General features: G+C 41.1%; 4 protein-coding genes and 1 long non-coding RNA gene across 10 annotated transcripts; 1 reads left to right on the top strand and 4 right to left on the bottom strand.

Moving 5' to 3' along the window:
* Positions 1–49,819: 49,819 nt before the first annotated feature.
* On the bottom strand, positions 49,820–84,072 carry LOC115424071 (cAMP-dependent protein kinase type I-alpha regulatory subunit-like). Of its 4 annotated transcripts, none has more exons than XM_030141172.1 (11): positions 83,945–84,072; positions 82,321–82,551; positions 80,229–80,399; positions 66,130–66,221; positions 65,361–65,422; positions 60,396–60,442; positions 53,949–54,107; positions 53,814–53,874; positions 53,597–53,718; positions 51,238–51,319; positions 49,820–51,144 (listed from the first exon to the last, which is right to left on the bottom strand). In XM_030141172.1, exons 2-11 carry the CDS (start codon positions 82,483–82,485, stop codon positions 50,972–50,974), a joined length of 1,134 nt encoding a protein of 377 aa, XP_029997032.1. In that variant the 5' UTR covers positions 82,486–82,551; positions 83,945–84,072; the 3' UTR covers positions 49,820–50,971. The 4 variants fall into 4 exon arrangements, with proteins under 4 accessions (XP_029997032.1, XP_029997034.1, XP_029997035.1 ...); XM_030141174.1 differs by having other exon boundaries at positions 82,321–82,511; positions 83,945–84,026; XM_030141175.1 differs by having other exon boundaries at positions 82,321–82,505; positions 83,938–83,996.
* LOC115424073 (twist-related protein 1-like) lies at positions 70,011–72,478 on the bottom strand. Its single transcript, XM_030141180.1, has 3 exons — positions 71,908–72,478; positions 70,581–70,979; positions 70,011–70,415 (listed from the first exon to the last, which is right to left on the bottom strand). Exons 1-3 carry the CDS (start codon positions 71,929–71,931, stop codon positions 70,233–70,235), a joined length of 606 nt encoding a protein of 201 aa, XP_029997040.1. The 5' UTR covers positions 71,932–72,478; the 3' UTR covers positions 70,011–70,232.
* Positions 84,073–84,290: 218 nt separating the features above from the next.
* Positions 84,291–128,794, top strand: LOC115424072 (actin-related protein 2/3 complex subunit 1A-A). Of its 3 annotated transcripts, none has more exons than XM_030141177.1 (10): positions 84,291–84,409; positions 86,126–86,214; positions 86,962–87,066; positions 98,370–98,592; positions 104,839–104,946; positions 115,693–115,899; positions 118,652–118,727; positions 122,691–122,881; positions 124,325–124,415; positions 127,875–128,786. In XM_030141177.1, exons 2-10 carry the CDS (start codon positions 86,151–86,153, stop codon positions 127,878–127,880), a joined length of 1,071 nt encoding a protein of 356 aa, XP_029997037.1. In that variant the 5' UTR covers positions 84,291–84,409; positions 86,126–86,150; the 3' UTR covers positions 127,881–128,786. The 3 variants fall into 3 exon arrangements, with proteins under 3 accessions (XP_029997037.1, XP_029997039.1, XP_029997038.1); XM_030141178.1 differs by having other exon boundaries at positions 84,299–84,409; positions 86,129–86,214; positions 127,875–128,787; XM_030141179.1 differs by lacking the exon at positions 122,691–122,881 and having other exon boundaries at positions 127,875–128,794.
* Positions 107,418–110,438, bottom strand: LOC115424074 (uncharacterized). Its single transcript, XR_003936046.1, has 3 exons — positions 110,382–110,438; positions 109,603–109,695; positions 107,418–107,656 (listed from the first exon to the last, which is right to left on the bottom strand). It is a non-coding gene; the product is annotated as an uncharacterized LOC115424074 (long non-coding RNA).
* Positions 128,795–129,313: 519 nt separating the features above from the next.
* On the bottom strand, positions 129,314–132,096 carry LOC115423367 (uncharacterized). The gene is made up of 4 exons (XM_030140111.1): positions 131,910–132,096; positions 131,325–131,432; positions 129,949–130,156; positions 129,314–129,840 (listed from the first exon to the last, which is right to left on the bottom strand). The coding sequence occupies exons 1-4, from the start codon at positions 132,086–132,088 to the stop codon at positions 129,382–129,384; spliced, it is 954 nt and encodes a 317-aa protein (XP_029995971.1). The 5' UTR covers positions 132,089–132,096; the 3' UTR covers positions 129,314–129,381.
* Positions 132,097–144,179: the final 12,083 nt, after the last annotated feature.

Below are 144,179 nucleotides of genomic sequence, written 5' to 3'. Positions count from 1 at the left end.
CAGTCCGGCTCAGGTGTCAAGTTGGCATCAATGCTCAAATGTTGTCATGGCCCAAAAATGGACTGCTGGTGAAAGTTTTGACATTGTATATCAAATATTTCTTTAAAAAATTCTTCAAGCCTTTGAAACAAACTATCAATACAAATTAAATGCAAAATGTTACATTTCTAACTCCTCAAACAATAAAATCACAACAGAAGAAATGGAAGATTCATTTGTTCTTTCATCCATTAATTAATTTTCCAAACCATTTAATCCTTGAGAGGGTTGTAGGGATGCTGAAGCTAAGAAGGAATATGTACAATAAAAAAGAATTTCAACCACATTACATGTAATGTGTAAAGGCAATTGAATAATGAAAAAAAAAATACAGACTAATTTTGACAGTTTAAAAAAATGTGTTGTTGTAATAATGCATAAATAAAATACAAATAATAAAACACACTAAATAAAATAAAAAGTAGGTGTAAAGAAGAGAATGTGCAGTCAGGTTCAACCCTCGAAGACCCAAACAGCAACTGGTGACCAATATCATCTACTGATCTAAATTCCTTAATAATTGTTGATCCACTAATCCTATCAATACACGTAAATAGTTGATGTAAAATCCAATTTGCCGTTTTTTTCATGGTCATCAGATAGGACCCATTCAGAGGTTTCATAGTGGATGTGGAATACCCGATTGATGAAAAAGCTGATTTTCACCGATCATTGTTTGGGGATTTCCAAAATTGTTGCACTGGGTCTTTATGGGTTAATTATGCTAAAAAAAAAAACTCATTATGTTAACTCTTTAACCATTCAGAAAAAAAAAAAAAAATTGAAGCAACAAACACTATACAAAACAGTTGACATACAGAGACCTCTGCTGTTTGGTTTGTGTCACTACACCCAAAGCAAGGCTCATGTTTGCACCTACATTATTATTATTATTATTATTATTATTATTATTATTATTATTATTATTATTATTATTATTATTATTATTATTATTATTGAATGCTGCTTGTAGTTATCTGATTTTCTTACCAGAACAGTTTCAGAATTGTTCTCATTACTTGAATGTACGGGTTTCATTACGTTGCTGATGAGAAATGTGTTTTTAGCAGTTTTAAGCTTATCTTGTTGTAAATCTTTGGTCTGAACTGAGCTTTAGATGGAGCTACAGTAAAGCAAAGACAGGAGGAGAAGATTTTTGTTGGCTATAAGTAAATATTGAAGTGGTGTCTTTTGCATTAACCAGAATCTCACACATGCACAAAGCAGACTGGGTAAATAAGTGGCCATCTTGGTAAAACATGTTCCATAAGCATCCAAGAAAATCTATAACATTACATATTGTTAGAACAACCCCAACTCCTAAATAGTTGGGATAACATGGAAAAAGCAGGTTAAGATAGAAAGCACTGATATTTACATTATAGCACTTTTGTTGATAGATTTAGCCACTTTTCAGACTACCTTAGCAACTTTTTTTCAAAACGCACCTGGCAACAAATTTAGCTACTTTAAAAACATTTTTAGAAAACTTTCAACAACTTTTGAAAAGTGGCTCAAATGCTAAAACACACACAGCACATTTTAAATGACACCAAATGATTTTCTCTGTTGTGACGGAGTGGCCATAGGCGTCACGTCACTGTCACTGGCACGGTGCATTTTCCCCGTGTCTCTGTGGGAGGAGGCGGCATGTGTAGAGCGCCAGTGTCCCACGGAGCCACGCTACAACGGATGTGCTGGAGAGTAGTTTCTCCCCACATCCCTCCTTTCTGAACTGTTTTATTTGCCGGTTAGTAGTGCGTTCGAGGGTGCACACTCGACGCCTACACTTAGACTCACAGACTCACCGAGACGCTGATGCTGCCGTGTCCTCCGCCTTCGTTCACCACTTTGGATGGCGAAATGGGGCACTTCCTGGTTAACCCTTAATGGCGCATTGTGGCGTGCCGTTAAAAGTCAGGTGACCTGGACTGGTTTATGTTTTTTCCCTATTTATTCAATTATGTTGGTTTTGTGTTATTTACATTTAAAGTAAAGGCCACATGGAGGGCATATTGATGGTATAATATTTCTGTTAATGACTGTTATTATTTGGTAAATTATTTTTTCCTGAGCTTTGAAGTTTTTGTTAAAACCCTCTCTTTCATTGATTGGTTATGCCCAGGGGAGGGGCTAGGGGTAGATAATGAGCGTTTTTTCTTTCAGACAGGCAGATAGGGTTTGGTCTCAGTGCTGTGGACTTCCTGTGAGGGTGGATGGTTTTTTTCTCTTGTATATACTTTCGTTTTTGTACTGTAATTAATTTTTCACATTTATTCTGGTTGGAGTGGTGCTGAATAAAATCATAGAAAATAGTTTGGAGACTGAGCCATCATTTCTGAGCCTGGGACCCCGAACCTGTGACATGATCCCCCTCCTCCCCGAGGCTGACGATGTGTGGCAACCTGGAGAGATAGTCAGCCACCACGTTGGTCTTTCCAGCTTGATGCCAAACCTGGAACTGGAATGGCTGGAGAGAGCGATACCAGCGGGTGAGTCGGCTTTTGTGGTTCTACATTGAGTTCATCCAGGTCAGCACACGGTGATCTGTCTCCAAGTCGAACTCTCTCCCCAGCAGGTAGTACTGTAAACTCTCCAGTGCCCACTTTATGGCCAGACCCTCCTTCTCCACTGTGGAGTATCTGGTCTCCCATGGCAGCAGCTTACGGCTCAGGTACAGGATGGGTTGTTCTTCTCCAGAATCACCTTGGGCCAACGCGGCCCCAAGTCCAAAAGCTGAGGAGTCAGTCTGGACAAGGAACCTCTGGCTGAAGTCTGGGCTTCTCAGGACTGGTGAGGAACAGAGGCAGGTCTTGAGCATTGAGAAGGCGGTCTCACAGGCCTCGGTCCAGGTGACAGGGTTCCTCTGGTCCTTTGCTGTCAGGGCCGTCAGGGGAACAGCGATGGTGGCAAACTGTGGGACGAACCTTCTGTACCATCCGGCCAATCCCAGGAAGGCACTAGTGTCACCAGCACGGGGAGTGTAGCAAGCACTGGTGAGTTTAGCCTTCCGAATGGGACACAAAGAAGCTTTATGGCTTGGCTGCTGGCAGTAAAAGCAGACAAGCTCCTTACTGGGTCCTCCTTGGCTTGGAGCAGGGCCGGGGTTTCTTGGTGGCTCCTGGCTGAACCTGGCTGCTGGTCGGGGCTGCGATGATGGCTGCTGACCTGGTCTGCTGTGGTACACTGCTGGGCCTCCTTTTCTTGCATTTATGTACTGAAGAGCGAGCTTAGCAGCGGCCAGTCCATTCGTGGGTTCATGCTCCCTCACCCACGTTCTGACCTTGGGTGATAGTACTTGTAGAAGCTGCTCCAGGACAATGGCCTCACTGATCTCTTCCTTGGAGTGCTGCTCAGGCCGGACCCAGCAGCGGTAGTGTCCCCTCTGCCGATGGTAAGTCTCTGTTGGGTTCTCTTCAGCAGGTAAAGTGCTGGCCTGGAACTGCTGCCTGTAAGTCTCTGGTGAGATGTCAAACTTATCCAGGAGTGCTGCTCGAAGGTGGTCATAGGAATGGGTCCGGTCCTCATCCATTGCTGTGTAGGCCTCCAACGCCTTCCCTGTCAGCAGCAGAACCAGTCCATTCACCCTCTGGCCATCCCCAGGTCCGGGTGATCCACCCGAAGCGCAGGAGGTAGTTTTTGATGTCCTCACCCAGCTGGAACTGTGGAATCTTCAGGTCACTGTATTGATGTACCTCACGATGTTGTGGCTCAGGATGGCGAACCAACTGGCTGGACTCCAGGTTGAGGACCTGCGTCGGGGTGCTGCATGGCTGCAGTCGTGGTGCTGGGGTAGGCAGGTCCATCCTTGGGCTAAGTGCTGACCGTGTGGTTCCGGTGGCCTCTGCTGGAGCCGTAGGTGCTGGTGTCCCCGATGGCTGTGCTGCTTGTGGAAGTGCAGCTCTCAGCGCCTGCAGATAGGCCAGGAGGCCCTCCTCACGTCTCTGCTGTCCCTGCAAAAAGTCTCTCATTAAACCCACCAGCTCGTCTCTCACTCTGGGTAGTGCTGTTGGTGCAGGCTGCTGCTCTGTCTCCTGGACCTCTTCCTCCTCCATCCCCCAGGGCTCTTCCTCTTCTCCAGCGGTCTCCATGGCTGTCAGGCCCTCATGCTGTGATTGGGTTTGGGAGCGCAGGCCTGTACGTGTAGGTGGGCGGGGACATCGTCAACTGGCCATCCCACTTCTGACACCATATGTCAGGGATTTGGGTTCCCAGGTTCAAAAATGAAGGCTCAGTCTCCAAACTATTTTCTATGATTTTATTCAACACCACTCCAACCAGAATAAACGTGAAAAATTAATTACAGTACAAAAACGAAAGTATATACAAGGGAAAAAAAACATCCACCCTCACAGGAAGTCCACAGCACTGAGACTAAACCCTATCTGCCTGTCTGGAAGAACAACACCTCATTATATACCACTAGCCCCTCCCCTGAGCATAACAAATCAATGAAAGAGAGGGTTTTAACAAAAACTTCAAAACTCAGGAAAAAATAATTTACCAAATAATAACAGTCATTAATAGAAATATTATACCATCAAAATGCCCTCCATGTGGCCTTTACTTTAAATGTAAATAACACAAAACCAACATAATTGAATAAACAGGGAAAAAACATAAACCAGTCCAGGTCACCTGACTTCTAATGGCATGCCACAATGTGCCATAAAAGGGTTAACCAGGAAGTGCCCCGGTTTGCCATCCAAAGTGGTGAACGGAGGCGGAGGACACGGCAGCATCAGCGTTTCGGTGAGTCTGTGAGTCTAAGTGTAGGCGTCGAGTGTGCACCCTTGAACACACTACTAACCGGGAAATAAAACAGTTCAGACAGGAGGGATGTGGGCAGAAACTACTCTCCAGCACATCCGTTGTAGCGTGGCTCCATGGGACACTGGCGCTCTACACATGCCGCCTCCTCCCACAGAGACATGGGGAAAACGCACAGTGCGAGCGACAGTGACGTGATGCCTTCGGCCGCTCCGTCACATCTGTCACAAACAAAAAAACGCAGTCTGTCTGCCTAGCTTAAGTCAGTGTTTCCAACTTAGACACTTTGTTGGTATATTTAGTGATATTTCAGACCCATCTAGTGACTCTTTATAAAAAAGAAAAGCACCTAGTGACAAATCTATTACCTTTTTCCAGTGTTATTTGTCATATCTCTGTCTGTTTCTCTGCTCCTTTTCTCTCTCTGGCCCTTTAATTCTGTCACACCTCCTCATCAGTCTAACTGCACTCACCTGTGAGCACAGCTGCAGCTCATCAGGTGGGGTGTATATATTCACTGCTCTGCTCTTTGTTCACTGCCAGATTGTCTTCAGCCCTGTGCAAAACTTTCCAGTGTTGTTCTGGCCTGATTATCCGTTCAAGAACCTGACTGTCCCTGACCTGATCTATCTACCCGTCGCCTGATCCCCTGTCTGCCTGATTCCGTCCGTTCGTCTAATCCCTGGTAACTTACCTGCCTTCGTCCCTGACCACGTCTCTCTGTCCGCCGCCTGGTAATCAACCTGCCTTCCGTCCCTGATCACGTCTCTCTGTCTGCCGCCTGGTAATTGACCTGCCTTCCGTCCCTGGCCACTGACCTGCCTTCCGTCCCTGGCCACGTCTTCTGCCTCTGCTCCTATGGCTTCTACTGACTCTCCTGGTTCTGGATCTCCTGCCTGTCCCCGATGTCCCCTTTTGCCTTTCCCCTGTCAGCTTTAGAGATTCTGTTTGTGACTGTTTATTGGACAGTTGAACACCTGTTGCTCCTTCATAGTTTGAATAAAGACTATTTGAACTATTACCTCTGTGGTGGTCTGCATTTGGGTTCTGATTGTATCTGTTACATTATTGGAGACTTTTGGAGAGTCTGACGTGAAAGCACGTATTGTTCTTTGTCTAAAACAAATCACCACACTGAATATAAATCACTCCCATTGCCATTGACAGTTTTCTCCATTGTCTATATTTAATTCACTGATCATGTACAGTAGATGTTCATAAAAGCTCACAGTAAATGTTAGGGTTATTATATGAGTAACAGAAAATAATTAAGAAAAAGTGACATGACAAACTGTATTTTACACCATATTTACATGGATTGATAGGATTAGTGGATCAACAGGTATTAAACAATTTACATCAGTGGATGATTTTGGTCACCAGTGTCTGCTTGGGTCTTTGTGGGTTAGAGATGGTATGTTTAAAAATATTCATGTTTTGCCGTGACTCCTAAGTGGACTGTAAGGCTGAAAATCAAATCAAAATGAAGCTAAAAACTAAACAAACAAATAACTCACTCACCCAAGTAACTCCTCCAGAGTGTCTCTTTTGAGATAACTTTAGCCAGTCCCCAAGCCCGTATAAAGAAGGAATTGGGAGGGGAAAAAAACAAAACAAAAAAAGAATTTTATTTAGCAATTTTTATTTATTCATTTCAAACATGCAAAGAAACAAAATAAAACAAAACAAAACAAAATAAGACAAAAACAAAATAACATTTAAATTGTACTCTATCTTCAAGTACATGCAAGTTTGAATTTTGCATGGTCAAGGAGTACAAAGAAGTATAAACTTATTTAATCCTACCCCTCAAGTGCTTTTACACCTGAAGAATAATTATAGAATACTTACAGTATTACTCTGAACTGCTCTAAAATGTCACATATTTCTGTACTGATGAAGTTTGTCTCCCAGTAAACTCATGGATGCCAGTACTGATAAGATTCAGGGTCAATTCTGCTCACTGAAGACATTGTGGCTACATAAGCTAGGACCTTGCATTCCAATAGATACAAGTCTAAAACAACAGTCATGACACTTTGCGTAGCACATCCCAGTAACAAGACATGGACTGACGGTTGGCAAGTCACGTCAATAGGTGAGGCCCAATCAGAAGACAGAGTCAGATGATGTTGCGAAGTCCAACCCATTGTTCAGGGTGGAGTTACCCAAGAAGATAATTGTCAATCACACCCAGTATTTGGAGCTCTTTGACTCAAGTTCCTGCAGGAGCTCTTGTCCAGAGAGACCAGCACTGGCTTTTATATTTCACATGTGATCAGAATAAATTCTTAAACTGAGACCAAGTGCATCATTGAACTTGTCTTTGGAGCTTCCAATCAACGAACGCGAAAAATCCTAACACACCTTATCACTAACAAAATACATGAATTAAACAATACATTTTTTTCAAATTTAGCATTCAACCCACAACTAATACATAATGCAGTAACTGAATTATACTCAACAATATGATCATGGTAGTACAATCATACAATCAAACAGACATCAACAGTTCAACAATTTTCTTCTATAATTACAGCATATTTATCAATAAAGCCCTCATTGTCTTTATTAAATACTGTACCTCACAAAAACCAGTTCTTTATATCTTTTTTAAACTGAATTATTGATAGTGTATATTTCTTTTATGATGACTTAGGACACTGATACTTCTTAATCTTCCATTGACACATTTATTAATTCAGATCTGGGAGACCTAGCAAGTCACATGCATAGATGAAGAGTCTCAACTCAAACTTTTTTTGTCGTCCCCTTGTATAGTTCCACCTTCTTCTGGATCCACCAAGCCTTGGGATCCAACTAGTCCACACATCTGGAACTCATTCTTCCATACATCAACCAACATTTCGTGTGTCCAATGCACCTTCTCCATAGGACCTCTAGAGGACTTCTTGCGCATGGACAAACAAACCAATCCTTACAATCCTCCCTTTTTATTCTGTGCGTATACTCAGGCTAAACAGTAATATGTCAAAAAATTAAATTCCATATAAACCAATAATACCTTGCCAACAGATACATTTCTTCTGATTAATTAGCATCACAAGATAAGAGTGAAAAACCCTGAAGAATGTACATGAGAAAACCCATGCATTCAAGGGATAAAAATTCTCTTATGTCCCCCCTGGATTACTTATCCAGGCAATCTCTGGGTGAACACTCAGTAAGTCTTGTGAGGCACAAATTATTAGGCCCGAGCCGAGTAAAGCTGGCGCAGGGCCTATTGAGTCTGCAGTGGGCGCATGGGGACGAAATCGCCAGTGACGCGGTGGCCTTTCGCCACTGTCGCCACTCTCACACATATTTACATTCACGGCACTGAGACAGACGTGGGGGAGCTCGACAGCTTTCAAATAAGGCCAAATATGTGGTTGCCATAGAAACGGATATATTGTTCTTGCTCAGATTCTTACATATTCACATTCACGGCACTGAGACAGATGTGGGGGAGCTCGAGAGCTTTCAAATAAGGCCAAATATGTGGTTGCCATAGAAACGGCTATATTGTTCTTGCTCAGATTTTTATTTTCTCCTGCTGTTTGAGCTCAATTTTGACCCTCTGAACATTTACGAAAACTCACCAAATTTTGCCTAAAATTCAGAAGTGAGAGAAATTGAATTTACATATAGGTTTCGTAGAGGTCGGTAAAGAAATGTTGAGGAAGCGCCCCCTTGAAAAGTGGAAATGCATTGCGCCAATGGGAGCTCGTCCAACATAAAGTTTGTTGTAGAGCCACGAAAATCGGTACACAAATTCATCATGAGGAGACAAACAAAAAATATTATTATGGCCACGCCCCTAAACCAACCCTTAGTCAGCCATATTGGATTGAAATTTCCAAAATGCTGAGTCAGCGTTTTCGCTGACGTTGTATTTTAACTATCTCCTACTAAGCCGTTTGGCCGAATGAGCTCAAAATCGGTGTACAGTATCTAGAGAAGTGGGGCATCAAAAGTTAGCAGAATTTTTTGAATCAGTGTCACCGTTTTTGTGCGACGAGGTTACAAACTTTGTGAAGTTTTTTCGAAAATTTGCCATCACAAAAATTGCTTCAGCTCAGACATACAAACACCGATTTGGCTGAAATTTGACTCAGACATCTGTCTCCCAGGCCTACACCTATATGTCAGAAGAAACTGAAATTATGCAGTACAGCGCCCCCTACAAAAATTTTTTTTAATTTTTTAATAATAATTTAATTAAAATTGCTTCAGTTCGGACATATGAACACCGATTTGGCTCAAATTTGACTCAGACGTCTATCTCTCAGGCCTACACCCATTTATCAGAAACATTTGAAATTTCTGGCAATTTCTTTTGATAAATGGGTGTAGGCCTGGGAGATTGACTACTGATTCAAATTTGAGCCAAATTGGTGTTCGCATGTCTAACGTGAAGTAATTGTCGTAAAAGTAACATTGTAGGGGGCGCTATGGTGCCGAATTTAAAATTTTTCTGATAAATGGGTGTAGGCCTCGGAGATAAACGTCTGAGTCAAATTTGAGCCAAGTTGGTGTTCGTATGTCCGAACTGAAGCAATTTTAATTAAAAAATATTAAAAAAAATTTGTAGGGGGCGCTGTAGTGCAAAATTTCAGTTTCTTTTGATAAATAGGTGTAGGCCTTGGAGACAGATGTCTGAGTCAAATTTGAGCCAAATCGGTGTTCGTATGTCCAAACTGATGTCATTTTTGTAAATGTACATTTGTAGGGGGCGCTATAATGCGAAATTTCAATTACTTTTAATAAATGGGTGTAGGCCTGGGAGATAGACGTCTGAGTCACATTTCAGCCAAATCGGTGTTCATATGTCTAAGCTGAAGCAATTTTTGTGATGGTAAATTTTCGAAAAAACTTCACAAAATTTTCAACCTCGTGACACAAAAACGGTGACGCCGATTAAAAAAATTCTGCTAACTTTTGATGCCCCACTTCTCTAGATACTGTACACCGATTTTGAGCTGATTCGGCCAAATGGCTTAGTAGGAGATAGTTAAAATACAACATCAGCGAAAACGCTGACTCAGAATTTTGGAAATTTCAATCCAATATGGCCGACTAAGGGTTGGTTTAGGGGCATGGCCATAATAATATTTTTTGTTTGTCTCCTCATGATGAATCTGTGTACTGATTTTCGTGGCTCTACGACAAACTTAATGTTGGACGCGCTCCCATTGGCGCAATGCATTTCCACTTTTCAAGAGGGCGCTGCCGCAACATTTCTTTACCGGCATCTACGAAACCTATATGTAAATTCAATTTTGCACATTTCTGAATTATAGGCAAAATTTGGTGAGTTTTCGTAAATGTTTAGGGGGTCAAATTTGAGCTCAAAGCGCAGGAGAAAGAAAAATAAACATTAAAAAAAATTAAAGCCGCAATCGGCATCTAAAGGCCCTCGCCAAGGGCACGTCCAGTAGAAGTATGCTCATCATTCAGAAGGTGGCGCTCTAGCACCAAATTTCAATGTCTTCTGATGAATGGGTGTAGGCCTGGGAGATTGACAATTGACTCAAATTTGAGACAAATCATTGTTTATAAGTCCGAACTGAACAAATTTTTATATAAATAAATCTGTAGGGGGCGCTGTGGAGCCAAAATTCAATTTGTTCCATTGAATGGGTGTAGGCCTGCGAGATGTACCACTGAGTCAAATTTGAGCCAAATTGGTGTTCGTATGTCTGAACTGTTACAATTTTCGTCAAGGTAAATTTGTAGGGGGCGCTATTGTCTGAATTTTCAGTGTCTTCTGACAAATGGGTGTAGGCCTGGGAGATTGACAATTGATTTGAGACAAATCAGTGTTCGTATGTCCGAACTGAACAAAATTTTGTATAAATAAATCTGTAGGGGGCGCTATGAGCCAAAATTCAATTTGTTCCATTGAATGGGTGTAGGCCTGTGAGATGTACCACTGAGTCAAATTTGAGCCAAATCGGTGTTCGTATGTCTGAACTGATGCAATTTTCGTGAAGGTAAATTTGTAGGGGGCGCTACTGAGCGAAGTGGCAATTTCTTTTGATAAATGGGTGTAGGCCTGGGAGATTGACAACTGATTCAAATTTGAAACAAATTGGTGTTCGCATGTCTAACGTGAAGTAATTTTCGTAAAGGTAACATTGTAGGGGGCGCTATGGCGCCGAATTTAAAATTTTTCTGATAAATGGGTGTAGGCCTGCGATATAGACGTCTGAGTCAAATTTGAGCCAAATTGGTGTTCGTATGTCTGAACTGAAGCAATTTTAATAAAAAATATTTAAAATTTTTGTAGGGGGCGCTGTAGTGCAAAATTTCAGTTTCTTTTGATAAATAGGTGTAGGCCTTTGAGACAGATGTCTGAGTCAAATTTGAGCCAAATCGGTGTTCGTATGTCCGAACTGATGTCATTTTTGTAAATGTACATTTGTAGGGGGCGCTATAGTGTGAAATTTCAATTTCTTTTAATAAATGGGTGTAAGCCTGGGAGATGGACGTCTGAGTCAAATTTCAGCCAAATCGCTGTTCGTATGTCTGAGCTGAAGCAATTTTTATGATGGTAAATTTTCGAAAAAACTTTGCAAAGTTTGAAACCTTGTCACACAAAAACGGTGATGCCGATTCAAAAAATTCGGCTAACTTTTGATTCCCCACTTCTCTAGATACTGTACACCGATTTTGAGCTCATTCGGCCAAACGGCTTAGTAGGAGATAGTTAAAATACAACTTCAGCGAAAACGCTGACTCAGCATTTTGGAAATTTCAATCCAATATGGCCGACTAAGGGTTGATTTAGGGGCGTGGCCATAATAATATTTTTTGTTTGTCTCCTCATGATGAATCTGTCTACCGATTTTCGTGGCTCTACGACAAACTTTATGTTGGACGCGCTCCCATTGGCGCAATGCATTTCCAATTTTCAAGGGGGCGCTGCCGCAACATTTCTTTACCGACATCTACAAAACCTATATGTAAATTCAATTTCTCACACTTCTGAATTATAGGCAAAATTTGGTGAGTTTTCGTAAATGTTCAGAGGGTCAAAATTGAGCTCAAAGCGCAGGAGAAAGAAAAATAAGACAAAAAAAAAAATAATAATAATAATCTGAGCAAGAACAATATAGCCGTTTCTATGGCAACCACGTATTTGCCTTTTTTTGAAAGTTCTCGAGGTCCCCCACATGTGTGTGGGGTCAGATGTCACCTGTCGTGCACTTACACACATGTGACTGACCCCGAGTGGGCGTGTCCCATTGACACCCATTCATTCTGAGCAGGTGTAAATATGCGATTTGCGCACATGTCATATACATCGTCGGAAAGGTCTTAGTGCCATGAATGTGAATATGTGTGAGAGTGGCGACAGTGGCGAAAGGCGACCGCGTCACTGGCGATTTCGTCCCCATGCGCCCACTGCAGACTCAATAGGCCCTGCGCCGGCTTTACTCGGCTCGGGCCTAATAATAAGAATCTGAGGAAGAACAATATAGCCGTTTCCGTGGCAACCACGTATATTGCCTTATGTGAAAGCTCTCGAGGTCCCCCACATGTCTGTGGGATCAGATGTGACGTGTCGTGCACTTACACCCACATGACTGACCCCGAGTGGTCGTGTCCCATTGACTCCCATTCATTGTGAGCAGGTGTAAATATGCGATTTGTGCATATGTCATGTACATCTTCGGAAAGGTCTCAGTGCCGTGAACGTGAATATGTGTGAGAGTGGCGACAGTGGCGAAAGGCGAAAGCGTCACTGGCGATTTCGTCCCCATGCGCCCACTGCAGTCTCAATAGGCCCTGCGCCGGCTTTACTCGGCTCGGGCCTAAATATTAAAAATTTTTGCAGGGGGCGCTGTATTGCAAAATTTCAGTTTCTTTTGATAAATAGGTGTAGGCCTTTGAGACAGATGTCTGAGTCAAATTTGAGCCAAATCGGTGTTCGTATGTCCGAACTGATGTAATTTATGTAAATGTACATTTGTAGGGGGCGCTATAGTGCGAAATTTCAATTTCTTTTAATAAATGGGTGTAGGCCTGGGAGATGGACGTCTGAGTCAAATTTCAACCAAATCGGTGTTCGTATGTCTGAGCTGAAGCAATTTTTGTGATGGTAAATTTTCGAAAAAACTTCACAAAGTTTGCAACCTCGTCACACAAAAACGGTGATGCCGATTCAAAAAATTCGGCTAACTTTTGATGCCCCACTTCTCTAGATACTGTACACTGATTTTGAGCTTATTCGGCCAAACGGCTTAGTAGGAGATAGTTAAAATACAACTTCAGCGAAAACGCTGACTCAGCATTTTGGAAATTTCAATCCAATATGGCCGACAAAGGGTTGGTTTAGGGGTGTGGCCATAATAATATTTTTTGTTTGTCTCCTCATGATGAATTTGTCTACCGATTTTCGTGGCTCTACGACAAACTTTATGTTGGACGCGCTCCCATTGGCGCAATGCATTTCCACTTTTCAAGGGGGCGCTGCCGCAATATTTCTTTACCGACATCTACGAAACCTATATGTAAATCCAATTTCTCGCACTTCTGATTTTTAGGCAAAATTTGGTGAGTTTTCGTAAATGTTCAGAGGGTCAAAATTGAGCTCAAAGCGCAGGAGAAAGAAAAATAAGACCAAAAAAAAAAAAAAAAATTAAAGCCGCAAGCGGCATCTAAAGGCCCTCGCCACGGGCACGTCCAGTAGACGTATGTCCATTGTTCAGCAGGTGGCGGTCTAGCACCAAATTTCAATGTCTTCTGATGAATGGGTGTAGGCCTGGGAGATTGACAACTGATTCAAATTTGAGCCAAATTGGTGTTCGCATGTCTAACGTGAAGTAATTTTCATAAAGGTAACATTGTAGGGGGCGCTATGGTGCCGAATTTAAAATTTTTCTGATAAATGGGTGTAGGCCTGGGAGATAGACGTCTGAGTCAAATTTGAGCGTGGCCATAATAATATTTTTTGTTTGTCTCCTCATGATGAATCTGTCTACCGATTTTCGTGGCTCTATGACAAACTTTATGTTGGACGCGCTCCCATTGGCGCAATGCATTTCCACTTTTCAAGGGGGCGCTGCCGCAACATTTCTTTACCGACCTCTACGAAACCTATATGTAAATTCAATTTCTCGCACTTCTGAATTTTAGGCAAAATTTGGTGAGTTTTCGTAAATGTTCAGAGGGTCAAAATTGAGCTCAAAGTTCAGGAGAAAGAAAAATAAGACAAAAAATAAAAAAAAATAAAAATAATAATAATCTGAGCAAGAACAATATTGCCGTTTCTATGGTAACCACGTATTTGCCCTTTTTTGAAAGTTCTCGAGGTCCCCCACATGTGTGTGGGGTCAGATGTCACCTGTCGTGCACTTACACACATGTGACTGACCCCGAGTGGGCGTGTCCCATTGACTCCCATTCATTCTGAGCAGGTGTAAATATGCGATTTGTGCATATGTCATATACATCGTCGGAAAGGTCTCAGTGCCGTGAATGTGAATATGTGTGAGAGTGGCGACAGTGGCGAAAGGCGACCGCGTCACTGGCAATTTCATCCCCATGCGCCCACTGCAGACTCAATAGGCCCTGCGCCGGCTTTACTCGGCTCGGGCCTAATTAAAGCCGCAAGCGGACTCTAAAGGCCCTCGCCAAGGGCATGTCCAGTGGAAGTATGCTCATCGTTCAGCAGGTGGCGCTGTAGCCCCAAATTTTGTGTCTTCTTATGAATGGGTGTAGGCCTGGGACATAGACAATTGATTTGAGACAAATCAGTGTTCGTATGTCCGAACTGAACAAAATTTTGTATAAATAAATCTGTAGGTGGCGCTATCAGCCAAAATTCAATTTGTTCCATTGAATGGGTGTAGGCCTGTGAGATGTACCACTGAGTCAAATTTGAGCCAAATCGGTGTTTGTATGTCTGAACTGATGCAATTTTCGTGAAGGTAAATTTGTAGGGGGCGCTACTGAGCGAAGTGGCAATTTCTTTTGATAAATGGGTGTAGGCCTGGGAGATTGACTACTGATTCAAATTTGAGCCAAATTGGTGTTCGCATGTCTAACATGAAGTAATTTTCGTAAAGGTAACATTGTAGGGGGCGCTATGGCGCCAAATTTAAATTTTTTCTGATAAATGGGTGTAGGCCTGGGATATAGATGTCTGAGTCAAATTTGAGCCAAATTGGTGTTCGTATGTCCGAACTGAAGCAATTTTAATAAAAAAAATATTAATTAAAAATTTTTGCAGGGGGCGCTGTATTGCAAAATTTCAGTTTCTTTTGATAAATAGGTGTAGGCCTTGGAGACAGATGTCTGAATCAAATTTGAGCCAAATCGGTGTTCGTATGTCCGAACTAATGTCATTTTTTAAAATGTACATTTGTAGGGGGCGCTATAGTGCGAAATTTCAATTCATTTTACTAAATGGGTGTAGACCTGGGAGATAGACGTCTGAGTCAAATTTCAGACAAATCGGTGTTCGTATGTCTGAGCTGAAGCAATTTTTGTGATGGTAAATTTTCGAAAAAACTTCGCAAAGTTTGCAACCTCGTCACACAAAAACGGTGACACCGATTCAAAAAATTCGGCTAACTTTTGATGCCCCACTTCTCTAGATACTGTACACTGATTTTGAGCTCATTTGGCCAAACGGCTTAGTAGGAGATAGTTAAAATACAATGTCAGCGAAAACGCTGACTCAGCATTTTGGAAATTTCAATCCAATATGGCCGACTAAGGGTTGGTTTAGGGGCGTGGCCATAATAGTATTTTTTGTTTGTCTCCTCATGTTGAATCTGTGTACTGATTTTCGTGGCTCTACGACAAACTTTATTTTGGACGCGCTCCCATTGGCGCAATGCATTTCCACTTTTCAAGGGGGCGCTGCCGCAACATTTCTTTACCGACATCTACGAAACGTATATGTAAATTCAATTTCTCGCACTTCTGAATTTTAGGCAAAATTTGGTGAGTTTTCGTAAATGGTCAGAGGGTCAAAACTGAGCTCAAAGCGCAGGAGAAAGAAAAATAAATAAATAAAATTAAAGCCGCAAGCGGCATCTAAAGGCCCTCACCTAGGGCACGTCCAGTGGAAGTATGCTAATCGTTCAGCAGGTGGCGCTCTAGAACCAAATTTCAATGTCTTCAAATGAATGGGTGTAGGCCTGGGAGATTGACAATTGACTCAAATTTTAGACAAATCAGTGTTCATATGTCCGAACTGAACAAATTTTTGTATAAATAAATCTGTAGGGGGCGTTATGGAGCCAAAATTCAATTTGTTCCATTGAATGGGTGTAGGTCTGCGAGATGTACCACTGAGTCAAATTTGAGCCAAATTGGTGTTTGTATGTCTGAAGTAAAGTAATTTTCGTAAAGGTAAAATCTTAGGGGGCGCTATAGCGCCAAATTCCAATTTTTTCTGATATATGGGTGTAGGCCTGAGAGATCGACATCTGAGTCAAATTTGAGCCAAATTGGTGTTCATATGTCCGAACTGAAGCAATTTTACTACAAAAAATTAAAAAAAAAAACTTGTAGGGGGCGCTGTATTGTGAAATTTCAGTTTCTTTTGACAAATAGGTGTAGGCCTGGGAGACAGATGTCTGAGTCAAATGTGAGCCAAATTGGCGTTCGTATCTCTGAACTGATGTCATTTTTTTAAATGTACACTTGTAGGGGGCGCTATAGTGCGAAATTTCAATTTTTTTTATAAAATGGGTGTAGGCCTGGGAGATGGACGTCTGAGTCAAATTTCAGCCAAATCGGTGTTTGTATGTCTGAGCTGAAGCAATTTTTGTAATGGTAAATTCGCGAAGAAACTTTGCAAAGTTTGCGACGTCGTCACACAAAAACGGTGACACCAATCCAAAAAATAACTTTTGATGCCCCACTTCTCTAGATACTGATTCTGATGAATGGGCGTAGGCCTGGGAGATTGACAATTGATTCAAATTTGAGACAAATCAGTGTTCGTATGTCCAAACAAGAGAAATTGTTGTATAAGTAAATCTGTAGGGGGCGCTATGCAGCTAAAATTCAATTTCTTCCGCTGAATGGGTGTAGGCCTGTGAGATGTACCACTGAGTCAAATTTGAGCCAAATCGGTGTTCATATGTCTGAATTAATGCAATTTTCGTGAAGGTAAATTTGTAGGGGGCGCTACTGAGCGTCATGGCAATTTCTTCTGATAAATGGGTTTAGGCCTGGGAGATTGAGAACTGATTCAAATTTGAGCCAAATTAGTGTTCGTATATCTGAAGTGAAGTAATTTTCTAAAGGTAAATTTGTAGGGGGCGCTATGGCACCAAATTTCAAATTTTTCTGATAAATGGGTGTAGGCCTGGGAGATAGACATCTGAGTCAAATTTGAGCCAAATCGGTGTTTGTATGTCCGAACTGAAGCAATTTTAATTTAAAAATATAAAAATTTTTTGTAGGGGGCGCTGTAGTGCAAAATTTCAGTTTCTTTTGATAAATAGGTGTAGGCCTGGGAAACAGATGTCTGAGTCAAATTTCAGCCAAATCAGTGTTCGTATGTCCGAACTGATGTCATTTTTGTAAATGTACATTTGTAGGGGGCGCTATAGTGCAAAACTTCAATTTCTTTTAATAAATGGGTGTAGGCCTGGGAGATGGACGTCTGAGTCAAATTTCAGCCAAATCGGTGTTTGTATGTCTGAGCTGAAGCAATTTTTGTGATGGTAAATTTTCGAAAAAACTTCGCAAAGTTTGCAACCTCGTCGCACAAAAACGGTGACACCGATTCAAAAAATTCGGCTAACTTTTGATGCCCCACTTGTGTAGATACTGTACACCGATTTTGAGCTCATTTGGCCAAACGGCTTAGTAGGAGATAGTTAAAATACAACGTCAGCGAAAACGCTGACTCAGCATTTTGGAAATTTCAATCCAATATGGCCGACTAAGCGTGGGTTTACGGGCATGGCCATAATAATATTTTTTGTTTGTCTCCTCATGATGAATCTGTGTACCGATTTTCATGGCTCTATGACAAACTTTATGTTGGACGTGCTCCCATTGGCGCAATGCATTTCCACTTTTCAAGGGGGCGCTGCAGCAACATTTCTTTACTGACATCTACGAAACCTATATGTAAATTCAATTTCTCGCACTCCTGAATTTTCAGCAAAATTTGGTGAGTTTTCATAAATGTTCAGGGGGTCAAAATTGAGCTCAAAGAGCAGGAGAAGAAAAATAAATAAAATTAAAGCCGCAAGCGGCATCTAAAGGCCCTCGCCAAGGGCACGTCCAGTGGAAGTATGCCCATTGGTCAGCAGGTGGCACTCTAGCACCAAATTTCAGTTTCTTCTGATGAATGGGTGTAGGCCTGGGAGATTGACAACTGATTCAAATTTGAGGGAAATCATTGCTCGTATGTCCGAAGTAAGGGAATTTTTGTATAAGTAAATCTGTAGGGGGCGCTATGCAGCTAACATTTAATTTCTTCAATTGAATCGGTGTAGGCCTGCACGACGTACCACTGAGTCAAATTTGAGCCAAATCGGTGGTCGTATGTCCGAAGTAATGCAATTTTCGTGAAGGTAAATTTGTAGGGGGTGCTAATGAGCGAAATGTAAATTTCTTTTGATAAATGGGTGTAGGCCTGGGAGATTAACAAATGATTCAAATTTGAGCCAAATTGGTGTTCGTATGTCTGAAGTGAAGTAATTTCCGTGAAGGTCAAATTGTAGGGGGCACTATAGCTCCAAATTTCAAATTTTTCTGACAAATTGGTTTAGGCCTGAGAGATAGAAGTCTGAGTCAAATTTGAGCCAAATTGGTGTTCGTATGTCCGAACTGAAGCAATTTTAATAAAAAAATTTAAAAAAAACTTGAAGGGGGCGCTGTGGTTCAAAATTTCAGTTTCTTTGATAAAATAGGTGTAGGCCTGGGAGACAGATGTCTGAGTCAAATTTGAGCCAAATCGGTGTTTGTATGTCCGAACTGATGTAATTTTTGTAAATGTACATTTGTAGGGGGCACTATAGTGCGAAATTTCAATTTCTTTTAGTAAATGGGTGTAGGCCAGGGAGATGGATGTCTGAGTCAAATTTCAGCCAAATCGGTGTTTGTATGTCTGAGCTGAAGCAATTTTTGTAATGGTAAATTTTTGAAAAAACTTCGCAAAGTTTGCAACCTCGTCACACAAAAACGGTGACACCGATTCAAAAACTTCGGCTAACTTTTTATGTCCCACTTCTCTAGATACTGTACACCGATTTTGAGCTCATCCGGCCAACCGGCTTAGTAGGAGATAGTTAAAATACGACATCAGCGAAAACGCTGACTCAGCATTTTGGAAATTTCAATCCAATATGGCCGACTAAGGGTTGGTTTAGGGGCGTGGCCATAATAATATTTTTTGTTTGTCTCCTCATGATGAATCTGTGTACCGATTTTCGTGGCTCTACGACAAACTTTATGTTGGACGTGCTCCCATTGGCGTAATGCATTTCCACTTTTCAAGGGGGCGCTGCTGCAACATTTCTTTACCAACATCTACGAAACCTATACGTACATTCAATTTCTCGCACTTCTGAATTTTGCGCAAAATTTGGTGAGTTTTCGTAAATGTTCAGGGGGTCAAAATTGAGCTCAAAGCGCAGGAGAAAGAAAAATAAGACAAAAAAATAAAAACAAAAATAATTAAAGCTGCAAGCAGCATTGGTCGGGACCTCGCGCTCTGGCCGTGTTCGCCCTCCCATGCCACCACCCATTACCCGTCACGCCACCCTTCAACCATTCTTATTTTTTCTTGCAGATTTATGTTTTTTTTCCCCATTTACAATAATAATAAATAAGTAATTAATAAATATTAACTTTCAAAGGCAGATTGCCAACTTCCTGTTGGAGTTAGCTCATGAGTGTCAGTGTATGATTTGTAGGGCTCAATCAGACCAAGATTTTGGCATTTGTTTCATGTTTCTGTGACATTCCTACTGGCCGCTAGGGCAGATTTTGTGAGTTTTTTAGTACATAGGTGGCGCTACAGAGTCCATTTTGGTACCCAAGGGGTTAATTTTGATATTGAATTAAAGTGTTCACCAGCCATGACATACATGGCAAATTTGGTTACTTTTGGAGCATGTTAAGGGAGTCAAATGGCAGTCTAAAGAGGAAAAAGTATGAAAATAAACAAATTGTTATAAATCAATAACCGTAAATCCTATCTCAAAAATTTTTGCATGTGAACATTGTGGTGAGTCCCATGAACGCGTAGATATGTCACATGTGGGGAAAAACTGCAAAGTGAAAAATGACTTCCAAACATCGCAACTTTGCAGGCTTGTAAAAAAAAAACTAAGACAGTTAAGACTAAGCTACGAGACCACTTTTGTGCAGAGGGATCACTCTATCTTTTGGTGCTATTTAGAAGTCAATAGGACAAACGGTGTCATCGGAGTTAGTTTTGAAAATTTTATTTTGAAAGGCATATTGCGAACTTCCTGTTTGAGTTAGGTCATCACTGTCAGCATATCATTTTTAGTGCTTCATCCAACAAATATTTTGGCACTGGTTCCATGTCTCTACGACATTCCTCCTGGCCACTAGGGCAGTTACCGTTTTTTTTTCACATAGGTGGCGCTAGAGAGCCCATTTTGGCACCTATGGGGTTTCTTTTTTCATTTTATTTAATTTTTCACCAGGCCTGACATGTGTGCCAAATTTGGTGAGTTTTGGAGCATGTTTAGGGGGTCAAAATCCAGTTGAAAGAGACGGAAGTATAATAATAATAATAATAATAATATAAAAACGAACGAATAACAATAGGGCCTTGCTTGCAGGCAAGGCCTCTCACTGTGTGAGAGGGCCTTACCTTTCGGCTCGGTCCCTAATTAAAGCTGCAAGCAGCATTGGGCGGGACCTCGCACCGGGCGATCCGCCTCCCCCGCGATCCGCCACCCGTGACTGTCGACGCCTCAGCTCCACTCACACCTGTCCGTCCCCATACCAGTTCCCATCCTTTAGTGTCTGTCCTCCTTACATCTGTACAGAACACCAGTGACCCTCTGCTGAAACCACCATCACCTTTAAAATGAGACTTTTATTTTGGAAACCCTACTGTGTGTATGTGCATTTGTTTTTAATGTGAGAGAAAGAATCAGTTTGAAAAATGAATTGAAATTGTATGAATAAGTGAGTATAAAAGTGATGATTTACCACATTTAAGGCTTTTATTTTGGAAAAACCCTATTGTGTGTGTCTGTGAGAAAGAGTACTTTTGAATGAAGAAACATTGTACAAACAGTTGAGTGTTTGGTCATAAAAATGAAAAGAAGTTATGTAATAGACATTTTGTATTATTCTTAATTTTGGTTTTATTTTGAAAAAATGTACTCCGTGTACTTTTGAATGTGTGCAAAATTTCCAATATCCACAATACAATGCAGTAAAACCTGTTTTAAAATAAAAAAAAAAAAATACAAAAATTTTGGATTACCTGGGACATGAACCAGGGTCCTTCGGCTCCATAGATAGCTACATGAACCACTGCACTACAGAGAGATATCTGAAAATGTGCACCAGCAAGACTTTTATAGGGATTTTGCCATTTGGAAAAGTGAAACTAAACATAGTCTTCAAAAAATCGCTATAATTCCATAACCGTAGGTCGTATCTGAAAAATTCTTTCACTTTTGGATTCTGCAGACTTGTGGGAATTTAATGAGGTATAATTTTTTTTTGAAAAGTGTGAAATGAATAAGCAGTAATTGCAGAAACGTAGAGTAACTTTCAAAGGCAGATTGCCAACTTCCTGTTGGAGTTAGCTCATGAGTGTCAGTGTATGATTTGTAGGGCTCAATCAGACCAAGATTTTGGCATTTGTTTCATGTTTCTGTGACATTCCTACTGGCCGCTAGGGCAGATTTTGTGAGTTTTTTAGTACATAGGTGGCGCTACAGAGTCCATTTTGGTACCCAAGGGGTTAATTTTGATATTGAATTAAAGTGTTCACCAGCCATGACATACATGGCAAATTTGGTTACTTTTGGAGCATGTTAAGGGAGTCAAATGGCAGTCTAAAGAGGAAAAAGTATGAAAATAAACAAATTGTTATAAATCAATAACCGTAAATCCTATCTCAAAAATTTTTGCATGTGAACATTGTGGTGAGTCCCATGAACGCGTAGATATGTCACATGTGGGGAAAAACTGCAAAGTGAAAAATGACTTCCAAACATCGCAACTTTGCAGGCTTGTAAAAAAAAAACTAAGACAGTTAAGACTAAGCTACGAGACCACTTTTGTGCAGAGGGATCACTCTATCTTTTGGTGCTATTTAGAAGTCAATAGGACAAACGGTGTCATCGGAGTTAGTTTTGAAAATTTTATTTTGAAAGGCATATTGCGAACTTCCTGTTTGAGTTAGGTCATCACTGTCAGCATATCATTTTTAGTGCTTCATCCAACAAATATTTTGGCACTGGTTCCATGTCTCTACGACATTCCTCCTGGCCACTAGGGCAGTTACCGTTTTTTTTCACATAGGTGGCGCTAGAGAGCCCATTTTGGCACCTATGGGGTTTCTTTTTTCATTTTATTTAATTTTTCACCAGGCCTGACATGTGTGCCAAATTTGGTGAGTTTTGGAGCATGTTTAGGGGGTCAAAATCCAGTTGAAAGAGACGGAAGTATAATAATAATAATAATAATAATAATATAAAAACGAACGAATAACAATAGGGCCTTGCTTGCAGGCAAGGCCTCTCACTGTGTGAGAGGGCCTTACCTTTCGGCTCGGTCCCTAATAATAATATAAAAACGAACGAATAACAATAGGGCCTTGCTTGCAGGCAAGGCCTCTCACTGTGTGAGAGGGCCTTACCTTTCGGCTCGGTCCCTAATAATAATATAAAACGAACGAATAACAATAGGGCCTTGCTTGCAGGCAAGGCCTCTCACTGTGTGAGAGGGCCTTACCTTTCGGCTCGGTCCCTAAAAACGAACGAATAACAATAGGGCCTTGCTTGCAGGCAAGGCCTCTCACTGTGTGAGAGGGCCTTACCTTTCGGCTCGGTCCCTAAAAACGAACGAATAACAATAGGGCCTTGCTTGCAGGCAAGGCCTCTCACTGTGTGAGAGGGCCTTACCTTTCGGCTCGGTCCCTAATAATAATATAAAAACGAACGAAAAACAATAGGGCCTTGCTTGCAGGCAAGGCCTCTCACTGTGTGAGAGGGCCTTACCTTTCGGCTCGGTCCCTAATAAAAACGAACGAAAAACAATAGGGCCTTGCTTGCAGGCAAGGCCTCTCACTGTGTGAGAGGGCCTTACCTTTCGGCTCGGTCCCTAAAAAACGAACGAATAACAATAGGGCCTTGCTTGCAGGCAAGGCCTCTCACTGTGTGAGAGGGCCTTACCTTTCGGCTCGGTCCCTAATAAAAAACGAACGAATAACAATAGGGCCTTGCTTGCAGGCAAGGCCTCTCACTGTGTGAGAGGGCCTTACCTTTCGGCTCGGTCCCTAAAAAACGAACGAATAACAATAGGGCCTTGCTTGCAGGCAAGGCCTCTCACTGTGTGAGAGGGCATTACCTTTCGGCTCGGTCCCTAAAAACGAACGAATAACAATAGGGCCTTGCTTGCAGGCAAGGCCTCTCACTGTGTGAGAGGGCCTTACCTTTCGGCTCGGTCCCTAAAACGAACGAAAAACAATAGGGCCTTGCTTGCAGGCAAGGCCTCTCACTGCGTGAGAGGGCCTTACCTTTCGGCTCGGTCCCTAATAAAAACGAACGAAAAACAATAGGGCCTTGCTTGCAGGCAAGGCCTCTCACTGCGTGAGAGGGCCTTACCTTTCGGCTCGGTCCCTAATAAAAACGAACGAAAAACAATAGGGCCTTGCTTGCAGGCAATGCCTCTCACTGTGTGAGAGGGCCTTACCTTTCGGCTCGGTCCCTAATAATAAAAAACGAACGAAAAACAAGGGCAAAGGCCCTCTCCCTCACTGTGTGAGAGAGAGGGCCTCTCCCCGTGGGCTCGGTCCCTAATAATAATCTGAGCAAGAACAATATAGCCGTTTCTATGGCAACCACATATTTGACCTTATTTGAAAGCTCTCGAGGTCCCCCACATGTCTGTGGGGTCAGAGGTCACGTGTCGTGGACTTACACCCACATGACTGACCCCGAGTGGGCGTGTCCCATTGACTCCCATTCATTCTGAGCAGGTGTAAATATGCGATTTGTGCACATGTCATATACATCTTCGGAAAGGTCTCAGTGCCGTGAATGTGAATATGTGTGAGAGTGGCGACAGTGGCGAAAGGCGACCGCGTCACTGGCGATTTTGTCCCCATGCGCCCACTGCAGACTCAATAGGCCCTGCGCCGGCTTTACTCGGCTCGGGCCTAATTAAAGCCGCAAGCGGCGTCTAAAGGCCCTCGCCACAAGCACGTCCAGTGGAAGTATGTCCATCGTTCAGCAGGTGGCGCTCTAGCACCAAATTTCAGTGTCTTCTGATGAATTGGTGTAGGTCTGGGAGATTGACAACTCATTCAAATTTGAGGCAGATCTTTTTTCGTATGTCCAAACTAAAGAAATTTTTATGTAAGTAAATCTGTAGGGGGCACTATGCAGCTAAATTTAAATTTCCTCTTTTGAATGGGGGTAGGCCTGCGAGATGTACCACTGAGTCAAATTTGAGCCAAATCAGTGTTCATATGTCCGAATTAATGCAATTTTCGTGAAGGTAAATTTGTAGGGGGCGCTACTGAGCGAAGTGGCATTTTCTTTTGATCAATGGGTGTAGGCCTAGGAGATTGACAACTGATTCAAATTTGAGCCAAATTGGTGTTCGCATGTCTAATATGAAGTAATGTTCGTATAGGTAAAATTGTAGGGGGCGCTATGGCACCGAATTTCAAATTTTTCTGATAAATGGGTGTAGGACTAGGAGATGGACATCTAAGTGAAATTTGAGCCAAATCGGTGTTCGTATGTCCGAACTGAAGCAATTTTAATAAAAAATATTAAAAATTTTTGTAGGGGGCGCTATAGTGCAAAATTTCAGTTTCTTTTGACAAGTACGTGTAGGCCTGGGAGACAGATGTCTGAGTCAAATTTGAGCCAAATCGGTGTTCGTATGTCCGAACTGATGTCATTTTTGTAAATCTACATTTGTAGGGGGCGCTATAGTGCAAAATTTCAATTTATTTCAATAAATGGGTGTAGGCCTGGGAGATGGACGTCTGAGTCAAATTTCAGCCAAATCGGTGTTTGTATGTGTAAGCTGAAGCAATTCTTGTGATGGTAAATTTTCGAAAAAACTTCGCAAATTTTGAAACCTCGTCACACAAAAGCGATGATGCCAATTCCAAAAATTCGACTAACTTTTGATGCCCCACTTCTCTAGATACTGTACACCGATTTTGAGCTCATTTGGCCAAACGGTTTAGTAGGAGATAGTTAAAATACAACGTTAGCGAAAACGCTGACTCAGCATTTTGGAAAATTCAATCCAATATGGCCGACAAAGGGTTCGTTTAGGGGCGTGGCCATAATAATATTTTTTGTTTGTCTCCTCATGATGAATCTGTGTACCGATTTTCGTGGCTCTACGAAAAACTTTATGTTGGATGGGCTCCCATTGGCGCAATGCATTTCCGCTTTTCAAGGGGGCGCTGCCGCAACATTTCTTTACCGACATCTACGAAATCTATATGTAAATTAAATTTCTCGCACTTCTGAATTTTAGGCAAAATTTGGTGAGTTTTCGTAAATGTTCAGAGGGTCAAAATTGAGCTCAAAGCGCAGGAGAAAGAAAAATAAGACCAAAAAAAATAAATAAATAAATAAAAATAATAATAATCTGAGCAAGAACAATATAGCCGTTTCTATGGCAACCACGTATTTGGCCTGATTTGAAAGCTCTCGAGCTCCCCCACATGTCTGTGGGGTCAGATGTCACGTGTCGTGCACTTACACACACGTGACTGACCCCGACTGCGCGTGTCCCATTGACTCCCATTCATTCTGAGCAGGTGTAAATATGCGATTTGTGCACATGTCATATACATCGTCGGAAAGGTGTCAGTGCCGTGAATGTGAATATGTGTGAGAGTGGCGGCAGTGGCGAAAGGCGACCGCGTCACTGGCGATTTCGTCCCCATGCACCCACTGCAGACTCAATAGGCCCTGCGCCGGCTTTACTCGGCTCGGGCCTAAAAAAAATAAATAAAGAAAGAAAAATAATAAGAATCTGAGCAAGAACAATATAGCCGTTTCTATGGCAACCACGTATTTGGCCTTATGTCAAAGCTCTCGAGGTCCCCCACATGTCTGTGGGGTCAGATGTCACGTGTCGTGCACTTACACCCACATGACTGACTGCGACTGGGCGTGTCCCATTGACTCCCATTCATTCTGAGCAGGTGTAAATATGCGATTTGCGCACATGTCATGTACATCGTCGGAAAGGTCTCAGTGCCGTGAATGTGAATATGTGTGAGAGTGGCGACAGTGGCGAAAGGTGACCGCGTCACTGGCGATTTCGTCCCCATGCGCCCACTGCAGACTCAATAGGCCCTGCGCCGGCTTTACTCGGCTCGGGCCTAAAAAAAATATATATATATAATAATCTGAGCAAGAACAATATAGCCGTTTCTGTGGCAACCACGTATTTGGCCTTATTTGAAAGCTCTCGAGCTCCTCCACATGTCTGTGGGGTCAGATGTCACGTGTCGTGCACTTACACCCATGTGACTGACCCCGAGTGGGCGTGTCCCATTGACTCCCATTCATTCTGTGCAGGTGTAAATATGCGATTTGTGCACATGTCACATACATTGTCGGAAAGGTCTCAGTGCCGTGAATGTGAATGTGTGTGAGAGTTGCGACAGTGGCGAAAGGCGACCGCGTCACTGGCGATTTTGTCCCCATGCGCCCACTGCAGACTCAATAGGCCCTGCGCCGTCTTTACTCGGCTCGGGCCTAATAAAAATAATAATAATCTGAGCAAGGACAATATAGCCGTTTCTATGGCAACCACGTATTTGCCCTTTTTTGAAAGTTCACGAGGTCCCCCACATGTCTGTGGGGTCAGATGTCACGTGTCGTGCACTTACACCCACATGACTGACCCCGAGTGCGCGTGTCCCTTTGACTCCCATTCATTCTGAGCAGGTGTAAATATGCGATTTGTGCACATGTCATATACATCGTCGGAAAGGTCTCAGTGCCGTGAATGTGAATATGTGTGAGAGTGGCGACAGTGGTGAAAGGCGACCGCGTCACTGGCAATTTCATCCCCATGCGCCCACTGCAGACTCAATAGGCCCTGCGCCGGCTTTACTCTGCTCGGGCCTAATAAATAAATTTTTAAAAAATAATAATAATCTGAGCAAGAACAATATAGCCGTTTCCGTGGTAACCACGTATTTGGCCTTATTTGAAAGTTCTCGAGCTCCCCCGCATGTCTGTGGGGTCAGAGGTCACGTGTCGTGCACTTAAACACATGTGACTGACCCCGAGTGGGCGTGTCCCATTGACTCCCATTCATTCTGAGCAGGTGTAAATATGTGATTTGTGCACATGTCATGTACATCTTCGGAAAGGTCTCAGTGCCGTGAATGTGTGTGAGAGTGGCAACAGTGGCGAAAGGCGACTGCGTCAGTGGCGATTTCGTCCCCATGCGCCCACTGCAGACTCAATAGGCCCTGCGCCGGCTTTACTCGGCTCGGGCCTAAATGAACATGTAACAGTCATAGTAATAGCATTTATATCAACTCCTCATTCCCCTCTTTTCTCTCCACTTTGTCTGTACTGTTCAATCCACTTTCTGCATTGGCCCATTGTCCTCGTCAGCCAGAGAATCCACAGATGAAGAAGAGGATGAATCAGATGGCAGTTGTCTATGTTTTGTATGTATATGCACTTGGGCATTAATAGAAAAGTCAGTTTGTCGACGCGTCGACATTACTTTGGAGGAGTTGACTCGTCATGTGTTATTCTCTCTCTCCCTTCCATCACCCGACAGCACGTGAGCCATCATTCAGTGCATGTCGATACTCTCATCTTTATACATGAAAACATGGAGCGCAGTGAGCACAGTACACAGTGAGCAGCAGTGATGTGTGGATCAGCGGACCTGGGTCGGGTTGGTGCGGGTCCAAAAAATGTCACTTTATTGCGGGGCGGGTCAAAAAATTCCACAAAGTGGGTTAAAAAAATAAATAGATAACTAAAACACCTGCGCATCACTAGTGCAAGACCAAGACTGAAGGAAGAGGAGGAAGAGGAGGACTCAGAGTACGATAACTAAACTGACTGTGATCTAGAAAAACCATGGACTAAGTAATGTTCTGTGTACCACGCAAGCACCACCAATATTGAATAATAATTTGGACTGCCAGTGTGTTTGGATTATTCTGTTCATTTATTTCATGAAGACAATGCGCTCTTTTCTCTAACATGCTGTATGTCTTGGCTGCTGCTGTCTTAACCTTTTCCCACCTTATTTGTCCACTTAAATTTAAAAGAAAATTCAAGGTGTTAACCTATGTTTTGTTTTGGTTAAATGCCTGAGAAGGACTGTTGATGCTTGTGTCTTTCCCCTATTTTATTCTGCTCTTTACTGTACATTGTTAATGTTCCACTGAATGTTAGTACTAGTTCCTCATTTTGAACAGCTGTGTGTCTGTGTTGTTCCGCCGCTGTCAATGTGATGACATCATCATACGACAAGTCGACTCGACTTCGACTTTATTGACAAATACGAGGGCCGTTCAATAAGTTCATGGCCTCACCCAGAACAGAACAACACAGACTGATAATTTATATTTTATTTTTCAACATAATCTCCATTTACAGCAATGCACTTGGTCCGTCGATGTTCAAGTATCACTATCCCATCACGAAAGAATGTAACATCCTGTATTATAACAACCAGTAGTTCTGGGTGAGGCCATGAACTTATTGAACGGCCCTCGTATGTCTATCTGAAAAAATCTGGAGTCACTAGCGCCCTAATATGCACATTATAAACTGGATTCTGAACCATGGAAATGTAAGACATTGATCTCACAATTAGAGCATGCAAAAAAGTGGAAAAAAGCAAAAAAAGTGGAAAACAACAACCAAGCACAAAAACAACAACAAAAAAGATTACTAAAATAGGAGTTAGTACACTTATCAACCATACAATTACTGAATTATGTTTAAATGCATTAGTAATCCATTCAGTGCCCTTAAAAACATCCCCATGGTATCCTCCTTTCACATGGGCCTCTCTATTCATTCTCACAATATCTTGAATAGCCTGTAAATTCCTCAAAGCCACAGACAGATTACCCAGTCCTTCAGATTCTGCTGGTAAATATGTACAACATGACGATCCCAGTATCTGGCATACTCCTCCCTCCTAAGCAAACACAGAATCCAAAAACAATTGATTTTCAATAGCATATTGACGAGAAGAACTCATGATTGCTGTGAGAGTTCTTCTATCACTCCAATACTAGGATGAGTCTGTAACACATAGTGTAACATTAATACACATCATGCTGGTATTCCTTTATTACCTCGTAATGACACAGCAACATTATGAAATACTTGGTTAGCCTCTTGTGGAAGTAGTGAACATACATAACATGATGTGGTCATAATTTCTCGCACTTTCTTTGTAATGTATTGATACCAAAGATTAGAAGTACATTGATTATCCTCCTCTAATATTATACTGATAGACTTAAGAAGCATATTTGTTTCCTCATCTGACAGATAATTGATATCATCTTGTTGGACTGGAATAAATTTTTCCAACGCTGCACTCCAATAAAGGGCACACAGCCCTTGCCACCTGTTTGGAATGTATGTATACAAATTAGTACCACACACCTAAGCAATGTATTCATTTGCTGGAATAAAGAAATGTGATTCAACATAAACTCTCTTTGGACAGCCTACCATTAACCCCATGTTATGACTCTCAGGTCCTCCTAAAGGTTGAATAAAAGTTAATAGTTTAATTTTCTGAGTTGCTTGCACTTGTACCTTGTCATCTACCATTAAGACATCAACATCCCTCTGTACCAGGAATTGAGGTGTGTATTTTCTCCACATATCATTACAAAATTGAGGATTTGGAATCTTTGCTTCTCGTAATATTTCCACAGTACGTATGATTTGCTCATCTTCCAAGGATTCATATTTGACTTGGACCTGAGCACCTTATTGGTGCAAAATTAACCTTATTATGTAGAAGGACTTGGTCGCTGTCGTGCTTAGTAGTGATGGTCGTTTTGAAACGGGCTTGCAACACCCGTTCGAAGTCTCGAAGCGCATGCGCTTCGAAGCTGTGCTTCGAAACGCGAGTCAAAACACCGGTCACGTGACCCAAGTGTTTCATGAACTGCGTGATGTCACCCAAACTGTTCATGAACCACTGCTGTTTCAAAGGCGTTTCACTAGAGGGCTCTCGTTTCGAAACCTAAGTTTGATTGACAGTGTTTTCAACGAACCACACAGTCAAACGCTGTTTCAACCTACTTCCACAAAGTTTAAAAGAGATGCTGATGGTTTGCCAATTGTGGGTTTGTGACAGAGATGTTTTTTGACTGAGATATTGAGATTTGAGAGACTTAGAGACTTTGATTTAATTGTTAGATAGTTAGTTTGTGCAGATAGTTGAGATCACAATTTAGATTTATATAATCACACTGACACATAGCAAAGCTTAGTTCCATAAAAAACACACAGCATCACACTATAGGCAATTTGCTAGGTAAGTTAGGTAAGACTAGATTAGATTTGTAGGATTTAGAATCTAGATGGATGTTCCAGTAAGCAAGAGACGTCGTTCTGTAGCTTGGGAACATTTCCAGTTGGAAACCCCTAACAAAGTGAGATGTAGGATTTGTGCTAAGCAGCTGGCTTATTGCAATAATACATCCACTATGATCCGCCATTTGACAAGAGTTCATAAAATGGAGGATGAAGAAAATGCTGCTCCCCCCAGTTTTGCAGGTGCCACTTCTGTTGGCACATCTGGCCAAGGTATGTATAGTATATAATACACAATGCACACTATGATAATATTATAAAGTGAACACCCTCATTTAGTCCAAAGCACAACTCAGTTTAGTTCAAGTATTAGCCAATATGTCTTGAAATCTTTTAAACCTTAAGAAGCCATATATATATATATATATATATATATATATATATATATATGTGTGTGTGTGTGTGTGTGTGTGTGTGTATATATGTATATATATATATATATATATATATATATATATATATATATATATATATATATATATATATATATATATGTACATATATATATATATATATATATATATATATATATATATAGCATGTAAGTGAATGCTATGCTTGCATAATGCGGTGAAAGGTTAATTTGTTGCTTCCTATAGCCAGACAAAATAGTTTGGATGAGTCTCCGGTGAAGATGGTGGTGAAGGATTTGCTGCCCATTTGTGCTGTGGAGGATGAAGGCTTCAGGGCCTTTGTCCATGACCTGGACCCAAACTATGTCCTCCCAACAAGGAAGGCTGTGGCTGCAATGATCACTGAGCTGTATGACAGGACCAAGGAGAAAATCAAGGAAGACCTTAACAAGGCAGATGCTGTTTGTCTTACCACTGATATGTGGTCTTCCATTAACATGGATGGCTACCTTGGGGTGACGGGTCACTTTGTGACACCAGACTCAAAGCTGGCTACTGTTTTACTGGGAGTGAGCGGCTTTGAGCAGTCTCATACAGCTCAACACATAGCGGAGGCCCAAAGGCTCCTGATGGCAAATTGGGGGATCACAGGAAAGGTGCACTGCATGGTGACTGACAATGCAGCTAACATGAAGCTGAGTGTCCAGCTCCTCAACCTCCGGCATGTCTTGCTTTGCACACACCCTAAATCTTGTAGTTAAAAAAGCCTTGGACCAAACACCCCCATCAATGAGATAAGGGAAAAAAGCAGGAAAGTGGTGGGGTTGTTTAGGTCCAGCTGCAAAGCTAAACACAGACTCTCTGAAATGCAACAGCAGATGGGCCGACCAACCCTTAAATTAATACAGGAGGTGGACACAAGATGGAACAGCACCTTTGACATGTTTCAAAGACTATGATCAGAGAGAGCCTGTGGGGGCGGCTCTCGCCAACTTAGAGAATGATGTCTCTCCTCCGTCCTGTGCAGAATATGAAATGATTCATGAGGCACTGTTTCTGTTGCAGCCTTTTAAAGCAGCAACAACTGGTACGTAATTCAAGTTTATTGTATTTATTTGTATTTACTAAGATGAAACTAATGTATCTTTTCTTATTCTAACAGAGCTGTCAGAGGAGAAGAGAGTGTCAGCATCAAAAGTCATTCCTCTATATCGGATGCTGCAGCACAACCTGTTTGAAAAATTGAGGCACTCAAAGCAGCCAGCAACTCAGCAATTGGGTAAGAAACTCTAATAATAATTGTAACAATTGTAATGATACTCAATAGGCTATTTTAATGTCAATATGTTTATTGATATGAACAGGCACATTCTTGAAGGATGGACTGCAGGCAAGGTGTGGTCAATATGAAATTGTCCGACCACTGGCAACATTACTGGATCCACGATTCAAAAACCTGGGTTTTGGCAACCCTGCAAAAGCACAGGAAGCAGAAAAGCAGCTGATACTGGAGTGTGCCACTTTGATCCAGCCTGCTGAAACATCTGGTGGGACTTTAAAATCTTGTATATTTTGTCAGCTTTCACTGTTAACACTTTTATTTAACAATGATAATAATGATAATAATGATAATTATTATTGTTACTTTAGATCCCCAAATCGCACCTTCATCATCATCCACAGCAGACAACAGTCTCTGGGACATGTTTGACCAAAAAGTGAAGAACAAAACCACCACACGCAGCATCACAGCAGACGCAACAATTGAAGTTGGAAAATATCTTCAAGAGCCCTTCATTCCCCGATCTGCAGATCCTCTTGCATATTGGAAGGAAAGGGCAGTGGTCTTTCCACATCTGCATAAACTTTCAAATAAATTCCTTTGCATTCCTGCGACAAGTGTACCATGTGAAAGAGTTTTTTCCAAAGCTGGAGAGGTGATAACGAAGAAAAGAAATCGGTTGCACCCCTCCACTGCAGAAAAAATAATCTTCTTAAATAAAAACCTTGAAATCTAAGTAATGCATATTTCCATGTGTTCATTTTATTTTAATTTAATTTCATTTATTCATTTAGCACATATCAGTACATCAGTGGTGCAGGGATGGAACAAAGCCCAATGGGCTTGTACAGGAGTTCCACCCTTAACAGAAATTACAGTCAACTTAGATTAAAAAGGCTAACAAATAAACTTTGAAAAATCAGGAGACAAAGTACAAAATATAGCATTACTAAACAGTAATATACAGTGTAAACAAAATTCATAATTCAAGATATGCAAGATATATGGATGAAGAAGAAGCAAATAAAGTAGTAAGGCAGTGGAGAGGGCAGGAAGTGACTAGCTGTGCAGTAGATGTTTTTTTGAGCTGCTTTTTAAAGAGTGAGAAGGACGTTAAAGATGTAGGTAAACTGTCCCAGAGCATCGGACCTCTGTATGACAGATTGAGTTGATTATGTGAAGTGCAGGTTAAAGGTGGATATAGATTTTTATTGTTACTGTGTCTAGTTCTGTGTGAGTGTATTTTAGTAACACAAATGAATTTGACACACATGTACCCACACACAAACTTTATTACAAACCATGTCAGATCAGGACGTGTTTTGTTGAGCCACTGTGAAGTACAAAAACATCACCACCAGAGGTCGCTGTGGAGAAGTGTTTCGAACAGTGGTTCACAGCCTCGAAGCATTTGTTTCAAGTGCTTCGTTGTTTCATGAGGCTTCGTTTTGCCCATCACTAGTGCTTAGTATTAGCATGCATTGTAATTTCGTTTCCTTTAAGGGAACATGCTCAAACCGTCCTAGTGACAGCGAGTGTTTAACATTTCTTCTCCTTTCTATGTCCTGGTTTACAGAATTTTCATGCATGTTAGGAGTAGTGTCATTTTGAGGGTTAGTTTCATTGTGCTGTATGACTATTGCTGTCCTTTGATTCTGTATTGTCAGCCATACCAGTCCTCCTCCAATAGGAGGAATCATAGTTTATAATGGAGAGGTTCCTCTTTGTTTTCCTCTCTGTTTCTTCCCAGTCTCTGAAGCCTCCGTCTCTCCTTGCATTCCTTCTGATCTCATTTCTGGGGCCCTTTCGATCCAGCTGGCATGGATCCATTGTGGTTGGCTGTTGACCTTTACCGCTGTCCTGGTCGTCAGGATAATCTGCACTGGTGGTCTGTATCGTGGTTCCCCCTGGACTGCTTTCAGGCTCTTCAGCAAGACGTGGTCACCTGGTTGATGGGTTGGCAGCATACCAGGCGCTGGATGTACTCCAATCACCTGTCGTGAATACTCATACAACAAACATGAACAAAGGCTCCAGAGATTGTTGAACGGATACAAAGGGGTAGATAAGAAATTTTTTTTGTGGTCAAGTAATCTCTTATTATTCAATTAAATGATTTAAATAGGTTAAAAAAAATGACGGTTCACCCCCCCCCCCCCCCGGATACCTTTCCACCTGGACCTGATGGAAAGCTATCCAGGGGGGTGAACCGGTACACCAAGCCGCTCCTCCATGGATCTAGTTCTAAGTAATGCTTTCCATCTGGTCTGACAAATAAATTAATACACATTTGCACTCTTCTGCTGTTTATATTTTCTTTCATGGTGTCGAATTTCATTTTATTTGACTTCATTAATGCCAACTCCCATCACGGCGTGGTGCCCTCCAGTAAGCCGGGCTACAGCCTCCAAGCGCCGGCTCCTGTCCAGCTTGCACACCGGTGAGCTTGGAGGGCTTGATACGTGCGCAAAGCTGGGCTTGGAGGTCGGAGCACAGCTTGGTTCTGAGTTCTGTAAACGAAACTAGTTCCATGATCTGTAAACGGAACCGGTTATGAGAACGGAAAAAAGTTCACGCTCCCCTGAAGGCTTTTCATCAGCACAGGTAGAAGGACCTCCTGCCTGGATCAGGGACCACTGTCCCAATGACACAGATAAACAGAGCTGAATTAAATTTTTTTCAGAAAACAGTATCTCGTAAATTCAGAAAAACAGAGCCGAATTTAATGTTTTTCAGAAAACAGTATCTCACTAATTCAGAAAAACAGTGCCGATTTTTTTTAAAACTTATTTTCTTGTAATTACGAGATTATCTCGTTAATTCAGAAAAACAGAGCCAAATTTAATTTTTTGTGTGAATGCAATACACTTCCGTACTCAACAAATAAGTCAGATAACATTTACAAACAATATGTGCACTGCAGTCTTCCACACATTTGGATCCAGCTTACAAACTTAGTAACAAGATGAAACTAGAAAAGCACTCAGAGCGCAGACCTCCGCCAAGGCTGATCAGTGGCCCCCCCCCTGTGGGCCCCCCCACACCAAGGAGGTTATGTTTTTGCCAGGGTCTGTCTGTCTGTCTGTGTGTAACATAACTCAAAAAGTTATGGACAGATTTTGATGAAATTTTCAGGGTTTGTTGGAAATGGGCCCCCCCGTGGGCCCCCCCACCCCCGATCACCACCAAAATGTAATCATTTCTTCCTTATCCCATTTCCAACAAACCCTGAAAATTTCATCAAAATCTGTCCATAACTTTGAGTTATGTTGCACACTAACGGACGGACAGACAAACAGACAGACAAACAAACCCTGACAAAAACATAACCTCCTTGGCGGAGGTAATTAACATACTACTTTGTGCTGATCCTAGTGTAGCATGTATTTAGATAAATACATGGTAATTACTATGTTATTAAAGTAGAAAATGATCGTGGCTAGTATGGCTGTCAGATGGTTAGGCACGGCTACTGGAAGGCAGGGGGCAGTAAACAAAAACAGATAAACAGTAATTCAAGTTAAAGTGAAAATATATTAACGTAGACACAAAATTAAATAAATAAATAAATAAATAACAATAACAATAATAACAACAACAACGGTACCAAATCATTCACTGTGCACAATTCAAAGTCAGGGACAGTTCCCCAATTTCAAATTGACAAAATCAGTTCATCAAATTGTCACAAAACAAAACCCAATGGTCCAGTTCTTCTGTCTTTGCTGGATGGATAAATCGACAGATGGGCCACGTAATTGAGTTTAAGGGTTATTAGTTCAGGATGCAAGGTTTGCAAAGCGCAAAACTTTCAAAAAAAAAAAAAAAAGGGATGTTGACTGGGGCACTCTGTCGGAGAAGGTGGGAGAAAATATAAGGACAGGCTGTGGGGCCTCCTACCAGACCACAGGCAATCAGAGTGAAACAGTGGGCATCTTCAGGCTCCTGGCCTTGATTCCTAGCTCACAATCAAAGTACTGGATCCAAAGACAGGACACCTGGCCCATATAGACCAAACAATAAATTCAAAACCATTTTAATGGTAATGCTAAGCTAACATTAGCATGTAAGTTAATACATGAAAAACTGTTCAAATACATGTGAACCTCTTATGCAGATAAAGGAAAACATAAGCTAACGTTACCAATGCTAGGCTAACATTAGCATATCAAGTTGTATTAAGCATAACTAGTTACTCAGACAATGCCAAGGCTAAACAAACATTGGCACACGCTAAGCTAGCATTAGCATAACTCAAAAACAAAGCCAATGCTAAATTAACATTAGCATGTTCCAAACATTCAAAACCTCACCAGTTCAGTAGATTCACAAAACACACAAGAAACCAATCCCTAGCAAAAAAGCAATGGTGAAAAGGTTCCACAGCTGCTGTCCCTGGGCTCCTCTTCCACACAACTGAGGAGAATGAAGTCAGGGCAGCTTATATAGGGCCTTGATTAGCCAATTGACATCACATGTGCAGGTCATGCTGCATTCAAGGATCAGAGAGAGTGTGGGAAAACTACTATAGGACCAATATTAGACACTTTAACCCTGTTACACCAGCATTATGTGTGTCAAAATAACTGTCCATGTGAAACACAACAGTAAAACCAATGTTTAGGAGCAGCAAAATTAAGGAAATAAAACTTTGAAAATAACAGGAAAATTGCAATGGAATATATTGTTTTAATCAATTCAAGTCAAATCATTGTTTAAGCTCCAGATGAGATAAGATGATCTACTTATGAAGGTGATGCAGCATACACTAATGTCCTGTTCTTTTTTTTTTTTTTTTTTTTTTACATTTTTGTGTTTTGCTTGTTTGTTCAGTGAAAGTGTTTACTAAATAAATATATAATTGCAATTTGACCATAAACATTAATTTTGTCACAACTTTCAAATGATTTTTTTTTTTTAATCTTTCCCAAGTGATTTATCACCATTTATTATATTATCCTCTGCATTTGTATTTTTTTTCATTCCATTTACTGATCATGTAGATGTTCATGAAAGCTCAGAGTAAATTCAAAGGTCATTAGATCAAAAGAGAAAACTGAAGAAAAAGTGACTTTTCAGCTAATATATCATTAACTAAACATAAAAACAAGTATCTGCATCCACTGTCATTTATCAGATTCCATGGGATTTACTGGTGAATCAATGTTGTAGAAGATGACGTTGTTTCCATGTTCACTGCGGAGCCTCTGAACATCCAAATGGGTCATATCTGATGACCATGAAAAGACGACAAACTGCATTTCACACCAATTATTTACATGTATTGATCAGATTAGTGGTTCAACAGGTATTAAACATTTTACATCAGTAGATGATTTTGGTCGACAAAGGATGTTTGGGTCTTTACGAGTTAAAGAACACAATTGATTTCACTGGTCTACTTTTTTCTTTTTTTTTTTTTTTTAATTATCTGCTTCAAATATTAAATATACTACACATATTTACTGGTTTAGCTCAAACCCCTGCTGGGCATGGCAGGGCATATGCCACATAATTGGCCAAACTGGTGATGCCAGCCCAGCCACCAGCAGTGACCATTGTCTGGAAAGTGGCTGGGCCTGATGGAATACCTGGGTGGGTCCTCAAAGACTGTGCAGCTGAACTGTCAGGGATTTTCGCTGACCTCTTCAAGCGATCCCTGTCACAGTGCACATTGCCTCACTGCCTAAAGGCATCCACCATAGTGCCTGTCCCCAAGCAGACCACAGTCACTGGCCTTAATGACTACAGGCCGGTGGCTCTGACACCGGTCACCACAAAGTGTCTGGAAAAACTTGTACTTAGGCACATCAAAGCAGCTCTTCCACCTGGCTTGGACCCTCACCGATTTGCGTACAGGGAAAACAGACGATACCATCTGCTACTGTACTGCACTCCACTCCACCCTGCTGCACCTGGAAGAATGAAGGACATATGCTTGCCTGCTGTTTGTGGACTACAGTAGTGCTTTCAATACCATCTTTCCCAGCAGACTGTTCTCCAAGATGTCAGCCTGGAGCACAACATCTGCCTGTGGATTCAGGACTTCCTCACAGAAGTGAGGGGATGACACAGCCTACAGAAAGGATCTATAGAGACTGGCAGACTGGTGCTCACACAACAACCAGACACTGAACACAAAAAAGACTAAAGAACTGATAACTGACTTCTGTAAACAGCAGACAGAACACCAGCCACAACTCATCAACAGTGACAGTGTGAAGCAAGTCCCCAGCTTCAGGTTCCTTGCTACATATTTCTGAAGACCTACCATGGACAGTTAACACAGACTCAATAACCATGAAAGCACAACTGTACTTCCTTAGAACACTCAGGAAGCTCGGACTACCCCAAAAACACTTGATTTCTTTCTACCACTGCTCCATTAAAAGCATTCTAACCAATGGCTTCCACATCTGGCACAGCAGCAGCACAGCAGAGAACAAAAAAGCTCTTTCTTTCTACCACTGCCCCATTAAAAGCATCAATATCTACACCACTCGACAGGGACGTGGACAGGTAGACCTGAGGTGTCCCTCAAGACCTGCCCCTCTGGCCTCGGTGCCCTTCTGGCGATCCTTTTTTTTTTTTTTTTTTTTAATGTAATTATTTATTTTTTTCCTCATTCAAAGAAGACAATACAGTCCACATCGACATTACATTATGATCATATTTTAATATTCAGTTAAATCCAAATAATTCCCAGTGCCTCCTGTCCTTACCCAGTCCTCCTCCTGTCTTCCTCTCTCTCCTTCTCCGTTCGTGTTCAACTAATGCCGTCGGAGCTCCGCTGTTGCTGATCACACATTGCATGGCCTCGACTTTTTGCAAGAGACAAACTGGTAAGAATAGCGGTACCTTTGACTTACAACTGTTTAAGCAAATCTTTGTACCGTTCCCCACAAGTCTGGCTGATTAGTGTAGCCAGTAGCCCAATACTAGCGTGTGTCGGCTGATTAGCTGTCGCAAGCGGAGAGGTCACGGTCCACGGCCCGGTGATGCTAATTCAGTGCATTTAATAATGTGAGGAGAGATGGAGGGGCGAACCAGCAGTCGACGAAAATCCTCTGCGACTTATTACTGCGGTCAAGTCAGCTGACTCTTCTTTTTCCGCGGTCAAGCCAGCTGACTCTCCTTTTTACGAAGTCAGTCCAGCCGCTCCAACATTTCCAGTGCTCCCGTATTACACACTTTACGGTAAAAACACGGAGGTGGTTGAGAAAGTCAGCGCAAGGATGCTACAGCGTGGATCATCTTCCGGTTTTCAAAATAAAATGTGGGTTATTGATGGGCAATAAACAGACGTGTCAGTGTGATTCTTCACTGGTTTTTAACCATTCTATCGTCCGCGGTGACTTGCCGTACGTGTTTGCCGGCAGCGGTGATTCAGGATACACCCCAGACCCTTTGAACAGATTAAAACATTTTGTTTCAATCTCTTCAATGAATATTTATCTTGTATTGAGCTACAATGCTAACATTTACAATGTTAATTTCATTAAAAATAGGGAAATTATTCAAATGTAATAAAAAGAAGTGTAACTCAACCAGCCCATGGAGTACTACGATCCTGCAGTGATTTGGGGTCAATAGGTCACATGACCTGTAAGCTATTAAGCTAAAATGCTAATATTTACACTAAAAAATTCCTTAAAAATACCAACAGTGTTAAAACGTCACAAAAATGACCGTAACTCATTTAGCCAGTACCGTACTACAATCCTGCAGTGATTTTTGGTCAATAGGTCACATGACCTGCAAGCTATTGAGCTAAAATGCTAATATTTACACTAAAAAAAAATTCCTTAAAAATAGCAACAGTGTTAAAACGTCACAAAAATGACCATAACTCATTCAGCCTGTACCGTACTACAATCCTGCAATGATTTTGGGTCAATACCTCACATGACCTGCAAGCTATTGAGCTAAAATGCTAATATTTACATTCAAAAAATCATTTAAAATAGCAACAGTGTTGAAACGTCACAAAAATAACCGTAACTCATTTAGCCAGTACCGTATTACAATCCTGCAGTGATTTTGGGTCAATAGGTCACATGACCTGCAAGCTATTGAGCTACAATGCTAATATTTACATTTAAAAAAAAATTTAAAATAGCAACAGTGTTAAAACATCACAAAAATGACCGTAGCTCGTTCAGCCAGTACCATACTAATATTCTGCAGTGATTTTGGGTCAATAGGTCACATGACCGGGAAGCTATTGAGCTAAAACGCTAATATTTACAATAAAAAATTCCTTAAAAATAGCAACAGTGTTAAAATGTCACAAAAATGACCGTAACTCGTTCAGCCAGTACCGTACTACAATCCTGCAGTGATTTGGGGTCAATAGGTCACATGACCTGCAAGCTATTGAGCTAAAATGCTAATATTTTCACTAAAAAAATCATTAAAAATAGCAACAGTGTTAAAACGTCACAAAAATGACTGTAACTCGTTCAGCCAGTACCGTACTAATATCCTGCAGTGATTTTGGGTCAATAGGTTACATGACCTGCAAGCTATTGAGCTAAAATGCTAATATTTACAATAAAAAATTCCTTAAAAATACCAACGGTGTTAAAACATCACAAAAATGACCGTAACTCATTTAGCCAGTGTACTTCTACGATTCTGCAGTGATTTTGGGTCAATTGGTCACATGACCTGAAAGCTATTGAGCTAAAATGCTAATATTTTCACTAAAAAAATCATTAAAAAATAGCAACAGTGTTAAAACATCACTAAAATGACTGTAACTCGTTCAGCCAGTACCGTAATAATATCCTGCAGTGATTTTGGGTCAATAGGTCACATGACCTGGAAGCTATTGAGCTAAAATGCTAATATTTACACTAAAAAATTCCTTAAAAATACCAGCAGTGTTAAAACGTCACAAAAATGACCGTAACTCGTTCAGCCAGCACCGTACTACAATTCTGCAGTGATTTTGGGTCAATACCTCACATGACCTGCAAGCTATTGAGCTAAAATGCTAATATTTACATTTAAAAAATAATTAAAAATAGCAACAGTGTTAAAACATCACTAAAACGACCGTAACTCATTCAGCCAGTACCGTACTAAAATCCTGCAGTGATTTTGGGTCAATAGGTCACATGACCTGGAAGCTATTGAGCTAAAACGCTAATATTTACACTAAAAAATTCCTTAAAAATAGCAACAGTGTTAAAACATCATAAAAATGACTGTAACTCGTTCAGCCAGTACCGTACTAATATCCTGCAGTGATTTTGGGTCAATAGGTCACATGACCTGGAAGCTATTGAGCTAAAATGCTAATATTTACAATAAAAAATTCCTTAAAAATAGCAACAGTGTTAAAATGTCACTAAAATGACTGTAACTCGTTCAGCCAGTACCGTAATAATATCCTGCAGTGATTTTGGGTCAATAGGTCACATGACCTGGAAGCTATTGAGCTAAAATGCTAATATTTACACTAAAAAATTCCTTAAAAATACCAGCAGTGTTAAAACGTCACAAAAATGACCGTAACTCGTTCAGCCAGCACCGTACTACAATTCTGCAGTGATTTTGGGTCAATACCTCACATGACCTGCAAGCTATTGAGCTAAAATGCTAATATTTACATTTAAAAAATAATTAAAAATAGCAACAGTGTTAAAACATCACTAAAACGACCGTAACTCATTCAGCCAGTACCGTACTAAAATCCTGCAGTGATTTTGGGTCAATAGGTCACATGACCTGGAAGCTATTGAGCTAAAACGCTAATATTTACACTAAAAAATTCCTTAAAAATAGCAACAGTGTTAAAACATCATAAAAATGACTGTAACTCGTTCAGCCAGTACCGTACTAATATCCTGCAGTGATTTTGGGTCAATAAGTCACATGACCTGGAAGCTATTGAGCTAAAATGCTAATATTTACAATAAAAAATTCCTTAAAAATAGCAACAGTGTTAAAATGTCACAAAAATGACCGTAACTCGTTCAGCCAGTACTGTACTACGATCCTGCAGTGATTTTGGGTCAATAGGTCACATGACCTGCAAGCTATTGAGCTAAAATGCTAATATTTTCACTAAAAAAAATCATTAAAAATAGCAACAGTGTTAAAACGTCACAAAAATGACCGTAACTCATTCAGCCAGGACTGTACTACAATCCTGCAGTGATTTTGGGTCAATAGGTCACATGACCTGCAAGCTATTGAGCTAAAATGCTAATATTTACACTAAAAAATGTAAATATTAGCATTTTAGCTCAATAGCTTCCAGGTCATGTGACCGATTGACCCAAAATGACTGCAGAATTGTAGTACGGTACTGGCTGAATGAGTTACGGTCATTTTTGTGACATTTTAACACTGTTGCTATTTTTAAGGAATTTTTTAGTGTAAATATTAGCATTGTAGCTCAATAGCTTGCAGGTCATGTGACCTATTGACCCAAAATCACTGCAGAATGGTAGTAGGATACTGGCTGAATGAGTTACGGTCATTTTTGTGACATTTTAACACTGTTGCTATTTTTAAGGAATTTTTTAGTGTAAATATTAGCATTGTAGCTCAATAGCTTGCAGGTCATGTGACCTATTGACCCAAAATCACTGCAGAATTGTAGTAGGATACTGGCTGAATGAGTTACGGTCATTTTTGTGACATTTTAACACTGTTACCATTTTAAATGATTTTTTTAATGTAAATATTAGCATTTTAGCTCAATAGCTTCCAGGTCATGTGACCGATTGACCCAAAATCACTGCAGAATTGTAGTACGGTACTGGCTAAATGAGTTACGGTCATTTTTGTGACATTTTAACACTGTTGGTATTTTTAAGGAATTTGTTAGTGTAAATATTAGCATTTTAGCTCAATAGCTTGCAGGTCATGTGACCTATTGACCCAAAATCACTGCAGAATCGTAATACGGTACTGGCTGAATGAGTTACAGTCATTTTTGTGACATTTTAACACTGTTGCTATTTTTAAGGAATTTTTTAGTGTAAATATTAGCATTTTAGCTCAATAGCTTTCAGGTCATGTGACCTATTGACCCAAAATCACTGCAGAATTGTAATAGGATACTGGCTGAATGAGTTACGGTCATTTTTGTGACGTTTTAACACTGTTGCAATTTTAAATGATTTTTTAAATGTAAATATTAGCATTTTAGCTCAATAGCTTGCAGGTCATGTGACCTATTGACCCAAAATCACTGCAGGATTGTAATACGGTACTGGCTAAATAAGTTACGGTCATTTTTGTGACGTTTCAACACTTTTGGTATTTTAAATGATTTTTTGAATGTAAATATTTGCATTTTAGCTCAATAGCTTGCAGGTCATGTGAGGTATTGACCCAAAATCATTGCAGGATTGTAGTACGGTACTTGCTGAATGAGTTACGGTCATTTTTGTGACATTTTAACACTGTTGCTATTTTTAAGGAATTTTTTAGTGTAAATATTAGCATTTTAGCTCAATAGCTTGCAAGTCATGTGACCTATTGACCCCAAATCACTGCAGGATTGTAGTACGGCACTGGCTGAATGAGTTACGGTCATTTTTGTGACGTTTTAACACTGTTGCTATTTTTAAGGAATTTTTTAATGTAAATATTAACATTTTAGCTCAATAGCTTACAGGTCATGTGACCTATTGACCCAAAATCACTGCAGGATATTAGTACGGTACTGGCTGAACGAGCTACGGTCATTTTTGTGACGTTTTAACACTGTTGGTTTTTTTAATTTTTTTAAAAATGTAAATATTAGCATTGTAGCTCAATAGCTTGCAGGTCATGTGACCTATTGACCCAAAATCACTGCAGGATTGTAATACGGTACTGGCTAAATGAGTTACGGTCATTTTTGTGACGTTTTAACACTGTTGGTATCTTTAAGGAATTTTTTAGTGTAAATATTAGCATTTTAGCTTAATAGCTTACAGGTCATGTGACCTATTGACCCCAAATCACTGCAGGATCGTAGTACTCCATGGACTGGTTGAGTTACACCTCTTTTTATTACATTTGAATAATTTCCCTATTTTTTAATGAAATTAACATTGTAAATGTTAGCATTGTAGCTCAATACAAGATAAATATTCATTGAAGAGATTGAAACAAAATGTTTTAATCTGTTCAAAGGGTCTGGGGTATATCCTGAATCACCGCTGCCGGCAAACACGTACGGCAAGTCACCGCGGACGATAGAATGGTTAAAAACCAGTGAAGAATCACACTGACACGTCTGTTTATTGCCCATCAATAACCCACATTTTATTTTGAAAACCGGAAGATGATCCACGCTGTAGCATCCTTGCGCTGACTTTCTCAACCACCTCCGTGTTTTTACCGTAAAGTGTGTAATACGGGAGCACTGGAAATGTTGGAGCGGCTGGACTGACTTCGTAAAAAGGAGAGTCAGCTGGCTTGACCGCGGAAAAAGAAGAGTCAGCTGGCTTGACCGCAGTGACTTATTTGCGTGAAAAGTTGTGAGTACCCGGTATATTTCCAGAGTCACAAATCTATAATAGCCTATTAATCCAAACTGTGTCTAAAAGTGCGTGTTGTTGTGGTGTAAGGCTGAACAGAGGGAGTGGAGTTTGTAGTCTGTGGGGAGTCGACCAGAGGAGCAGATCAGAGGTGAGCACCCAGACGCTAGGCTTCATGTTACATTCACATTGATTGGAGTATTACACACAATATTAAAGTTAAATCAAATCCCCTTTTTTGGAAATTATTGGGATGTGAAGTTTCAGATTATTAAATTATTGTCAAAGTCGTTTGTCATTATAATAAGTTACACAAGCATGAAAAAAAATCTGTATGTCTACAACACAGGTGTCCAACATGTGGCACGGGGATCAAATCTGGCCCACCAGAAGGTCCAATCCAGCCCCTGGGATGAATTTGTGAAATGCAAAAATTACACTCAAGATATTAATAATCAAGGATGTTCAAATCATTTTAGGTCATTTCAAAGTGGATCAGACCAGTAAAATAATATCATAATAACCTATAAATAATGAAAACTGTAAATTTGTGTCTTTGTTTTAGCGTAAAAAAAAGTAAAATTACACAAAAGTGTTCACGTGTACAGACAAGCTTTTTACAAAAAATGTGAATATCTGAACTGTCTTAAGAGGAGTATGTGGAATTTTAATATTCTCCCTGTTAATTAATGTTTTGTGTATTTGTAGATCCACTGTGATCTCTAAGTTGTGATTCACATGTATAAATGATAAACTGAGGTGTAATATTGTTAACATTGCACTTATTTTACTAACAAATTGTCAGGTTGTTCATATTTGTTCATGTTATGTTCAAGTACAATTTGTAGATGTAAACATTTTCATTACAGAATTTACTTTTTACACTCAAAAGTTCTTATCCTATTATTTATATTTTAGTGGTCCGGCTCACTTTAGATCATATTAAGCATATGTGGCCCCTGAACTAAAATGAGTTTGACAGCCCTGGTCTACAATGTTCATTGTAAGTGCACAATTTGATGTTTCTTATTCATCAGTTGCAGCAAAATGCCAAGAAAGGAAAGAGTAAAGAAACAGAGGGAAAGAGACTTGCAGCAAGCAGCCCAGAGTACCATCTCTCTTCTGTCCTGGATCAAGTCAAATGTCAATCCTTATGCACAGTTGTGTCAAGAATGCAGTCCTTGATTGGTTCTGTGATATTGGTTTGTTCAGGTTGATACAGGTTGTTCAGTAAATTAGTGATTGTCATAGTTATGTGACTCAGTTTTGGCTTTGTAGATTTTTACACGGTTGGGTGGTTCATAATCCTCCTTTTGTCATTTTTTTACTCCTGGACTCTTAAGGCCTATGCTCATTGTACTTTACAAGTAGAATGTTTTTTGTTTGTTTTTTTCTAGTTATTTGGTGTGAAAAGTGTAAGGCCATTGCAGTAGCAGTACATTGTTTTGTAGAATGCAAACATATGTGTAATACTGAATAAACAGTGATGGCAAGTTATTGCGGACCAATATTTATGAAAACACTGCAGATCAGGATTGTCAGACTCGGGAGAGGGGTGCCCTTTTTTGTTGGCTGAGGACCTGCCCCTCTAAATGTCTGTGCACGCCACTGCCACTTGATGCTTTCAGAAAACATCAAACATTGACATAGACTGTTACCACCCAGCACATAAAATTTTTGATCTTCTCTCATCAGAGTACGGACGACAACACTGGCAAACAGCTTGTACCCCAGAGCAATCATTACACTAAACTCTGCAAAAATCAAACACATGTAATAATCAACAATGTGCAATAATGGAAATCAACAATAATTACAATCAGCAATGTGTAATAACCAATGATGTGCAATAACCATAATAAATGTTGGCCAGCTGGCTGAGACAGACTTGTTTTATTTAACAGCCGTTTTCAGTCATGCACAGCACGACTTCTATCCATTCCATTCACGAGCTAGGTCTTATTGATCTAACTCTAATTTGTCATACATTCTCCTTTTCTGAGGGATTTTTCACATTTTGTCATTAACAACATCGTCCAAATTTTCCTATTCACTTTCCATCCAAGTGTCTAACTTGTTTAAGTCTGTGCCGTGGTGTACTCCAGGGTCAGGGCCTTCGGTTAAAAATAGTAAACCACAATACACAAATCTTACATGTCCTTGGTACAGCCACATATAATTAGTGCCCATTTTGACGCAAATCACAACTGCATGACACAATACTCCTAAAATGGTAAACTGGTCACAAATAAAATTTTGGACACACGGTGTCTATGTACTTTTACATTTACGTGGCTACTTTTTTGGTTCAGATTGTACCTGTTGTATGTAAAAGAAAAGTTCATTTTAGTAAATGTATGTATGAATGAATGCATAATTCACAGTAAATTGTGTTTTACTGACAAATGTTTTCAATCATATGAAAATTGCAAAAGTGCATGGATATCATACAAGTTTCACTAGAATCATTCCAGTACCAACCGGTCAACCAAATCATATCAAGTTTTTTAAAACTGCTTTCCTCATGTATTTATCTTACAAGATTATGTGCCTTTGACTATACTCTATAATTTGATGATGAGAGACACTTTTTTCCATACTTTATTAAGACTTTCACACAAAATTCCAGACTTTTCAAGGTTTGGAAAACAGCGTTTCAAAATTCCATATTTTTTTAAGACTTTCAAGACCTGTGCAAGCACCCTGTGGACACTAACAAAATATCAATAAAACATGTTGATGTAAGGCCTCGAGACAGAAGGAAAGACACAGTAAAAACACAGATGTTTTTATTGGTTAATTTGCTACAAGAGGCTATTACAGAGGTATCCAAAAACACACCAATAGTAAAGCACAATCAACCAAAAAAAGGTGTTAAAACTCTGGAAGCCTTGCTGCGAAGTTCTGCTTATTTTTCAGTCTTTCCGATACTGACAAAATCATGGGAGCACAGTGAGCTGAGGCTGAAAATAAACTGACTCACACTCGCTGTGTCTCAGCTGGTTTTGCTCTAAGCGAGACAGAAATGACACAGCGAAGAAAAGATTGGGTTAAAAACACACGTCACGTATTAAAACATGTTTTTAAAAAGGAAAAGAAATCATGCCAAATAAGTGGTTTCAAGAAGGGTTACACATGATAAATAGAAATTAACAGAACATTTAATAGATGCTAAGGACACAAAAGAGCAAGATATCAGGTCTGTATAGATGAGAAACATAAATACTGGAACAAAGGACACACAAGAAGAAGTGACAAAGAAGTGCTAAAGATAGTGGAAAGTACAAGTGTCTTTGGCACTGGCTTAGGTATGATGCCTAGTGTCTCTTCCTATGATAAACACTGATTGATGACAACTCCAGTAGGGCAGTCCAATCTGAAACCAAGGTAGCTGGTTTTTATAGTCTCTTTCTTGTCCTCAAATTGAATCAAAGAAAACCATTAATTTTGCAGTTTCTCTAAGGTCAAACAGGATTGTAGATCTAGAAGTATGCAAAAACTTGAATTGGTTACTCTAAATATATTGATTATTAGCAAAGCTGTGAAAGTGAAATTAAAAACAAAACAAAACTAGTTAAAGGAAAACCTTAATGCTGCAATGCGTTGACCCCTTCCTGTTAACTTTAAAACGCCTTTAAAACTTCCACCAGGATGAACCCACATTTGAACCCTGTTTACGCCTTGTTTAGGTTGTGTTTCTAGAAGACGTTCTCCTTCAAATGAACTTTAATACATCTGTATTGGCCTGATTTGTCGACTGTTCTTTTGAATCCTAAATTTTGGCATTTTAGTCATCATCATGTTGAGTTTTTTGGACCTAGGGGTAAAAGAGGAGCTGGAGAAAAGTGATGGGTGAAAGTCAGCAATTCCAACTTTCAGTCATGTCAGCTATTTGTTAAAATTGTGATATATAAACACAATCATAGGCAGTAACTGACAGAGGTGGACCATTTAATCTAATACTGATAACAGCTGTAGGTTTTGTCCTTATTAGTATGTAGCAGTATTGTCATTAAGAAATATTTTTGCAACAAAGTCTTGTAACGGTTTTATTAGTGTACAATCTCAACCTTTGACAGTTCTGTTGTACTGTGGTTGTAGTTAAGAACACTAACAAGTTTCTAAAACACAGGTGTCAAACATACGGCCCGCAGACCAAAACTAGCACTCTAAAGGGTCCAATCTAGTCCTGGGGATGATTTTGTGAAATGCAAAAATTACACAAAAGATATTAACAGTCAGTGGTGTCAAAATCATTTCAGTTCATGTTTCCCATATAGACCAATAGGATCTCAAGAGGGTCAGACCAGTAAAATACTACTAAAATACTAATAATCATAATAACCTAGAAATAATGACAACTAAAAAAAATTATTGTAAAAAAATAAAATTACACTATGAAAACAAACATATACAAACTATCCTTTAAAAAATGTGAATAAGCTGAACAAATAGGAACCTGAAATGCCTAAAAAAGAAATAAGTGCAATTTTACCAATATTCTGCCTGTTATTAAATGTTTTGTATATTTGTAGAACCACTGTGACTGTAAGTTGTAATGCTCGTGTGTGGATGATAAGCTGAGACATAATATTGTTAAAATTGCACTTATTTTTCTTAAGACATATCAAATTTTTCATGTTCTAAAAATTTTCAAGAAAATATTGTAGATGTAAATATTTTCATTTTCATTGGTATTATTTTACTAGTCTGACCTCCTTCAGATCATATTGGGCTGAATGTGGAACTGAACTAAAATGAGTTTGACAACCCTGCTCTAAAATTACTGAGTTTCACAGGTGAATGATTAAGTTCTTCACTTAAGTTCGGTCACTACTAGATCCAAAAAAGCATACTGAAGACGGTCAAAATAGAAACTCTTGTCTTCAAAATGACAATTTAAAAAACAAAGCTGCCCCAGTACATTTGTCCACTTGTGTACAATCCACCATGGGCACTAACTCACTTTAAAAAGAAGCCTCAAGTGGACATTGGAAGAATTTGAAGTTTTAGTACTTTGAATGTTCAAATACATATAAAAATGAAATGACAGAAAAAAAACAAACATGAATCTGAAAGTAATACATTTCAGAACAGTGTATATAAAAAACTCTAACAGAGGTGGAACACCCAAAAACGATGAAGGACAAGACAAAAAGGATCACTACCTTGTCTTTTCCCCATCATATCTGTTTCAGACATGCAAACGCAAAAGTTCAGAAAGTTCATGACCAGGTAAATCCTTAAGGAAGGCATCTCTGTAAGAGAATAAATATGTAACAGAAAATACTGCCTTTGGTGAATGGTTCAAAAATTTAAATCATACAAAGTCTGCATAAATTCATCTGTCAACACACGACTGTGCATTCACACCATCAAACATGTAGAGAAAAATGGACACTTTACCACCAGTTCATTTACTCTTAATGGTTAGTATTGGAAAACACATTCTGTAGCACAGTAACAGTAAAGACATGGGGTCATACAGTTTCAAATATATGGATATTATAAGTTTAGTGACATTAGTGATGTTACAAAGCACACATGCTAATCAATTTAGATAGTGAATTGGGGATTCTATGAATGATGTGTTAAAATGGACTCAAAATGTGTTTTGAAGTCTAGAGATGAAGAGCTGTTTCCTGCTTCAGTCTCAGCTCCACTGAAAACAAACTTCCAAAAAATAAAGCAGGAGCACTTTATGGATTAGCTTTTGCACTGGCTGGGCACTGGGGAGTGTGATGCTAATTGTTGGGTGGTTCAACGTCATCTTTTTGTCTTTATGGCAGTGACAATAAACTACACTGAAACTGACTGAGAATGCTAACAGCCAGTGTCACAGTGTGAAGTCACAGTCAGATTGCTTACAGATTCCCATTGGGATTTGATAAACACATTCTCTTATCTAAAATGACAAAAATACAGGTGTAGATTGCTACAGAGATGATGAATCTGGGAGTTAGCATCCTCTCACTTCCCCCAACAAAAGTCCGATGACAGTTTTTTGTTAGTTTTAAAAGAATAAACAGCATCAGCCCAGAATAAATGCACCATTCAATGTCTACCAAACATCCACTGAAAATACCTGCCGACTTTGCGTCCAGGTATCTGAGGTTCAGAATGTAACCTCACTTCTGTGTTTGACAGCTCAATTGTGCACTAACTTCAGAGGCTGTACAGGTGATGCAAGGGATGTGAAAGCAGCAGAAAAATAAGGATAACTAGTGGAGAGAAGCTGGCGCATCAGACAGACAGCGAAACGAAGCTGTTGTACTGCTCGATGTTCCTCTTCAGGATATCCGAGCAGGGGCCGAGCACTCGCTCAAAGCGCGGCCGGTCTAGTTTGACACACTTGAGGGGCCCGCGTGAAACCACGGTGGCTGCCCGGGGCCGGTTCATCAGCAAGGCAATCTCACCTGAGAAACACAACAAAGGGGGATCTCCCACACATGTACATGCATTAATATTACACATCAGAGTTGAAGGATTAACACATTTTCGTAACTCACCAAAATAATCTGATGGTCCGAGTTGTCCAACCTCCACAAACTCCTCAGCCTCTGAACGCCTCTGAAGGACAGCAGCTGTCCCCTGATGCAGATTGATATAACAGTCAACTTTGATTTCTTTAAGCAAATGAAAATTGTAAAGAATGTGCCTGAGTAAACAGAAAGGCTCTGTGGAGGACGGCACACTCCCCATTACTGTATTCACGCCTTTCCAACAATTTTCACTATTTGTTTAAGTATTTCTGTCATTTTTTAATGCCAAAAGGCATAAAGTAAATATTGCATACTAACTAATTTGGCTCTAATCAAAATAGAGAAGATCTGAAAGGATTAATTGATTAATCAACTTGAATCAATTAAAAAAAAAAGTTTTCAATTACAATTTTCCTGAATCGAAGCTTTGTTTCCTTAATTTCGCTGCAGTTGAACATTGCTTCTGCTGTTGTGATAAAAAAATAAAAATAAAAATTACAGCCCAATGCATCCACTGTGGAATGGAGCTCATTTATCCCAAGAGCACGACTTCAATGATGCAGCATTTACAGTGGAAACACCCAGTCTGCATTAGCCCTGAGAGCAGAGCCAACACAATGTAATACTATGAAAATTAATCCATCCATCCATGTTCGTCAGTTTATTCGGGTTGCGGGGGCATCAGCCTGAGCATAGAAGCCCAGACTTCCCAACCCCAGCCACCTCTTCTACTTCCACTGGGGGGAATTCAAGGCATTTCAAGGCAAGCCAAGAGATGTAATCCCTCCAGCGAGCTCTGGGTGTCCTTACCAGATGCCCGAACAACCTCAGGTGGCTTCTCTTGATGTGGAGGAGCAGTGGTTCTAGTCTGAGCCCCCCCCGCCCCGGATGACCAAATTCCTCACCCTCTAGTGGAAAAGGCAGCCACCCTGCGAAGGAAACTAATTTCCACCACTTCGATCCACGATCTTGTCCTTCAGTCACTACCCACAGCTCTTGACCATAGGTGAGGGCAGGAATGTAGATCGACCAGTAAATCGAGCTTTGCCTTTTGGCTCAGCTCCTTCATCATCACAACAGACTGGTACAGCGTTGCAGTATTGCCAACACTGCACCGATCTGCCTGTTGGTCTCTCATTCCATCCTTCCCTCATTCATGACCTGGACTGCCCCCAGGGTGGGGCCCTGGTGACCCTGATCTGGGTGAGAGAGGCACTGTCCTTAGTTGTGACATTCATATGGGTTTTGGAATTGCTTTTGGTCTGACCCGTCACCTATGACTAGTTTGCCTTGGGAGACCCTACCAGGGGCTAACGCCCCTGACAACATAGCTCCTAGGTTCATTCAAGCACTCAACTTTACTCCTTGAATAGCCACCTTATCATGGTGGAGGGGTTTAATGCTAATATGTTAGCGTAATGTACGCTCAGATCATATGTACCGGTCACTAGTTATGTCATTAACTTTCACTCAAGAAAAAAACAAATACTGCTGCATTACTTCCAATTCATGTTTTGCCGTAAATGTTGATTAAGGAACTAATGGAACATATGCTGCTTCTCATTCACGAAGACTCACACGATGTGCGCGCGCACACACACACGACTAAATAGGAATGTTCCTTCTGCAATTTGTGCAGTAGGTGTGCTTCACTGCGTGCGACTCAGCAGTCTACCCAGCGGTTAGGTGTGGATTTTGAGAAATAAGAGAATCTTGTCTCCTTGCGTTCACAGAATCCTGGCTCAGCAAATTAGACCAGGACGAGACCCTGTCAGTAAGTGGGTTTGGGACCCCGATCCGTATGGGCTGCTCATCTGAAACCACTGGGAAAAGCTGAGGAGTATGCTTTTTGGTGATGGGTCGTTAGTGAAGAGTGAGCTCTTTTAAGTGAATGATGGGAGCCGGCTCTTTTTTCTGTTAAAGCAGCACATGATTAGTCAAGATGTGTGATGGCATTTGTGTGTCCAAGCCAAAAGAACCGGCTCTCCAAAAAGAGCCGGAATTCTTGTTTAAATCCTTTATTTGTTTATATATCCTTTTACTTTTATACATTTTGTGACTGTTGTTTCAGCTGGTTCTGGAATAAAGGAAAGTTGTTTTGTCATTTTCAGACATGTATTTTTCACATTTTCCCCCCTATTCAAATAATTGTTTAATCAAAGAAAATAGATTAATCTACTACAAAAGTAATCGATACTTGAAGCTCTAAAGTAAATATGGCCGACTAACTAACTTGGCTCGAATCAAAGTGAGGTACCCTGACAGAAAGTAACACTGACAGGAAGCTATGTCCTGGGCCGTTGTCTTGTCAATTAGCTGTTGGCTTCAATGAAGTCTTAAACAGACCAGGAGCTGTTAGAAAAAGAAGAGAGAACAGGATACGTACCTCCAAGATGATGAAAAACTCATCTCCAGGCTCTCCCTGCACCACAATTTTCTGTCCGTCCTCAAACTGCACAGTCTCTAGAGCATCGGCCACCGTGAGACGCTCCCACTTATCCAGAGACTCTGCAGAGATGACACTCAGGTCAACACAAGCCAATGACAGCTGCACAAACAAGATCCTAACACGTTCAATGAAACCAAAACTTCAAAGTCCTCACCTAAAATGGACACCTTGCTGAGGAACTCCTCATACATCTTGCGCTTCCTCAAAGTGCTCCCCTACAAAACAAATCACTGTGACAAATGGTCTGATGCACAGTTATCATTTAGTCATTTTCCAGCACTATACATACCATCAGTATCCTCCTGTAGCTGTCTCTGTCAATGCCCCACAGTTTCACGTTGGTCCTGGATCGAACCGTGGCTGCTCGTGGGGTCCCATAGATCAGAGCGAGCTCCCCAAAACTGCCTCCCTCACCAATACTCGTCACCCACTCACTGTTCACATACACCTAGATGATCATGAAGCAGATGTGGTTTACCAGAAAAAAAAAACATCAAACCCCCCAATTGCCATTTCTAGTGTGTCAGATGAGCTTGAATGGGCTCTTGTTTACGGAAGACCAGAGAAAAGCACTGTCTATGATCTTAAATCTAATTTGGTCTTGTCGCCCTTCTTGTGCACAACGTATTTGCAAGCCACCGAGCCAAACACGGACACACGAACATGACACAGTATTTAGGAGTCTGGTTAACCTACACATTTTTCCCTAAAACTATAAGGCTATGGTGCTGCACTTAAGGTTAGGGTCAGGAAAAAATTTCAGGGAAACTGACTTATGAGAGGATGTCATTCTTTTTCACGTGCATTAAAAATAAACACACTAAAACAGAAGCTTAAAACCTACAGAGCATTTACAGTAGCCACAGATATAGAGGTGTAATGGTGCACTCATTTATATCGAACCGTTTAGGTTCAGGGCCTTCATTACAATACGGAGGTGTACGGAACGAATACATGTAGCCCATGTGAAGAATGTAAACACTCGCCACATCAACACTACGAAACTTTTGCTTGCGGGGTTCCCCTAAAGTAAAGAAATGGTATTATCTGTAACAACTGTCGTAAAATCTCTATCTCGGTAATACTCACACATTTGTTGACAAGCCATTGACGCCTGCAAACATCCTGGGGCAAGATAGGAGACATACTGACAGAAATTTGCTAAGGTCTTCCTTAGTGAGACATGATTAAAATCACCTAATATAAAGTTCGGAGCCTCCAGTGAGATCTCTGTACAATATCAAATACAGCGCGGGAGGCAGAGTCTGCATTTCCCTTTGCAAGTCAAAGTGAAACTTAGGACACGTTACTAATTTCTCCAAGTCTCCTACTGCTGTGAAGCTCATTTACCTTTTCCCTTCCTCTTAAAACTTGAACCATGAGCTGAACTGTTTGGTGAGCTGTTCAAGCCTCAGGAAGGACACAAGACCGTTCAACAAGTGGTGAGGGAGGAGGTTTCCACATACAAGGCAATGGAATGCTTTTCAGTGGACTAACCCACTTGAATGGTGGAAAGCCCATGAACCCACCTACCCCCTCGCTAAATTAGTCCTACCTTGCTGTGCCCGCAACCTGTTCCTAGTTATGTATAATGTGAGCAGTCTGCAATTTTTTTTGTAGGTTTTGATGTTTTACTTTTGTTGCACATTAGAAAAAAGACAAAAGCAGCAATATAAAAATGAGACTTTTCAATGGTAGGGGAACATTTGACTGTCCTAAATATTTTTTTAACGGTTCATTCTGTACCCGGAGCATTGAAAGGGGTTTACCTTAGTGCCTCTGAAGTTAAATTCCTGAAGATCAAAATCATGCATATTGGCTGTAATGGCCTATTTTCTTGAAGATCTTGTTGATGAGATTGACAAGGTATTTTGTTATGCTGTATTTCCACATTTTCTTTTTGTAAAAAGATGGCACTAAAAATTGTTTGACTTCACGTAAGCCTACATTTTAGACAACTGTGTTAGCTGTGTTCTTTGCATTTCACTGACTATTCTTTTTGACCAAAACAGGGTTGGATTGTTTAATTACAGGCCTACAGCAAACTGTTCAGCTGCACTGTTCCATTGTGTCTGCAAAAGGGACAGATATGTGCAATTCCTTTTCGTGTTTTGGTTTTAATCAAGGGGCAGCTTGTTTTGTTTTTTCAAATCTCAGGGCATTTACAATACCCATTTTAACACTTTATTTTACTGAATGTAAGGAGAGAATTTGAATTCTGAATTCAGAATTCTGTCTAGGGTTTAATTATAAATATAATTCAATGCCTTTATCGTCATTATACATATGTACAATGAAATTAAGAGCCAACTCTCTTGTGGTGCATAGTGCAAAACAGTTTAAAAGAAAAGTGTAAATACATATACAGTATAAAAACAAGCATGTCAACCAACCAAAAATGGCAGAGATTAATATACTACACTTAGATCCTGGCTGAACATTGAGGATATATGTTAGCCTTAATATATATCCTTATTTGAGGTATTGTGACTATAATGTGTTCAGTACCCATATTGCACTTGGATAAAACATGCTGTTAAATATGGAGGTTCGGGCCTGGATGAATCTGTACCTCTTCCCTGAGGGCAACAATGAGAACAGGCTGTGTACCCTCTCAGTAGCCTCCCCTGGATACCATCAGGACCAGCAGTGTTCGACAGGTTCACACTCTGGAATACCTTCCTGACCTCCTCCATGCTCACAGTGAGGGCCAGGTTGCTAGCAGGTAATGGCATAGGGGTACTCTCCTCGCTAACTTCAAACCTAGCAAAGAACTGATTTAGCTCAGATATGAGTCTGATACTCATAGGACACTAGTTCTGCAACTATCGATTATTTTTGTAATCTATCAATCTATCGATTATTTTCCTTGATTTGATTAAAGGATTATTTGAATAGGCAAACAAAGAGTAAAAATGTGTAAAAGACATGATGACTTTTTTTTTTTTTTTTTTTTAATAGAGCTTTCATTGATCCTGTGCTGTCTTTTTCTGCTGTTGCTTGGTATGGTAACCTGGCTGTGAGGGACAGAACTTCTCTCCAGCAGGTGGTGAAGTGGGCCTGCAGACCTGTGGGTAAGCCCCTGCCTAGTTTGTCTTAGCTGTTCTTCTCACAGCTTTTTAAAATTTTACAAATTCATTAAAAAAATCCCAAAATCAATATTTCTCAATTCTTTGAATAAACGTGGTAGGCCTTGCCCCAAGGAACAGAACACATAACGATAGCATTCGCATCTGGTATGAGCCTGCAAGCCCTACTTTCTTTGGATTCACTCCATAGCAATGCTAGCTAATGTTGCTAAGTACGTTGCTAACTATTTACTGTTATAATTATAATAATAGCCCGAGCCTAGATGGCAAAATACTGAAATGAAAATGTAAATATATTACTTTAGCACACGCAAAGGGATTTATTAAACCCGTAAGCAATTTCACTCATAGAAATTGTATCTATATTGAACATGTCTCAGAAGTAGGTGCAAACTGTTTGTATGTGTAATTGCACACACATGGCTGTGGTTAGGAGACACTGAAATGATGAAACAAGATGCAGAGATTGCATTTTTCACCCTGGTGTGAACATTTTTGGAGTGATAGAAGAAAAAAATTGAGACATATGCCCCACCCACTCACCCACCCACTTTACGGGACTCTTTTCCACTCCTGATGATTGTGATTAAAAATACACACTGACATAGGGCCACTAGGGTGGTCCAACAATCATGGTAAAAAATAAAGTTTCAGATAACCTCAATTAGAACCCCGCATTAGGTTTTGGCATTCAAAAGATGATTTAGGAAAAAAAATGGAAGAAAAACGAGATGTTTTAGAGGTTGCGCAAAGCCCCTACATCAGAGCATGGTTTGAAGCCCCATCACCAGCGAAAGCCCCTGCAAATGATTTGGCATTCCTTAAAAAGCCTGTCACAGTATGAAAATTCAGTTGTCAAGAAAGCAGCCTTAACAGCTTTTGGCCGACATCTTTGGTACTTGAGTGAAGAATTGGTTGGCCTGGCATTCTTCGACTCCAGTGTGACACAAGAGCAGAAGCAGCTGATGGCTCATAACATTGTGGAAAATGAAGGTTCAGAGGTTCCACTAAGGCATTGTGATGCCCTTAATCAAGCAGATTATGAAGGGAAGCAGATCAGTGATTTTGTCACCACCAGCACGATGCGTTTCTTTGAAACTTTGGATCTGCCACAAGCATTCTTAAGAATTCCTCCAGAAGACTGGGCTGATGATAAAGACTTTCAGAAGGCTGCTAAAATTATGCATTCCCGAAAAGTTGTCAATGATGTTGCTGAAAGAGGGATGAAGCTTATTCAAGACTTATACTGTAGCCTAACAAAAAATGAAGATCAGAAACAGTACTTGCTCCAAGTTGTCAAAGAACACAGGAACATTTTTTGTAATTTCAATAAAGCAACAGTGGTTGCTGGACTTTCTAAGTAACATTTTTATGCGAGTTGCAGTTTGATTTTGAGAATAAAATTACAAATTATTCTAATATGCCTTATTCATTTGGCTAGTTCTGCTATAGAATATAGAGCAGTGGTTCTTAACCTGGGTTCGATCGAACCCTAGGGGTTCGGTGAGTCAGTCTCAGGGGTTCGGTGGAGGTCAAGACACACACTCGACAACAGCAGAAGTCACACTGATTTGCAGTAAATACTCATTATTATTGTAGTCTGATGGAAATTAGGTGATGGGTGTGTGTTAAAATGTTAAAAATGATAAATAGCAAAAATACAATAAGTTCATTATTGGAATACATAAGGTTAAAAATTAAAACCATTTCAGTGTGGTAGTATTAAAAAAGGTCATGTCTTTGTGAAAAGGTATGGAATTAGTTGTGAGTTCATGCACTGTATTGGTTTTGTTCTTTGAACACAGTGATGTTAATGCACGGTTCATTTTGTGCACCAGTAAAACATATACCTGTGTCTTGAATTTGAAAAAAATCATATTTTATTTTCTAATAAAGAAGGGTTCGGTGAATGCGCATATGAAACTGGTGGGGTTCAGTACCTCCAACAAGGTTAAGAACCACTGATATAGAGCAATCTTCACGTGTCTTGTGCAACCTCTAAATATTAATTAATTTGCATAAAATTTGGACCAAAGTAATTTGGCCAGATATGGAACCAAATGCAGGGTTCTAATCCAGAGAATCTTAAAAAAAAAAATTTTGGACCACCCTAAGGGCCACAGTGTGACAAAATTATGTGCACCTGACAGTCATTCAATTCAATGAACCCCACGACGCTCTCTCTCCCCCCCCGCCCCCTAAATGAACAATAAAATAAATGAATGCATGAATCATGCAATACCTTCTGTCAAAACTCCTCCAATGTTACTTTTCAGTGCGTCTGGATCATTCAGCGCACTGTTACCATTAGTGCTGGCGTATCCCAGAGCAGTTTAGCGCACGCAAAATCCTCATTTAAATAGGGCAGTCTGCAAGACTTTGCACCTGTTTACATTTGCAGAAGCAATCTTAGTAAATCACCCACAAACCGCGGTTCAGCCCCACACGCAAAATTCTAGATTGCGCATGCAACTTACTACATGCAAATTGGGATCTTAGTAGATCCGGCCCATAGTTTCAGAGAAACTGAATTCAGTTTCATGATCTTACATTCAGTTTCAAGTTTATTGGACTTAATTTCAAAACTAATAAATTAAATTTCAAATTATGCAATTCAGATTCAGTTTTTATGATTCAAATTCAGTTTCTGATGGCACATATTTCAGCCAATACTAACATACAACTTAAAAAAATAAAACCAAATATTTTTCATGTTTATGTGAAATCTTCAAAGTTTAAAGGAGTCAGTGATGGTTCCAATTTGAGACACTGCTCATTTCCTGGAGAAGCAGCAGCATTCCAGGTATGCATGTCCAGTTTGCATTGTTTGGTCTCTGAGAACATGGCAGAAGGCATCCGCACCGACAGCGCTCCAGAGACTTTTCCCCCACTAAAAGGACAAAGTTAGAAGTCTGGACATTTTTTAGATTTTTAAAAGGATGCTGAGGTGAATCTGATTGAAGATGGTCTACCTGTTTGCAAAAAATGCAGAAAAAAAAAGTCTCTGCGAAGGGGGGCAGCACTTCAAATTTGATGAGCCATCTCCATGACCACCATTCACAACAATATTAAATATTTTAATGTTTCTGACAACAGAAAGTACATTGTGCATATTATTATTTTATTTTATTTTTTCTTTTCAAAATAAAACTTGGTTAAATTATTTCAGTCTGTATATAGGTACTTTCTGAACATTTTGAGCACAATTCAACAACACTGCGATAACAATAACTGTAATAATTTTAGTCACAATAACCGTGAAATGAAATTTTCATACTGTTACATTTCATGTTCCACTGAATAAAAGTGAGCATATAGACATTTTCTGCCTTTTTGTCCTCATCTCTTCTAAGCTATGCTCTATGTTGTTTGTGTTAATCCTGGCATCATGTACGTCACAATAAGCATCCGTGTGAAACACAACAGTGGAACCAATATTTAGCAGCAGTGAAATTAAGGAAATGAAGCTTCAATTTAGGGAAATTTTCATTTGATACTTTTTTAATCGATTTGAGATGATTAACCAGCTCTATCAGACATACTTCAGGGATGAGTAACAATCTAAGCTAAACATTTAAAGCAAACATGAGTCTATCTAAAACTAATTGCCAAAGAGCACTTCAAACCACATTACAGAGAGTACTTACATCCATTTCTCCCTGGTCGATCACGTAGAAGTTATCTCCCTCATCACCTGGAACAGAGGGCATGGACATGTCCAAATATGGTTACACAGGCAGAGACAAACACAACAAATGAAAGTTACGTATGTAACTACGGTTCTATGAATCCCGGATGACCGCCAGAGGCAGTGCTTTAAGCACTGAATGATCATTCTTGAGCATGTGCAGGTCGAGTATTAATGACAATAAAGTCACCTGCGACCTCCCAGTAGCTCACGTGAGTCTATGTAGTCATGTGACACCGGAACCTCAGTCCCTTAATCTTCTTGCGAGAGCACGAGGATTCTGAGGGACCAAGCGCTCTGGCAGTCTTCCGGGATTCATAGAACCATAGTTACATACATAACTTTTGTTCTACTTCATCCCTACTGACCAGCAGAGGTGGTGCTTTAAGCACTGGATGATGTATATCAACAAGGTCACGAGGAATCTGCAAAACCCCTGACAACAACTGCTACAACAATACCCACCTTAGTGAGATGTAGAAGGTTGCTGCCGAAGGATTCCTTGTAGCGGATGGGGTGTGGTTACATTCACCCTGTAGAACCTTGCAAAGGTGTTTGGAGAAGACCAGGAGGCTGCCCTGCATATAACGTCCAGTGGCACTCCATTCATGGCAGCCCATGAGGTTGATAGGCTCCTTGTTGAGTGGCACTTGACTCCAGCAGGCAGAGGTTGACCTGGCAAGGTAGGCTTTAGGAATCATGTCCACAATCCAGTGGGCAAAGAGGTTGCTTAGAAAGAGCCTGACCTTTCCATGCGCCAGCATAGCAAATGAACAGCTGTGGAAGTGATGTATGCCTCCAGAGCACAGACAGGGCACAGAGGCTCAAAGGGGGCCCCGGTGTCAAAATGGGCAAGCTGGAGTGGCTGGGTGTGACCTGCCATTGATGCCACCTTAGGAATAAATGGCGCATCAGTCCACAGTGTAACACCTGAGCCATCAGGGTTCCACTGGCAACATGACTCACATATGGAGAGGGCTTGTAGTTCTCCCACACGTTTTGCAGAAGCCATTGCCATAAGGAATGCGGTCTTCAGTGAAAGCCATTTGAGGTCCACCCCCACTAGGGGCTCAGATGGGGGGGACCGAAGGGCCTCAAGCACCAGAGAAAGGTCCCATGACGGTGCCACAGGGCATATGGGTGGATGCAAATGCCCAGCACCCCTCAAGAACTGTGAAATTTCTTTGTCACGGCACACCGAATGACCGTTCATCCCTACATACCAGCAGGAAATGGCAGCCATATAAACCTTCAATGTGGATGGAGACTGCCCTTGATTCAGCAATTCCTGAAGGAAAGCCAGTATGTCAGGGACTGAACAATGCACTGGGTCCTGTCCTTTGCCATGGCACCATTTCTCAAAAACTGCCCATTTGTTAGCATACATAGCACGTGTGGATGGTGCCCGTGCATTAGCCATTGTGCGCCTTACCTCCTCATCATATCAGGAGAAGGAGGAGTCAGGCCTTGCAGTGGCCAAACCCAGAGTTGGAGGCGATCCAGGTTGGGGTGGAGAATTCAGCCCACCAGCTGGGACAGGAGATTCCTCCTGGAGGGAAAGCACATCGGTAGGCCAGAGCAAAGCCTGCACAACAGAGGAAACCAAGTCCTCGCCGGCCAAAAGGGGGCCACCTAAAGGACCCTGTGCCCCTCCTGAAGGACCCTGAGGAGAGTCTGAATAATCAGGGCGAACGGAGGAAAAGTGTAGAGGAGAATGTGGGGCCAATCGTGTGCTAGTGCATCGCAGCCCAAAGGACTGGCGCCGTCTGTCAGGGAGAACCAAAGGGGACAGTGAACTGCTTCTCTGGAGGCAAAGAGGTCCACTTCTGCTCTGCCAAAGGCCCTCCAAATGCAATCGACCACCTTGGGGTGAAGCTTCCACTCCCCCGGAAGCGGCTTCTGATGTAACAGAAAATCTGCAGGCATGTTGTGTGGTCCTGGGATGTGGGCTGCCTGGAGGTTGGTAAAGTGTGGAGCCACCCAGGTCAGGAGCTGCTGAGTTAAGCGCAACAGCTTCCTTGACCTGGTGCTACCCTGGTGATTGATGTGAAATACAACAGCAGTGTTGTCCGATCTCACCAGCACATGCCTGCCTCGCAAGCCTGGAAGGAAGTACTGGAGAGCCAGGTACACAGTCAGTAATTCAAGGACACTGATGTGTTCCCTGCTCTGCAGTAGGGACTATGTCCCTTGGGACATCCGCCCCTGCCAGGTCACACCCCAACCCGTGGAGGATGCATCTGTATGCATCATGTCCCTGCATGATGGGAGGGAGCCAAGTGGGACCCCTGTCATGATATGTGAATATGTCCCTCCACTGGGACAGGGACCGGATGCACTGAGGTGGGACACAAAGTTTTCTGTGTCTGTGTGCATGCCGTGCAGGGTCCAATCCCAGGCTGTTTAACCACATCTGAAGTGGTTGCAGTGAAAGCAGCCCTAGGGGCACCACACTGGATGCGGCCGTGAGCTTGCCCAGAAGGCGCAGATACAGCACAAAAGGCGGAGCCCTGCGAGAATGCTGGGAGCAGGTCCAAAATACCGCTGACCCGCTGGGGTAAGGGGCAAACAGTCATTGAAACTGAACGCAGGGCAATGTGAAGAAAGACTGTTTCCCATGAAGGAGTGAGATTGCTCTTCTCCATATTCACCCGCAGGACCAGGCGGCCTGCATGGTCAAGCACCATCTGAATGTCCCGGACAACTTGGTCGCAGGTTGCTGCACAGATAAGCCAGTCGTCTAGGTAAGGCAGAATTCTCAACCCCTGTGCCTGCAGTGGGGAAAGGGCTGCTGCCACACACCAGCTGAACACCCTGGGAGACAGTGAGAGCCCGAATGGGAGGACCCTGAAGTGAAAGTGCTTCCCCTGGAACGCAAAGCGAAGAAACCGCCAATGATATGATGCAATGGGGACATGGAAATATGCATCTTTCAGGTCGACTGACGTGAACCAGTCCCCCAGGGAAATTGCTTGCAACACTTCCCTGGTGGCTAGCATGTGCAACCTTTAAAAACACATTCAGGCCTCTGAGATCTAGAACTGGACATAGATCTCTGGTTTTCTTTGGGACCAGAAAATACTTGAAATAAAAGCCCCCTGGATCCAGCAGGGGGTCCACAGGCACTATTGCAACCTTGGCCAGCAAGGTGCAAATCTCTTGGTTCAGCGCCCGTGCTTTCGTCGGATCACAGATGACTGTCATTCTGACCAGACCAGGGACAGGGGGCTGGCGTCGAAACTGAAGATGGTATCCCCGGGACAAGGTTGATAGCACCCAGCAATCTGGGACATGGGCAGCCCAGTTGCTGAGCTGTCCCGGAGAAAAACATCCAACTACCGGCCCTGTTGCATCATCTGCGGGCCCCCTGGCCTCCTGAGGGCCTGGGAGGATGCCGACCAGGCTGAGTGACCCTAAACAGACATGAAGTCCGAAATCCAGCCTCTTCACCATGGTTTTGAGCTGTTCTCGCAGCCGGCCTATGGGGCTCAACAAATGGAGCAGATGGCAGTGAGTACCTCCGTTACAGAGCTGCAACTGCACCAGCCAGACCCGGTGCCGAGTCTGGACCAGTGTAGAGAGCATGCGTCGATGCTCTCTTGTCATGAGAGCAAACGCCTGTAGGGACACATCCACCAAGCTCTGCATTGACTGATCCACTGACACTGACTCCAAGGAGGAAGATAGGCCCACATCAAATGGGAGAGAGAGTTTCCAATCCAGCCCATACGGGCTCCCGAGTCGTAGGCCCTGCAGAGCAGGTTGTCTGTGACATGACACTGTGGTCGTGGACAATGAGCATTAGACTTCAGAGCCTTGTCAGGAGGGACAATAAGAGACGCAATGCCTGGTTCCACTGCTGGGATATGACTCAAGCCAAACTTGGACGCTTCCTGCATGGCAGCCAGGACCCTGCCATCAGTTGTCAGCCGTGAAAACGCCTTCGTATCTGTCCAGCAGGCATGTAATTCCTTCACATATTCCTCTGAGGAAGGGACTACCAAGGCCACCTTAGTATTATGGCACTGGAAGAAAGCGCTAGAAGGAGCAGGTCGGGCCTGCGGAGCATCCAGCTGCAAGCGGGCGAGAGCTGTCCTGATAGCTGCTGTCACAGACTCCTCTCTGCCTCCCTGAGAGCAGATGGAGGCACTGGAGTCAGAACCAGAAGTCTGAGAGCTCAACACTGGGAAGCCCTCACAGAAGTGGGCACCAGAAGCTGCGACTGAAATAGCATCTTCATCCCGGGCTGAGGCTGCATCCCGCTCAGGGGCAGGAGCTATACTGCGGCCAGCATCTGCCTGGAAGGACTGGAGGAGGGCTTTCATTTGGGCCAACTCGGATGTGAGTTGATCCATCCGTGTGGACAACCCCACAGTGTTGTCCCATCTGGCTCTTTTCTTGGACAGCGAATGTGCCTGTGCAGCTGAGCGTTTCAGGAATGACGACTGTCCTGGCGGCCACTGGCTTGGCTGCATAGTGACTGTGCAACAGAATACGTCCGAGTGGCAACGGAGCTATAAGGTAACAAAACAAACTTACCAGTTGCCGATCTGGTGTAAAATGGATTCAGCTTGCGCAGCCCCTGGAGGGTGAGACTCACCCGGAGCTCCGACCGTAAAAGCCAGTCACGAGACTACCAGCAGCAAACCATGAGAAAAGCAGTGGTATGTACACAAGAGCTAACAGCTTTAGCACAACCACTAGAATGCACTCAGTAAAACCTGCTCGTGAGAAGAAAAAAGGGACTGAGGTTCCGGTGTCACATGACTATACAGACTCACGTGAGCCACCGGGAGGTCACAAGTGACTTTGTTGTCATTAATACTTGACCTGCGCATGCGCAAGAATGATCATTCAGTGCTTAAAGCACCGCCAGTAGGCATGAAACAGAAATACAATGGTGTGTAAATCCTGCTGGACTCACCTTGTTGGATGACTGTTTCTCCTGCAATGTAGTTGACAGAAAACATTGCATCAAAGATGTCACTGTACAGGGAGAGGAAAAAAGAAAAAAAAAAGACAGCTGAATATGAAGATGCATTATGTATGACAGTTAAACTACTGAATGAAGACTTTTTATGTGTATATATTTATTCATTTATATATATATATATATATATATATATATATATATATATATACACACACATACACTCAGATACACACGGTGTCCCAAAAAATTTATACACACTTTAAATAATTGTTAAATAGGTGTTTATTAAAATTCATTTAATTTTCAAAATGTAATAGAATTTACAAACACACCACACACCACTAGACTTTTTTTATGGGGATACATATAGACAAAGTCTACGTTATGAGACCTGCAACAGTCGCTGAATTGAGAGCAGCAGAACATGAATGCACACAAATACCAAGGGAATTGTTTCGTGATGAGTGCGATTCCATTGCTTTGCACTGTCAGCAGTGTCTGGACCAGAACAGACTTAAGTTTGAGAACAAGCAACAACAATAAAATGGTGTTTGTAAATTCTACTACATTTTGAAAATTAAATGAATTTTAATAACCACCTACTTCAGAATTATTTAAAGTGTGTATACATTTTTTGGGACACCCTGTATACAAATATATATATATATATATATATATATATATATATATATATATATATATATATATACACATATATATATATATATATAAATAGATATATGGATAATAACATCTTCACCTCCTCTCATTATCGTCTAAATGTGCAAACAATACGTTTTTCTCCATGGCTTTTGCCAGGGCAGCCATGGTCTTATAGTCTTTGGGGATGACCTGTGGATCAAAAGACTAGTTTAAAATTCACATTCAGGTGCATTTCAGGGAACATTTAGTTGTGAGACTACCATGTACATAAATGCAGTAAGAAGGGTTGGGAGTAGGGGTTTGCGATATGACAATATTAAATCGTGAGGATTAGAAGAAGGGGGGGGTGCATGTACCCCACAATGAGTACGCACAGTGACAGTGAAACTTAAAGCTGCAGTATGTAGGAATTATGTTAAAAGTAATCATAAAATGGTCCAGATATGTCATCAGACATTAAGGAATCATGTTCATTTGAAGTACTGATATAACTGACAGCAGCAGTCCAGCCAGAATATCCGTATTTGAAAAGCTCAGTGTCAGACCTGAAATGATGTTTATGTTTACATTGTGTGTTTTGGTCTGAGGCTCCGCCCATCGCCTATCGCCCAATCACAGAGTCAGGAGCGTTTGGGCATCGAGGTTGCCGTTTACCAGTGAGCTGCAGCTCTGTCCGCAATGTCTGACATTACAAAGCCTAAAAAGCCTCGTTATGATTCCCAAACAAGTCATGACAAGATCAGAAACAAAACAAGGATATGTATAGGAGATGCTTTTGAAAGATGGAGACGACTGAAAGCGGAGAAGAATTTGAAGACCGACGCCGAAGTCGCTAATTTTCTCCTGGACAGGTAAGATTCAGCTACGTTTGGCTAACTCTATTCTACTTACTGTAATCACGGATATTTCAATTATTCTCTACAGTCAATAACGTTATGCATGTTCGTTCATAGTAGCTAGCCCGTATGCAGTTGGGTCATAATATTGACCGGGTAATAGACTGTTTGAGAAACGAAAACGGTGACTCGTTATCGCTAACTTTAGGAATGCATTATGCTAAGACGCTGTTAGCACAACATGGCAATATGAAACGTAATTTATGCAATACATCGGTTAAATAAGTCCTCTCTCTGTCTTTACGCATAGTATAGTGTCCCGTATAGCAAAAACAATGGGCGCATACCGAGGCATTGGAATGGATTCTGTGGCGGCTGGCCCAAGGCATGTAGCCGGGCTAACAGTAGCACTAAGCCGCAGCAGCTGCCCTGAGAGCCGCGGTGAACCCATGCTAGTGTGCTCGCTGTTTGTCCCGTTGAACTTGTTTGACTATTCACGCCGAAGAGTGAAGAGCAAGCTGACCAATATGACCACTGCTAACGTTTTTTATTTGTCAGTAGCCTCGAGATTGAACTGAATAAGTTACTATCCTGCAACAGCCAACCACTTGTATTACTGAAACTGGACACGGCTTAATTTACCCCGCGATATCTCTGTGGCAAATGTGTTGGCTGTTATATATTTGTTATGTATGATAAAATGTTTCTCTCTTCAGCTATGATGGTCCCAGCACCTCAACCCCCAGTAAGAGGCAGAGAAAGTGGAAGAAGCACCCCTTGACTGTGCCCTCACTTTCCAGTATTGGATGTCCATCATCTGAAACACTTTCAAATCGGTAAGTGGTCAGTGTCACATAGTTTTCATTTCCATTTTATGTATGGAAACATTTCCAGTGTTCCAACACACCTACACTATCTGTAGAGAGGACCAGCTGCCTGTGATGGAAAGACTGGAAAATCCTGAGAGCACCATGGATGCCACTGAGGTTCTAGAGGAAAGGTAGATAAAGCATCTCAAGCTTCCTCATTTACTTAAAAATGAGAAATGACATTGAACATGTACTTATTTACACCAATCCATAGTGTGACAGCCAAATTGTTTTCTTTTAGTCTATAAAACATGAGCATCCAGGATGCTCATGTTCAGGATCATGTTCATATCCAGGATCCTTTTTATGTTATGTGATACTGATTTGGTAAATGCTTTAAATAACATTAACGAGGTATAACATTTCACAAGGTAATTCATTTTAAATTATTTTGAATAAAGAGATTATTACTATGTTCTAGAAAGTCATTGCTTTCCTTTACTCATTTTTGACAGGCTTTTTGAAATTTTTGTTCTTTTATGTTTGATGTGGGCATTCCATGAAAATTTGTTATCAGTTATTACTCCAAAGAATTCATTTTCCGTTACACTTGGTAATTTTACACTGTCTATTTTTCTTTGTAATTCTGGGTTACTTTTATGATTACCAAATATCAATACTTTTGTTTTACTTACGTTTAGAATTAACTTATTGTTATCCATTCATTTTTTTATTTTATTAAGTTCTCAATTTACTGTACTCCCGAGCACAGTAAATGTACTTACAAAGACCATCATCAGCACTGGAGTACGTACTATGTGCATACTTGTTTTTGTCTGTACATAATATTTATAAATTATTTGTAGGAGTTGTGGCTTGGACTTCTACATCATGTCACAAATGAACACAAGTGGGTACTGGGAGGCTGCCAGCATGCAGACTTGGAATCTGGTGGAAGTCAACAGTGGCTTGTGAGAGACTCCATGGCACATGAGGCCCTGAAGAGCATCATTAGAAACAAGCGGTGGCTTAACGAGGTCCACAAATACCTGAACTTTAGGTAATGTGATGTTTTTTTTCTAATAAGTACATACTTCTGGTAGAAAGTGATTTTAAAAATCCCCCAAAATGTCAATTTTCCCCCACCACCCACAGGTCCACTGGTGATCTGGGGTCCTTCCAGAATCACATTTTAATGTATGCCAACAAGCGTACAGCATTTAGCCCTCCTGTCTTTGAGGCCAGGATGCTCCTTGCAGCGATGGACTATAATTATCACAAGGACCGCTCTGAGTTTTGCAAATCAGATGGAAGCAAACTGTAAGTCACTTACTCATTTGTAAATGCTACTGTTTGCAACATGTACCAGATTACATCCGCATTAAAATACTATAAAACATGGCCCTTGGAATGTAAATGTCTTCTTCACTCCCCTCTCTGCATCTAACTATTTCAGGTATAAGAGACTGTATAACAAAACTGCACACAGGTATATGCTGTACACTGTGAAGGCATCTAAGACGTATGGCTACATCCCACAACTGCAAACTATGATTCTTCGGAAGAGAATAGCTGGGAAGGGGATACCCAGACGAAGGACACTTCGACCTGATGATCCCAGAAGGTACGGCCTGCTTCCCCCTGTGCCGGCACCAACCATCGAGGAACTCCAGCACACCCACGTCAAGAGAGGTCTTGGTAGGTATAATTCCAGTGTATTTCTTTTTCACCTTGGGCTACACGCCACACTCCAAGTTAAATATCATGCATAATACAACTAAAGTTGATATACACTGTTTTTTTGGTTTCTCTCCTCAGTTCCAGCATTCCAGACTGAGGACCAGTGAAGCCCAGTTTACAGAGCCTCGCAACCTTGACCTTAGTCGTCATGTTGCATTTAGTGTCACAAGCTGCTTCTCACCACTTTGAGACTAAAAAGATTGTAAAGTACAAAGGAACTTAGTCAAGTTATCTATTTATATGTTTAATAAACCTTTACCACTATACCATACTTTGTTTTGGTATTGGTCCTCTACATACTGATTGTTGCATTCCTAATATGCCATCTTATGGAAAAAGGGATAACACTGTTATTCTGAATAAACTTTTTTATTGAAAAAAGGAGAACGGTTCATTACAAACTTAAATCTAAAACAACCATATATACAGTAATAAATAACTGAAAGTAAACAGTTTACAGTAAATCAAAATAAATAGTGGTTACAAAGCCTGAGTTTGATTAAATGGTGGGTACAAAGCCTGTGTACTGGCCCTGTGGGTCAGGGTATTTGTCCCTTACTCTCCATACACAGCAGCTGGGAATAACACGGCGGTTACCCTGACCCAGTGCCCCATTCTGCCAAAAGATATATTGCCGATAGGCAGCATACCTGAATTGTCTATTATCATCCCCTGGCTCTCTAGGTTCACCTACAACCAACACATCATTTCTGTACTGTCTGTGGAGACGCAAATAACCATCTTCCAAACAGTACAGTTCAAAGTGCGGCAGTTTGCTGATGCAGTGGTCAGGCCCCTGGCCACAGCACTTTCTTTCAGTGTCTGTAGCCATTTCCCTGCAATTTCCACAGGTGCACCATGGAAGAGCAGCAGCAGGTGGGAGAGTGGGTGTGCCTTGGAGTGAAATTAGGGCATCGAAAACTAATCCAGGTTCCCAGGCGAAGAGCTGGGTTGTTAATTGTCATAGCTCCAACCTCACTCATCTGCTGAATGAGCGCCTAAGTAAACACACCACAAAAAGCATTTTGGCATTTCAATTTGGTTAAAAGTAAAAAAAGATGATGACATTTTAAATCAGATAAGGTTTTACTTTAAGCCATGAAGTTACTGCAGTCTAACAAATGTTTTGCATACTCTTGTAAAATCTCAGGAGAAAAGCATACCTCTGTCTGTATCGTCCTCTCATTTTGGAGAACCTGAATTCTGTCCTCCTCTACTGCATCTCTGCCTCCTCTCCTTCTCCTCCGTCTTCCTCCACCTCCAGTGCTGGGACCTGCATTATTTCCTCCTCTTGCGCCTCTCTGGCCTCTACCACCTGAAACAGGACCTGCACTTTGTCTTCCTACTCTTTGGACGCTGCCACCTGGTCCATCTCCTCCCCCTGGTCTCTCTCCTCCTTCTCGCTGCTCTGTGTGTCCTGCATCAATGCTTGCACGCTCTCTTCCTCTTGTCCTTCTCCCTTTTGCTTTTCTTTTCCTTGGTCTGTGCCTCCTCTCTCCTACCCAGCTCTCATCAGCCTCACTCAGGACAATGGGCACCTCATAACTGAGGTCTGCATCAGGCTGAAACAAGTGAGAATAGTACAAGTGTTACCCCGAAATAAACATTAAATAACCTTATCTGTTCAGTTTGTCAATACTCTGTGCATTTTCCACCTATTGGGCTATGCAGCAACCTAGCATTATTTTAGAAGCACAAAGTGGAATTCCACGGAAAATGACGTTTTTGTCACGTCCATAATGCCAATGAAACGCCATGGTAAAATAGAACAGAATCTTTATCACATTACACTGACAAGCTCAGATTGTGCAAAAAATGTTGTAGATATAATAAAAAATAAAAATAGACATCTTTAATATAAATAATAGTAAAAAATAACAATAGTAAAAATACAATATGCATGGAAAGATAGAAATGGAAGAAAAATAGCGTTCCCTGACTGTGTGGTTTTTTTTGGGGGGGGGGGGGGGCTGGCGTTCCATGATCGTCGGACCGGTGGGGGGTAGCGGTCCCATACTGTACTTGCTATATGAGCTCCCCGGGTAATACATGGATCTGACGAATTTGTCATGTTTAAACCCGCTCCCCCCAACGGCGCCCCAGATCATTCACGTTATGGACGTGACAGTAAAAGAAAGTTCATTTTGCATGGAAATGCCCCTCGACTTTTGGATGCTATTCTGCCATGGTGGTAGGTAAGGTAAGCTAAAAGCCTGATGCTTCCGTACATTGTCAACAAGGAATTGTCTATGCTAGCCCGTGCATTTATGCTAAATGCACTTCTGAAAAGCTTTACATTGCACTGTTAGCCTAATGAAGACATTTAGCAGGGTAATGAAAACAATCCATGTTTCAACAGGAGTGAGCTATTGCAGTACTTATCTTTACAATTCTTTGGCTTATCGCCATTAGTCAATTTTTACTTTACATAATTACTTCGCAAACCATCATGAATGAAGCATACATATTATTAGCAGACGATAAACTTACAGTGTAGGACTCGCCGCTGGCCATGGTAGCTCCTTATAGTGGACGCTGAAGCAGGATCTGGCAACCCGTTGTCGAGGGGGAGGGGGAGGGGGTACCACGCTTGTCAGTATTTACAAAGTGATTGCAGTACCACTTTTGGCCACAATCCTACATACTGCAGCTTTAAAATGGCAGGGCAAGTCTATCATAACTAAAGACTTGACCCCCACAGAGTCAGGCATACTCGACTCCATGGACGTCCACGCACATCAGCCTGGTTTTTAAAGTGAAATTGGTACGCTCGACTATGAAACCTCAGCCGTCTGGGGACAGTGCACACGGAGTCCATGCCGCTCACAGTACGCGCATAGTATACCCGACGTGAGTCCTCCACGCCCTCCACATACAGATCCATGATGTGAAGAACGTGACGTCTTCTCATCACGTTCTTCTAGAATAACATATGTCAACACTACAGTCCTGTTCAATCAGCTGAAGAGACAGCATTCCAAACAGTATGAGAGTCAAACTGAATTAAAGCCGCAAGCGGCATCTAAAGGCCCTCGCCAAAGGCACGTCCGGTAGAAGTATGTCCATCGTTCAGCAGGTGGCGCTCTAGCACCAAATTTCAATGTGTTCTGATGAATGGGTGTAGCCTGGGAGATTGACAACTGATTCAAATTTGAGGCAAATCTTTGGTTTTATGTCCAAACTAAAGAAATTTTAGTATAAGTAAATCTGTAGGGAGAGGTATGAAGCCAAAATTGAATTTCTTCCTTTGAATGGGTTTAGACCTGCGAGATTTACCACTGAGTCAAATTTGAGCCAAATTGGTGTTCGTATGTTTGAATTAATTCAATTTTCGTGAAGGAAAATTTGTAGGGGGCGCTATTTAGCAAAATGTCATTTTCTTTTGATAAATGGGTGTAGGCCTGGGAGATGGACAACTGATTCAAATCTGAGCCAAATTTGTGTTTGTATGTCTAACGTGAAGTAATTTTTGTAAAGGTAAAATTGTAGGGGGCGCTATAGCACCGAATTTCAAATTTGTCTGATAAATGGGTGTAGGCCTGAGAGATAGACGTCTGAGTCAAATTTGAGCCAAATTCGGTGTTCATATGTCCGAACTGAAGCAATTTTAATAAAAAAAAAAAAAAAAAATTAAAAATTTTTGTTGGGGGCGCTGTAGTGCAAAATTTCAGTTTCTTTTGACAAATAGGTGCAGACCTGGGAGACAGATGTCTGAGTCAAGTTTAAGCCAAATTGGTGTTCGTATGTCCGAACTGATGTCATTTTTGTAAATGTACATTTGTAGGGGGCGCTATAGTGTGAAATTTCAATGTCTTTCAATAAATGGGTGTAGGCCTGGGAGATAGACGTCTGAGTCAAATTTCAGCCAAATCTGTGTTTGTATGTCTGAGCTGAAGCAATTTTTATGATGGCAAATTTTCGACAAAACTTCGCAAAGTTTGTAACCTCGTTGCACAAAAGCGGTGACAACGATTCAAAAAATTCGGCTAACTTTTGATGTCCCACTTCTCTAGATACTGCACACCGATTTTGAGCTCATTTGGCCAAACGGCTTTAGTAGGAGATAGTTAAAATACAACGTCAGCGAAAACGCTGACTCAGCATTTTGGAAATTTCAATCCAATATGGCCGACTAAGGGTTGGTTTAGGGGCGTGGCCATAATAATATTTTTTGTTTGTCTCCTCATGATGAATCTGTGTACCAATTTTCGTGGCTCTACGACAAACTTTATGTTGGTTGAGCTCCCATTGGCGCAATGCATTTCCACTTTTCAAGGGGGCGCTGCCGCAACATTTCTTTACCGACCTCTACGAAACCTATATGTAAATGCAGTTTCTCGCACTTCTGAATTTTAGGCAAAATTTGGTGAGTTTTCGTAAATGTTCAGAGGGTCAAAATTGAGCTCAAAGAGCAGGAGAAAAATCAGAATCTGAGCAAGAACAATATAGCCGTTTCTATGGCAACCACATATGGCCTTATTTGAAAGCTCTCGAGCTCCCTCACATGTCTGTCTCAGTGCCATGAATGTGAAAATGTGTGAGAGTGGCGACAGTGGCGAAAGGCGACCGCGTCACTGGCGATTTCGTCCCCATGCGCCCACTGCAGACTCAATAGGCCCTGCGCCGGCTTTACTCGGCTCGGGCCTAACTAGAAGACACAGAGACACAGCCAGAGGCAAAAGGTAGCATTAAACAAAAGCAAACAACTTTAATATTAATACAAGCATTTAGTAAAGGCACTCTACAGGTACATCTCAAAAAATTTCAAAAAATATTTTCAATATTTGACAACACCAGCAGATGCCATGGCAGACCAAATCAGCACTGACTGTGGAAAGTACAAAGCCCTCTTTTCAGATGAAAGCAAATTTTGCATTTAATTTGGAAATCAAGGTCCCAGAGTCTGGAGGAAGAGTGGAGAGACACAGAATCCATGTTGCTTGAAATCCAGCATGAAGTTTCCACAGTCAGTGATGATTTGGGCTGCCATGGCATCTGCTGGTGTTGGTCCACTGTGTGCGTGGCTTATTAAAAGTTAAACAAAAAACATTTACTACAGATGAACTGTTATGCTTGAGGGCTGTGAAATGTCTATGGACCCTATAGAATAGGACACAGATCTACTATAGCAAAAATTGTGGATGTACTCCACTAGGTGGCACTATAATGGACAAATACACGTTTTTGCCTCTAACTTCCAAAGTTTGAATGACACATTCATAAACTTTACATGTTTGTATTCCTTGGATAGAGCTGAGTCTTCTGACATAGGTCACGCCCACTTCCACTGCATATTTTTCTTTCTAAGTTGCTACATATCGAAAACATACTTTTTCGAACTCCTACTAGGGTTTAAGCCCCATTGGCTTCAAACTTTGCACATACAATCTCCAGAGGCTTCTGATCTAAAGTTATTACAATCAGTTTGCTGCTGTAAAAAATGTGCTAGTTATAAACGAACAATTTTTTTTGCTAGCTAAAAACCACATATTGTTACATATCTTTGTCAAAGTATATGCTATCAACATCAAACTTAACAGACTGGTTTTAGAGGTCAACCAGAGGCTCTGTACGAAATTTGGTACCAATCGGACAATAGCGGGCACTATGAAATGAGAAATATCAAGTCACAAAAAAGTTAGTCTGATTCACACGAAATTCAGTGAGTATGATGTGGGGTCACTCCTGAGACCAGCTGTAAAGTTTGGTAATGATTGGTCAACGTGGGCATAATTTATTACAACAAATCCCAGTCCCACACATTCAGCCTTTTGCATTACTAATGCATCAATCCCATTCCAGTGAATGCAGGGAATACGGCTCAAACTGTTACTGCACCCTAAGGTGTACATGGTAGAGCGCTGACATTTGGAGGGTTGGTCCAGACCCCTGCACGGAACTGAGACGCAAACAATTATATATGTCCACCAGCAGGAGGCGATATAACCAAGGTATATGCATTTGGGTCTATAACTCCCACACTGCATATCGCACATTAAAAAACCTCATATCCTCAGATTCCCTGAAAAGGGTTGAATCACATGGGCTAGATCAGGCAGATTTGGGGTACGACTTTTTTTCCGGCAAAACTGTGAAAACTGGAAAACCTACTTTTCAAACTCCTACTTGGGATTTTGTACAATCTGCGTGAATCTTGGCATGTATGCTCTTCTTACAGACATGATACTAAGTAATCAAAAGAATTTTGTTCAGTCGACAAATGTGAAAATTATTGATGAATAAATTTCTGTAGCTAGCTAAAAAAATGTTAACTATTACATATCTCGGACAAATTAAATGCTATCAACACCAAATATTAGATACTTGGTTGACATGTCACTGTGAGGGTATGAGCCGAATTTGACGAATGTTAGCCGCTATTGGGCGCTGCAAATACGTGAAATTTTTATCTCTGAAACACCTTTACAGATTTCTATGAAATTTGGTGAGTCTGATGTGGGGTCACTCCTGACGTCCGCTGTAAAGTTTGGTAATGATTGGTCAATGTGAGTGTAATCTATTACAACAAATCCCAGTCCCCACACATTCCTCCTTTCACTCTACTGGTGCATTTGTCCCATTACAGTGAATACAGCGGCTCACACGGTGGAATACTAACTACAACTGTAAACCCTTATGAACGGGGGCCCAGCCTCCACCAGCTCAGCCCCAGACCGTTGTCCTTTGGGGCCGACTTCCGTGGGCTCTGTGGAGCCTGGGGTCCGAGTGGGCGGGGAGGCTTGGCCCCCATTCATAACTGCTTGCAGTTCTAGTTATTATTATTATTTGCCTTATTTTTATTCTTCCCTAAAACTGTTACTGCAGCCTAAACCGTACATAGTAGGGTGGTGCAATTTGGAGGGTTGGTCCAGATCCCTGCACGTAACTCAGATGCAAAAATGTACATATATCCACCAACAGGGGGTGCTATAATCAAGGACAATACGTTTTAGTCTATAACTCACACCATATGTTGCACATTCAAAACCCTCATATCCTCAGATTCCCTGAATAGTACTGAATCACATGGGCTAGGCCACGCCCATTTCCGCCATGACTTTTTTCCTCGCAAAATCGCAAAAACTGGAAAACCTACTTTTTCGAATTCCTCCTTGGGATTTTGTCTGATCTGCGTGAATTTTGGCACATACACTCTTCTCATGAACCTGATCCAAAGTTATCACAAGAATTTTGTTCAGTCGAAAAATGTGCAAATTATTAATGAACAAATTTCTGTAGCTAGCTTAAAAAATACTGTTACATATCTCAGTCAAAGTAAATGCTATCAACACCAGATCTTAGACACTTGGTTCTCATGTGACTTTGAGGGTATGAGCCGAATTTGGCGAATGTTGGCCAGTAGGGGGCGCTGCAAATATTGGAAATTCATCTCTCTTAAATGGCTGCACCAATTTCTACGAAATTTGGTGGGTATGACGAAGAGCCCTTACTGAGGCCATATATGGAAGGTGGGTGTGGCTGAACAATGTGGGCGTGGCTTATTAAAAGTTAAACAACAAACATTTACTACAGGTGAACTGCTATGCTGAGGGCTGTGAAATTTATTTGGACCCTATAGAACAGAACACAGATCTACCATAGCAAAATTATGGATGTATTCCACTAGGTGGCGATATAATGGACAAATATGCGTTTTTGCCTCTAACTTCCAAATTTTGAATGACACATTCATAAACTTTACATCTTTATATTCCCTGGATAGAGATGGGTCTTCTGATATAGGCGACGCCCACTTCCACTGCAAATTTTTCTTTCTAAGTCGCTACATATCGAAAACATACTTTTTCGTACTCCTACTAGGGTTTAAGCCCCATTGGCTTCAAACTTTGGACATACAATCTCCAGAGGGTTCTGAGCTAAAGTTATTACAATAGGTTTGCTGCTGTAAAAAACACAGTATTTATAAATTAACAAATTTTTTTGCTAAGTAAAAAACACATATTGTTGCATATCTTTGTCAAAGTATATGCTATCAACACCAAACTCAATAGACTTGTTTTAGAGATCAACCAGAGGCTCTATACCAAATTTGGTGCAAATCAGACAATAGGGGGCGCTATAAAATGAGAAATATGAAGTCACAAAAAGTTGGTCCGATTCACATGAAATTTGGTGGGTATGATGGTGGGGTCACTCCTGAGACTAGCTGTAAAGTTTGGTAATGATTGGTCAACATGGGCGTAATTTATTACAACAAACCCCAGTCCCCACACATTCATCCTTTTGCATTACTAATGCATTGGTCCCATTCCAGTGAATGCAGGGAATACGGCTCATCAAACTGTTACTGCAGCCTAAAGCATACATGGTAGAGCGCTGACATTTGGAGGGTTGGTCAAGACCCCTGCACGGAACTGAGACGCAAGCAATTATATATGTCCACCAGCAGGGGGTGCTATAACCAAAGACAATGCATTTTGGACTATAGCTCCCACACCGTATGTCGCACATTCAAAAACCTCATATCCTCAGATTTCCTGAATATGGTTGAATCACATGGGCGTGGTCAGGCAGATTTGGGGGAGGGCATCTTTTCCGGCAAAATTGCGAAAACTGGAAAACCTCCTTTTTCAAACTCCTCCTTGGGATTTTATCTGATCTGCGTGAATCTTGGCATGTACGCTCTTCTCATAGATATGATACTAAGTTATCAAAATTATTTTTTTTCAGTTGCAAAATGTAAAAAATATTAATGAACAAATTTCTGTAGCTAGCTAAAAAGATGTTAACTATTACATATCTCAGACAAATTAAATGCTAGCAACACCAAATGTTAGATAATTGTTTGACATTACTGCAAAAGTGGAAAATTTATGTCTCTTAAATGGCGAAACCAATTTCTATGAAATGTGGTGAGTATGATGTGGGGTCACTCCTGAGACCAGCTGTAAAGTTTGGTAATGATTGGTCAACATGGGTGTAATTTATTACAACAAATCCCAGTCCCCACACATTCATCCTTTCAAACTGCTGGTGCATTTGTCCCAGTACAGTGAATACAGCGGCTCAGATGGTGGAATACTAACTACAACTGCAAACCCTTATGAACGGGGGCCCAGCCTCCACCAGCTCAGCCCGAGCCCGTCATCCTTCGGGGCTGACTTCTGTGGGCTCCGTGGGGCCTGGGGGCCGAGTGGGCGGGGAGGCTTGGCCCCCATTCATAACTGCTTGCAGTTCTAGTTTTATTTTTATTTTTTTTACTTTTCATGTTTATTGAAAGCTACCTCAAACACCAAGCGCAGTTTAGTTTTTATGTGCAAGAGTGCACTTAATCAGAGTGTTATTTACATTTTAGTATGTTTATGTTCTTAGCACATGTTGGCAAAATTGCACAAACTAAATAAAAAATGTTCTGGAAGACACATCTTTCCCTCTCAGAGAAAGAAGAAAGTCAACTATGGTAAGAACCAAGCAGACCGTGCGTAAATCTACTGGTGGCAAAGCCCCCAGAAGTAGTTGGCCACTAAGGCTGCCTGTAAGAGCGCCCCGGCTGCATCAAGAAGTCTCACCGTTACAGGCCTGGGTCTGTGGCTCTCTGTGAGATTCGTCATTACCAGAAACCCACCAAGCTGCTGATACGCAAGCTGCCCTTCCAGCGTCTGGTCCGTGAAATCGCTCAGGATTTCAAGACCAACCTACACTTCCAGAACTCTGCTGTCATGGCTCTGCAGGAGGCCAGTGAGGCTTACCTGGTCGGTCTGTTCAATGACACCAACCTGTGGGCCATCCACGCCAAGAGGGTCCCATCATGCCCAAAGACATCCGGCTGGCTCGACGCATCAGCAGAGAGAGAGCTCAAACAGTCTGATATGTCTACAAAACGGAAGAACCTTTCCACAACATATATAAAAGTAATATGGGAAAAAGAAGCTGAAGTAATATGTGCAGATGAGTGGTCAAATATATGTAAAACTGCTCATGTCAGTGGAGGAAATATATATGGAAAAACATTGTACCTTTTTTGTTACACCTTATGTCAAAAGTAAACAGTGTAAGAATCTGAGCAAAGCTCATTGTTTGAGGAATTGTGGCTTTGTGCACTTTTACATTTTTTGGGACTGTTCTAAGTTTGTACCCTACTGGTCGCTGGCAATAAAGGAAATCAATAATATAATAGGAATGGACTTGCCATTTGATTTTATTGTGAATTACTTGGGTAACCTACCACCCGAGATGAGGAAATCTGACTGATATCTTTCGTTAATACTACTAGCAGGGGCAAAAAAAAAAGCCACAACTCAAAAATGGTTGTGTGAAGATCCCCCAACACTTCTGGACTGAACAACTGTTGTGAATGAAATTTATGACATGGAAAGGCTGACCTTCTCATTAAAACTCACTCCTGACAAATGTAAAAAACACTGGGAAAAATAGGATGTTTATATTCATCAAAGAAATCTTTGAACCTGTATAATCCCATACTTATGTATGCTTATTTTGACTTTTCTGCTTCATTTGTACTGACCCTGTCTGTATTTTATTTGTCTCAAGGTTGAACCAAGATGCTCTAACTATTGTGGTCTGTTTTTTTTTTGTTTGTTCTATATACTGTAAAATTTGTGTATATAAAAAAAATGTTCTGGAAGGTTCTTTGGGCTAAATTTTTTTTTCTTTTAGGGCTATGTTTTACATAGGGAAATTGTTTGGTTGCACTGTTCAGAAACTTGCACATTAGTCTCAAAGATCAGTGTAAAGAATCGAGATTGTGATGTTATTTTTTGAAAATCTTGACACGATATTTTTGCCATATCGCCCACCCCTAGTTGGGAATCAAACTTAGTGTCACTAACTTTTCTGACGTAGGAGGCAGCGTCTTCCTCAGTGTAAACCTCTGCACTGATAGCCCCTCTTCGGCTCCGACCCCTCACTACAGGGTTCACAGGTGGAGACACCTCATCCTCATGAGAGTCTAACCGTAGCGTACCAGACTTCTGCTGCAGCGTCAACTGCTGGGTCTCCTCCTGCAACACATACATTAAAACCACAATCAAGTCACCAAACTGAAGCTGGGATCATTTTTGGTCTCTAGTCAAAGCTGAAGAAATTAGATGGTTAGTTGCGGTTTTTAAATTAATAATAAAGCATGTACCAAAAGGAAAACAATGTAAAAGAGTAAATATCTAAAACAGATGCAGCATGACAAAAAGAAAAGAAAAAACAAACAAACAAAAAAAAACACCACTATGGCCTTCAATGCATCAAGGCAAAAACAAAGCCAGAACTGAAAGGACTTGAATCGATTAAAATAATTATCCATAGGGCTGGGTATCATGGCCAATTTCCTTAATCAATTTGATTTCGATTCATAAGGTTCTGAATCAATCACGATTTGATTCAATATCGATTCAATCTAGTATCAATTGATTCAGAATCAAAACCAAAATCTAATCACTTGTTCCTTGTGCCAGTATCAACATTTCCTGAAAATTTCATCAAAATCCTTCCATAACTTTTTGAGTTATCTTGCAAACAGACAGACAAACAAACACACACCCCCTCCCCCCGATCACCACCAAAATGTTATCATTTGTTCCTTGTGCCAGTATCAACATTTCCTGAAAATTTCATCCAAATCCGTCCATAGTTTTTTTAGTTATCTTGCTAACAAACAGACAAACAAACCCCAATGAAAACATAACCTCCGCTTTTCCTTGGCGGAGGTAATTAATAGCTGAAGCTCTAAACAACAGGGGTATCTATTGGCAAGAATCTGGTGATACAATACAAATTACAATACAAGGATATATTGCAATATATCACGATACTGTTAACAAGCCAATATTGTTTTTGTTTGTTTTGTTTCTTTTTTAAAAAAAAATAATAATTCGACCAAATATGCACAAATACTAAACCAGTTTTTATTTGATCAGAACAGGATCTGATACTATATCACAAAGCTTTCCTCTGTAAAAACTTATAGTGTAGAATTTGGATAAATAAAGTTTCAACACCCAGCTTTACAAGAACAAAAAACTAAACAAATACATAACAAAGAATAAATACATTTTACCTCTATCTTACCAATAGAAAGTGTCCGTAATCCCAGTTGAGCATCTATTTTTAGATTCCAGTAGATTTCCAACCAAGTAAGATAGAGCAATAATTCTTTTTGCATATAAAACTGGAGGAGTAATACTTGCATTTTACGCATTCGACATGTCTCAGAGTGCTGTTTCCTTCAACTGATGGGTTTGCAAATATTCAGCAAAAAGCACACAAAACAAAAACAGTCTAATCCAGACCACAGGTGGTTTATACAGTAGATCTGACCTGGTGTTCACAGCACTTCCCATGCTGGAATTTACTTATTTAACAATTTTTATCTTGTTTTATTGCAATTGTTAGCAGTTTATTTAGTTAGTTAGGATGGACTTTTTAGATACTTATAAAAATTTCAGCGAATTAAAATGCTCCAAATGGCACTACAACATGTAAAAATGTAAATATATGTTCTGATGGGCTTTCTATAAATTTATAAGGGGTTAAGACAGTGAAACATGATGTCAATTTATTAGATTAACTATGAATCCTTTAATTATGAATTAATTATTAATTATGAATCCTCATGACAAAAAAATGTATAGCAGAATAATGATAGCCATCACAATACAGAATATAGTCACAATAATCCTTTTATTGCACAACCCTAAGACAAACTTTACGTTTTAACATTTGAAAAACTTTTGGATGCCTCTAAAAGGATAAGAAACTACCATTACTACCGCAAAAGAAACCATGACACTTTTACCTAATTTATTATTGACTGTATGGAAGTTTTCAGTCAGTGGATGTAGTGTGGGGCCACTATAAATTCTGCAGAAGGCATAGAGCATTACTTCGAAAGATGGGATAAAGTTCAATCAGACTAGACTGAGAACTCACCTTCTCCAGTCTGTCAAAGTAGTCCCTGAGGAAGGCCATGGGCCGGTCAGGGCGGGATGTGCAAAGTTGAATGATGCAGTCTTTGAGCAGCTGCTGGATGTTGTGCTTCTGGACATACTGCTCACACTCTCTGAGACGCTGCTCTTCCTCACTGCATGATGCCATATTTTTCTTTTCTTTTTTTTTTGGACCTTTGTGAAGAAGAGAGGGAAGTGTGGTGGAGAGACGATCCTTTAGAGACAAATAGATTAAATTAATATGAGCATTTATTCACTTAAAATACAATACATATATGAACTGAGTGATACGTCCATTTAACAAGAGGTCATGACCACAGAGGAATACAGCGGAGACAGTGAGTCAAGGAAGGAAGACCCAGGAAAAGGCAAGCATGAGCAAGAAAGGGAGGGATTTTTGTATATCTCTGCAGATACATCACTTGCAACGTGGTCTGGATGCGTTTGTGAAACCAGATATGGACCTTAGAGGTGAATAAAGCCCCAAATACGGAAATGTCACACAAGTGGTTATATAAGAATCAAACACTTGACCAAACATGTCCAAGTGACGTCACTACATAACCCCCCTTCCAGGGTTTTTAAACCCTGGACCAAGATAAACACTTTTAGAAAAAATTATACTTAATGAATAGCTACTTTCTCAGTAATCTTTACTACAAATACTTGACCAAACATGTCCAAATGACGCCACTACATAAGTACACTGATGAACCAACCCAACAACTCTTTTGCCACAAATATTTGTTTACGTCAGTATCAGAAAATGTTATGGCTTATTTATTTCAACATAATGCTAGTAACATAGGTAGGAGGAGTTTGGTTTTGTTAGGGGCTGATGGTATGCATACTTTTACAAAGGGACAAGTTAACAAAAATGTAGGAGGAATGTCAACAATCCTCATGACTTAATAAAATAGTTGTAGCCCAAAGCGATCGTCACTTATTGCTGACATAAGAATGACTTTGTCAACATGATCTCTCATTCATCTGCGATCTAGTATCTATCTTATGTGATTATTTAAACCCAGACAATTCTTGAAAACAATGAATAACGATTGTAACAGGGCTAGTAGATAACGCTATAAATATGTCTAGTACCGTTTTCAAAAATTTATGCGCAAAGTACCTAGTAACTTAGGCCCCGTTAATAAGCAATGCGAATGGTAGCTTGTACCAAAATAATTTGAAGCAGCAGTAGTAGTTACCTCTGGAGAAACTTTTAGCTAAAAAGTGTCTCAAATGCTCCTGGTGTTTACAGCAGGCCAACACTACCTAGCACTCAGAAGTTACCGTAATGAGTTCGTTTTCCTCGTTACGTTGTTGCGTATAACAACTCCCAAGTTATATTGGCTGTCACAATATTACAGCTAAAAGCTCTACGGCTGTAAAAGATAAGTTAGCGATAATAAATCAATGAAAATTCCATGTTTTAATAAAGAACAAAAAGACTACTCAACAACTAAATTAGCTCAGCATGCTAAGTGTTAGCTACGTAATTATTAAAATAAGATGAAATGTACTCGCTGCACACAGAAATAAGAGAAGAAATGCGTTGAAATGTGTGTGACAGCTAAATATGCGAACGACAAACAATACAAACGTACCAAAAGTTAACTAAATGACGCTTTCCTTTTACTTGTTCTTGTTTCTCTTCACAGAGCACACTATTTCCGGGGCACGTCCCTCACAATAAAAGCTTTAATTCCAAAATAAAATGGGTCAACTGAAGAAAATAGGCCTAACACTAACATTACCCTAAATCCTTCTTCATAATCTTACACAAAGAACCTGAACTTAAACAAGAAATGAAGATATATTAAGCGAAATAACTTTCAATATTTCTTCATCATTCCAAGCTTGCTTAAGATGACGCTTTGTTACTTCTTCCTTTTCAAATGCTTTATGCAGACACACCCACTCTTCTTCCACTCCCCTCAGTAATATCACAGCCACTTCTACCACAGGTCAGGCTGCACAGCTTCATTCGTGTCGACTGCTCAGAGTCCGCGAATACAAGTCCGCACCTCCCACCACCGACTCAGTCTGACCACACACACTCCACTCCACAGGTAAGTCAGGACATGAACTCATATTGTATTTAGCAAATGTGATCAACTTGATCAGTTTGTGACTGCTTGGTAAACCTGCTTAAGATTGTGGTTTTGGTCCATACATTTAAGGAATTTGTTTCCCATTCCGTCTGAGGATGTTTCATGGGAATTTCTATTTTATTTTATTAGTTTGACAATTTAGACAGTTTAGAAACAAACTCAAGTAATGTTTGATATACACTTCATACACTGGAGTAATGCACTATATTTTATAGATTCAAGATTTTCCACAAAATTCACTTGCAAACACCTCCATTTTCAGACAATATTAGTTGTTTCCTGGATTCAAGTTCAGCTTTACAGTCAGATGGTATAGAAAACTACAGCCATAGCAGATAAAGCATGTTTGTATAGTGAGCACCACACCTGATAAGGGTACTATTTCAGTGGCCTTACTCAATTCCAGGAGCAATAAGACAGGTAATATCACAATGCTTACAGACTGTGTGGAATTTAACATCTTAGTAGTCACAGCAATTTGGATTTATATGAGAATGGAACAATTTAACATTCAGTTGATTTTTTGAGGATAACCAATCCCCCCTTGCCTTTTAACTTCCATCCTTTTCATGATGCCCTGATCCTGAGCAAAAGGCCATGGAACCCAAACTGAAAGTTCCATCAAGTATTATGTAGGGTTAGAGTTAGTATTAGGTTTATAACAGAACAAGTGTAGAGTTATTTTCATAACAAAAGAATGGTCAGGTTAGGGTTAGGTTAGTCTTTTGAACTAATGTTAGTATGTTAAGGGAGGCTATGAAGACATTTTGGACAGTCCTCACAATTTAACCCAAATAGATCCAGTGCTACTTTTGTGGCAGTTCCCAAATGAATTTTTCTCTCTATTTAACCTTTCTTAAGTGATTACCATTTTTTATATTATCCTCTGTATTTTGCATTTTTCAGCGAGAATCTGGTATTTTCCAATATTTAATTTACTGATCATGTAGATGTCCAGAAAAGCTCAGATTAAGGTTAAGGGTTATTCACACAGAGTGAAACTGAAGAAAAAGTGACTTTTTCAGCAAATATATCAATAGCTGAGAATAAAAATAAGCATCTCCATCTATTGTCATTTGTCAAACTCCATGGGTTTTACTAGTGAATCAATGTTGTAGAAGATGACAGTGTTTCCATGTTCACTACAGAGCATCTGAATGTCCAAATGGGTCATATCTGATGACCACGAAAAGACAACAAACTGTATTCTGTAACTGTATGTTATCTCAGTTTCTTTCATCTATATTCATAGACTGAGTAGATCAACTAGTATTAAACATTTTAGATCTGTAGATGTTTTTGGTTGCCATGGACTGTTTGGATCTTTGAGGGTTCAGTGGCTTGAGGGTTAACAATTGGTTCTAGGGTTAAGGTTAAGTTTGAACTCTATTAAATGAAGAAAACAAACTACCAGATGTTGAAAGGGAACCTTTTACCCTTAACCTTAAATGTGTCACCAGTGAGGTAGTGGAGGTAAGCCAGAGGTTAGATATTCTTTACGATACTTATATTAAGATGGCTGCCATAAGAAGTAGAAAATATGAGTATGAAAATATATTACCACCATAATGTCTTCAATGTTTTGCCTAAAATTCCTGTTTCTTTTGTCTTCATGTTGTTGATGTTTTGTTCGGACTTGCACCTTCACACCTACATATCTTCTGCACATTCCAGCAGCTTCTCCTGCTTCTGTTCCAACATGTCTTTCTACAATTTTGGCCTGGAGCCAATCTCCTGCCACGCCTGGAACCAAGACAGGACACGTAGGTGAACCAGCATGCATACTGTACCTGCCTCTGTATTTCCTCGTAGAACTGCATACAGTATCTGTGTGCAGACATACATTCATGTGCATGAGCATTGATGTCAGCCTAGAGGTTCAATACTGCACTTCTAATGCAGATACTGCACTTCTAATGCAGCCTTCTAATGCAGCCTGCAGATACATTTTCTCCCATCTATACTTGCATTAATGTTGACTGGAAAACCTCAGGGAATCTGATTATCGATACAGGAAATGTACTAAAAGGCCTTCACTCTATGGCTCTCTCTGTTGGTGTTTGTGCATATGGCGTCACAGTTCCTGTATCATTGTACTCTAACCTACACCTACGTCTGTCACATCCATTGTATAATGATCATAGTATGAACATTCAATATAATAATAATTATTTTACACAACTGTCATAATCATCACCATTCACATTTGAAAACACTTAAACTAGCATAAATATGTTTTCTCATTATTTTCACATATTTTTCCTCTGGCATCATCTTGTCTGATTTTGTACTTTGTTCAAATATTGCATTTATATATCTTAACTCATAAAGACCCAGACATTCAGACATTCATCTACATTTAACCATTACATTTTGCATTTTTTATTTAGCAACAAATTTGTATTTTTCTGTATTAAATTTACTGATTATGTAGATGTTCATAGAAGCTCAGAGTAAATGTAAAGGTTACAACAATTTGCATTACTTTTTTTTTTTCTTTTTTTTTACAGAGATTGCAATGAGTCCCAACAATAATGTGGTAAACATCTACGAGAAAAAAGGCAAAGAATGGGTCAAGATCCATGAGCTGACTGAGCACAGCGGACGAATAACAGGTACCAGAGCTTCAAAACTACAGTCACTGAAGGATTTGAATCTCTAAAAAAAAGTAAGATAAGACAAGATAAGGTAAGATATACTTTATTGATCCCCCAAGGGGGAAATTCAAGTGTGTACAGCAGCACAAGACAATATGCATCAAATACAATAAAAAACAAAAGAAGTAAAGAAAAAAAAATACATACAAATTTGTTAAAGTGACTAAAAATGGCAAAAAATAGCAATAATAATGATAAAATAGCAAGTGTGCAGTGGGTGATTTTTGTAAGTGTGCGAGTGACATTGACAGAAGCAAAAAGACTGCTTAGAGCAGGATGTAGTTCAAGCCAAGGTGCTGTTGTACAGTCTGATGGCAGTTGGAATAAAGGAGCGTCTGAAACGTTCCACCCTGCACCTTGGATGGGACAATCCGCTGGCTGAATGAGTTGCCCATCAGCCACAGCTCATCATGCAGAGGGTGAAAAGGATTGTCCTGGATTGCACAGATTTTGCCCTTCACTCTCCTCTCAGCCACTGTATCCAGACTGTCCAGATCCAGTCCCACCACAGAACGGGCTTTCCTCACAAGCTTGTTGAGCCTGTTGCCCTCACCAATCCTAATGCCACTCCACTAGCACTCTACAGCAGAGAATAGTGCACTAGCCACCATGGACTAGTAGAAGGTTTTGAGGAGCCTGCTGCAGATACCAAATCACCTCAGTCATTTCAGTGTTGAAAGCACTGAAAAAGTAAAAGAATTTGATTCTCACAGTGCTACCAGCACTCTCCAGATGTAACAGAGCCTTGTGAGTGAGGAAGATGATGGTGTCTTCCAGTCCGATTTGCTGCCAGTACTCGAACTGCAGGGGGTCCAGGAAAGGAGAGAGCAGTGGCTTCAGGCAGTGGCCTCACGTCACATGACTTCATGACATGTGACATGACCGCCACCAGCCTGTAGTCTTTGAGAGTGCTGGGACATCCTTTCTTTGGAACTGGGAAAAGCACACACCCTGAGGACCCTGATGATCTTTGGGCTGATGTTGTCCGGGCTGCTGGCTTTGCTCCTCCTCAGTCTGGAGAGCTCCCTCTGTACCTGGAAATTGTAATCTAATCTAATCTAATCTAATCTAATCTAATGATGGATGTTCTGTGCAGATTTGAATTTAAAAAAAGGTGATTTGGATGTTTCAATGGGAATGCTTTATGAACTAATAACATGCATATCTATTGTAATTAAAGTAAAGTAGCATTACAATTAAACCGTGGTGGCTGCTCGTCTTTCAGAGAGGGGAAGCTCATTGTCGGCTGACATAAAAAAAAAAAAGTGAAGTTATTTGAACATAAATTTGGCCCTCCGTTCCTTTTTTAAAAAATGGTCAGTGACCTTATCGTACCAAGTAAACAAGAAAACGCTGAAATTATGTTAAATTGAGACAAGGAAGTACAATGAGTGTGTTTTATTTACAGTGCAAGAAATGAACAAGTAATTTCGTTGTGGTTTCTCTCTTGATTTCACAAGCAGAATGCATGACGGTATTAAACTGAACTCTGTCAAGTGAAGGAGTGGATCTCAAAGTTGCTGCCAATCAAACAGGATTCAGCCTTTTGACTGATCCTCCAATCAGCACGTGGAATCCTGGCGTCCAGCCCAGCTGAGCTCTGCCCACAGCTCCATTTACCCCCAGAGACCCTGGGCGTCCGGGGGTGGGACAACATCGTGGCATTTATCCAATTACCATCCAGTTTTGAGGCAATGAAAAAAACACGTTCCACTCAGTCCCATAGAAGTGCATGGATGCCAGGCATCTACAGGCAAATGCATTGACTATAGATCGAATGAGAAAACAGTGCAACGGGAATGTATGAGAAGTTAACAACATCAACTAGCATTGATGGAAAATGATTGAAAGCATTAAACATGGCCCATTCTTCCCAACCCCTCATACTCCCACCCCTGGTCCTACATGATATATTTTCTTTGTCCATAGCGCAATAGTGATAACAACAACAATAATATTACTGTTATGTATGTATCTTGATATTACCACCATAATCACAATGACATGAATAGAATTAAAAATAACAAAATATTCGTAAAACAAAAAAGGTAAAAATTTAAGCTAAAGAAAAAAAAAAACAAATTAAATTAATAGTAGACAAATCTGCTTATTCACAATTCCATCCTATGTGCAAAATATGGATGTGTGGTGTTATTAATATTATTAGGGAGTACACAAGTATATATAGCGCACCAAAAAACATGTGTATGGGCAAACTGCACTAAAAGCATTTTTGTAGTTTGGAGTGTTTTTAAGTTTTTTTTAAGTATTTAACCCACACTACTTGAAATTTTGATGGCTGACCCCTCAAATTGTATTTAATCTTCTCTAAATTTAGAAAAAGCATGAGGTCGCTAAGCCATGAGGATGGTTTTGGTGTGATTGTTGATTTCCACCCAAAGAGTATGTGTCTTCTAGTTAGTAAGAGGTTGAGAGGGCAATAATGTCCATTTCATCTGTTTTGCATAATTTATGGTTAAGAGAGATTCCAAAAATGGCTAATCCAGCAGATGGTGTTAATGCAGTTTCCAAAGCTTGAGACAGGTGATTAAACATATTTGTCCAGTAGTTTTTCAAGTGCAGACAAGACCAGAGAATGTGTGTCATGTTTAGCAGGTGACATCTGGCATCTGTTGCATGTATCTGTGACATTTGAGTACATCTTTGAAAGTCTGGAATTGGTACAATAAGATGGACAATCTTAAATTGTATTAAGTTAAGTTTACAGCATGAAGAGCTGATGTTTGCCTGGGATAGTGCGTCCTTCCAATCATCCTCGAGTTAGGATTAAATCCAATTCTTCTTCCCATTGTTGTTTAATTTTTCCCAGACATTTGTGTTTGAGATCTGACATTAGACAATATATTTTAGACAATAGGCTTTTTTGGGTTAAAGGTAAATCAAGTAGTTTGTCTACAATTGTGTTAGGAGGAATGATACGGAGGGATATCCTGTGTGATTTAATTAAGTTTTGTATTTGAAAATACTGAAAGATCTGATTTTGGATGGGAGAAATTTTTACAAAGCTCATCCAAGCTTGCAAAGACATCATTAAAGGTGCGGGAGACTTTCGTGACCAATTTTCCATCAAATCTGTAAAACCTCAGTCATAGCTTAAGTATCACAAATCTGTAAGTCCTTCTGTGATTACTCACCTGAATCGCTTGCATTACGGTGAACAATTTCAAAGTGCCATCCACCGTAAACAAAACGTGTGTTTAGAAACAGAGCTGGGAGGTAACTTGGGTATTTTTGGAATTTAGTCACAACATGCATTGTGGGAAAGGGAGGTTCATGCAGCCACCTGCAGCGGCAGCGCGACCATATGATATTATAGCGACAGCGTGGCAGACAAGCCACCGGTGAACTGAGAAGAGAGGACAAACCTCACCTTCAACCGGTTCGAACCACTATTCCATTGTTTTGTTGACCTAAGAATCAACTATTATGGCTGTATGTGTGGACTGCAAACTGGCCTACTCACAGTTGAAGAATGATATTTCTCGGCTGGAATCGGAGCTCTGGAAAAGAGATGAGATGATCGAAGAGTTCGCTTCCGTAGCCGCTGCTCAGTCAAAGCATATCTCACATATGCAGGCATCCACCCTGGCTGCTTCAACAGCCCGATTACCCTCCTTCTTGGTGTCCCAGATGGTGTCGGACTCTGCGACTACTCTCCCCTGGCTGTCCTCGATGAATGCTGGGGCCTTACTGGCATGCCTGGAGGGTCCGGCGGCAGAGGAGAATCAGTCCACCGGGCCTGAATCATATGCAGGGGCAATGAGCACCATCGCCGCTGCATGGGACCAGGCCACTACAACACTGCCGCTGACCACCCCAACGCCACCAATAGATCTGTGGGCTCAGGCCGGAGCCAGGCTGAAGGCTCCGCTTCACAGCTCCACACCGAACCGGGATGACCCATGGCCTCGGCCGTCCTGGACGGAAGTGGTGTGCCGCGGCCAAAAGAGGGATTCAGGCGGAAAGTCACTTTTCCCACCCCTTGGTCTCTCCAACCGCTATGCTATCCTGCGGGATGCTGCTCCGATCCATCCCGACGAGGCCCCTCCATCCCTGATTCTTTCCAGCTTGGATCCATCAAAGCCAGCGGCTCCTCCTGGCGCTGTCGGCACCTCACTGCCTTCTGCCACCAGGCTCCCTTCATCCCGCTTCTCCACCTGCCGCTGCCAAGCCTTCTCCACTTTCAGCGGTGGCTCCTCCACCTGCAGCCCCATCTGTGGCCTTGAGGCCCCGCCCGCTCTCTCCACCCGGGACCATCGTCAATCCTGCAGCCAGTGCTGGTCGGACTGCTCACTGATCCTCTACGGGCAGGGACCGCCGCAGGCTGCTGAAGGAGGCTGTCCTGAGGCATTCAGGGGAGCATCGCCAAGCCTCCGCTTCTGCGCACACCTGTCTGCCTATTCAGACCGGTCCAGACCCAGCGACAGCGGAGGGAATTGATCCCCCTCTGTCCACTTTGGTCAGTCCGCCTCCACCGGCATCTTCATCTCCACGACCCCTTTTCCCCCCAGACACATTAATTATCAGTGACTCCATAACCAGGAACATCCGCTTCTTTAATGCCGTCACCCACTGTCTTCCCGGTGCCACCGTCCTCGTTGTCCTGGACAAACTCCTCTCCCTTTTGCCTTCACTGCCCAGTTCTATTCACAGAGTTGTAGTGCATAAGGGGACAAACAACACAACCCGCCAGGAGTCGAAGTGTACCAAAAACAATTTTAACCTCCTCTTTGATGTTTTAAAGGACTGTGGAAAGACTGTTTTTATTTCTGGGCCAATATCAACTTTTGGTCGCGGAGCTGGTCATTTTAGCAGACTTCTTAGCCTTCACACCTGCCTCCGGACCGCCAGCAGGAAGCACAACTTTTTAGCAGGGATGGTATCCATCCAAACAGACAAGGTACTCGAATGGTGACAAATAACCTGCAGTACACTTTGCAGCACCCACAGGACTGACTATTTACACAGGAAACCCCACCACCCTCCTTTCCTCCCTCAGTAACTATTCCACCCCCTGGCCCCTGTCACAGCTCCTCCCACCGACCCCTCCCATTATCACACTCCCTCCAAACAGAAATTCTTAAATCAACACCATCGCCATCCCTCACCTCTGCACCCCTCCCAGGACTCACGCACACTATATCACTTCCATCCACTATACCCACCATCATCTCACATCAAAAACAAACCACACGTCCACCATCATATCCTTCTGCTGCCAACCCAAAGAACCTGATTTTAGTACCTCGGCAACACATGTTAGCATCCACACCATCTTTTGCTCCTGTACATTTTGGCCTTTTAAATATTAGATCTCTTAACAACAAATCCTTTTTATGTCATGATTTTATTACTTCTAATAAATTAGACTGTTTTATAATCACTGAGACCTGGCTTTCTGAGGGTGACTGCAGCACCCTCATTGAAGCAACCCCCCCTAATTTTGCTTTCCTTCATCAACCCCATCTGACGGGCAGGGCAGGGGGCGTTGCTGTTATTTTCAGAAAGGCTTTTAAATGCTCCCCCATCTCACAGAGTAATTTTACCTCATTTGAACATCTTGATTTTACAATTGATTTTAAACACCCAGTTCTAATTTTAATTATCTACAGACCACCCAGGCCAAACAATGTTTTTATCCAAGAGTTTGCTGAGTTACTATCTGGTTTTATTTCAAGGTTCGATATGATTCTTATTTTAGGTGATTTTAACATACATGTGTGCTGCCCTGCTCAGCCTCTTGTCTCTGATTTTATGGATACACTGGAATCTTTTAATCTTACACAGATTATACAAGCACCCACACACTCAAAAGGTCACACACTTGACCTTGTAGTTCATCTCGGTCTCAATCCTGACAACCTCGATCTTAAGGATATCTGTGTGTCGGACCACAAAGCAATTTTATTTAATGTCATCTTATCCAAACCACCTTTTAACCACAATACACCCCTTCGTTGTCATGCTTTTAACTCCATGTCTGCCAGTCAGTTTTCTGAACTTTTTAATACTACTTTTTTTAACTGCTTTTAATCCCAGTTTTGACATAGAGGAGCTGGTATCCCATTTTAACCAAACCTGCCAGACTGTTCTGGACTCTGTTGTGCCATTCAGAATTAAGAAGTCCCAGAGTCCACCACAGCCCTGGCTAAATGAGTCCACTGCTGAACTGAAAAGAGACTGTAGGAGGAAAGAAAGAAAATGGAAGACAACAGGCCTACATGTCTTTTTAGAAATCTGAAAAATTGCCACAAAAAATATCAAAAAGCAGTTAAGGAAGCTTGAGCGCATTTTTACTCAAACTTCATTTTAGCAAATCATTCTAACCCCAGGATTTTATTTAAGGTCATAGATTCCATCACTACCCCTTCCCCCTATCATTTTATGGATGCCTAACAAGACATGTGTGAGGAGTTTTTAAAATTCTTTTTGAATAAAATTAAGGACGTAAGTCAACGAATCACCCCCCCCAGAGCACGTTTTAGACACAGGTAGGGAAATTTTTAGCTATTTTAAAAATTTTGAACCGGTTTCACTGACGTTTTTAACTGAAATAATTTTACATATGAAATCAGCTACGTGCAGCCTTGATGCCATTCCCACTAAATTTCTTAAAGAGGTTTTAGACACAGTTGGACCCAGTATTTTAGCAATTATTAACAACTCCTTAATTCAAGGCAGCATCCCCTCTTCTTTTAAACATGCTGTGGTCCAACCCCTTTTAAAGAAACTGGACCTGGATCCCTCTGTTCTCAATAATTTTAGACCTATTTCTAAACTTTTGTTTTTATCCAAACTTTTAGAGAAAGTGGTTTCAATCCAGCTTTTAGCTTTTATGTCCCATAACAACCTCTTTGAGCAATTTTAGTCTGATTTAGACCTTTACATAGCACAGAAACAGCCCTCCTCAAGGTCACCAATGATCTTCTTTCAGCAGCTGACAGAGGAGAGAGTGCTATTTTAATTATTTTAGATCTCAGTGCCACCTTTGACACTGTAGATCATGATATTTTAATTGAACGTCTTAGAACCTGGGTCGGCATCAGGGACACTGCTCTTAGCTGGTTTTATTCTTATCTTTTAGATAGAACCTTTGCGGTCACCATAGGCAACCACACATCTACCAAAACCCAGATTGCCTGTGGTGTACCGCAGGGTTCAGTTTTAGGTCCGATTTTATTTTCATTATTTTCTTATTTTTATTTTTTATGTGCTCCCACTTGGCGAGCTTTTAAGCGTCACAACATTTCCTTTCATTGCTACGCGGATGACACACAGATATACCTGCCCCTGAGACCGGATGACCCAAGAAGCCTAGCTGCTGTGTCTGACTGCCTTAATGATGTAAACCGTTGGATGGCCCAGAACTTCTTGCAATTAAACTACTCTAAATCAGAAGTCATACTGTTCGGTCCACCAAACTCCACCACTGCCATAAAAAACTGCCTCGGTCCTCTGTCCTCAAATATTACACCAACTGCCAGAAATCTTGGAGTAATATTTGATTCAGACCTCACATTCCAACCTCACATCAATAAAGTTATCCAGTCCTGTTTCTTACATCTGTGAACCATTTCAAAAATCAAACCAATAGTCCCACACTCCGACCTGGAAACAGTTATACATTCATTCATATTCACAAGACTCAACTACTGTAACTCACTTCTGTCCGGCATCAATCAAAAATCACTGTCCCGCCTCCAACTGGTCCAGAATACAGCAGCTAGGCTTCTCACTTGTTTTAAAAGGTGACATCATATAACCCCTATCCTCGCATCCCTCCATTGGCTCCCTGTGTGTTTTAGAATTGATTTTAAGATTTTACTTTTTACTTTTAAAGCCCGAATGGGTCTGGCCCCAAGCTATATAGATGAGATGTTAGTTACCTATGAGCCAGCATGCTGCCTTAGACCCCCGGGAGAGGACTCCTGGCTGTTCCAAAGTTGAGGCTTAAATCTAAGGGTGACCGGGCCTTTTCCATCAGGGCCCCTCAACTTTGGAACGGCCTGCCCGAGAAGATAAGGCTTGCGGAATCAGTGGCATCTTTTAAATCACTTCTTAAAACACACTTTTATAGACTTGCTTTTATGTGATGTTTGTCCCTTTTAATTTTGATTTTAAATTTTTTTTTTTTTTAAATTTGAATCTTATCCTGTTTGATTGTTGGTTTATATTCTCATACATGATGTTGTTTTATCTCACGCCTTTATTTTTGCATTGATTTGACAGCATCATGTTACGTTATCCCTGCCCTCTTTATTCCGATTCATTTAATTTATTCGAAGTATCATGTTTCTGCATTGTTGTACACATCTCTCCTATTGTGTTGCTTCTGTTTTAGTGTTTTTACTTACATCTTGTATCCTGCTGTTGTGCCCTTTACTTGTTTGTCAAAAGCACTTAGTAAACTTTGTTTTTAAAAGGTGCTATATAAATAAAGCTTATTATTATTATTATTATTATTATTATTATTATTATTATTATTATTATTATTATATGGATGACACTAACACACGGAAACATCTGAAATGTGGAAACGGCTGGAGGAATATGCATTGAGGGAAGGGAACTCCTGCCGTTTCCATGTCAGGGGTTTTTCCAGCGTGTTTTGAATCAGCTGTGGTAAAACCGTTGTTAAAGAAGCCTGGACTAGATGCTGAAACACCATCTAACTATAGACCTGTCTCAAACCTTGCTTTTTTATCAAAAGTGTTTGAGAAAGTGGTGTCAAAGCAGCTGGTCCACTATCTGACAGAAAATAATCTCTTTGAGCCTCTTCAGTCTGCTTTTAGGACAAATCATTCCACTGAGACTGCACTGACAAAGGTGGTTAATGTCTTGTTGTTGAACGCTGACTCTGATTGTGCTTCAGTCTTATTGTTGTTGGACCTCAGTGCTGCTTTTGATACGGTTGATCACTGTATTTTAATTGAAAGACTCAAATACCATTTTGGCATCTCTGGCAAGGTGCTGTCATGGTTAAAGTCTTATCTGTCAGAGAGATCTCAATGCGTTTTATTTAATAATGTCCTGTCTGAGCCTGGCACAGTGAAGCATGGGGTTCCTCAGGGTTCTGTTCTGGGTCCTCTGCTTTTCTCATTGTATCTTGTACCACTTGGTAAATTATTACATTCCTTGGAAATTGAGTTTCACTGTTATGCAGATGATTTGCAATTGTACATGCCTTTAACATGTGACAAAAGGTTTAACCTGTCAAAAATCGAGGGTTGTCTTTCAGCTGTCAGGAATTGGCTTTCTGAAAATTTCCTTTTCCTTAACTCTGCAAAGACTGAAATGATGATCACTGGACCCCAGAAGTTGCATAATTTATTCAATAATGTTTCTTTGTCTCTTGATGACTGCGTTGTTCTTGGCAGAGACAAGATGAAAAACCTTGGTGTCATATTTGACCAGACACTTACTTTTGATAAGCATATCAAGGAGGTGACTCGAATATCATTTTTTCATCTTCGAAGGATTGCTAAGGTCAGGCCAATCCTGAGTGACAAAGATGCTGAAGTCCTCATTCACGCTTTCATAACATCTTGTTTGGACTATTGTAATGCTCTTCTCTCGGGATTACCCAAAAAAAGTTTCCAAGTCCTGCAGATGGTGCAAAATGCTGCAGCTCAGGTTCTGACTGGAGCTGGGAAATATGATCACATTACCCTGGTGTTGGCCTCTCTTCACTGGCTTCCATGTCAGGTTTGTGCTGATTTTAAAGTGCTTTTATTGACTTATAAAATTTTAAATGGAGCAGCACCTTCTTACTTAACGGAGCTGGTTAGACTGTATGCACCTTCTCGTGCCCTTCGCTCACAAGGATCTGGCCTCCTGGCGGTGCCTGAAGTCAGGAAAAAGACTGTTGGTGATCGAGCCTTTTCTTTCCGTGCGCCAACATTTTCGAACAGTCTTCCTCTGGACATAAGGCAGGCATGCTCTGTGGATGTTTTTAAAGTAAAGCTCAAGACCCACTTGTTTACTCTGTGTTATATGTCTTGATTTGTTTTTACTGTGTTAATGTTTTTAGTTTTTATGTTTTATTGTGATTGATTTTATATCTGTACAGCACTTTGATTGAAAGCGCTTTACAAATAAATTATTATTATTATTATTATTATTATTATTATTATTATTATTATTATTATTATTATTATTATTATTATTATTATGTCTTTAGCAGCTGCCGCTGGTTGTATGGTTGTGGAATAAGAGACATATGCTGCGTTTCCACTACGTGGAACCGGCTAGACTCGGCTCGGCTCGGCTCGGCTCGACTCAACTCGGGTACCAGGTCCTATTCCTGGAGACCATTTCCATTACAGGATACTACTGACTTTACAGTTCCTGGACGTCATAGCGATGCGGCGTGTTACTTCTGCGTTGTCTGCTCAGAGAGTTGCTGATAAACTTGCTCGTTGCGTGTTGTCTCGTCAAGGTCATGCTGAATTTTTACATCTGAACCTCCTCGACAAACCATGGTGTAGTTTTGTGGACTGTCATGTGGATTAACCTACCGCTATATTTACTGTCAACTTCTGCATCTTTTTTTTGTAAAACGGAGGGTCACAGAGATGACTCTCTGACCAATCAGTGGTCTGCAGTACTTATACGTCATGTTTTAGTATCTGGTCCCCAGTCCTGGAACCTCGGGGGAGGTGATACCAAAAAACTAGTACCAGGTTCCAGATTCCAGGTCCTTTTTCGTAATGGCCGAGTCAAGTCGAGTCGAGCCGATACCACGTAGTGGAAACGTGGCAATATTCTATGTATATTAGATGCCCAGTAGTAATGGTTTAGATTAGGTAATCACCTTAGGGTTTTTCTACCATTTCTGTTTTCTAAACCTCTTATTTTTTAAGTATAGTGTGTTTGCTCTTGTATTCTATGTTGATCATCTATTCTATTTTTGCTGTCTGTCATGCTACTGCTGCACTATAATTTCCCAGTTTGGGATAAATAAAGTATATCTATCTATTTTATAGCAATTTTTTGTGCATTAACATTTTTGCCATGAAAGTGTCCAGAGGGTAGTAAATTTGAGAAGGGCACAAAGGTTAAAACAGTGTTGCAAATTTTTGATCTATAGCTACTGTATACGATACAACTTTTATATCAGGGTTAAATACAGTATATAGTATGTATGATTATTAATAAAGTCCATCAAATATGCAGTACAGTCTGTTAAACATATTTCTGTGATAATGAATTCATCTGACATTAAATTCTCATCTCCTCAGGCATTGACTGGGCTCCAGTGTCCAACCGCATTGTGACATGTGCCTCTGACCGAAATGCCTATGTGTGGACTCTGAAGGACGGTGCATGGAAACCCACCCTGGTCCTGGTGCGCATCAATCGTGCTGCCACCTGTGTGAAGTGGTCTCCACTGGAGAACAAGTTTGCATTGGGCAGTGGAGCTCGTCTCATTTCTGTGTGCTACTTCGAGAAAGAGAATGACTGGTGAGCGATCAACTCTGAACTCTGTGTAGATAACACTTGACTGGTTGACCAAACTTGTTTGATGCTGACATGGCTCAGCTCAATTTGTAGTATTGCTAAAAAAATACCTCCTCAAAATTTTCAGGCTTCAAAAGACTCTGAGACTGGACCCTTTTAGAATGGCAGTTGGTCATAGTATAGCAAGCTGGATCAATAATCTCCCCTAGAATTAGAAAAAAAAAAAAAAAAAAAATCAGGTTTCATACAGACATACCAAATTTGGTAGACGCACACACTGTCTTGTCAGTGCACAGATTGGACATCTACTGGAGTCATACGTTAAACCCAACAAGAATTTTTTGCCATTTCCAGACACTGTACCACAAGAAAATCTCTTGATGTCGGACCTGGCCCATGCTGCCTGCAACTTCAATTATTTTTAGTCATAGCATCATAAATCACTCCTCATTCTATACTGTTATCTACAATAGTGTGCAGTTTTGGGGCAATAACTATAATAACAACAATTCTGCTAAAGAAAGCAATACACGTCATTCATGGGGCAGGTTACAGAGATTACACAAACCCATTATTCTCAAAATTGTTGAACTGTACAATTTTGGCCATTTCCAGACACTGAACCACGACAAAATCTTGGGCTGTGGAACCTCAGTCATGCTAATTGTAGCTTTAATTATTGTTAGTCATAGCAGCTAAAACATTTTTGTAAAAGAGGTTAAGGTTCTTAGGAGTAAATACAGAACTAAACAATTTTCACATATGGAAATCATGTCAGGGGCTCGCGGGGGCTTGCCAGTTTGACGTCACCAAAGACTTTTTAGGGGGGATTCTGTGTGAACTGAGCTCCCATTCACTTCATATGGGGAATCTGTGTGGCAGTTTGGCGACTGACGTCAACAAAGACTTTATGGAGATCTGTATTCAGATGAGAAGCCTCCCATAGTCTCTCTCAGTCCTCTTAAAGCATTGTTTAAAAAGGGTCCTTTATATAGTTAGTGGTTATATGTACGTTGTTACTAATACTCATTATTCAGCATTTTTAATAGGCTTTTACTTTGAAAAACTGTACTGTGTGTGTGTGTGTGTGTGTGTGTGTGTGTGTTGCTATGGACTCTACAGGTTTGCTAGGTTAGGAGAAACATGGCAGGTGCACCTGATATAACCACTAACGACCTGTGGAAGAGACATGGGTAGCCATGTTAAATTAACTACGAAACCACCGCCCAAACAAACTGTGATTAATCCATAAGCGTACATCCTACCTCAAAAATTCTTGCATGTGAGGCTTGTAGAGAGTCTTATAAACATATCATTATACTTTTCTTTTTTCTTTTGTTCAGACAAGGTTTAGTTGTAGATGTTGCCTGCTTGACAGTTTCAACTGTGACTCCAGTCTTCCCCAGAAGCGTCATCCAACGTGCTGCTGATGTGATCACTGCAGAAGACATGACCATATCACGGACTGTGTTAAGGGCCAGATAATAACATCAGAACAAACTCAAATGTTGGATTAAGGAGGCAATAAAGATCAGGAAGTGGGTGAGTGGCATGATCAACCAGGATGAGGGGACATACACTCTGGTGCATACCTGGGATTCCCTCCTCCAGAGACCATCCATGGTGGGGGAGGCATGGTCAGCTCAACGGGCTCTGATTCATCTGTCAAGCCAACCAGCTGATAAATGACACATCAGCAGCATGTTGGATGGCACTTCTGACCTGATCACGTAAAGGCAGTGTGGACAACTCAGACTCATGGGGCACACAGGTGAAGCATTAAGGCAGCATGGGCAATTTGAATATAAGAACGGCTCGCAACGAATTGGTTCATATCTTTCATTTTAAAGAACCGTTCAAAAGACTTGATTCATCCGCGAACATCACATCTCTAGTGCCCAGCTGAGCCAGGATAGATAACAGCTGTTAGATATCAGTGCATAGTAACACACCACATTTCACTGTCGGTAACGGTGTTGTAACATTTCAAATAGTAATTTATTAGATTACCCGTTACTGGAAAATAATAACGGCATTAGTAACGCCGTTATTTTTAACACAGTTATTCCCAACACTGCTGAGCTATCCATCCACATGGACTGCATTAAGCAAATTTATGTGACTCAGGGCTCATCTATCTCTTGTATTGGTGGGGGTTTACTGCACATGCACCATTTATGACAAGAGTTTATTTGGTAAAGGCATGTGAATGTTTGGTGGTGGTTGGAGGGGTAGTAGGCGTGAATTGGCAGCCATGTTTCTGTTAGCCTGCCCCAGGGCAGCTGTGCCCCAGGGCAGCTGCAGGTGTAGCTTACCACCACCAGAGGGGGAGTGAGAGGTGAGATCAAATGAATAATGGATCAGTAATGTAAAGAGCTTTGAGTGCCCAAAAAAGTTTTAATTTATATATATATATATATATATATATATATATATCCATTGTTGATCGACACAAAAACAAGAAGAAATAAAAAGTGCAAGAATATTAAAATATTGTTTCATCAGAAAGAAAAAGCATAATCTCAAAAAATAGTAAGTAGCTGACAAACTAGACCAAGAGAATAACATTTCTCAGCACACTTAGAGCAAAGTCCCGTGTAGCTCAACGGCAGTCATTATGGATCAACTGACTGGTGTCAATGCTAGCATGGATAACTAGTCCACCGCACTAGCAATAGGTAGAAACTGAAACATGTATTTATTATTATTTTAACTGCATTAAATGTCAATCACCGGCCGGTTGTGCATCTTGGTGACATGAAGTAATAAAGTCTGTGGCCTCTTTCACCAAGGGGAAAAACTTTCTCGATCTATCTTTGGTCACAATAAAAAGTTTAGCAGGGTAGGGAAGAGTAGGCTTGAGGCCCAGGTCATATAACTTCTTCATGGTGTCTCGGTACTGAGAGCGTTGCTCCATGACCTTGGCAGTGTAGTCCTCAATGATATGGATGGGAAAATCATTGTATTTCAGCTTACCCCGTAGTTTCTGAGCAGCACGCACGACCAGCTCCCTGGTTTGGAATTGGTGAAAGCAGATTAACACAGCCTGCGGCCTATCTAGTGGTCCCGGCTTAGCGACTAGGGTGCGGTGGGCCCAGTCCAATTCGGGTGGAGTCAACAGAACATCTGTGCCGAGCACATCGAAAAGCAGTCGGGAGAAGAAGGCAGTCGGTTGAGGGCCCTCTATGTTTTCAGGGAGACCGATGATGCGCATATACTTATAGCGGCTTCTTCCTTCGAGGACAGACATAGCAGTTAGCCTAACCTCCGCATCTCCGACGGAGTTCGCAAATTGTCCCAATTTATCGATGCGTTGCTGGTGGTCCTTCACGGTGGCTTGTACCGTATCCAGTTTGGCCTCATATTTCAAGTAAGTGTCTTTTAGTAGTTCCAGGAACTATGCGGTCCCAGATCCCCCTGGCCTGTTCGATGGCCATGTCTGGCCCATGTACCTGAAACACTGGTACATGGTACACTAGTTTATCGTCACTAAAAGGGCCTTTTTGTGTTCCGCTAGCTGCTCCGTTAGCAAAGCTGAGATTGTGCTAGTGATGTTAGTTTCTTCTCACCCTTGTTCCTCTCTCCTCGGTTTCTTCGGAATGGTTTTCTCTCACTTGGTATACTACATAAAGTATAAGCAAAAAAAGGGCTAAATGGGGCTAAATGACAGGGTATAAGTAATAAACGTGGGGAGCTCAGACAAAGAGGCGCATTCTCCCCAAGGTTATATATGAATTTAGTGGCTTCAGTAACAGAGGTCAACCACTTCTTCTTGACACTCTGGAGAGTGATGTGCAGCTTCGCCGAGAAAAGTAGAGAGGGTTGGAGACGTGATTTGAAGCATTTTTAATGTTAATTTTGCTTTGCTTTGCCCCCTTAAAGCCCCATTGGGGCTTCGACACTGAACCCCACCATTCTTCTGACCCCCCCCTCCATTTTTACTCATAACTGCCATTTTGGCTTGTCAAATTGCTAAATCCTTTTAGTTTTAGGGTGTATTCACACCTACTTTGTTTGGTCTGTTTAAAACAGACCAGCATTTGTTTCATCAGAATGTCCGTTTTTTTTTTTTTTTTTAGATGTGAATACAAACATGCGAGCTCTGTTTCAAATCAAAAAAGCAGGCCGAGACCACCTGGAAGAGGACTCTGAGCCCGTTCACTTCTAGTGTGAATATAACCGGCCTCAAGCCAAAGCAAACCAAGGAACCATGTGCCTTTTTGTGCTTGACAAGCCACCGTAGCTGCTGGAAGTAGCCGAGCCACATTGGTAGTCAGACCTAATAGCAGCAGCCATGAGCTGCGGACAGACATGAAGCAATGAGGAGATTGAATGTCTCATTGACATTTGGTCAGATGCCCTTATTACAAAAGTGGCTCCGATTGCGCTGATTGGGATCAATAATCTATCTGTCTGTCCGTCCGTCTGTCCGTTACATCCAACAGATGTTAGATTATTGCATTATGTTACTAGCCATTATTACATTACTTGTTGCTACAAAGTTCTTTGCAGTACCAGGTAGATTGAGACCAAGACACTGCTGAGACAGAAGGGTATCAAGACCAAGACTCTTTTGAGACCGCAGGATATCAAGACCAACACAAGACCGAGATTAAATGAGTTGAGTCCGTGACAAGACCGAGACCACAAAAAATTGGTCTCGAGACCGACCTCTATCTCCACCCACCCACCCATCCAGCCATCCAGCCATCCAGCCATCCATCCAATACAAGAACATTAATCGATCACTGTAGCAGTATGCTTAATTTGGTCTTTTGATAGATAGATAGAAGCTTTATTGTCATTGCATAGTGAATACAACGAAATTGCACGTGCCCCCCATATAAAAGAAACACAAATAACATTCAAACTGCACTCTTCCCACACATAAATACATTCATCAAGCACAACAAACACACCAAACACATCAGTATTAAAATATTCCTGTATTAAAGTGCAACTATATAAAAAGTGCTTCTGTATAAAAGTGCGACTATAGAATTAAAATACTTTATAAAAAGTGCATCCATATAAAAGTCCTCTTGCTTGGATTTTTAAAGTGCTGGTGTCTATGGTGTGAGTCGGTGGTTTAGATAGTGGATGGCTTTTGGGAAAAAACTGTTAATGAATCTGGTGGTATGTGATCTGATTGACCTGTATCGTTTCCCTGAAGGCAGAAGAGTGAAGTGGTGATGACCGGGGTGGGAAGTGTCTGCGCTGATGTTTCTGGCTCTTGTGTGGTAATGGGAATTTGCAATGTCCTGAAGTGGGGGAAGAGGGCAGCCAATGATTTTTTCTGCAGATTTTATAATCCTCTGTAGTGCTGTTTTGTCTGCTACAGAGCAGCCTGCATACCATGCTGTGATACAGTAAGTTAAAATGCTTTCAACAGCAGGCCAATAAAAGGTCACCAGCAGTCTCTTGCAGAGGTTGTTTCTTTTAAGGATCCGTATGAAGTGGAGGCGTTGCGGGGCCTTTTTGATGATGGCTGTGGTGTTTGTGGTCCAGGAGAGGTTATCTGTGATGTGTGTACCGAGAAATTTATAACTGTGCACTATTTCTACACAGTCACCATTGAAGGAGGTGGGGGATGGGTCAGCTCTGCGTTTCCTAAAGCCCAGTATGAGTTCTTTTGTTTTCTTTGTGTTTAAAGTCAGGTTGTTTGCAGAGCACCACAGAGACAGATTTTGGACCTCGTCCCGGTAGGCGGACTCATCCCCCCCTGAGATGAGTCCCACAACAGTTGTGTCATCCGCAAACTTAACTATGGAGTTGGAGGGGTGAATTGGAGCACAGTCAGATGTATATAGACAGTATATAAGTGGACTCAGCACACAGCCCTGGGGGGAGCCGGTGCTGAGAGTGAGGGTGGAGGAGAGGTGAGGGCCGAGTCTGACAGTTTGAGGGCGGTTTGTGAGAAAGTCCATAATCCAGGAGCAGAGCTGTGAATGGAGACCGAGGTGAAGCAGTTTCCTGATCAGAATGTGAGGTATGATGGTATTAAAAGCAGAGATGTAGTCGACGAAGAGCATCCAGATGTATGAGTTCTTGTGTTCTAGATGCTCCAGTGCTGTGTGGCATCCTCCGTCGATCTGTTTTTCCAGTATGCAAACTGAAAGGGGTCAAAGGATGGGGCTTACAGTTATAAGGCACAAGATTAAGGTTGAAATGTATTACTGTTTGAACTGTAACATGTTAAGTTTTACCCTTAAAAGAATGCATGTTTTATGGTTTCTCCTCCTTTTTCAGGTGGCTGAGTAAGCACATCAAGAAGCCCATTCGTTCCACGGTCCTGAGTCTGGACTGGCATCCCAACAATATCCTGCTGGCTGCTGGGTCTGCAGATTTCCACTGTCGGTGAGTCCGCAAGTGGAATGCAGGGAAGAGCCTAGACAGCTAGGATTAACCTGTCAAAGAGTTTATATTGAAATTCACAAACATCACAAGTAAGAGCCACAACCCTTCAATCATGCCTTTGGAGGTGAAAGCACTATATTGTTGAAATGATTAATCGATTAATTGACTAATCGATGAATCGATTTTTTAATCAATTAATCGATTAAAAAATAAGGTGGACAGGGGTATACTGAGGGTGATATTTGAAAATAGAAAGGCAGTAAGTCCCAGAATATTACTCTGATAGTTATCCTTACACTGTAAAAAGAGTTTAGTTGAACCAACTTAAAAAAGTGTTTCAATTGGTAACAACTAATAAAATAAGTATTTTCAACTTATATTTTTTGGTTGAACCAAACTTATATTTTTAGTCAGATTAAAGCTAAATATTCATTCAATGTTTACTAATGTATTACTGTCTTTTAACTTAAAAAGATATATAAAATCTAATTAACATTTTCAGAAAGTTATACTTATAACTCAGCTGTATTCTAAAGTTAAATTTTACACAAAAACAACTTAGTATTTTGGACTTTTTTCTAACAAAACCATTGTACATTCTAATGTGCATTTATACTTTAGTTCAACTTAATATTTTGCAATTTCCCCACTCTACATTCTAATTTAAACTTTTACATTAGATCACCTTGTTTTTTAACATTCATCTGCCAAATATACAATAGATAAGTTTATATACCATTTCCTACTAAATAATAGTATTTACAGAAAATAAGCATGAAAAGTGCTCTAAACCAGTGGTTCTCAAACTCTGGTACGTGTGCCACTAGTGGTATTTGGGCTTCTTCAGGTGGTACTTTGAGTCATTTCCATTTTGGACCATTATTTTGAAATTTTTGGGCATTCTGATTTATTTTGATCTAGCACCAAAAAAAAGATTGTACTTGGTGTGGAGTTTGAGAACCACAGTTCTAAACAGTATAAACTTGTTTGTAAGTGTACTAATCATGTGAAGACGTAAGATAAAGGTCGTAGCTGCTGCAAATTGTTTATTTGTAACAGTAACGTCAAATTATCTCACAACAGAACATTACAGTTGTACAGCCTCCATGACTATAATCACATGCAAGAGTTGCAGTTCAGTTCAGATTGCCCTGTGCCAGCAATAAACGATCCAATCTAAAGAGAAAAAAAAACCAGGAGACTTCTGTCCTGTTACGTTCTGGAGGATTACAAAGTGCTTCTTTTTTCAAACTTTTTAAACACTTTCAGCTTTATCAAACTTTTAAAACACTGAATGCACCAAGATGTAGACAAGCTTAAGATGAACCATTAATCTGCATTTAGCAATTTCTAAAGAGGATATGCACTTTTGAGGGCATTTTATAACTAGAAGCACTCGGAGAGCGCAGACCTCCGCCAAGGCTGATCAGTGCCGCCCCCCCCCCCCCCCCCCCCCGTCTGTTTGTCTGTCCGTTAGTGTGCAACATAACTCAAAAAGTTATGGACAGATTTTGATGAAATTTTCGGGGTTTGTTGGAAATGGGATAAGGAAGAAATGATTCAATTTTGGTGGTGATCGGGGGTCACTGATCAGCCTTGGCGGAGGTCTGCGCCCCCCCCGTGGGCCCCCCCACCCCCGATCACCACCAAAATTTAATCGTTTCTTCCTTATCCCATTTCCAACAAACCCTGAAAATTTCATCCAAATCTGTCCATAACTTTTTGAGTTATGTTGCACACTAACGGACAGACCAACAGACAGACAAACCCTGGCAAAAACATAACCTCCTTGGCGGAGGTAAAAATCTAGCTCCATAAACACTGAAAGCACAGTTCCAGCAGGGAGCAAAAAGAAAAAAAAAAAACAAAAAAAAAAAAAAACTGGAAACTTTTATTCTGTTATGTTCTGAAGGATTATAAAGTGCTTCTTTTTACCTCCGCCAAGGAGGTTATGTTTTTGCCACTGTCTGTCTGTCTGTCTGTCTGTGTGCAACATAACTCAAAAAGTTATGGACAGATTTGGATGAAATTTTCAGGGTTTGTTGGAAATGGGATAAGGAAGAAATGATTAAATTTTGGTGGTGATCGGGGGTGGGGGGGCCCACGGACCAGAAAATTTCATCAAAATCTGTCCATAACTTTTTGAGTTATGTTGCACACTAACGGACAGACAAACAGACAGACAAACAAACAAACAAACCCTGGCAAAAACATAACCTCCTTGGCGTGGGGGGGCCCACGGGGGGGGGGGGGGGCCACTGATCAGCCTTGGCGGAGGTCTGCGCTCTCCAAGTGCTTTTCTAGTCTCAAACTTTTTAAACACTGTCAACTTTATAAAACATTTTTTAACACTGAATGCAAAAATATGTACATAGGCTTAAGATGACCATTAATCTGCACTTTGCAGTTTTCCTAAGAGTGTATGAACTTTTGGGGACATTTTCTGAGAATCTAGCTCCATAACAACTTTCTGGAAAACCTCGAAAGTGTAACGGAGGCTTTTAGGGTAGGCAAGATTGAGAATGTAGATCAAGCCGAGCAGCAGGGCACAAGCAGATGGGACAGAGCTGAGTCCATTTAAGACTGTTACGCCTTCGATAACGATACCAATGTCCTCCGGAGGAAGTTCGACACATCCTTCTTGTCGAATGGAAAATACCGCCATGGTCACCTGCTCCAAATCAACCTGAAGGTCGTCTTCCCGACTGTCCTATAGAGAGCAGAAAACAATAGTGTTAGTCTTATGACATGCATTGGTATCCTACCAGTTGGAATTTAAACTTAACCCCTAAGTTTACATTGGGTCAATGCTTTTGAAAAAAATAACACTTTGGAGAAAAGAAAAAGTTACACGCTGTCATTGCTCCCAACCCCACCCTCCACCTGGACACTAGGTGTCCCTGTGTTTCTCTCTTTTTTTTTTTTTTTTTTTTTTTTAAAATGGGACAAAGCAGAGGTGGGTACATTTATGCTTTTTCAAAGTATTAATACTTTCAATACTTTTGCATTCATGTTTTTTTTTTTTTAAAGGAACAGTTCCACAGCACTGAGTTACATTTTGTGTTAATGCACTTTTCAGTCTCAACACTTAAATAAATGTCAAATGGCATTTGGTTTATGAATTTCGACATAGCTGTTTGCTTTTAACACATTTTAAGGTACATATATTACTTTTTATTGTAACTTGCTGTATCGGCCCCTGGACATTGCAATATGAATCAGATCGTGACAAAACTGTATCGTCCCAGCCCTACTGAATACATGGAGAAATGCTATTACTACAAAAATGAAAACAGTAATTTAAAGTACTACAAAATAGATATTTAAAAAAAAAAAACACTATTCTGACTAAAATACTAACACTTACCATCAATACAAGGAATCACCAACAATTACTTTGTCTGACATTATGTGATGTTTGCTCCAGCTTTTGCATGAGTGGATATTAAGATTTAACTTAACTGGCCAGTGACAAGTTGCCCGCCACTTAGGCCACAGCAGTAAGCGTCATTTCCTTTCTAGTGTTTTTTACATTTCTATGGGCACCTTCAGAAACCCCCAGTGTCAAAAGTTTTGTCAAGTGCACTGCACAGAGGCCACACACTCGTAGAAAACAAGTCATGAGCGAGCAGATCAGAAGGACACACTAGCACGTCTGTTCTATTGGAGCTTGTATTGAATCTGTTCGTGTGTGTGTGTGTGGTTTAAGTGTGTGTGAAAAAACCTCAACTGCTCGTATATACATTTCTTTGTAACATTTAACCCTCATTCAAGCGCCATACAAAACGGCCTATTTCTGTTTTTATCCCCTCCCCATTTGTTGTTGCACATTGAATCTTCACTTTGAAACCTTGTTAAGATCAATCAATGCACAAAGAACTTTTTCCCTTTTTCCACTGGTCTTAAATGTCTGATTGGAACTTTAGGTTCAAAGCAGGTTTTCCTCTGTTGAAGCTATAATTGATGATTTTTTTTCTTTCAATAATTGGTGGAAACACTTTGTTTTTCTCACAAAAGTGCAAAAATGATTATTATATTAAAGTAATAAGTTAAAAAATAAAGTTAGTTTCAGCTGGATCACGCAAGTGATTGGTTCTCCAAAATGTCAATCATTGAGTCAACCTGCTACAAATTGCCGTCGTACGTCCTCATGTCATGTTTGGCATTTTGCGCATGCACACGTTGGTCCAGAAATGGTGCCAGCGCAGCCAGTGCGGTCCCTGAGCGCCGCTATGGTCCCTTGTTGGGTGATACTGTAAAAATAAGTGAGTGAGGTCGGTAACAGAGAAGGTGAACGGAGCTCTGTTTGCTGAGGAAAGCATGAGCACGCGCCTCAGGGCCCATGCACACACGCAGACCCGGAAAAGCAGAGCAGGTAGGAGGGTTCCGAAACAAACTTTATTTTTTAACTTGTTTTTTAAATATAATAATCACTTATGCAATTTTCTAGGTGAGAAAAAAGTGCTGCCACCAGTTTTTGGAAAAAAAAAAAAAAGTAAATTATACCTTTTAACTATTGCAGATAGGAACTAATTCTGTGGCAAAGGCAAGGCAAATTTATTTATAGAGCACAATTCATACATAAGGCAATTCAAAGTGCTGTACAGTTGCATAAAAACACAAGAGGCAGGCTTTGAGGAAAAAAATGTTACATACCACAAACTCCTTGACAAGATCACGAGTATCCTCCCCAAGAACAATGATAAGGGCCTTTAGGAGACATTCTCTCTTCAGATTGATGTCTTTGGCCTGAAGTATAAATATAAGAATTAATATCAAGCAGTAATTTGACAATAAGACTACCCTTGGACAAGGGGTCAATTATGATTACAGGGAAGAACTCTTTCTCACATTATGCAATTGTGCTTAAGTGTAATAAAATTTAAAAAAAAAAAAAGTTTTTCCAGTGAAACTCATGGATGGTATTGTGCTGAGGTCTCTGTGGGTCAGTGATATCCATCCTAGACTCCTGTGGCAATTAGTTTGCCACGTAAGTCCAATTAAAGGAAAATTGCTGTTCCACATTATTATGCAATGCACCATTTTCAAGCAATATAGGAAAAAAATGCTGAAAAGCATGAAATAATTTTAAATGGCATTTTAATGCCACTTTAATGTCCAAGTTCAATATTTTTAATGCCAATTTAAAGTTTTGTAACCAATTAGGACACATATTAAATGGTGACTATTTGGATAATGAAAAGTAAATTGGACACAACTGGCAACTTTTGAGCAAAAATGTAAATAAAATTATGGAAATTTGCAAAAAAAACAAACAAAAAAAAAAAAACTGCAAAAGTACCGTTGAAGGTGTTTTGAATCATAAATTTAATATTTTTCACAGAATTTATACTGTAAATAAAGTCAAAGGAAATGGAGATTTAATGCCTGCAGTGTTAAATCAGGACTGAATCAGGACTAAAGCAGCTAATTACCCGATCAAACGTGTGTAGGATGGGAGAGATTTTGTCCCCTGCAGTTCCTCTCTTGGATCTTGCCAATGTCAACAGTCTGCTGGAGTAGTGGTCAAGTTGTTCAAAAAAAAACTTGGACTTGAGAGGGAGGGCCACAACCCTGTGGAACTCTTCATTAACCTGAGGCAAAAGGTGTGTTTACGTACAAATTTGACAACTGCCAAACTAAGCGGTTGTAAAAGAGCTCCGAACTAGCAATAGCTCCGAACTAGCAATAGCTCCGAACTAGCATTAGCTCCGAGTGCCGCAAAACCGTAGCCACCAAAGGTAGCAGTGCCACAAATTTGTTTCACGAGATACATATCGTGCAGCTCTAATTTGAAACCTAAATCAGGTTGGTTTATTGTCTGGGGAGAGCGCCAGCATCGTTAACGCAGCGACATAAAATGCATAAAATAAACCAATTTAGAACGCGGTAGCAAGATATCCATTTATCCACACAACCTTTCACAGTGCAAAGAAAACAGCAAGTCGTCTAGAATAAAAGTTATACTATTTTAACAAACTCACCTACGTTGTTTATGTCCAAACTGACTGCTCCGGTAATCGCGTCTCTTCGGCTGCAGAGGGAAGGAATACAGAGGAAAGAGGCGGCAAAACACGGTGCATTATGGGTGTTGGAGTTTTCCAACTCAATGCATGGCCGTTTTAAACGGCAGAATCCTTGAATTAATGCCTAACTTCTTAAAATTATAAATGCGATATCAAAACTATGTTTTTTTATAACATAAAAGAATGTAGAATTTTGATATGCTAAAGGAAAAACTTACCAAAATATGTAAAAAACCGATGATATTCACAAGTAGGGTTTCAGAGGGCGCGGAGATAATGCGTCACACACTTGGCGCACATTTGACTGCGTGACACCACACGCTCGGAAAGAACTTAATTTTGAACTTTGGATCAAAGTAATAAATCACTTTGGTATTAAGTCAAGCATTTTTAAGTTGTTTGAAACCACATATTACCTTTGCAGTCAGAACATGAGAAATTTACTTTGCCTTTGTGTAAATTTGTACCTTGCTTCAACTGGGGCCTAAATACGCTTTTTACAGTGTATGTGTCAGGATACACCATGAAACATTTCAGACTTATCTGACCATTTATGTATGTACCATTTATGCAGTACCCTAATATATGCAATTTTATCATTTTGTCAGAAGCTTTTCCCAAAAAGGTTTTTTTTTTGGCCCCTGAGGGCAAACAACCCTGAGCTGGGGGTGTAGGTTATCAACTTGTATAGGACTGGGAATGTATGGGATAACAGGAAATAATAGTGAAAAAAAGGTAGCAAAAAACATCCTGAGGGGATGGGCCTGGCTTCCGGCCTAAAACAACATCGCGCATAGCTCAGAAGAGATGAAGCCAAAAACATAGAAAATGTCTACATGCTCAATTTTTAGCTTAATGGCCGACAGGCCGTAAGCTATTGTTGTCATGCAGCGTCCGTCGGCGTTGTCGCCCTCTGTCGTCATCTGTCATCGTCTGTCGTCATCTGTCGTCATCTGTCGTCGTTGTCGTCTGTCGTCATCGTCTGTCGTCATCGTCTGTCGTCATCGTCTGTCGTCATCGTTGTCTGTCGTTGTCGTCTGTTGCCGTCATCTGTCGTCCTTTACAAAAATTTCAGTCGTCTTCTTCTCCAAAACTACAACTCCAATTCCAACTTGGTATACAGCTTCTTTATGATGATGTCAACAAAAGTTAGTGAAATTATTTGGATCCGGATCTGATTCTGGATTTGGTGTGACTTTGAAAAATTTCCCCATCATAACAGATAGAAAGTGGATTGATACAATAAATCAGTAAGTATCAATGACATCAAGTGTAAATTTCTACAGTCCAGCCCTGATGGGGAGATGACCAAAACATAATGGCCACATGCTGATCAGGATCTTCTTCTGGATCCGGGAACTTGGGGAAAATTTAACATGGGCTTTTATGGGGAAAAAATTTCAATTGTCTTCTTCTCTGAAACTACAGTTCTGATTGACTTCAAACTTGGTATACAGCTTCTTTATGATGATGTCAACACAAGGTATTGAAATTATTTCGATCCGGATCTGATTCCGGATTTGGTGCGACTTTGAAAAATTTTCCCATTATAACAGATAGAAAGCGGATTGATACAATAAATCAGTAAGTATAAATGATATCAAATCGGAATTTGAATTTTTTACAGATCTGATTGGAATATGACCAAAACATGGGCTATTTCTGTAATACAATAAATACACATAACTGGGTGGTAATAAATGGCATCTGTATACATTTCCCAAAGCTTTTAATTTGGCCGGTAAGCTACAGGGCCATTGGTCCTGTTTTTTTCTTTGGAATCATCACTTACTCTTTTAAAATTTTAAGCTTTCGACACAAACATTAAAAATGTTTGTCTTTATTTTTTAAAGTTATATATTAGTTCCATGTTAAGTTGTTAGTAAGTTAGTAATTGGATACGAATGTGTTGAAGACTGCAGTCTTCAACACATTGTTTGTTAGATGTCATTTGATTTACTTATTTGCAAACTTATACTGTTGTTGTTATTTCTACGTATATAGATATGTTTTATATATCCTTTTACTTTTATACTTTTTGTTCAGCTGGTTCTGGAATAAAGGAGAAGTTTGTCATTTTCAGACATGTCACATTTTAGCTATTATTTTTACACCTACTAATCATTTAATGGAATCAAAGAAAATAATCAATAGATTAATCTACCAATAGCTGTAGCTCTAAAGCACTATATTCATTACCTTACTATCAGACAACTTCAAAGCAGCCAGGGGCTTGTTTCTGCATTGGCTCATTGTATTGTTTAGCCCAGTGCAACATAAAATGCATCCATTTCACGCATTTTGTGTTGTCCCGTTTCTGGGCTACTTGATTAAAAGTCTGCACTCATCCAGTTCCTCGTTCCAAGGCTGATTTTAACATGGACCTCGGAGGTCTGCGTTACAATGAGGATGTATTTTGGTAGATTCATTTCACTTTATTTCTGTCATGTATTTTCTTTGAAATATTATTTACATTTCAAAAAGAAGATTTTAACAGAAGTTTGACAATATCTTTGATGACATCAGATTTTTTCCCATGGCTGCTGCTCACTGAATTTTATTCTCTGCATCAATTTATGGACAGCTATAGATTACTTCAGGACATAGTATAACAAGGGACAGAGTGTGTGTGGCTTTGAAAGATGAATGAATGAATGAGAGCGGTATATGGGGGCAGCACCAGTGAACCGGTGAGTGTGTGTGTGTGTGTGTGAGTGCACGTGCATAATAACGTATGAGCATGTGGATGAGAGGAATGGAGCAGAGTTCAGTTTATCTATACAATAGGTTTGTCCTGTTGTTGCCATGGTTACAACCAACAGTAACCGTTTCGAGTTCTCTTTATAAAGTCACCTGCAGAATAACTCAGGTCATCCTTAGATGTCCAGCCAGACCCATGATATATGTGTGTAAATGATTAAATTCAATTCAGTAGTGTGGCAGCACATCTAGTCAGATGAGGGTGAGGAGGTCCAACCAGACAGGTGAAGGTAAGGGAGGAGGTCCGCGGTCACAGATAGCCTATAATAATTCTTCATTCTAACCATCATGCTGTCAGAAACAACAGGAGCAAAGGCATTGTTCTGGGTTAAATAATGAACGCACTCATTAGCAAACACCCTTCAACGGAAATAGTGCATAATGATGGTTTAGCAAACATGAGCCCAGAAATGGATTTTGTGTCCGTTAAGCCTCTGCATTCTCTGATCCATTGTTTGCTCGCCATTTGCATTGAAGGGCGCACAAACGGGTGGTTTCACTATTTAACCCAGAAACGAGCCCAAAGTTCACTTGGTAAAAACAGAATTTACAACTTGCTCAATTCTGAGATTTCTTGTCTACCACTGCCTCAATCAGTTTGTTCATTTTACCATGTGACTTTGATGTTTTAGCATTTTAGTTTGGCTCCATTCTAATAAACTTAGTAACTTATTAAGGTGTTGAACCGTCAACATAGGTGTTTTGTAGGGTCAGTTAGCGTTTTTCAAAGAGGTATGGTAGTTTCAGAGTAATTGATATATCTTGTTTAGCTCAGTTTTTTAGGAATATGTTAACACTGTTTGGAATTTGGCAGGTAAATTCCTTGGTGTGTTTTTTTATGGCTTCATCTAGACATAGTGTGGTAAGGGGAGAGGCTACACACATCCAATCACTGTAGAGTAGAGCATCGCTTTGATAATCCATTCTTACATTAACTCTAGCGGTATTATTTCCATAAATGTATCATGACACTAACCCAAACAGGAGCTGCTTCTTTTCATGTTGAGGTCTGAGGGCAGATTAGACGCTACAGTGATTAACTACTCACTCTAATGTTACAGTTGCAAGAGAACAGGACCAAGCTAACTGCCTTGACTTTTACATAACATTGTTGATAGTTGTAGTTATTTTTTCCTTTTATTACCTCCACCAAGGACAGCGGAGGTTATGCTTTCATCGAGGTTTGTTTGTTTGTTTGTCTGTCTGTCTGTTAACAAGATAAGTCAAAAAGTTATGGATGGATTTTGATGACATTTTCAGGAAATGTTGATACTGGCACAAAGAACAAATAAAACTTTGGTGGTGATGGTGGGGGGGGGGGGGTTGTCTGTCTGTTAGCAAGGTAACTCAAAAAGTTATGGTAAAATTTTGGTGGTGATTGGGGGGGGTGGATTTTGATGACATTTTTAGAAAATATTAATACTGGCACAAGGAACAAATGATAAAATTTTGGTGGTGATGGGGGGGATGATCTGCCTTGGCAGAGGTCTGTGCTGTCTGAGTGCTTTTCTAGTTATTATTATTATTATTATTATTATTATTACTTATATACATGCATACATTCATACAACCATGCATATGATACTATAAGATAGTTAATTGCTTATTTGTTATTATTATTATTTATTATTATTTCTACTTTATTATTTATTTCTACTACTCATAATGTGCAATTGCCTGTTTTCACTACTGTTTTTCATAGTGATTATTGTTACTATTGTCTTTTCTTTTTTGTCTCATCATTCTTCTTGCATGTGTGCATTTGGTGTTGTACTGCTACCTGTCCAAGGGAACTAAAAAGTTCTATCTAAAGTAATGTAATGTAATCTAATCTAATTTAATCTAATATAATATAATCTACTTAATACCCATTAATAATGTTGACATTTTGGCAGTGGAAATCCACCAATATTACATAAAAGTTAATGTCAGTATTTCTATGATTTGGTGTGTTTTTCAGAATTTTCTCAACCTACATTAAAGACATTGAGGACAAACCTGGACCCACTGCCTGGGGGGCCAAGATGCCCTTTGGAGAGGTGATGCTTGAGCACAAGGACTGTGGTGGGTGGGTGCATAGCATCTCCTTCTCCCCCAGTGGAGACCAGCTTGTCTGGGTGGCCCACAACAGCAGCATCTCTGTGGCCGATGCAGCCAATGGGAAGGAGTGAGTAGTGTTGCCTTTGACTCTCTTTAACAATGTCTATTTAATTTTGTAATAATGTCCGTCACAAATGGAATAACGGCATGATTAGTTCATGGGCAAAGACCAGATATTTGGGATATTGGCGCCACCCAAGGGGGCAAGTTCTAGTGATGCATTTTGAAATGGTCTTTATCTATAGATAATATTTTTGCTATGATAGCCATTCCAGAGTTGTAGCTTAGTCATAGCTATCAGCCATTGAATAAACCCATTGTAAGGGACAAAATCAGAGGTCATAAAACGTCATTTGAATGTATGGAATGTTAATACCAACACAGATTCACCACATTCATAGCCAGTTCTTTGTTATATCAAAGATCTGAATTACATACAGTATAAACCAAAATAAACAGGTTAGACAGTAGATAAGTGCATACTGCAGCATTACACATATAGCAATCTTGTTGATGAATAGTCTCTTCTCTAAGCTAAGTTTAATTAAGGTTAAGTGAAGTAAGGTGGTAAAATGAATGTAAGAGAAAGTCCTTAAGGTTAGGAGAAAATGTAAAATGTATATAATAGTTAAGCAGTTTCATTATGAGCATAATTAACCCATAAAGACCCAAATATATGCATGTGACCAAAAGCATCTACTGATCTAAACTGTTTAATACTGATTGATCCATTAACTCTATCAATACATGTAAATAATTGGTGTAAAATGCAGTTATTCATCTTTTCATGGTCATCTGATATGACCCATTTGGACGTTCAGAGGCTCCGTAGTTACCATGGAAACACCTTCATCTTCTACAACATTGCTTCACCAGTAAAACCCATGGAGTTGGATGAATGACAGTGGGTGGAGACTCTGGGTTTATGTTCAGTTAATGAGAGATTTGACAGAAAAAGTGACTATTTCTCAAGTTCCATGATGATTAAAGTACATGATTCATAAATAGGGAGATAAATATTTATTATTACCTCCGCCAGGAGGTATTGTGATCACTTTGCTTTGTGTGCGTGCGTGCGTGTTTGTTTGATAACTAAAAGATAACTCAAAAAGTTATGGACGGATCTTCATGAAATTTTCAGGAAATGTTGATACTGGCACAAGGAAGAAATGATTAAATTTTGGTGGTGATCGGGGGGGGGGGGGGGGGCGCAAGGGGGGGGGGGGCCCACTGATCGGCCTTGGCGGAGGTCTGCGCTGTCTTTTCTAGAAAAGCACTCGGAGAACGCAGACCTCCGCCAAGGCCGATCAGTGGGCCCCCCCACCCCCGATCACCACCAAAATTTAATCATTTCTTCCTTGTGCCAGTATCAAAATTTCCTGAAAATTTCATGAAAATCCGTCCATAACTTTTTGAGTTATCTTGCTAACAAACAAACAAACAAACAAACATGGGGGGGTGCTGATCTGTTTTGGCGGTGGTCTGCGCTCTTCGAGTGCTTTTCTTGTTAATATTTTCTGGAGAGGGGGTGGGATTAAATAAGTTGCACTTCTTCCCACCCCTTTTCGAGCATGTAAATGAAACTATTGTGCTGTTCTTCTGTCTAAGATATAATAGTTATAATTATTGATACTCGTATTATTATTTATGTTTTGTTTGTTGCATATATGTTAAATTTCATTGCATGTTCGGAATAAAACACTAAATCAAATCAAAATAAATGAAGACTCTGGTGCTAAAAGTACCAAAGTCACATTTTTGGACAATTCAAGTTGAGCATATAAACGTGATGTATTTGTTTAGCTAAGTCCACCCTCTAAATATTTTTTACCAGACTTTTTTTGGTGACATCAGTACTTTTAGCACCAGAGTCTTCAAATACAGGAAAACACCTGATTTTCACAGAAAAAATGCCAATCAGTGATAAAATCATGATAAATGGTGATAAATCACTTAAGAAAGGTTAAATAGAGAGAAAATTTTATTTGGGAACTGAGACAAAAGTAGTATCAGGCATTTAATACGCGCCCCGCTTGGGTGCTGTCCCACTCATCCCTGAGTCCATTTTCAGTTAGGCCCTAGCATCCAGACCTGCAAAGATACCAAAATACCTTATGTGTTATTTTCTTGTCTGTTTGCATCGGGATTGGGACTATAACATGTGCTCTTATGTATGAAATGAAATGGTTCATTAGTTTTCTGCTCCGTAGTTGTGTCATTATTAAAGTGCTGTCTTTGTTGTGATCACTCCAGAACTTTCATTTGCTTTCATTTGCTCTGTATGAAAAGAGAATTTATCATCACTTCACTTATTTCAATCTTAACTATGCCTTGACTAAGTCTTAAATAAACATTGATATTTACTTGCCTCAGATGCGGTGCTCGAATGGAATGAAAATACGTATACTGTTTTCTGAAAGAAACAATCAATTGTAACATCTTTCCATAAAATCTGAAAAGTAGAAGCATAATGTAATGTCACAACCTTATCTTGGACCAAGTCCACTAGCATTTTTACAGGAAAAGGTGGAATAATTCAGAAATACCACCATACGCCATTAAGTGTAATGATACATTTTTTGGAAAAAAAAAGGTGTCATATAATCATGACTAAGCTACTCATTTGGAAAGGCTATCATGGTTTAATACACATATATATATATGTCCTACTAACAAAATGGCACCACAAAGGTGTTGCCCCCTTTGGAGGTACCACTACCTGGCCTGGCCCATGGACATGGGCTGGATGAAAATCTTGATATGCAAGTTTATGTATACTATATTTGATGTTGTGGGTGTCTGTTGACCTCTGACCTCAGGTTAACCCAGCTGACCACTGACCACTTGCCGCTACTGGGCGTGCTTTATGTCAGCCCCAGTGAGATTGTTGTCGCGGTAACTATCATTCTCTTTATATGTGTGTGTGAATGGTTTCTGTGAGTCTGTGGATCTGATACTTCAGCATCTTTTACTTAAATGATTCAGAATCCTTCATTAATCCCAGAAGAAATTGTGTGTTACTGGTGCTTCATGCAAGTGTGTGTGTGTGTGTGTGTGTGTGTGTGTGTGTGTCAAAAAACCAGAGGTGGGGGTGTTATGTATTTTGTTTTTTCGTTCGCGAATTCTTAAACTGCCGACAGTTCAGTGCAGGTCCCACAGAGTCATGCACACAGTGCATGTACTGTGAGCAGTCTGCTTTTGGACTATCTCAAGTATGCACAGACGTCCACGGAGTCAAGTACACCCGACTCTGTGGGGCCATTAGTGCCAGCAGTGTAGGCTACTGGTGTAAGAAAAGTCAGTCCCAACCTGCCTGTTATTTCAGTGGGTTTTTAATCATCGACGGGGTTGGCCCCCCACCAGGATGAAAGTCATTCAGCTGAAGTAGGGATGTAAAAACCAGAGAGGGGTTGACCCCCCCCCATTCTGCCCAACAAATCGCACCCTGCATATAGATAGATAGATAGATAGATAGATAGATAGATAGATAGATAGATAGATAGATAGATAGATAGATAGATAGATAGATAGATAGATAGATAGATAGATAGATAGATAGATAGATAGATAGAACAAGAAAATACAGGAAATATGTACACAGCCTTAAAAGACACACAAAAAATGGAACTAAATTGGTTTTAAAGGTTAAAGTCAGTATTTAGTGTGACCCCTGAGCCGCATGACAAGAAGCAGTAAAAAACGTTAGAAACATCTTTAAAGACATGTTAAGTGCAAAAGGAAGGGCACACTAAATACGACCACTTTGATTTATAGAAGCTGTTTTTTTTAACTGAAGCATTTGTCTTTAGTGCTGTACATACTGTATGTACAGCAGTTGTGACTGAAGAAAAGAGACTGAGAAATAAATATGCATGTTCATTTCAATGCAGCAAAAACAGCAAATCTAAAGGCCGCCTAAAACTTTTGCATAGTACTATATATATATATATATATACAGGGTGGGGAAGCAAAATTTACAATATTTTGAGGCAGGGATTGAAAGACAGTGTATGACCAATTAGTTTATTGAAAGTCATGAGAATTTATTTGCCACAAGAAAATTTACATAATAGAAATTTTTTTTTTCTATGTGTCCTCCTTCTTTCTCAATAACTGCCTTTACACGCTTCCTGAAACTTGCACAAGTGTTCCTCAAATATTCGGGTGCCAACTTCTCCCATTCTTCTTTAATAGTATCTTTCAGACTTTCTTGTAATAGTTTTGCTCATAGTCATTCTCTTCTTTACATTATAAACAGTCTTTATGGACACTCCAACTATTTTTGAAATCTCCTTTGGTGTGACGAGTGCATTCAGCAAATCACACACTCTTTGACGTTTGCTTTCCTGATTACTCATATGGGCAAAAGTTTCTGAAAAGGTATGGATAATAGTGTTAGGTATGATTATGACATCAGTATATCTTGGGTTTCAAAACAATTGACGTAGTGCCTGCTGAGAAAAAACAACTAAATGTTCATTGTAAATTTTGCTTCCCCACCCTGTATATACATATATATATATATATATATATATATATATATATATATATATATATATATATATATATATATATATATATATTTATATAGATAGATAGATAGATAGATAGATAGATAGATAGATAGATAGATAGATAGATAGATAGATAGATAGATAGATTTCAGAGGCCAAACATTACAAACTACGCACACATGCCTGGAGTGCCACTGCTTCTTCAGGAAATGAACAGTACCGTGAGTTTTCTAGGTGCGGTAAACGAACACGGTTGTCATAATAATTAGAATTTAAACGGTAATACTAACCATCGGAAATTTTACCGCTGTTTATCATTATACCAGTTATCATTACATCCCTAGTCGCACCAGTGCGACCGTGATTTCATATTAAGTCACACGTCCAAAATTATTGGCGCATATGCGCCCATTTTCGGTCACAATTGAGAGCCCTGATATATATATATATATATATATATATATATATATATATATATATATATATATATATATATATATATATATATATATATATGTATGTATATGCACACACTACCAGCTGCAGTAGCCGCATATTCATTGTTATATTCACTGATACTTGTGTCGGGAGTAGTAGTGTGAACAGTTATGGACATTTGTTCTAGGTATTGGTAATTATACTAGCACCAGCTGTTTTAGTTTTTAGTAGTTGAACAGTAGAACAAGCAATTTGTACAATATGTACTGGACAGATATTTTCTATATGATAAGTTAAAGGAATTTACTTGAATAAGTGTGGTAAATATTGGTGAGTGAAATTATAATTATGTGGTTGTTTGTGATTAGCCCCCACTATCAACAGCAGGGGGAAGCATTTCACTAAAAAAGTTTTGCTGAATTTCACTGAATCCCTCAATATTCAAATTGTATTTTGTGTAACGTACATTGCAAATGACTACACAGCAAATATTCAAACTTGTTGTAATTCAGATGTTAATTTTTAACAATTTCCTAAAAAATTTAAAGCTTCAAAATAGTCCCAGGCTGGACACATCTAGAATTTAAAAATTCAGGTTTCTACTAGATTTGGTAGATGCACATACAGTGTCTTGTCTGTGCACACATTGGACATCTATTGGATCCGTATATTAAACCCAACAAGATTTTTTTCCATTCCCAGACATTATACCACAATAACATCTTGATAGTCATAAATCACTTCCCATTCTATACTTTTCACTTGTTCTTCCATATCAATCAAATCAATCAGTCACATTTTATTTATATAGCACCAAATCATAACAAAAGTTACACAAAATACAAACAAAAGTTTACAGATAGAGTCGGTCGAAACCAGTCATATCTACAATACTGTGTAGAGGCTTGGGGCAAAAGAAAACAATACACTTCATTCATGGGGCAGGTTACGGAGATCACACAAACTATTTATTTTTACAGTCAAAATTGTCCAGATTTAAAGACCTCATAGAATTTCAGGAAGCTCAGATATCATTCAAATCAAAAAAGTTTATTTATTTTTACTACCAGGAAAAAAAAATAGAGATGGTAAAAAGATGGTTCATACACAGTATAAAACTGTAGAAGTTGTCTGAGTACTTATAGATGTTTACTGTGTTTTTATTTATTTTTTGTTGTTTTTTGGTTCACTTTATTTATTTTGTTCTTTATTCATTTTGTGGAACCTTCAAAAATGTATTCATTAATTTTTTGTATGTCTGTATAGGTATATAGGTATGTATGTGTGTGTATTTTTATGAAAAATGACAGTGGTAATTAACAATTTACAAAAAGATCCAAGGGAATAAATTTTTTTTGTCCAGCCTTATATCATAGGAAGCTAAATGATAGACCTGTTGTGTGGTGGGATTAAATAAGTTTACTCTTCCCCCCACTCCTTTCAATATGTGAATCAAGTAATTATATGTTGTCATACATTTTCATGTTCTCTTGAAATCTGTTGTATTGCTAGCCACTAATGTAGGATTATTTTGATTATTTTTATTGCATATTCAAAATAAACTGAATAGAAGGTATTTAGGACTAAATACAGAATTAAAGACATAGACAAAATCCTCATAACCACTAATCAAATTGCTAAATCCCTTTAATTTTAGGCTTTCTAATCTAATAGATCTGAACTATTACTCAAGTCTTATTTTTGTCCTGAATTTGAAGTTTTGTTTTCTAACTCAGGAATAATAACATAACTTAAATCCTTACTGTTTTTACACTCAGCCCTCACCGCAGGGTATTGTCATCAGTTCAAATCCGTCTGTCTGTCCATCCATATGTGCAAAAATTTGGGTGTGGACTGAAGGCAGAGGATTTTCAAGTGCGGGTACATTATGTTTTTTTTCTGTCAGGGTCATGACTGTTGTCCCTACCAGTACACTTATAAAGGCCCAGGGGCTCTGGAGTTTGTGAAAAAGCTGGACATCCCCAAGCAGACATCCAAGAGCAGCATGTCGGCCATGCAGCACTTCAAGAACCTGGATAAGAAGGCCACGGAAGAGGACAGCAGTGAACTGGACACACTGCACCAGAACAGCATCACGTAAAAGACACACCAAGACACACTTGGCACACTTTATCATTCTACAATTATTATATTAGAAAAAAAAAGACCATCAATCTGGGTTTTAACGTCACATTATGTACCTTGTTTCATCAATTATGTTGCTTCCATAATGTTTCGTCTTTCATATCGTTAAAAGATATGTCTGCATATGACAAACAACAAACAAAAACAATGGCTCTTATTCATATTTATTACATCAATGTGTTATGTAAATTTTCCTGTTGTCAAATATACTGGTGAACAATCACACTGATAACAAATGAGTAGAGCTGCAGCTATTGATTATTTTTGTAATCAGTTAATCTATTGATTAATCTATTTCCTTCAGTTCAATTAAACAATTACTTGAATAGGAGAAAAAATAGTAAAAATGTGAAAAGACACATCTGAAAATGAAGTCTTGTACTTTATTCCAGAACCAGCTGAAATAACAACCACAAAAAGCATAAAAGATATCAACAATAACAATGTTACGGCCCCTGGGGTCCTCTTGGGGGAGCTATGTCTTCCAGCTTTTGCCTTCTAGCAAGCACCTGATGAGGAGATCAGGAACACATGTGGCGCCCAGAGTTCCTGCCCTCAAATAGTCTGCCTGTAGCTCTCACACTCTCTCTCTCTGCTTGCTGCCCTCACAGGTCCTTGGTTTTTCAGCTCTTGGGTTGGTTATGTTGCCTTAATGTTTTGTTCTGTTCTGCACTTTTCAACACTCACGTCAGCACATTCACCCATGCACACCTACACTACTGACATTACTGATGGCTCATTTACATTCTGTAATATACTTTAGTATGTCTTTTTCCTAATTTGGCCCTAATTTGGTTCAATTTGGTTTAATTACTCTTAATTTGATTTAATAAAGTATTCTTCTTCATTTATGGTGTGTTCCCCTTCTTTGTTGTGGCCTCTGAGCCAGGTCATAACAAACAACAATATAAAAGAATATATAAAAATATCTATAGACATAAACAACAACAAATAAGTCAAATGAATTGACAAAAAAACATGTGTACTGTGGCCGTCAACACATTTTGTATCCAACTTACTAACTTGCACACAGGATGGAACTAACATGCAACTTAAAAAAAATAAAGACAAATATTGGTGTGAAAGCTTAGAAGTTTAAAGGAGTAAGTAATGGTTCCAATGAAAAAAAAAAAGACCATACAGTATAGACATTTTCTGCCTTTTTGCCCTTGTCTCTTCCAAGCTATGGTCCATGTTGTTTGTGTTGATTCTGGCATAATGTGAAGTACAACAATGGAATCAATGTTTAGCATCTGAGAAATTATGGAAAGAAATATTCTGTTTGGGAAAATTGTAATCAAATAACTTTTTTAATTGAGCTGATTAAGTGTTTCAGCTCAAGTTACCTCCCATACCACTTCTTAGCTTTTGTACTGTTTGTGTGTCATCCTGCAGGCAGCTGTGTTTTGTATCAGGAGAGAAGGCCAAAGTGGAGAAGTACAGCAGTGTCGGTCTGGATGGAGCCATGGTGATCTGGGAGTTTAAGGTACCTCAGTCCCATTGTTCAAGTATTGTAAAGGGAATGTTATTTATGTAATACGTAGCATTTTGTTGCACTTAATGAAGTAAATCATAAGAAAACTAAACATATGCACATTTCCTTCAGGAAATGTCAGGTGCACTAATGGCCTGTGGACAAGATCCAACCAAGACAAGAAAACGTGATATCTGTGTCTGAAACAAATGACACTGGAAAGATAGGAATTCACTAAATCCATATATACAAATAATGATACTTGACAGTAATTTTATCTCTTGTTCACCCCTCTACCATGTGTCATGGAATTTTCTGGAAAAGACCAAACACACAATCAATGAAAACCTGTTTATAAACATTCCTCCTTATGGAAGGGACATGGGTGTCTGTGTGAAATTCACTAAGAAACCACCTCTCAAACAAACTGCTGTCAATCCATAACCATAGATCCTACCTCAGAAAGTTTTGCAGGTGAGGCTTGTGGTGAGTCTTGTAAACGCACTGATGTATAATATGTGGGAAAAAAAAGTCAGAACTGAATAAGCAGTGATTGTGGGAACATAGTTTGTCAAACATGTCAGTAACAGAAATGTAATATGGGAGAATGAGGGAAAAATCAACACTGCACTTAAACACCTGTAGATTGAAAACAAAATGTTTAAAGATTAAAGCTTCGTATGACTTTCATCACCAATTTTTCATCAAATATCAGGTATCAAGAATCTGGAAGTCTGTCCGTGATAACTTACCTGAATCTCTTCCCTCGCAGTGAACAGTTTCGAAGTGTACACCATAAAGAGTCCATTTGTTTTCAAACAGAGCCAGTAGGTCAGTTGGGAATTTTTGGAAATTTGTCACGATGTTCATTGTGGGAAGTGGAGCTATGCGCAGCTGCAGTAGCAAGAGGCAGTGAAGCCATTACCATGTCTGTAGCCGCTGTGGCCATAATGCTTCATGGAGCTCTGCTTCCCACAATGCATGTTGCGACAAATTTCCAAAAATGCCCAACTGACCTTCCTGCTCTGTTTGTAAATACATGGACTGTTTATGGTGGAGTACATTTCGAAATTGTTCACTGTGAGGGAAGAGATTCAAGTGAGTAATCATGGACAGGCTTACGGATTCATGATACTTAAGCTATGACACTGGTTTTTTCAGACTTCATGAAAAATTGGTGACAAAAGTCATATGCAGCTTTGACATGTGAATGGTCTTTGAAAGAAAAGAGTTTTTCCAAAATTTTGATGTAAATTTGTTACTGAATTCCCAGAAATGTGAGTTATGAAGGGTTGTTTGTAGAACTTCTAAAATAAAAAAAAAACAACCCTCTCCACTCTAAGTTAGAGTGGGAATGATTTCAGCAAATCAACTGTCAACATTCTGTTCCCCTTATATGTGTATGTGGTTTGGTTGATCATGTTTTGTGCGAAAACCGTACATATCATTACCACACATACACATATGCACACATACACACTTGATCAAAATTTTAATACCAGCTGAAAAATTGCATGAATTTACATTTTGTACTGTTGGATTTTAAGAAGGTTCTAAGTAGAGTTTCAAAATGCAAAAAGAAGAAATGGAAGTGAGACAAACAAAATTTGAGTAAGCAGTTTATTGAAAACAGCAGTTAAAGCTATACCGTATGATGTGGCATTTTTACACTTTCCTTTTGTCATCTTAAAATGCTCCTAATAAGCATGTGTCAAACTAAAATGTAAGAAATCCACCAGGTATTGAAACTCAAAAATGTTTAATTCTCATACATTGCTCATATTTCTGATAAAATTCAAACCAATCATTTTATTTGGTACGAATGAAATAATTGGCCGAGCCTGGCTGAGCCTCCTGTCAATCATCCATTACCTCCATACAGCATCCGATCCATTATCACCGTCCCCACATCTGATATGGGCACCTCTGAATCTGACACTTCACTAGCGCTGCTCCTCCTGTCACTGACCACAGTCTCCTGTCAAGGGATGTGAATGGGTAGGACTGAAATGCACATGAAGGGGAAAAAACGAATTTATTAACAGAACCAACAGCCAAGGGGAACAAACGGGAGTCGGCGTTTTTTTTTCATTATGTCTGCAAATTTGCATCAAACCCAAATTTCTATACACTTGTAGATAAAGTCAGACATTAGGGGGTTACACTGATTTCACGAATACTGTAATAGATGTGAATATACTAGGGATGGGAAGATTATCCGAGAGGTACCAACACAATGACACGTGCATGCATGATCCGAGTGCACCGGTAGAGAAGCTGCAAGTGAATGAAAAGTTTGGAATGATATCAAGATGCATTGGTTGTTGAATGTTTGTATTGATACAATTTGATCAGTTCAATAGAATATATTTTTACTTGCATTTAAAAGTGTTACTATTTATTTGGTTAAAGTTTTTTTCCTTTCTGAATACCCACGTTAGCGTGCACCGTGGATTCACGGATGTGTACACTGTACAGTACAGTATGAGCTCCACGGAAGCACTGCGGCACATGTGCCGTGGATGAATACTGTAACGTCTGTATCTTAATCTTACAAGATATAGAAGGGAGGCAACAACATGTGGTTTCTTAAGGTGTACTTTTTACTATATCATCTGCATTGAATACTGCCGTACATACTGGTGATACTTCCTTAAACACACATATCAAACAGCGAATCCCAGAATATCTTGCGCAGGTGTCTCTTAAAGTGACAGAACCTTTTTCTCTATTACCTACATTATAAATCCTATATTGATTCAGCGAGGGAGCAAGAAGTTGAGCATGAGAAACATGCAGAGAAACAACTTTGGAAATACAGATTTAAAAGGGGCGTCATAACTTTTTCACATTACTGTGTGATGCACATGTTCTGAAATTGCACAAAAGCCAGTTTGTGAAAAGTCATGGTTTTATTTGATAAATAAATAATCAACCTCATTGAACTGCACTGCATATTCTTTCACCAGAATGAATGTGTTGAATCAGAATGTGCTTAATTGCTCTGTATTGTGATTTGGGTGTGAATCATATCGTGCCGCATAGCGAAATGCCACACACATATCTTTAATATATCGGATTGGAGACACTGTATCAAGATGCATGTTGTATCGGCCTTACAACTAAGATTCACATCCCTAGAATATACCAGTTGATTCCAATTAGATCGTAAGTTTTAAAATGTGTTTGTACGTTACAACATGACAAAGTAACATGAATCTAAGATGATGTAGGCTTGCTCATATTCACAGTCTTCCTTTTAGGAAACGAATTGGACATTTTCTGTTGCTTCGTTTCCATGGTTAGCTGACTTGCAAAACTATAATAGCACATGATTCCTTACCTTTCACATGTTTTTGGTGCAATCTCTCACATTGTCTATATTGGTAAATATATAGCCAAGTAGCATATCTTGGGAATCCTATGGATCACTTCTGCTAATCTTGTTTTTTTTCCCCTTTTATTTTACAGCACTGAAACATCACAAGCTGTCACATGAGTCATCTGAACCAACTGGAGCTACTCAACCCACAAGCACATAAATATCAGACTACAGATTTACAGTACTTTGAAATAACTGTCTGCACATACTTGTCAAATTTGTCAATAAAAGATGTTTTAGATTCAAAAGATCATCTCATGGCAGATGTTGTCATGGATCATGTTGTATAAGATGTATTCATTATGATGAGATAATGGTTATTAGTTAAGTAAATTCTATCTGTACAACGCACTTACAAAAAAGTTGAGATGCTGTGTAACATGTAAATGAAAATGCAATGAGAATGCAAAGATTAGTAAATCTAATATTTTATAGAACACATAAAACATATCAAATAGTTAAACTGACCAAACCAGTAACACTTTATAATAACTATACACTATTAAGCATTAGTTAAGCATTGGTTAAGCATAATTTAAGCATTAGTTAATCCTTAATTCCTGATGAACTCATCATGAATTCACCATTAGTAATGCATTACAAAGCATTAGTAAAGACAGTTATAAATGCTCAACTAATACATTACTAAGCATTAGTCAAGCATTAGTAAATCCTTAATTTTTCATGAATTAACCATTAATTCAACATTAGTAATGCATTACAAAGCATTAGTAAAGACAGTTTTAAATGTTCAACTAACACATTAAGCATTAGTTAAACATTAGTAAAGTGCGTAATTAATTGTTAACTCATCATTTGTAAATAATTAGTTATACATTACTAAGCATTAGTAAACACAGTTATAAACATTTTAAACTCAACCCATTTATAAGTACTTAAGCAGCAGTTGAGCATTAGTAAATGCTAATTAATCATGAATTCATGATCTGTATGGCATTTATTATGCATTACTAAGCACTTAATAAACTCGGTTAAAAATGTTGTGTTGCTCATTGATAACCTCAGTTGTTAATACTTTATAAAGGGTTAGCAACTGTGTTAGTATATGTTTTACAAACACATATTCATACTCAATAAATAACTTATTAATGCCTATTAATGCGGTTACTACTCATTAGTTACCCATTAGTTAAGTATATTCTTTGAGCCCATCTAAAGTGAGGACTATCTATGCTTTATAAAGCATTTATAAAGCATTTATAAATGACACAGAAGCAAAGATATACAAAGTGTCAGTTTTATTGGTCCCAAACAATACAAGCTCTTTTAAATACACACTTTAAACAAATACAATCTATAAAATTTCAAATAAACTTGACAAACATCTTCAAATAACAACAGTCTGTGATCATATAAAATAGAAAAATAAAATACAAGCTCTTTTAAATACACACTTTGCAATCCTTAACATTTCAAGTAAACTCCCCCAAGGAGTTTCATCGTTCACACACACCCGCTCTTCTTCCTCCTTCTTCCTCCCTCTCCCTCCCTCTCTCACACACGCACGCGCACGCACACACACACACACACACACAATGACTATGTGGACTGAATGGCTTGCCAAAAAACAACACACTACCTGTATTTTCTTGAAACGTCATGAATTAACCTACCAAATGCATCATGACGGTGCTTTTTGGCAAGCCATTCAATCCACTCAATGACTGCAAGGTGGTCTTGAAGCAAGGATTCTGTTCGGTTTCCCCTGAGCCTCCAAATGTTCTCTTTGTGAGTTCTCCAGGCCCTTTCGATATGTTGGGTATGGGCTCCAGTAAGGGGATCAACGTAGGACCTGCTATGGTTTACCGTGTGGTGCACATACCCTAATGCAGGGAGCACACGGTAAGCGCGCCACTGATCACTGATGATGTTGGACCCAACTCGCACATGTTGGGTGATCAGAGGCACCAGATGTGCTCGGTTTCTCCGCTCTACCAGGCGTAGAATTGGCCTTCGAGAGCTCTCCTTTACACCAAGCATCCCAAAGACCCATTTTTTCCGGTTCCAGGCACCAGCCATTCTTCCTCTCCCATACTGATGCAAAACAAATATGTAAACAGATTAGGTACAGTATGAACAAATACAGAAAAATCGGTTGACTGTATTTCATAATCATGTGAAGTAAATATTAGTAATACACACCTTTCGTTTGTGCCGAAAATGGCTCTCATCGATGGCGACAAACTCCCGTCTGCCGCCCATCCACTGACCTGTACGTCTTCTCATTTTTTTTAATGCCGTTACACACACTCCCCTTAATCGTTTGGCCATTTTGCTCAGGGTTGCTGAGCTACCCGCAATGGTGTCATCTAGCATGTCGATCTGCCGCAGCCGTAGCCCCTGAGCAAATCTATAAAGACAAAAAATAAATAATGTTTATTGTTAACATGTATTCACATAACATTTACAAATTAATAAGATAATCTCCTAACAAATCCCTGTGCGCCACACACAAGGATCTGTGTGTATCCTTGTGCGCCACTGTTTGTACCATGGCCTATGATCTAATCAGCAGATGCAAGAGGATATATTATACAGAGCACTGCTTCTCAAACGTTTCATGTCAAGACCCCCAAAGTCATCATATTTGAACTGAGGACCCTCCCACCCCATCTGGATACATATCGTGAAGTGCAACAATACCCAAAAATGGAGTGTGTTGTCTAACCTCAATGTGTGACCATGGCATGCATCAGTTGCAAACATATCAGTTGTCTCCATATATGGCCACAAATGAGACATGCCCAAATACGGGTATATTGTATTGTTATGACATCAGCAATCTCCATACACACACAAGGGACCAGCCAGGACTGACAGCGATCCAGTTGTCCTGAGCCACAGATCCAGCCGCTATGCCCATATACTGTACACTGTATGGTTATTTAGTTAACCATGGCAACGCCACCAGGAGCGCAGGGCCCTGGACTTGCTTTGGATGCACGCCAGGCTGGAGCGTGAAAACCAGCAGGCCTGAGTTAATTACGTCTGTCAAAACAGATTGTGTCTTTCGTGCTCCATAAATGGGCATGACTGGATTACAACCTACGTCTCTATACATGGACCTGACATCCAATAGAATCCCCACGACTGGGTAATCTGCGACCTGCAATCGCGCACATTTGCGTGACCTCGCCCTTGCGAGGTCACTTCCCGCCCTCAGGTGTCTTACTAGTAGTATAGTTTGTTACTTTTGATGCGATGGCGTGCCTTTTTCATGTCTTTTTTCTAGATGTCTTAAGATTTCAGTATCAGCTGGAGATCCCACTAAAACCATGTGTCTTTAGAACCACTGATATTGAGGGAGAGTGAAGGATACTGACTGAAGGACACTGAAACCGAACCTGACATGCTATGTGCACAGATTTCAGTAACTCAACCTAATCCAAATAATTGATAAAACATTCCATGCATGATTTTTCATATTGTATATTTTATGGATACTACAAAGACACTGGCAATGTAGTGAGCTGTGAGCCTATGACACATGTTTAATGATACTGCTATTACTTGCTTACCTGTAGATGAATTCCATCCAATTACAGATGGGTATTTTTGAGTGGCTGAAGATGGATTTGTGCCTGACCGAAATTTGTTTCGCTCCATGTTCTGGTCGTTGACAGACCCTAGAAGAATAGCAACATGGGAAAAAAAGAATGATAAGAAGAGTGATAACAAGGAATTTATTTATTCATTCAGTCATTCATTCATTTATTTAATTGCTCTAAATCACATGTTCTCAAAGTCTTTATAACTCCTAAACTGACAACCATTAGACAAGGTTTTCTCCTGCAGTTACCCGTCTGCTATGATTTATCTTTTATTACATGGAGTGTAACACAAAACTAATTGTCATAGACCCCCTTTGGGTCCCGACCCACAGGTTGAGAACCACATGGTTAACAGAGTAACAGACCTAATCTGGGGAGAGACACCACCTCCCTGCATAAACCCTGCAGCTTCATATTAAGCTTCCCCAATAAATTCAATTTAATGCATTTTTTGCAATCCCATGCAAATGCATGACACAATTAGACAGACAGACACACAGACACACACACACACACATTGAAGTTATATGATGATATAATTGGGCTTCTTACCAGGAATACTGATCTTGACTGTTTGTCCTCCTCTTCAATTTCATCTGGTGATGGCATGTTGTGCATTTAATTTTCCTTTTAAGAAGTGTCTTCTTTTGAAGCCACTTTATTAGCTTCAGGGCTTTTCTTTTTGTCCTGTCCCCACTAATAAGATTCTTAAACTTTCTGAACCTGCTCATTGTTTCAAACGTGCGGTCTTAAGTGGTTTAGAATATAAACAGAATAAAAACAGATGGGGTATTTTTCTAGAGCTGTGTTATCAATATGAGAAAAAAAAAAAAACCCGCGGTCTCGCTCTCCAGAACCGCGGAGGAGGCTGGGACTTGTAGGACGCTGGGACGTGTAGGACGCTAATTGCGCATGCTCTTACCGTCAAAAACGCGAGTGCGCATGCTCCAAAATGCGGAAGTCGGAGAGAGAGCCATATCACGCTGGAGAGATGGCAGCTGATCGTAGGCGCAAACAGGTTGCAGAAATGGAGTTGGCCTCATTGTCAAGTGGGCGCGTCGTTGGTACCCGGAGACGGAACAAAAAAAACACTACGGAGGAGAGTGACATATTAGCGGTGGAAGGGGTAGATACCGTCGATAGTGGTGAGTACATTTCATTTTCATGTTTCCCTTCCCACATGGAATACAACCCCGGAACGTGTATTACGTGTTTGCTTGTGCGTGTGTTTGTGTGGTCTAGACTCTAGATGCTAGAGGGAGCATGGAGTCCGCAGGTTAATCGTTAGGAACCAAATAATGGACCCTTATGGAACTGTAAGAGTGTACAAACCATTTGTACATTTACGGGGCCAATCAAACATTGACTTCATGTACAGTGGGGTCCCAGGAACACAAATGCCATTAAATGGGGGTCTGTAGCCTAATGCATGCCAAACTGGGAATTTCTTGAAATGAAAGTTAATGATAATTAGTGCTACAGGCCTACAGATGTTTAATATGTGCCAATTTGGTGCCCTTGAAATGAAAAAGTTTGAGAACCAGTAATCTAGATGATTCATTAATACAACAATTTACTCTGTATTAGGTATGCGGGGAGGACATGCCAAAAAGAAGAAAGCAGCAGTGGAGAATGGAGATGGATTCTTTGGAAGAGAGGCTCATCGCAGATGCTAGTGGTGTGTACTGTACCCTTTGATTGACTTGTATCCCTTTGATGTTTACTGTACTGTGTGCTAGAGCTGTAGTAGTATGACTTGACCTGAACTTTACTTTCCATTAGGTGTGTCCATTGCCCCAACTAAAGTCCTGGCAAACAAAAAAACTGCAGACGAGTTGGAGCTGTATAAGCTGAAGGCAGGCTGGCAACATGAGAGGATTGATGAGCTGACCAGGGAGAGAGATTTTCTAAAAGAACAGTTGGCAGCAGGTAAGTCAAAAGACACTTTACTATAATAACTCTGGACACAACTTAAGGCCACTATAATTGTATTAGATATTGTTGTATTATATTTTATTAATTTTTGTTTTCAAAAATTAACGGTGGCCTGGTTCCCTGCCAGGCCACTGTTCTTGGTCTCCGCAATCGTTCTGTGCACTGCATACAGACCCGTCTTGTTTGTACATAGCTCTGAAGCCCTCAAAAGTGTTCATTTAACTAGTAAGGGGAAGGGTCCGGGGGCGTGCTTTTCTGGTTAAAGGAACACAGCCAATCAGTTTTGTGTCATTATTTGTTTGGGAATCATTGAGGTGGTTGATTTGAGTTGTGCATCACTGGCCCACAACAACTCAGATAAACTCAATAACTGTCAGACTATATGAATGCATACAAAACAAGCTTTAAACTCTTTCATGTGAGATGATGCCACATGTTTGATTTCTTTCTGTTATAAATAGCTCTTAAAAAAGATGGTGCAGCATCCACCTCCACCCTGAACACAGCACTCAACTCCTCCCAGAAACGCAAGACTTCACGTTCCTCTTCTGACGACTCAATGGAATCGTCCTCCGACAGTGAGAGTGAGTCTGACTCTGTCCTGACTCGTCTCTGGACAAAAAGAAGAACAAGAAAGACAAGAAGAAGACAGGGAAAGGGAAAAAGAAGATGAAAAAGTCGAAGGAAAAGGAGATGGGCCCAAAGGCACGTCAGAGAGGTAAAAAATAAATAAATAATAAAAACACACAAATAAATAAATGCAGACATTGTTTAACTATGAGTGTCCCTGCCCATTACAAGCTAACCATCTCCTCCCATTTACATTGTATGAAAAACTATGCAAACATTGCCAGATCGTTCACGATGGGAGGAGGGGCTAAATTCAAAGTTGACAATGCAAAACAAAGATATTAAAGGGACAGTTCAAACACAATTACATTTTCCCCTATGGTTACCCCATGGAAATATGTATTTATTTATTGTCAGCCAATATCTTGATGATAGTCGTATTTGGTTATAGTGGTTAACTGTGGGGACACAAAGGACACTGTGCATAATATAGATTGTGTGTGTGTATGTGTATGTGAATGTGTGTTTGTGTGTGTGTACACCTTTTAATGTGGATAAAACTAATTTTATGTTCTCTGTATTGCAGCCCTGAATCCGAAGCAGGCAGTGCTCAGGTATCAAAAAATACCAAAGGCATTCCGTAAAGGAGGGACCATGAGTGCTGCGTTCTCAACCGTCGGTGTAGATCGTAACACAGTGGTGGCCACTGCACCCATCGCTGAGCTTTTTATCGCTTCACCGAACAAGTACATGGACATCTTAGATGGTCACAAAACTGGTCGTGTAAAATTAGCAGTGTTGGCTTCTGAGTGCTCTCCGGCAATTGAACAGGATTCTGCTATAAAGGAGAATGTGAAAACACTTAAAAACAACAACAAGCTGCTGCCCCTCACCAAGAAGTGAGCTTGGGCTAGGGTGTACTGTGAGAATACCGGTCAAGTGGGCACACCAACTTAAAATTTGATATTTTGTCCAATATTTTAAAAAAATGTAATATTTGAAAAATGTTACGCTGGTGTGCTCAGTTGTCCTCACTTGACCGGTTACCTACTGGAATAGCACTGTGATCCACTTGTGTACTGTGATCCACAAGTTGTTTTTCTTGAGTGGAGTGTGATTGCTCTTTGTTTACAAGTGTGTATTTAATTGGGCAGTTTTATTTGTCAGATAAGAATGTTTTATTTTTCCACCATATAGCCTTGGAGCTGTACACCATGTAGCCTGTGAGCTAGGATGTGTCAGTTGATTTTTTTACACCCTGTTATCTAGTGTTATCTAGCAATATTTGAAAACGGTATATTTACCTCCGCCAAGGAAGTTATGTTTTTGCCAGGGTTTGTTTGTCTGTCTGTCTGTTTGTTTGTCTGTCCGTTAGTGTGCAACATAACTCAAAAAGTTATGGACAGATGTGGATGAAATTTTCAGGGTTTGTTGGAAATGGGATAAGGAAGAAATGATTAAATTTTGGTGGTGATCGGGGGTGGGGGGGGCCACTGATCAGCCTTGGCGGAGGTCTGTGCTCTCCGAGTGCTTCTAGTTGTTTTACTGTAAAGCACTTTGTGCACACACACACACCAGAAGTAGGTGGTTGCCTGATTCTGGGATTCCGCCAATGTATTTCAATGGGAAACGAGCGGATTCCTCCTCCTGCAACTTTTACCGTTCGCAGGAGGAGGAATGCACTCGTTTCCCATTGAAATGCATTGGCGGAATCCCAGAATCAGGCAGCCACCTACTTCTGGTGTGTGTCTGCCCTAAAGGGATAGTTCACCAGTTTACTTGAAATGTTAATGTTTCCAAAGTGTGTATTTAAAATAGCTTGTATTTTATTTTTCTATTTTATACGATCACAGACTGTTGTTATTTGAAGATGTTTGTCAAGTTTACTTGAAATTTTATAGATTGTATTTGTTTAAAGTGTGTATTTAAAAGAGCTTGTATTGTTTGGGACCAATAAAACTGACACTTTGTATATCTTTGCTTCTGTGTCATTTATAAATGCTTTATAAAGCATAGATAGTCCTCACTTTAGATGGGCTCACAGAATATACTTAACTAATGGGTAACTAATGAGTAGTAACCGTATTAATAGGCATTAATAAGTTATTTATTGAGTATGAATATGTGTTTGTAAAACATACTAACACAGTTGCTAACCCTTTATAAAGTATTAACAACTGAGGTTATCAATGAGCAACAAAACATTTTTAACCGGGTTTATTAAGTGCTAAGTAATGCATAATAAATGCCATACAGATATGAATTCATGATTAATTAAGCATTTACTAATGCTCAACTGCTGCTTAAGTACTTATACATGGGTTGAGTTTAAAACGTTTATAAATGTGTTTACTAATGCTTAGTAATGTAAAACTAATTATTTACAAATGATGAGTTAATGAATTAAGTACTTTACTAATGTTTAACTAATGCTTAATGTGTTAGTTGAACATTTAAAACTGTCTTTACTAATGCTTTGTAATGCATTACTAATGTTGAATTAATGATTAATTCATGAAAAATTAAGGGTTTACTAATGCTTGACTAATGCTTAGTAATGTATTAGTTGAGCATTTATAACTGTCTTTACTAATGCTTTGTAATGCATTACTAATGTTGAATTCATGATGAGTTCATGAGGAATTAAGAATTAACTATTGCTTAAATTATGCTTAACCAATGCTTAACTAATGCTTAATAGTGTATAGTTATTATAAAGTGTTACCTCAAACAAGTCAGAAATAAGTGTTTTATGGCTGTTTTATCAAAGTCTTATCAGTTCATGAAGTTTTGCTTGAGAAAAGAACATTCTTGTCTCAACGTGACAAAAACAGCTTCTTATCGTCTGAAACGCTCAAAAATGACATTTTTGCCTCTTCTACTCAAAAAAGCATGAAAACACTAAAAACAAGTCAGAAAAAAGTGTTTTATAGCTTTTTTGTAAAAGTATTCTCAAATCATGAAGTTCTGCTTGAAAAAAAAAAAATCTTTGTCTCAAAGTGACCAAAACAGCTTCTTTTCGTCTGAAACGCTCAAAAATGACATTTTTGCCTCTTCTACTCAGAAAAGCATGAAAACACTAAAAACAAGTCAGAAATAAGTGTTTTATGGCTGTTTTGTCAAAGTCTTATCAGTTCATGAAGTTTTGCTTGAGAAAAAAAACATTCTTGTCTCAACGTGACAAAAACAGCTTCTTATCGTCTGAAAGGTTCAAAAATGACATTTTTCCCACTTCTACTCAGAAATTGTAGAAAAACGCAAATAACAAGTCAGAAATAAGTGGTTTATGGCCTTTTTGTTCGAGTCTTAATAGTTCATAAAGTTTTCCTTGAGACAAAGACATTCTTGTCTTAAAGTGAAAAACAACAGCTTCTCATCATCTGAAACGCTCAAAAATGACATTTTTGCCTCTTCTACTAAGAAAAAAAGGAAAACCGAGAAGTCTGGGCATTGTGGTGAGCCTGTAGCCCAGCGCTAGAAGCCCGGAGCCTTGAGCCTGGAACTGAACACGAGACCGGAGCCTTGAGTCCGTAAGCCTGGAAATGACCCCAAACATGGAGCCAGGAGGCCGGAGCCCGGAGCCCAGAGCCCCGTGCCTGGAACTGAACCCGAGCCTGGAGTCTGGAGCTGATAACCTGAAGAACGGAGCCTGCAACTTACAAATAACCTTGAGTCTTGAGTCTGGAGGGCGGAGCCTGGAGAGCGGAGCTTAGAGCCACGGCCTTAAGGACTGGAGCTCGGAGCCAAGGTCCTCAAACTTGCCCTGTGCCTGGAGCAACGAGCCCGGAGCTTGGATCTGACCACGAGAACAGAGCCTGGAACTGAACCCGAGCCTGGAGCCCGGAGCATGGAGCCGTGAGCCTAGAGCCGTGAGCATGGAGATTTTAGCCTGGAGTCTGGAGCCTGGAATTAACCCCGTGCCCGCAGCCTGGAGCCTGGAGCCTTGAGCACGCAGCCCGCAACCCGCAGGCCGCCGGATGCAGCCCGGAGCCCGGAGCCTGGAGTCTTGAGCCTGGAGCCTGGAGCCTGGAGTTTGGAGCCTGGAGCCTTTAGCCTGGAGCCTGGAGTCTTGAGCCCTGACCCCGGAGCATGGAGCCCGGAGCCTGGAACTGACCCCGTGCCTGGAGCCTGGAGCCAAGAGCTTGAAGCATGGCGCCTGGAGTCTGGAGCCTTGTGACTTGAGCCTGGAACTGACCCCGAGCCTTGAGCTTGGAGTCTTAAGCCCGGAGCATGGAACTCACCCCGAGCCTGGAGCCTTGAGCTCTGAGCCTTAAGCTTTGAGCCTTGTACTGGGAGCCTTGAACCTGGAACGCATAGAAACGAACCTGGACTATTGAGCCTGTAGCCTGGAACTGACCCCAAGCCCGAAAAGTGGAGCCAAAAACCTGGAGACTGGAACTTGGAACTGACCCCATGCCAAGGGCCTGGAGCACGTAGCCTTGAGCCCGGAGCCTGAAGTGTGGAGCCCGAGGCCTGGAACTGACACTGATCCTTGAGCGTATAGCCTGGAGCCAAGAGCTTGAAGCATGGAGCCTTGAGCATGGAGTCTAGAGCCTGGTGACTGGAGCCATGAACTGACTCTGAGCCTTGAGCCTGGAGCTTTGAGCCCGGAGCATGGAACTGACCCCGAACCCGGAGCCTTGAGCCTGGAGCAAGGTGCCTGGAGCCTGGAACGCGTAGTCACGAGGCTGGAGCATAGAGCCTGTAGCCTGGAACTGAGCCCGTAATATGGAGCCTAAAACCTGGAGCCCGGAGCTACGAACATACTCCAAATCCAAACCCTAAGGAAAGGAGCCTGGAGCCTGGAGCCTTGTGACTGGAGCCAAGAGCCTGAACCATGACGCCTTGAGCATGGAGCCTGGAGCCTATAGTGTGGAACTGACCCCAAGCCTTGAGCTATGAGCCTTGAGCCCGGAGACAGAACTTACGCAGAGCCTTGGGCCGTGAGCTTTGAGCCTTCAGCCTTGAGCCTGGTGAAGGGAGCCTGGAGCCTGGAAAGCGTTGCAACGAGCCTGGAATATGGAGCCATTAGCCTTGAACTGACCCCGAGCCGGAAATGTGGAGCCCAAAACCTGGAGACCGGAACTTGGAACTGACCACGTGCCAAGAGCCTGGAGCCCGGAACCTGGAGCCTTGAGCGGGGAGCCCAGAAACTGGAACTGACGCTGAGCCCGGAGCCTTAAGCCCGGAACCTTAAGCATGGAGCCTGGAGCCTGAAACTGACCCCGAGCATGGAGCCTTTAGCCTGGATCCAAGAGCTCTAAACATGGAGCCTTGAGCCTGGATTCTGGAGTCTGGAGCCCTGACCCCGGAGAATGGAGCCCGGAGCCTGGAACTGACGCCGACCCTGGAGCCTAAAGCCTGGACCCTTGAGCCTGTAGCCGTGAGCCAAGAGCCCATGGCCCGGAGCCTGGAGAGCGAAGCCTGGAGAGAAGAACCTGGAGCCTGGAACTGACCCCGAGCCTGGAGCCTAGAGCCTGGAACTGACCCCAAGCATTTAGCCTTTAGCCTGGATCCCAGAGCTTGAAACATGGAGCCTGGAGAGCGGAGCCTGGAGTCTGGAGTCTGGAGCCCTGACCCAGGAGCCTGGAGTCCGGAGCCTGGAACTCACCCCAAGTGTGGAGCCTTGAACCTGGTTTCTGGAGCCCGGAGTGTGGAAATTACCCCATTCTCAGAGCCTGGAGCCAGGGGCGTGGATCCCCAAGCATGGAACTTACCCCGAGCCAGAAGCCTGGAGCCTGGAGCCCCGAGCCCAAAGGCCAGAGCATGGAAAACACCCCGAACCCGAAACCTGGGTCCTGGAGACCGGAGTATGGAACTGATCTTGAGCCCAGAACCTGGAGCTTTGAGCCTGGAGCTGGGAGCCTAGAAACAAGAGCCTTGAGCCTGGATGAAGACCCCGAGCCCAAAGCCTGGAGCCCAGAGGCTGGAAAAAACCCCGTGCCTGGAGCCTGGAGCCCTGGGTGTGGAACCCCAAGCATGAAACTTACCCCAAGCCCGAAGCCTGACGCCTGGAGACCGGATCTTGGAACTGACTCCATGCCCGTAGCCTGGAGCCTTTAGCCTGGAGACTTGACCCTGGATCCTTTAGCCCGGAGCCTGGAACTGATCTCGAGCCTAGAGTCTTTAGCCGGTAGCATGGATAACGTAGTCTGCAACTGACCAAGACCCTGGAGCCTGGAGCCTGGAGCCTGAAGCCTTGAGACTGGAGCCTGGAGCCTGGAGCCTGGAGCTGGAGCCTTGTGCGCGGAATCTAGAGCCAAGACCTTAAAGACTGGAGCCCGGAACCAAGATACTCGAAGTGACCCCTAGCCCGGAGAAAAGAACCCGGAGTCTTGAACTGACCATGAACATTAAGCCTTGATCCCTGAGCCTGGAGCCCGAACCCTGGAACTTACCCCAAGCCTGGATCCCGTAGAATGGAGCCGTGAGCTTGGAGCCTGGAGCATAGAGCCTGGAACTGACCTTCAGTCCGGACCTTGGAGCCCGGAGCCAAGAAATGACCCTGAGCCCAGAGCCCTGAACATGGAGCGTGGAGCGCGGAGCCTGGAACTGACCCCGAACAAAGAACCTTGAGCTTGGAGCCTGGGGTCCGGAGCATGGAGCCGTGAGCCTGGAGCCGTGAGCCCAAAGCCTTGTACTGACCCCAAGTCCAGAGCCTGGAGCCTGGAGTCTTGAGCCAGGAGCCTGGAAATGACCCTGTGCCTGGAGCCCGGAGCCCGGAGCCTGGAGACTGGAACTGACCCCGAGCACGGAACCTTTAGCCAGGACCCTGCAGCCCGGAGACTGGAACTCACCCCGAGCCTGGAGCCTGGAGCCTGGAGCTCGGAGCATTGAGCCGTGAGCGTGGAGCTGTGAGCCTTGAGCCTGGAGGCTGGAGCCTGGAGCTTGGAGCCTGGAGCCTGGAACTGACTCCAAGTCCAGAGCTTGGATTCTGGAGCCCGGAGCGTGGAAATGACCCTGTTCCCAGAGCGTGGAGCCAAGGGCGTGGAACCCCGAGCATGGAACTTAGTCCGAGCCTGAAGCCTGGAGCCTTAAGCCTGGAGACCGGAACTTTGACCTGACCAAATTCCTGGAGCCTGGAGTCTGGAGCCCACAGGCCAGAGCATGGAATACACCCTGAACCAAAAGCCTGGGTCCTTGTGCCCGGAGCCTTTAACTGATCCCGAGCATTGAGCCTAGAGCTTTGAGCCTGGAGCTTTGAACCTGGAGCCTGGAGCCTTGAGCCTGGAGCTTGGAGCCTGAAGCTATGAGCATGAAGCCTAGAGCCTGGAAGAAGACCCCAAGCAAAAAGCCAGAAGCCCAGAGCCTAGAAAAAACCTTGTGCCGGGTGCCTGGAGCCTGGAACGCGTAGCAACGAGCTTTTAAAATGGAGCCATTAGCCTTGAACCAACCCCGAGCCCAAAATGTGGAGCCAAAAACCTGGAGACCGGAACTTTGAACTGACCCCATGCCCAGAGCCTGGAGCCTTGAGCGGGGATTCCGGAGCCTGGAACTGACACTGAGCCTGGCGCCTGAAGCATGGAGCCTGGAACTGACCCCGAGCATGGAGCCTTTAGCCTGGATCCCAAAGCTTGAAGCATGGAGCCTGGAGAGCGGAGCCTGGAGCATGAATCCTGGAGTCTTGAGCCTGGAATTGACCCCGAGCCTTGAGCTTGGAGCCTTTACCCTGGAGCATGGAACTTACCCTGAGCCTGGAGCCTGGTGCTGGGAGCCTTGAACCTGGAACATGTAGCAACGAACCTGGACTATGGAGCCTGTTGCCGGGAACTGACCTCGAGCCCAAGAAGTGCAGCCTAAAACCTGGAGAACAGATCTTAGAACTGACCCCATGCCAAGAGCCTGTAGCCCAGAGCCTGGAGCCTTGAGGGGGGATCACGGAAACTGGAACTAACACTGAGTCCGGAGCCTTGAGCCCAGAGCCTGAAGCATGGAGCACAAAGCCTGGAACTGACCCCGACCCTGGAGCCTATAGCGTGGAGCCCAGAGCATGAAGCATGGAGCATGGAGCCTTGAGCCTGGAGTCTACAGCCTGGAGACTGGAGCCATGAACTGACCCTGAGCCTTGAGCCTTGAGCCTTGAGCCTTGAGCCTTGAGCCTTGAGCCTGGAGTCTTGAGCCTGGAGCATGGAACTGACCCCGAGGCTTGAGCTTGGACACCGGAGCCTTGAACCTTGAGCCTGGTGCCATTAGACTGGAACGTGTTGTCATGAACCTGGAGCATCGAACCTGTAGCTTGGAACTGTGCCCAAAAATGGAGCCTAAAACCGGGAGCCCGGAGCCACGAACATACTCCGAGCCCAAAGAATTGATCCCGGAGGAAGGAACGCGGAGCCAGGAGCCTGGAGCCTGGAGCCTGGAGCCTTGAGCCTGGAGCCTGGAGCCTTGGCCTGGAGCCTGGAGCATGGAGAATGGAATCTGGAGCCTGCAAACTTGAGCCCGGAGCAACATACTGACACTGATCCCAGAGCCTTGAGCCCAGAGCCTCAAACTGATCCCGATCCCGGATCCTGGAGTGCGATGTCTGGAACCTGGAGCCTGGTTCCAAGAACCTGGAGCCTGGGGCCCAGAGACTTGAGCCCGGAGCCTGGAACTGACCCAGAGCCTAAAGCCTGGAGCCTGAAGCCTGGTCCCTGGAGAATAGAACTGCCCCAAAGCCCGAAGACTGGAGCCCGGAGCCTTGAGAAGAGAGCACGGAATCTGAAGCCTGGAGACTGGAGGCTTGAGCCCTGAGCCCGGAGCCTGGAAAAAAAACCTAGCTCGGATTCTTGAAATCGGAAAATGGAGTGATGAACCTGGAGCCTGGAGCCTGGATTGTGGAGCCTTGAGTCGGGAGCCTGGAGCCTTGACCATGGATCCTGGATCCTGGAGCCTGGAGTCTTGAGCCATGACCCTGAAACATGGAGCCCGGAGCCTGGAACTGACCCCAAGCCTGGAGCCTGGAGCCCAGAGCCTTTAGTCTTGGGCCTGGAGCCTTCAGCCCGGAGCCTGGAGCATGGAGTACGCAGCCCGAAACCCGCAGGCCGCATCCCGGAGCCCGGAGTCCGGAGCCCGAAGCCTGGAGCCAGAAGGCAAGAGCATGGAATATTCCCTGAACCCAAAACCTGTGTCCTGTAGACCGAAGTATTGAACTGATCTTGAGCCAAGAGCCTGGAGCTTTGAGCCTGGAGCTGGGAGCCTGGAACGCGTAGCAACGAGCCTGGAAAATGGAGCCATTAGCCTTGAACTGACCCCGAGCAAGAAATGTGGAGCCTAAAACCTGGAGACCGGAGCTTGGAACTGACCCCAGGCCCAGAGTCTGGAGCCCGGAGCCTGTAGCTTTGAACAGGGAGCCCGGAGCCTGGAACTGACACTGAGCCCGGAGCCTTGAGCCCGGAGCCTGAAGCATGGAGCCTGGAGCCTGGAGCCTGGAACTGACCCCAAGCATGGAGCCTTAAGCCCAGAGCTTGAAACATGGACCCTGGAGAGTGGAGCCTTGAGCCTTGAGCCTGTAGGCTGGAGTCTGGAGCCCTCACCCCGGAGCCTGGAGTCCGGAGCCTGGAACTGACCCCGAGTGTGGAGCCTTGAACCTGGTTTCTGGAGCCCGGAGTGCGGAACTGACCCCGTTCTCAGAGCCTGGAGCCAGGGGCGTGGATCCCCGAGCATGGAACTTACCCCGAGCCCGAAGCCTGGAGCCTTGAGCCCGAAGCCTGGAGCCTGGAGCCCGACGGCCAGAGCATGGAATACACCCCGAACCCGAAACCTGGTTCCTGGAGACCGAAGTATGGAACTGATCTTGAGCCCAGAGCCTGGAGCTTTGAGCCTGGAGCTGGGAGCCTTGAACCTGGAGCCTTGAGCCTAGACCCTGGAAGAAGACCCCGAGCCCAAAGCCTGGAGCCCAGAGGCTGGAAAAAACCCCGTGCCTGGAGCCTGGAGCCCTGGGTGATTAACCCCCTGCATGAAACTTACCCCGAGCAAGAAGCCTGGCGCCTGAAAGCTGGGAGACCGGAATTTGGAAGTGACTCCATGCCCGTAGCCTGGAGCCTGGAGCCTGGAGCCTTGAGCCTGGAGCCTGGAAGAAGACCCCGATCCCAAAGCCTGGAGCCCGGAGGCTGGAAAAAACCCCGTGCCTGGAGCCTGGAGCCCTGGGTGATGAACCCCCTGCATGAAACTTACCCCGAGCCAGAAGCCTGGCACCTGAAAGCCGGGAGACCGGAATTTGGAAGTGACTCCATGCCCGTAGCCTGGAGCCTGGAGCCTGGAACTGACCCCAAGCATGGAGCCTTAAGCCTGGATCCCAGAGCTTGAAACATGGACCCTGGAGAGTGGAGCCTTGAG

Source organism: Sphaeramia orbicularis, chromosome 8 (genome assembly GCF_902148855.1).
Source record: "Sphaeramia orbicularis chromosome 8, fSphaOr1.1, whole genome shotgun sequence".
NCBI classification, from domain to species: domain Eukaryota; kingdom Metazoa; phylum Chordata; class Actinopteri; order Kurtiformes; family Apogonidae; genus Sphaeramia; species Sphaeramia orbicularis.
Note: the sequence above shows the minus strand (reverse complement) of the source record. Positions and strands in the feature narration are given on the sequence as shown.

Excerpts from the sequence above, each read along its gene's own strand:
- LOC115424071 (XM_030141172.1), bottom strand. The coding sequence starts at position 82,485 with ATGGCATCATGCAGTGAGGAAGAGCAGCGTCTCAGAGAGTGTGAGCAG. Across the intron at positions 66,222-80,228 it reads CTGCCTCCTACGTCAGAAAA|GTCATCCCCAAAGACTATAA; the intron begins GTTAGTGACACT and ends TTTGATCCACAG. Across the intron at positions 51,145-51,237 it reads CGGACCATCAGATTATTTTG|GTGAGATTGCCTTGCTGATG; the intron begins GTGAGTTACGAA and ends TGTGTTTCTCAG.
- LOC115423367 (XM_030140111.1), bottom strand. The coding sequence starts at position 132,088 with ATGAGCAGGTTCAGAAAGTTTAAGAATCTTATTAGTGGGGACAGGACA. Across the intron at positions 130,157-131,324 it reads TGGATGGAATTCATCTACAG|ATTTGCTCAGGGGCTACGGC; the intron begins GTAAGCAAGTAA and ends TTGTCTTTATAG. Across the intron at positions 129,841-129,948 it reads ATTTTCGGCACAAACGAAAG|TATGGGAGAGGAAGAATGGC; the intron begins GTGTGTATTACT and ends GTTTTGCATCAG.
- LOC115424073 (XM_030141180.1), bottom strand. The coding sequence starts at position 71,931 with ATGGCCAGCGGCGAGTCCTACACT. Across the intron at positions 70,980-71,907 it reads CCAGCGGCGAGTCCTACACT|CCTGATGCAGACCTCAGTTA; the intron begins GTAAGTTTATCG and ends CACTTGTTTCAG. Across the intron at positions 70,416-70,580 it reads AGAGGACGATACAGACAGAG|GCGCTCATTCAGCAGATGAG; the intron begins GTATGCTTTTCT and ends GTGTTTACTTAG.
- LOC115424072 (XM_030141178.1), top strand. The coding sequence starts at position 86,151 with ATGTCTTTCTACAATTTTGGCCTGGAGCCAATCTCCTGCCACGCCTGG. Across the intron at positions 104,947-115,692 it reads TCTGCAGATTTCCACTGTCG|AATTTTCTCAACCTACATTA; the intron begins GTGAGTCCGCAA and ends TGTGTTTTTCAG. Across the intron at positions 115,900-118,651 it reads GATGCAGCCAATGGGAAGGA|GTTAACCCAGCTGACCACTG; the intron begins GTGAGTAGTGTT and ends CTCTGACCTCAG.